This window comes from Archocentrus centrarchus, chromosome 1, assembly GCF_007364275.1.
Source record: "Archocentrus centrarchus isolate MPI-CPG fArcCen1 chromosome 1, fArcCen1, whole genome shotgun sequence".
NCBI classification, from domain to species: domain Eukaryota; kingdom Metazoa; phylum Chordata; class Actinopteri; order Cichliformes; family Cichlidae; genus Archocentrus; species Archocentrus centrarchus.
Window position 1 is genome coordinate 23,436,095 of NC_044346.1, and position 128,281 is coordinate 23,564,375.

The 128,281-nt window shown below is 40.7% G+C and overlaps 10 protein-coding genes across 14 annotated transcripts; 4 read left to right on the forward strand and 6 right to left on the reverse strand.

Moving 5' to 3' along the window:
• Nucleotides 1-2,941: 2,941 nt before the first annotated feature.
• On the reverse strand, nucleotides 2,942-5,252 carry LOC115779974 (myoglobin-like). Of its 3 annotated transcripts, none has more exons than XM_030728893.1 (4): nucleotides 5,172-5,252; nucleotides 3,912-4,010; nucleotides 3,186-3,405; nucleotides 2,942-3,091 (listed from the first exon to the last, which is right to left on the reverse strand). In XM_030728893.1, exons 2-4 carry the CDS (start codon nucleotides 3,992-3,994, stop codon nucleotides 2,975-2,977), a joined length of 420 nt encoding a protein of 139 aa, XP_030584753.1. In that variant the 5' UTR covers nucleotides 3,995-4,010; nucleotides 5,172-5,252; the 3' UTR covers nucleotides 2,942-2,974. The 3 variants fall into 3 exon arrangements, with proteins under 3 accessions (XP_030584753.1, XP_030584760.1, XP_030584745.1); XM_030728900.1 differs by having other exon boundaries at nucleotides 3,912-3,990; nucleotides 5,225-5,247; XM_030728885.1 differs by having other exon boundaries at nucleotides 3,912-3,997; nucleotides 5,172-5,247.
• Nucleotides 5,253-7,546: 2,294 nt separating this feature from the next.
• On the reverse strand, nucleotides 7,547-9,072 carry LOC115779960 (myoglobin-like). 2 transcript variants are annotated; one of them, XM_030728868.1, is made up of 5 exons: nucleotides 9,036-9,072; nucleotides 8,867-8,944; nucleotides 8,534-8,619; nucleotides 7,924-8,143; nucleotides 7,549-7,829 (listed from the first exon to the last, which is right to left on the reverse strand). In XM_030728868.1, exons 3-5 carry the CDS (start codon nucleotides 8,614-8,616, stop codon nucleotides 7,689-7,691), a joined length of 444 nt encoding a protein of 147 aa, XP_030584728.1. In that variant the 5' UTR covers nucleotides 8,617-8,619; nucleotides 8,867-8,944; nucleotides 9,036-9,072; the 3' UTR covers nucleotides 7,549-7,688. The 2 variants fall into 2 exon arrangements, with proteins under 2 accessions (XP_030584734.1, XP_030584728.1); XM_030728874.1 differs by lacking the exon at nucleotides 9,036-9,072 and having other exon boundaries at nucleotides 7,547-7,829; nucleotides 8,534-8,632; nucleotides 8,867-8,937.
• Nucleotides 9,073-21,809: 12,737 nt separating this feature from the next.
• Nucleotides 21,810-23,943, forward strand: LOC115776031 (myoglobin-like). Of its 2 annotated transcripts, XM_030723665.1 has the most exons (5): nucleotides 21,810-21,825; nucleotides 21,970-22,035; nucleotides 22,850-22,935; nucleotides 23,327-23,546; nucleotides 23,640-23,943. In XM_030723665.1, exons 3-5 carry the CDS (start codon nucleotides 22,853-22,855, stop codon nucleotides 23,778-23,780), a joined length of 444 nt encoding a protein of 147 aa, XP_030579525.1. In that variant the 5' UTR covers nucleotides 21,810-21,825; nucleotides 21,970-22,035; nucleotides 22,850-22,852; the 3' UTR covers nucleotides 23,781-23,943. The 2 variants fall into 2 exon arrangements, with proteins under 2 accessions (XP_030579525.1, XP_030579595.1); XM_030723735.1 differs by lacking the exon at nucleotides 21,810-21,825 and having other exon boundaries at nucleotides 21,990-22,035; nucleotides 22,837-22,935.
• An 8,802-nt stretch (nucleotides 23,944-32,745) lies between these two features.
• On the reverse strand, nucleotides 32,746-41,532 carry LOC115775776 (serine hydrolase-like protein). Its single transcript, XM_030723338.1, has 12 exons — nucleotides 41,359-41,532; nucleotides 40,069-40,212; nucleotides 39,371-39,484; nucleotides 38,399-38,440; nucleotides 38,294-38,313; nucleotides 38,142-38,216; nucleotides 36,216-36,325; nucleotides 36,066-36,145; nucleotides 35,926-35,960; nucleotides 35,757-35,833; nucleotides 35,582-35,669; nucleotides 32,746-34,677 (listed from the first exon to the last, which is right to left on the reverse strand). The coding sequence occupies exons 1-12, from the start codon at nucleotides 41,414-41,416 to the stop codon at nucleotides 34,534-34,536; spliced, it is 987 nt and encodes a 328-aa protein (XP_030579198.1). The 5' UTR covers nucleotides 41,417-41,532; the 3' UTR covers nucleotides 32,746-34,533.
• A 1,992-nt stretch (nucleotides 41,533-43,524) lies between these two features.
• LOC115775959 (myoglobin-like) lies at nucleotides 43,525-45,479 on the forward strand. The gene is made up of 4 exons (XM_030723543.1): nucleotides 43,525-43,650; nucleotides 44,207-44,307; nucleotides 44,734-44,953; nucleotides 45,043-45,479. The coding sequence occupies exons 2-4, from the start codon at nucleotides 44,225-44,227 to the stop codon at nucleotides 45,181-45,183; spliced, it is 444 nt and encodes a 147-aa protein (XP_030579403.1). The 5' UTR covers nucleotides 43,525-43,650; nucleotides 44,207-44,224; the 3' UTR covers nucleotides 45,184-45,479.
• Nucleotides 45,480-53,096: 7,617 nt separating this feature from the next.
• pane1 (proliferation associated nuclear element) lies at nucleotides 53,097-59,290 on the reverse strand. The gene is made up of 6 exons (XM_030723427.1): nucleotides 59,134-59,290; nucleotides 56,782-56,858; nucleotides 55,944-56,042; nucleotides 54,706-54,785; nucleotides 54,345-54,436; nucleotides 53,097-53,359 (listed from the first exon to the last, which is right to left on the reverse strand). Exons 1-6 carry the CDS (start codon nucleotides 59,188-59,190, stop codon nucleotides 53,210-53,212), a joined length of 555 nt encoding a protein of 184 aa, XP_030579287.1. The 5' UTR covers nucleotides 59,191-59,290; the 3' UTR covers nucleotides 53,097-53,209.
• Nucleotides 59,291-60,685: 1,395 nt separating this feature from the next.
• Nucleotides 60,686-70,748, reverse strand: LOC115784802 (putative RNA-binding protein Luc7-like 2). Its single transcript, XM_030736155.1, has 10 exons — nucleotides 70,177-70,748; nucleotides 69,591-69,685; nucleotides 68,602-68,700; nucleotides 66,518-66,628; nucleotides 66,252-66,395; nucleotides 65,320-65,496; nucleotides 64,771-64,955; nucleotides 64,653-64,682; nucleotides 64,121-64,282; nucleotides 60,686-62,673 (listed from the first exon to the last, which is right to left on the reverse strand). Exons 1-10 carry the CDS (start codon nucleotides 70,235-70,237, stop codon nucleotides 62,436-62,438), a joined length of 1,302 nt encoding a protein of 433 aa, XP_030592015.1. The 5' UTR covers nucleotides 70,238-70,748; the 3' UTR covers nucleotides 60,686-62,435.
• A 1,831-nt stretch (nucleotides 70,749-72,579) lies between these two features.
• smdt1b (single-pass membrane protein with aspartate-rich tail 1b) lies at nucleotides 72,580-74,305 on the forward strand. The gene is made up of 3 exons (XM_030736166.1): nucleotides 72,580-72,781; nucleotides 73,842-74,000; nucleotides 74,183-74,305. Exons 1-2 carry the CDS (start codon nucleotides 72,620-72,622, stop codon nucleotides 73,977-73,979), a joined length of 300 nt encoding a protein of 99 aa, XP_030592026.1. The 5' UTR covers nucleotides 72,580-72,619; the 3' UTR covers nucleotides 73,980-74,000; nucleotides 74,183-74,305.
• A 260-nt stretch (nucleotides 74,306-74,565) lies between these two features.
• On the reverse strand, nucleotides 74,566-90,138 carry LOC115786671 (TRIO and F-actin-binding protein-like). Its single transcript, XM_030738993.1, has 13 exons — nucleotides 90,069-90,138; nucleotides 89,905-89,982; nucleotides 89,025-89,057; nucleotides 88,745-88,813; nucleotides 88,492-88,581; nucleotides 88,231-88,325; nucleotides 87,383-88,025; nucleotides 86,986-87,220; nucleotides 77,420-77,531; nucleotides 77,111-77,294; nucleotides 76,806-76,919; nucleotides 74,857-74,943; nucleotides 74,566-74,748 (listed from the first exon to the last, which is right to left on the reverse strand). The coding sequence occupies exons 3-13, from the start codon at nucleotides 89,049-89,051 to the stop codon at nucleotides 74,602-74,604; spliced, it is 1,803 nt and encodes a 600-aa protein (XP_030594853.1). The 5' UTR covers nucleotides 89,052-89,057; nucleotides 89,905-89,982; nucleotides 90,069-90,138; the 3' UTR covers nucleotides 74,566-74,601.
• A 25,062-nt stretch (nucleotides 90,139-115,200) lies between these two features.
• On the forward strand, nucleotides 115,201-127,182 carry LOC115787672 (ATP-sensitive inward rectifier potassium channel 12-like). The gene is made up of 3 exons (XM_030740446.1): nucleotides 115,201-115,396; nucleotides 123,904-124,082; nucleotides 124,968-127,182. The coding sequence occupies exons 2-3, from the start codon at nucleotides 123,991-123,993 to the stop codon at nucleotides 126,586-126,588; spliced, it is 1,713 nt and encodes a 570-aa protein (XP_030596306.1). The 5' UTR covers nucleotides 115,201-115,396; nucleotides 123,904-123,990; the 3' UTR covers nucleotides 126,589-127,182.
• Nucleotides 127,183-128,281: the final 1,099 nt, after the last annotated feature.

The window sequence follows — 128,281 nt, forward strand, 5'->3', positions numbered from 1 at the left end:
CTTTTTTGAGAGCCGGTTCTTTTGGCTCGGCTCACTAAAAAGAGCCAGGTCTCCCACGTGGCTTCTCAGGTTTTATCTTTTAAAAAAATCTGTAAAATGAATTACTAATGTAAAAACATACATTATATCAAATGTTTCTTTATATATTCAGCATAGAATAGAGTGCTCCAGATATAATTTATAAAACAAAAGATTGGCAGTCAGAAAAACCAAGAGCCTTTGAGGGGCTTGACCCTGTTTCTCCCACCTGATATGACCTGCCCTGTTTTGTTCTTCTAATTGCACTGATGGATGAACAGTTCGTATATGCCTGTTCAGATTGTTTGTTGAGCCTGCTCAATATGAAATTTTCACTTTGCAGTCTACACTCTGCCTGTCTATCAAATTAAAGTGTGTGCAAACTTTACGTTTTCTGTCACTCGTTTTCCTCACCGTTCCCACATGTAGCCTCTATGTAAAGCGCAGCTTCCTCTAGCTCTTTCCTGTCTCCAAAGCGAACTTTACAGGACCACTTTACATGACCCTCTCCCTCACTGGTGTTTGTGTACTCACTGTGTGGTGTGTCCGTGGCCCCTCCTGCTCAGTGTAGACATTCAGATGCTCCCAACCATCTTAACCAAACACGTGTGGCTTCCACAAAAAAAACAAAGAAATGCTCACAATCAGGAGACGGCTCCCGTCGTTCACTTCAAAGAGCTGGCTCTTAGAGCTAGATCGTTCGCAACAGGCCCATCACTACTGCATTATGTCGTGGTCATGCTGCCCTAGATAAGAAGCCCCCCTGGGCGGCTGCCCATGTCGCCCATATCAGGAACCGCCGCTGGTGATTATGATGTGGGGTTGTTTTTCAGGAGCTGGACTCAGCCCCTAAGTTCCAGTGAAAGCAACACTTAATGCTGCAGTATACCAAGACATTTTGGATAATTTCATACTTGAAATTTGTGGGAACAGTTTGGGGATATCCTCTTCCTGTTTCAGCATGATTGCACACCAGTGCACATAGCAAGACCCATCAGAGACTGAGTCAAGCCTTCTTGTCAAACATGGAACTTTACAAGCCAAACACGCACATCCAGCAGTTCATTAACCCATCAGCAGAACTGTATCTGCTCCTTTGTCCAAGGAGGAACAGGATTTGTACTGCCAGAGAATTAACCTCAAGCAGACTACTAGTAAGAATGTCTGACCAAACATTCAGAAAGAGACTGAGGGTGGCCTGAGGGCCTGATGTCCTCTAGTGGGCCCAGTGTTTACTGCCCAGTAGTGTGGCAGCCCACTGGCATTTGCCATATGCTCTCCTTTTCACAGATGAGACCAGGTTGACCCTGAGGACATGCAGACATGAAAGGGTCTGCAGAAGCTGTGGAGAACACACTGTGGGAATGACCAGTTTGGTGGGTCAGCGATGTCAGGGGAGGCTCAATTATGTGCAATAAAGAAATTAAAAATGGACAAGTTAATGTTGAAATCTTTATTATGGGATTTCCGTATATTGAGTTTCCAACTTCTAGAAAAATGGTTAATTTAGCTGAAACGTGAAGCGGTTTATTTGGCAGTAATATTGCAATGCAAGGAACTAAATATTGTTGATCTAAAGCAGCCATCACCAATAGGCGGACCTCGGACCGGATCCAGACTGAAATGATGTCTCAAGCGGACCCGAAACTAATACCAAAACAGAAATAACCACTTAATTAAAATCTTGTTGAGCGCTTTCTGGTTTACCAGCGCAGCTTTTACAGTCCTTACGGTAGTAGTGAAGCGTCCAAGGAAACCCACTGACCAATTGCATGCGAGTTTGGCTATACCACGTGATACCACCAAGCTGGTTCCTGCCGGCTGGTAAACTTTGTAACAAACAGGGTTATTATATTTAACGAAAACGAACTAAATAATGAAAACTGAAAAAAACATTTTAATTAACTGAAATAAATAAAATCTATAATTAAAAGCAAAAAACAGTATTGTGAGTTTATCTTAGTTTTAGTTCGTTTTGTAAATTATAGATAAAATGACATTTGTTTTCGTAATTTTATTTAAAACCCTTGTAGATTCATATGAAATCACTTTTTTCCGCTCTAACAGTTTAAGCTGGGAGCACCATCGGGCAACTGTGTGCGTGCGTGTGCGTGCTCATGCATTGGTCCGCAAAGTAATGGCAGCGGTCTGCCGAGAAACTGCACTGATCCTTCAACGTAACCTGACGTGCGCCTCCGGAGAAATCGAACTACATGTCGGGTCCACACAGCCCACAAGGTTGTGATTAACCTGTTCAGTCCTTGTGCGTTTCTGGCTACTTTTTGCTGCAGTGTTTGAATTTATCAGTGAGAGAATAATAAAGCATCAGTATAAGGACTCACAAATGTCAGCAAATTCCTGGAGGGAAACTGCTGAGACGGAACGCATGTGAGGAAATGAAGAAAGTGGAAAAACAGGGACAAATATGTTTGCAGCCAAAAAACTGAGCACAAAGAGCGAGGACCACAAAAGTCCCAGCCGGCACCGCATATAAAACACCAGCACGCGACCGCAAGGTAATTAACACACACAATCCAGCTACACAAGCAGAAATGGTTGGCCACTTAAATAGGTTGTGTACAGAGGCCGCAAAGCTAGCTCTCCGAGCAGCTCCAAAACAGAAGCAGCTTCATGTGGTGAGAACATCAGGATGCAGCTGGATTTGAGCTTTGATTCCTTCAAAAGTTCATTTTGTTTTTGTCCAACATTTGCTGTGTTCTGATGTTTTACACCACGTGTTCTGCACTGACGCTGAAGTTTGTTGTAGAGTTTATTCAGTTTTGGACTTCATGTTTTTTCTTTATGTTTCTCCTTGTTGATGTTCATGTGTTTCCTTAATATTACACACATTAAAAACGTAGTGCTGCTATTTTGTGAACAGCTGGTTGTTGAATGCAAATTTTTAAACGGTATCTTTTGTCGAGTTATTATTAAATTTTATTTGAATACCCCTGATCTAGTCAGCCTCAAGGTCAGCAACGATCTTGTCCATCACATTCCTCAGGGCCTGTTGTCCAGCAGCATTGAGTCCAGCCTTTTCTGCCATGACTTGAACAACAATCTCAGAGATCAGCTGGAGAGGAGAACAGAATATACTTCAGGTAAAGCTCAGTTTAAAGACAAGGGAGCTAGATTAAACTTGACCCCCTTTTGCACAGCAACCTCACCTTGAAGTTATTAATTGAGATCTTGTGTGTGGTGGCATGGCTGTTGGCCAGAGGTTTGAGAATGGCAGCATGGCTGCCTTTGGCCTTCACCAGTTCACCCAGTTCCTTTAGCACAGTGGCACCATGGTCAGAAACATCTGCATTACTGGCCAGCTCACCCTGAGGGATGCTGACAAACCTGGGGAACAGCTTCTGGGTCTCTGGGTGCTCTGTGAATAAACTGATTAAGAGGAGATTGTTGTCACCCTGATGCACCTAGATAATGTCTGCATTTTTTGGGTAGTTTGGTGTAGATGCCACAATTTAATCATCCTTGAACTATCAGGTTTATACCTGGATATGTCCATAGTGAACAGTGTTCCTCCCCTGCAGGACATCTGAAGCAACCTTAGCTATAATGTAGAGTTAATGTTAACTATGACCTCAAGACTGAGATTTACCACCATTATGTAACTCAGGGCTATTCAAATCTAAGCCTTGGGGGCTGGTGTCCTGCAGGTTTTAGATGTGTCCCTGATCCAATCTGAAACCTGCAGGACACCAGCCCTTGAGGCCTGGATTTGAAAAGCCTTGATGTAAACCATGTGTCAGCTTCATAAGGTGTAGACTGTAGAAGCAACATGAATTCCATTTCTAAGCTGCAGTGGAGTTCAATTTCAAGTACTGCTAAAGCACTGAGTAATCTGTCCTGTAGCAAGGATTATGATTTTTCCTGGAGTCACTGACCGGGTCAAAACCAGGCTCCCGAAGGTCTTGTAGTCTGCCTCCACTGGACCCCAGTACATCAGAACTGCATCAAAGTCAGCCATGATCTGAGGAGACAACCTGATGAGGACAGGGGAAACATTTTGGGGCAGCTGCCCATTTATATGAAGCTTGCCAGTTATGGATACTGTCATCCTGCACTGTACAGCTGTGATGTACTAGCTGACAGCCAACTATCTCAGTCAAGGGCAACTCATGGAGTCACTTCTGGGTTTAATGAATTTGACATCACCACAAGGGTGAGACATGTGAACAAGCTTTAACAGGTTTACAAACTATAATGCAGCAGTCATGCATTTCCTTAATGAAAAAAAAAATGAATGTAAATCAGTGATTTCTGCAGTTTCTCCCCTATTAACAGTTTTGCCATGTCTGCTGTTTTATTAAATTTTACAGTCACTGAATTCATTACCTTACCGTCAAGGCTGTAAAATATCCTGTATAGTAATACCAGATTCCTCTCATCCTGCCTAACCCCCTGGGTCTGACTTTAATACTCCCTCCCTTGCTTTGGGAAGCCTGCCTCACTACACATCCACCCCAACTTCTCAGTGACCCAGAGACAGCCGAGTAGTCAAGTCACTTTTAACGCAAACGTTGACTAAAGTCATTCATAAATTTAGAACCAATTTAGGACCAAATTATTGTTGTTCTTGTTGTTACATGTCAAACCTATAACGAGCATTTCAAAACACCCAACCAAAGACAAAACATGAGACAAACATGGGAGATAAGTGTTCCATGGCCTTGCTGCCATCACAGGCGCTGTAGTTTAAGAGGGAAACAAAATGAACACAATGGGATAGGTGACGGGGGGGGGGGGGGGGGGGGGGGGGGCACACCCTTCACATAGTAATCACATATAGACATATAGCATGGTAGCGCTAGGGTGGGGAGGGGATGGAAAGAAGCCAGTGGTGGCAAGTGGGTTCAGAATAGAGCTCAGGTTTTGTAGACAGATACTCTACAGCCCCATAAGGTACAAATTAGCATTAAAAGTCTCCAGTATATACACCAAGACACTCTTCAGAGCCTGGACTTTATTGAAGACTCAAGTCAAAGGCTGAACAGAAGTAGTGTTAGTGTATTAACACGAATTGGCCCTGAATCCAGAAGAATCAGGATTTGATTGAAACATTTTCCTGAAGTTACAAGAGCAGCTCCTAGTTTCTGTGTCCTTCATTCTATATGCATTTGTAAAACTAGAAGGTTTGGGCTTACCTTGCACGTATTTATAGTCTTCCCAAAGGTTGCTGGCTTCAGATTTGAGTCAGATAAAGCCCCCCTTCTGATAAGGGGAACCTGCAAACAATCACAAAAACCACCTTGGTGCCCATGATTTGAATTATCCTTGTTCTTGTTGTTTTGGGTGTTGTGTGTGTTTTGTTTTGTTTTTTGTTTTTTGTTTTTCGTTTTTTAAACCCAATACCAAAGCAATCTTTACCTTCCTTCAGGACATACTACCAATGAGCTGAGGAGGGCTTTTATACCTGCTCAGTTAGTTGAACAAGTGAGGCTCAGGTGTCTGTAATTAGTCAAAAAAAAATGGCACCCTAACAATTGTAAGCTCCGCCTCTAAACTAAGGTGAGTTAAGGTGGGACGACATGTCACAACTACACATCCACCTGCAAAACAGAGTTTTTAAATGATCGTTTTCTTCAAATCAGCTAATCAGAACAGCTCGTTTTTAGCGGCATAACTTTAAAAAAAAAATGTAAAAAAAAAATTGCAGTTGGTCACATTATCCACAGGAACTACATCAGAGAGATGTCACAAGTATTATTAAACCAGAGTGTGCCATGTCCAGTTTCAGAGCTCTCTGTGGCAGTCTCATGGGGGGGTCTAAGGCTCAAAGAATTAACCAAAGAAATGGGAATAAATTGTGTGTTTTTGTGGCACGCTGCTAGTAACAAAGTGCTTATAGATACCATTTGAATTTGTATCTTTCCCAAGTTTGCTGCTATGTGGAGACACAGCATTGTTTCAGCCCTTTAGGCTAGGTCCCTTTTTATGATTGGATGATTCACAGGTCAATGTTAAGTAGCTTAAGAGACAAACAAAAAATCTGAAAATGGTCAGGTAGGAATGAAAAAACAGCCGACGTCCTAAGAAAAGCTTTGAAAGACCTTCAGTAAGCCTGAAGAACTGTTAAGACCACTTTAAAAAATGACGAAGTTTGGCTGCTTGAAAACAAAATATTATAAAATGAGGGGTGGCACAAGATTTTTGCAGAGTATTGTAAGTCACCATAAATACATAGAAGTCAGTTGGTGTCATCTGTGTTTTCAGCATGCTGTGGTGAACGCTCAAGGTGATCATCACATCCACATGAATAATCCTGATGTCGCTGCTCCAGTTTTGTCAGACTTCCTGCAGACCACAGTCCTCTCTCAGTCTACTACACCAACAATAAACACACTTGAACCAGTTATTCCTCAAGTCCTGTCACGTCAACCAGTTATTCCTCAACCTAACAGCTTTCTTGTATTTATACTGTACTATTTACACAGATTTAGCTTTGGTGCTTAGCCTGCTGGTTGTCTCAGTCACTAAAATGAGTCCACTAAGACTTAATGAACTCATCAAGTATTTAAAGCATTTTAATGGATACTGGTGCTGCAGATCTGAAGGAGAAAACATTTTCCATCAAGCTGCTTTTGCTTAACTGCAGACGGGTGCACTATGAGCAAGTTTGTCATAGCCAGACTCACGTTCATGTTAGATGCTTGTAAACTAAACACTGGTGAGAGATAAGAAACGTCACAATGCTAGTTAACTTTCTCTGTTAACTCAGGCTCATGCAAAAGGGTGCGTCAGACACTTCATTTCATTCTTTTTTTTTTTTGGTGATGGAACCAACTAAGAGATTTTCCCTGTCTGTGAACATTTTCAGCTGATCTCTCCTAATAATGTGTGCGCACAGTAATAAATTATAACCCCAGCTTCATCTGTGCTCTGTAAAAGTGTATTTTCTGAAGCAGGTGAAATCGTTTCAAACAAAATAAAACGCCTGAAGTTCAGCTCTGTGGCAAAGCTGTTATTTCTAAATAAAAACAAAGTAAAATGTCCCTAGTGAGAACACTTATCACACCACAGCTCTCCAATTTATTTCCACTTTCCCTCTTGACCCCAGCATTGTATCATAAAGACACTATATTAGGTCAAGATTTATCACAAATGATTTATTCTGTTCAAAGCTTCACACACACACATTGCCTGTTTTACATTGACTGTCCTCTTGATGGCGCAATAGAAACTTCAACCCATGGGTTCACTGATTGGATGGAAAGCTTCATCTCACCATCACTAGTGTAAAACTGGGAAAAATATATACAGAATTATAATATACTGTGACACATTACAGTTGAATGTTCAACAGGCTAGCTTACTGAGAATAGCACCTGTGGAGAATATGCCATAGACATGACCAGTTTTGTGGTGGGTCAGTGACTTCTGGGAGACTTGCATATAGATAATAAACCTAATACACAAATTAGTGTTGAGAATTTTTATTAAGTGTTTGCAGGATATTGAGTTTCCAACTTCAAGAAAGCTGATCAACAATTTTCAGCTGAAACATGAAGCTTTTAATTTGACAATATTGCAATGCAAGCAACTTTGAATATTCTTGAGCTGAAGCATACAACATACAGATGAGACTTTCAAATTTCCTATAAATCACTTGCATGTGTACATTTCCATGTGTTGAGCTCTGTATGGCTAGTAAGATGTCAGGCTCAGCCTGTGAAGCCCAGCTCTTTGTAGTCAGCCTCAAGGTCAGCAATGATCTTGTCCATCACATTCCTCAGGGCCTGTTGTCCAGCAGCATGGAGTCCAGCCTTTTCTGCCATGACTTGAACAAGAATCTCAGAGATCAGCTGGGGAGGAGAACAGAATATACTTCAGGTAAAGCTCAGTTTAAAGACAAGGGAGCTAGATTAAACTTGACCCCCTTTTGCACAGCAACCTCACCTTGAAGTTATTAATTGGGATCTTGTGTGTGGTGGCATGGCTGTTGGCCAGAGGTTTGAGAATGGCAGCATGGCTGCCTTTGGCCTTCACTAGTTCACCCAGTTTCTTTAGCACAGTGGCACCATGTTCAGAAACCTCTGCATTACTGGCCAGCTCACCCTGAGGGATGCTGGCAAACCTGGGGAACAGCTTCTGGGTCTCTGGGTGCTCTGTGAATAAACTGAGGAAGAAATTATATAAACCATGTGTGTTCATCATAAGGTGTAGACTAGGGATCCTCAAATGCAGGCCTTGAGGTCCAGTATCCTGCAGGTTTTAGATGAGTCTGCTTCAACACACCTGAGTCAAATACAGGAGTCATCAGCAGGACTCTGGAGAACTTTACTGCATACTGAGGAGGCAATTCAGCCATTTGATTCTGGTGTGTTGGATCAGGGACACATCTAAAACCTGCAGGACACTGGATCTTGATTTGAGGATCCCTGGTGTAGACTGTAGAAGCAACATGAATTCCAATCTAAGCTGCAGTGGAGTTCAATTTCAAGTACTGCTAAAGCACTGAGTAATCTGTCCTGTAGCAAGGATTATGATTTTTCCTGGAGTCACTGACCGGGTCAAAACCAGGCTCCCGAAGGTCTTGTGGTCTGCCTCCACTGGACCCCAGTACATCAGAACTGCATCAAAGTCAGCCATGATCTGAGGAGACAACCTGATGAGGACAGGGGAAACATTTTGGGGCAGCTGCCCATTTATAGGAAGCCTGCCAGTTATGGATACTGTCATCCTGCACTGTACAGCTGTGATGTACTAGCTGACAGCCAACTATCTCAGTCAAGGGCAACTCATGGAGTCACTTCTGGGGTTAATGAATTTGAGGTCATCACAAGGCTGAGACATGTGAACATTCTATATGCATTTGTAAAACTAGAAGGTTTGGGTTTACCTTGCACTTGTTTAGTCTTCCCAAAGGTTGCTGGCTTCAGATTTGCATCAAATAAGTCTCCCTGTCTGGTAGGTTAACCTGCAAACAATCACAAAACCACCTTGGTGCCTTTATTTCGCTAGAATAAACCCAGTACTACCCACCCAGCAAAATAAATAAATAAACTTACCTTCCTTGAGGACATATTACCAATGCACTGAGGAGGGCTTTTGTACCTACTCAGTTAATTGCGCAAGCGAGGTACAGGTGTCTGTAATTAGTCAAACAAACGGCACCCTACAACGCCCAACAATTGTAAGCTCCGCCTCTAAACTAAGGTAAAATTAAGGTGGGACAAGACATGTGACAACCACACATCCACCTGCAAAACAGAGGAGTTTTTAAATGATCATTTTCTTCAAATCAACTGATCAGATCAGATCAGCTCCTGTTTTTAGTGGCATAACTTTAAAAAAAAAAAAAAGGTTTTAAAATTTTTTTAAATTTGCAGTTGGTCACGTCATCCACAGAAACTACATCAAAGAGTTGTCACAAGTCTTATTAAACCAGAGTGTGCCATGTCCACTTTCAGAGCTCTCTGTGGCAGTCTCGTGCGGGGGGTCTGCGGCTCATAGTATTAACTAAAGAAATGGAAATAAATTATGTTTTTGTGGCACGCTGCTAGTAACAAAGTGCTTAAAGATACCATTTAAATTTGTATCTTTCCCAAGTTTGCTGCTATGTGGAGACACAGCATTGTTTCAGCCCTTTAGGCTAGGTCCCTTTTTATGATTGGATGGATGGATGGAAGTTTGGCTGCTTGAAAATGAAATAGTTAAAAAAAATCACCATAAATACACAGAAGTCCTGCCAGAGCCCCATGTTCACCCTTCCCTGACAAAATTTTCATCACGTGTATTAATGAAAGGGGAAATTATAATGCAGGTGTATTTCTGTTTACTTCTTCCTGGGTGAAGTGTGATTCAAACAATCCCTCCTACCCTGTTTGTTGCTTATTATATTTCATATATTGATACCTGAGGCCTCAAATACTTTCATGAACACTCTCACTGTCTCAGCCAGCCTGCCATTATTTGAATTTCCCAGAGTTTTCAATGGAAGAAAAGCAAGCTCCTTATTTCACACTTAACATCCATGTTTAGTTGTAACTATGAGCTCTCTGATTTACTCCAATGTCTCTTTCCAAGCAAAGACAGAAAAAGATGACCTGGTTGACAGTTTCAAACATGGACAACTAATCTTTGGGATGAAATTTAATCTAACAGCTTCTTTTACAGTATGCAGCAAAGCTGCTGTTGTCCAGCAACATCATCTAAATAAAATTTTTCTAGTGAACATGCAGAGCTTTAGGTGAAAACTAGAGGAACTGCTCAGCTTGAGAGCGTATCATTTGAAGTTATCGAGAAGCCCCCCTCAGAGAGAAACACCTCTCTGGTGACCTCTAGCTAATTATAATTTGATTTACACTTCAGGGCTTCATGACTTTGTGACAGTGTCTAATGGAGTCGAGATGGTGAGAAAATGAAAAGCATTGCATTTAAGAAATGCTTTTAGCCACTAGAATAATTGACTCAGGCTCAGTTTTGATCTTCAGGCCTGGGCTAAGACTACACATTATATTACTGAGTATTATATGTCACCATTTTATTTCACAAAGCTGTACAATTAAGCTTTGTCAGCTGTTTTTAGTTGGTCTCCTTGTTTGTGTCTAGTCCCTTGCAGAAGGAAATGTCTAAAGTGATCAGGCAGGGGTTTGATGAGAAGCTTCAGTTTGAAAAAAGGATGGAAGAGGAGAAGAAGCAAGTGTAACTTACACGAAGGTGGTACAAAGGTAATGTATCTTCTTTTATCAGCAGTTTTAAAAGAGTTTCTGTCTGATTCTCAGACTTTTTATCTGATTTAGTTCTCAGTTCAGATAAAATAATCTCAGCTGGCTTCTCTCAAAATGGAAATAAGCCCACCCACCACTTTAATCACACTCTGAATCTTGTCCTGACATATGGCATAGAAATTGAAGACTTAACAGTATTCCCTGAAACCCCCCTCCTGTCTGATCATTTCTTAATAACATTTACATTTACTTTAATGGATTACGCAGCAGTGGGAAATATGTTTTATTACAGTAGAAGTCTTTCAGAAAGTGCTGTAACTAAGTTTAAGGATATGTGAGGGGTGGAACCTGATCTATGTGCCGCCCCTTGTGGGCAGGGTCTTCCCCTCTATAAGGAAAAGTGCGGGCCATTATGGCAGCTATTTTGTTTGAACCTGGAGTTGTGGTGAATGTCTGTGTAGAATTCCCCGGCGTCAGGTGGGTAACTCTAGCGATGAGAAAATGAAGCCTTTATAAAGCATTGAACCACTTGAACCAGTCGATTCGAAAATAGGTTCATTACTCGAAGCTTCAATTATAGCGCCCTCTCCTGGAAAAGTGCAATGCTTTCAATTACACACATGCATGCACATGCTCACACACCTCAATGATCTGAAGCGACTTTGCATTGCTTGAGGCGCACACGTTATGACCAAATATCATGATATCAGGTTCTATTTACAAATAAAGATGGATGAATATGTGTGTTGTGTTATTGAGCAGAGTGCTGGGAAAACATGGCATTAACTGGGTGTGCTTGTGTAACTACCGCTTTTGTGTTCATCTTAATACGACAGCGTCCGTCAACACGTTGAAAGGACGAGCCAACAAAAGTTGTCTTTAATTCATAACTCAGCATTAACTGTTGGCCATAAAAACGCTAAAACTGTGGGAGTATGAACCTGGCTGACTGTCTCACTCTCGCTCCTTCACTCGTAACCAGCGAATCACCTGAACCAGTCAGGTGATTCATTTCGAGAATGAAGCAGTTGCTGCTTCGGACGTCATATGTCACGTGATTTTCTTCGTCCTGAAGCAAGCTTCGAAACAGTGGTTCTCTGGAGTTGTAAGCTTAGGGTTCGAAGCACATATCGAACCTTCGGTTTCACACTCTCATCACTAGCCCCGTCCAGTTCTGTCCTGTGTTCCAGCAATAAAGCTGAGTTATTTGAGTTTACGTCGGTGTCCAGTGTCCTGCATTGGGGTCCTCAATCCTGCCTGCCATAGCGTTACATGACAACTATGATGAATTCTGAAACCTGACTGAGACTCTTCAAATAAACCATTCCTCTGCAGATGATCAGTTAGCTGTTTTACAACTACTCTTTCAAGAATTTTTGAGAGAAAAAGAAGGTTGGAGATTGGACTATAATTAGCTAAGACAACTCAAGTGATGGGTTTTTAAGTAATGGTTTATCAAATATCACAGTATTCTAGGGTTGTGCAACAGGACAATGATCCGAAGCACAACAGCAAATCTACAACAGAATGACTGCAAAAGAATTAAAGTGTTGCAATGGCCCTGTCAAAGTCCAGATCTCAACTTGAAATGATATGCTTTGGTGGGACCTTAAGAGAGATGTGCATAAACACATGCCTGCAAACCTCAATGAACTGAAGTAACATCGTAAAGATAAGGGATACATACAGTGGGTACGGAAAGTATTCAGACCCCTTTAAATTTTTCACTCTCTGTTTCATTGCAGCCATTTGGTAAAATCAAAAAAGTTCATTTTATTTCTCATTAATGTACACTCAGCACCCCAGCTGGACAAAAACAGAAATGTAGAAATTTTTTGCAAATTTATTAAAAAACAAAAACTGAAATATCACATGGTCATAAGTATTCAGACCCTTTGCTCAGTATTGAGTAGAAACACCCTTTTGAGCTAGTACAGTCATGAGTCTTCTTGGGAACGAGGCAACAAGTTTTTCACACCTGCATTTGGGGATCCTCTGCCATTCTTCCTTGCAGATCCTCTCCAGTTCTGTCAGGTTGGATGGTGAAGTTGGTGGACAGCCATTTTCAGGTCTCTCCAGAGATGCTCAATTGGGTTTAGGTCAGGGCTCTGGCGGGGCCAGTCAAGAATGGTCACAAAGTTGTTCCAAAGCCACTCCTTTGTTATTTCTCATAGTCTGGGAGTCCTTCGTGTGTTTTTTGGCAAACTCTATGTGAGCTTTCATATGTCTTGCACTGAGGAGAGGCTTCCGTCGGACCACTATGCCATAAAGCCCCGACTGGTGGAGGGCTGCAGTGATAGTTGACTTTGTGGAACTTTCTCCCATATCCCTACTGCATCTCTTGAGCTCAGCCACAGTGATCTTTGGGTTCTTCTTTACCTCTCTCACCAAGGATCTTCTCCCACGATTACTCAGTTTGGCTGGGCGGCCAGGTCTAGGAAGAGTTCTGGTCATCCCAAACTTCTTCCATTTAAGGATTATGGAGGCCACTATGCTCTTAGGGACCTTGAGTGCTGCAGAAATTCTTTTGTAACCTTGGCCAGATCTGTGCCTTGCCGCAATTCTGTCTCTGAGCTCATTGGGCAGTTCCTCCGACCTCATGATTTTCATTTGCTCTGACATGCACTGTCTTATATATACAGGTGTGTGCCTTTCCTAATCAAGTCGAATCCTTTTAATTAAACACAGCTGGACTCCGATGAAGGAGTAGAACCACCTCAAGGAGGATCAGAAGAAATGGACAGCATGTGAGTTAAATGTGAGTGTCACAGCAAAGGGTCTGAATACATGTGATATTTCAATTTTTCTTTTTTAATAAATTTGCAAAAATTTCTACATTTCTGTTTTTTTTTCTGTCAAGATGGGTGCTGAGTGTACATTAATGAGAAATAAAATGAACTTTTTTGATTTTAGCAAATGAAATGAAACAAAGAGTGAAAAATTTAAAGGGGTCTGAATACTTTCCATACCCACTGTATGTACACAAGCAACTTTCACAGTTCAATTTCAGGCCTTTTCCTCATGACCCCTAATGTGCAGTTGACACTATATGAATCAGTCAACAAAGACGCTACTTAACTAACCTAAGTAAAGAAAAGACAAACAGCCAAACAAACTGTTTCATAAGCCTCAAAATGATGACTACAGCAAGTATTGAATATTTAATAAAGACAAATTAATCCCTATGCAAAGAGAATGAAACGTTGTGCATATGTTTCTACAAGAAATGTGTTTGAGGCTGCAACAGTGTGCAAGGGGTATGTGCTGCTATGCAAACTGTGGCTACAACCCTCAAGGCCCAAGTTTACTGAGAACATAAACTAATATGCAGACCACATTAAAATGTGAGAAGGGCTGGATTTGGATTTTACACATGAGTATGTGTAAAATCATGTTTAATCATGATTAAACACATATCAGTGTGACCCAGACTGCTACAAACCTGATCCTCTGCAAAAACAGGGGACAATGGAGCAATGCAGCCAGCTTTCTGACAGCATTCAGGCGCTCCGTGGGGTCAGAAGCATTTCGGGCTACAAAAGAAAGAAGTACAAATAGGTCAGCTGGCCAGAAACACAGATAAGGCTGAAACTACAACAATATGTATTGTGGGTGGTGTTTGACAATCATGTATAATGTAAACAGTGGTACACAATTTCTCCTTGATTTAATCTTTGCTTATTTTTCCCTCCTTGGACTTAGAAAACAAACACACACACAAAAAACAAAACAAAAAAATACTAACCATTTAGGGCTTTAACCATTTAAACCATTGCCACACTGTTAGTAACCATGAAGCAGACTTTTCCAAGGAAATATCCAGGGTCCAAATATTTGAGAGATGCTTCTGCTGACTGAAAACTGACTAAAAAAACAGAATAAACCACTACTACATCTTAATATGCTTTATCAACCATTGTTTTTACATATCATTTACAATATGTTGACCAGCACATGTCAGGAGCCTGTTTCTACATAATGACATCAAGTTTAACATCATTAAACCTTCAAGTCTGAGGTCATGGTTCTCAGCTAGAAAAGGATGACGCACTCAGTCTGGGTCAGAGACAAGTCAATGTTGGGGGGAGAGCGGAGCAAGTCAGCTGAGGTGGTTCAGGCATCTGATTAGGATCCTGATAAGCAGCAGAAAATAGATGTCTGGCTGGCTGGATGGATGGATGGATTTATAAGTTACCTGAGCTCTGAGGTTAGGTTGATGATGAACACAACTAGGTCTACCCTGGGACGATTCTCATCATTCTCCATGGGCAGAGGAAGGCTCTTAGCTAGTCCCCTGTTTAATACAAAGAGATGACAATAACGGGACTCTCACCCACCTCTGTTATACATCCCCTTTACTTAGATTATGACAGTTTTATTAGTATTTAAATTCACACATAACTAAAACTCATTGTATAACTGCATAATTCACTGCAGAATAACCATGTGTTAGTATCAAGCACAAGTCCTCCAGTCAAAATTACAACATGGACACAACTATTTAATGAATATGAATAGTATGAAATAATAGTATAAAAGTCAATATCTGCTTGTTTATTGTTGATTATCAAAATAAATTGTTAATAAATAAACTGATGCAGTCATACTGGTTGAACATAAATGTGATAAATGGTACAAAACAAATCTTGTTTCACTGTGAGGATGGCAGATTCTGTTTCCATTCATGTGCTGCAGCCATTTCCCCTGACAGACAGCAGACTTCAGCAGTTTGCAGGATGAAGCGAGCCTTACTCACACGTTCACAGTGACACTGGTGAAAACTACAGGTCAGCATAAAACCTGATGATCTCACTTTACTCCATCACACACAGTTAATGAAAAAAAAAGTCTTAAACCTGTAAGAAACATATCTCAGTCACATACAGTGTTTATGCACAGTTTAAAGATGTTGGTACTTTCTTTCTGGCAATACAGACTGTATCGACTGTATTCTAACCTGACTCTGAGGTCATCCATGACTGTGGTTATGGTGAGAGGTTATGGAAAATAAATGGACCACCCTCTGCACCACCTACTGGACAGGCAGTAAGCTCATGCCTAAGTTCAATGAGGAAGATCTGTAGTCACAGTCAGAAATATTTTTCTGCAGGTGCTAAGCATTTTACTGAGGGTGCTATGAAGGATCATTTGTTCTCAACACAGACAGACAGAAGCTATTTTTCTTGGGGAGCTAAAGCACTTCTGTTTTCACATGCTGTCAAATTCAAAGCTGATGTCACATCACTGCTCTAGACTAATTCTCATTCTGCCCTGGCTTTTTCAAGCAAATCAGCCTGCAATCTGTATACCGACTTTAAATCTCACTACTTACCTGCCATTCTCCCTCGCATCCCCCCCGCCTCAAATTGTAAGCAAACCCCTCCATTTTGAAAGATGTGAATGGATTCCTTGTGTTTTGTCAGAGCTGTGGCAAGAGATACGTGCAGAGCCACACAAAATAATTAAATGTGTATGAACATGCATAATAGTTGTGTGATGGACAGATGACCTGTCATGGTGTACCCTGCCTCTTGCCTGATCACAGCTGGGATAGCACCCCTCTGACCCAGAATAAGCTAAGCAGGTGGATGGATGGATGGATTCTACTCAACCCACAAAATATAAACCTATACATTTATATCTATATTTTGTGACTCAACCAAGCATCACAAGGATCACTCCTAAACTGTGCTCCACATGACATGAAGAGCTAACAGTGGATGGAAATTTCTGATGTGGTTACAAAGGAGGGCTTTATGCAACTGGTTAAAAAGCTTGACCCAAGATACAACATCCCAGACAGAAAATATTTTATTATGTGGCAACATCGTGAGCAGCCGCTTAAATTTTCTTGTGCTTCTATCCTAAGTTTGATGGTAATGTCTGATTATTGTTTAACGGACCAAAAACAACCTGTAATAATTAAAAAAAAATAATTTTGTATCTGTCATCGTTATTTAAAACAGCATAATATCACATATTTATTTTATTGTACATTTTAAGACAAAATTAGGGTGTATGTTGTGTGTTTGAACATAAGGGAAAGTCTGTGTGTGTGTGTGTGTGTGTGTGTGTGTGTGTGTGTGTGTGTGTGTGTGTGTGTGTGTGTGTGTGTGTGTGTGTGTGTGTGTGTGTGTAGCAGTGGTGGTGGTGAGTTTTTGTTTTTTTTGTTTTGTTTTGTTTGTTTGTTTGTTTGTTTGTTTTTTGGGGGGGGTGGGGGGTGGGGGGGGCTGAGGCATGATTATATTTTGCCCTCTAATAACCATTATAAATTAGACTCACTGATGACTTTATGAGGTACAGCTTGATAGTGTCAGGTTGCTTTTGCCCTCAAAACTGATTTAAATCTTCTTGATCTGGAAACATTCTTCAGAGATTTTGGTCCATGTGGTCAGAAAGGGATGGACACGGTCGAAAACGCCAGTAGATCAGCAATTTCTAATTAGTCACTTAAATCATCTGTCTTACCCATTCTCATGCTCAGTTTGAATTTCAGCGGGGCATCTCAATCATGTTTACATGCCTAAATAACCTGCCATGCTTATTTAAGCATGTAACTGCCAGTTGCTGTCACGTGATCAGCTAACCAAATATTTCCATTAACCCCTTAACTGGCGGCTAAAAAAAACAAAAAACGCCTGAAAAAGCATACCCAAATTAAATCAGTTAGCAGTTGAACAGGTGTACCTAATGAAGTGTTCAGAGGGTATATTTTAGCTATAGTCATGCTAAAATGAAATGCATTCTAAAGGTCATTTATATGTTTTTAAGCAACGTCACTAAATTAGAACAGCATCTGTGGATGATTTATTGTATACATGTGAAGACAGACAGGAGGAGAAAAGGACTGTTCTTCTCTAACCACAAAACCTTTTGCTGCTAAGCTGGATTTAAAAAAAAATTGTATTCACTTAATGGTGGCACAGCAAAGTAGATTCCCCACAAACATCCAGGTTGTATCACAGCAAAGTGTCATAATGTAAATATTCACATCATTTATATCCCTCCAGATAGGAGAGGAAATACTCGGATGACTTCTTTCAGGGGGTGAGTGAGTTTATATTCAGAGTACAAGCTCATCACGGCATCTTAGCCAATGTGTGTCAAATTGGCAAAATGAGATTGTTATGGTTTGAAGGCAGCAGGTAAAACAACCATGAGAAGTGCCTTAAGTCATTCACAGCTCATTTCAAGCATTACTGCGAGCGCTATGCCACATTAACGAGTCCGATTTGGCTACTGAAACTGAGATTCCTAATTTCATCAATTAGTTAAACTGCAGGAATGTCTTAAAGACATAAAAGCCTGGATGACCTCTAATTTCCTGCTTCTAAATTCAGATAAAACTGAAGTTTTTGTGCTCGGCGCCAAAAATCTTAGAAACATGGTGTCAAACCAGATACTTACTCTGGATGGCATTACCTTGGAGACAGACACCCTCTCTATTTTTAAAATTAGGCTTAAAACTTTCCTTAATGATAAAGCGTATAGTTAGGGTTGGATCAGGTGACCCTGAACCATCTCTTAGTTATGCTGCAATAGGCCTAGGCTGCTGGTGGGTTCCCATAATGCACTTTTTCTTTTTACTCACCTTTTTTTACTCTGTTTATACTTCACTCTGAGTTTAATCACTAGTTATTATTAATCTCTGTCTCTCTTCCACAGCATGTCTTTTTTTCTCTCCCCTCGGCCCCAACCAGTCGCGGCAGATGACTGCCCCTCCCTGAGCCTGGTTCTGCTGGAGGTTTCTTCCTGTTTAAAGAGAGTTTTTACTTCCCACTGTCGCCAAGTGCTGCTCATAGGAGGTCGTTTTGACTGTTGGGTTTTCTCTGTATTATTGTAGGGTCTTTACCTACAATGCAAAGCGCCTTGAGGTGACTTTTTGTTGTGATTTGGCGCTATATAAAACTGAATTGAATTGAATTGAATTGAATTAATGAACAGGAGAAACAGGATTATCATTAAACTAAGGATAAAAAAATACATCACTTCATGTGAGTAAAATAAAAATGGACTTAAAGCAGGGCTGCTGTCTTCACCACTCTTCTCTCATCAGTGTGAAAGTAAAAAGGTGGACCTCTCCCTGTCCTCTCAGTCTCTGTAATCTGCTCTGTTGCCACACCATCCATCTCCTGTGCCCTCTCCATCTCTCCTGAAACACCCGCGCTCTGTCGCGGGTGTAAGATGATCTATCCCTGGAAGTCCTGGGGGAATAATTAAATAAATCAGTCAAAGATTAAAGAGAAAAAAGGTTCGAGATCCACAGTTAGAAAGACGGATGTTTATGTTTGAATGGTTCTTATATATAACAGCTACTTGTCAGTAACAAAATATTTCATTTTCCTTCTTTATGACTCAAACGGGCACACATTCCCTGTTGACCCCCCCCCTCCAAAAAATATAAATAAATAAATAAAAAATAACTTCCAGTAAAGTTACAGCTGTGTAGTCACAGGAAATTGCATGTATTCAGTTGTTTATGTAGAAAATAAATGTTATGTCTGATCCTAATTGGCTCCCAGATCACTTTTACACTGCAAATAGAACACAGATAAATTAGATAGTGTCGTTATCACCAAAAATATTCAATCAGTAAAATTTTCCCACTTTTCCCAACTAATGCTAGTTCCTCATCATCACCATCATTGGGCTATAGGATTGTCAATGCACTTTTGTTTAAATGCATTTAAAAGTATAATTTTTTATTTTCAGAGCTCCAGTGTGGTATGTGAGAAGCAAATGGGAGAGACTGAGTGGGAAAATATAACTCATGCAGTTTCTCTTTTGCAGCACTGGGGTTTGCTTTACATTTTTTTTCCAGGCTTTTCTTCACTGATCACTATCATGTTCCTCTGCTGATGCCTCTGACTGGAGTATGAGGGGCTGAATTGATCAAGTTTTTTGCAGAAGCATGAAATGAAGTATCTGACGCACCCTTTTGCATGAGCCTGAGTCAATAGAGAAAGTTGGTAACTAGGATTGGACATTTCTTATCTCTCACCAGTGTTTAGGTTACAAGCCAGCCAACATGAACGTGAGTCTGTTTATGTCAAACTTGCTCATAGTGCACCCCTCTGCAGTTAAGCAAAAGCAGCTTGATGGAAAAACAATGTTTTCTCCTTGAGATCTGCAGCACCAGTATCCATTAAAATGCTTTAAATACTTGATGAGTTCATTAAGTCTTAGTGGACTCATTTTAGTGACTAAGACAACCAGCAGGCAGAATGAGCGCTAAGCACCAAAGTTAAATCTGTGTAAATAGTACAGTATAAATACAAGAAAACAGTTAGGTCAGTGTGACGGGACTTGAGGAATAACTGGTTCGAGTGTGTTTGTTGTTGGTGTAGTTGGTGTAGCAGACTGAGAGAGGACTTTGATCTGCAGGAAGTCTGACAAAACTGGAGCAACGACATCAGGATTATTCATGTGGATGTGATGATCACCTGGAGCATTCACCACAGCATGCTGAAAACACAGATGACACCAGTTGTGATGGAGATTAAAAACCGAGAAACAAAACATTCTGCACATTTATATCATGAGCTGTAAAAGATACCTTAGATAAAAGATACCTTTCTCAGCTCAGGAGAAACCTACCAGATAATGTACAAAAATCTTGTGCCACCCTTCATTTTATAATATTTTGTTTTCATGTAGCCAGACTTTATTGACATTTTTAAAGTGGTCTTAATCAACAGTTCTTCAGGCTTACTGAAGGTCTTTCAAAGTTTTTTTTTTGGACATTTCTTTGCACATTGGCTACCTGACCACGTTTCCTGACTCGCTCCTCCAAAACACCCCAAAGTGGCTCAATAATATTTAGATCTGGTGACTGTGCAGGCCATGGGAGATGTTCAACTTCACTTTCATGTTCATCAAACCAATCTTTCACCAGTCTTGCTGTGTGTATTGGTGCATTGTCATCCTGATACACGGCACCGCCTTCAGGATACAATGTTTGAACCATTGGATGCACATGGTCCTCCAGAATGGTTCGGTAGTCCTTGGCAGTGACGCGCCCATCTAGCACAAGTATTGGGCCAAGGGAATGCCATGATATGGCAGCCCAAACCATCACTGATCCACCCCCATGCTTCACTCTGGGCACGCAACAGTCTGGGTGGTACGCTTCTTTGGGGCTTCTCACACCGTAACTCTCCCGGATGTGGGGAAAACAGTAAAGGTGGACTCATCAGAGAACAATACATGTTTCACATTGTCCACAGCCCAAGATTTGGGCTTGCACCATTTAAACCGACGTTTGGCATTGGCATCAGTGACCAAAGGTTTGGCTATAGCAGCCCGGCCATGTATATTGAACCTGTGGAGCTCCCGACGGACAGTTTTGGTGGAAACAGGAGAGTTGATGTGCACATTTAATTCTGCCGTGATTTGGGCATCCGTGGTTTTATGTTTTTTTGGATACAATCCGGGTTATTACCCGAACATCCCTTTCAGACAGCTTCCTCTTGCGTCCACAGTTAATCCTGTTGGATGTGGTTCGTCCTTCTTGGTGGTATGCTGACATTACCCTGGATACCGTGGCTCTTGATACATCACAAAGACTTGCTGTCTTGGTCACAGATGCACCAGCAAGACGTACACCAACAATTTGTCCTCTTTTGAACTCTGGTATGTCACCCATAATGTTGTGTGCATTGCAATATTTTGAGCAAAACTGTGCTCTTACCCTGCTAATTGGACCTTCACACTCTGCTCTTACTGGTGCAATGTGCAATTAATGAAGATTGGCCACCAGGCTGGTCCAATTTAGCCATGAAACCTCCCACACTAAAATGACAGGTGTTTCTGTAGGTCCTGTGGACAACGTGACCAAGCGCAATTTTTTTTTTTTAAGTTATGTCACTAAAAACATGAGCTGATCTGATTAGTTGCTTTGAAGAAAATGATAATTTAAAAACTCCTCTGTTTTGCAGGTGGATGTGTGGTTGTGACATGTCTTGTCCCACCTTAATTTACCTTAGTTTAGAGGCGGAGCTTACAACTGTTGGGTGTTGTAGGGTGCTATTTGTTTGACTAATTACAGACACCTGTGTCTCGCTTGCTCAATTAGCTGAGAACGTACAAAAGCCCTCCTCAGCGTGTTGGTAATATGTCCTGAAGGAAGGTAAGTCTGTTTTACTGGGGTGGCGCTGGGGTAATTATTTATTTATTTATTTAAAAAATAAAAAATAAAAATAATAAAAAGCACAGTAATTTCAATTATGGGCACCAAGGTGGTTTTGTGATTGTTTAAATCTCCCCTTACCAGAGGGGAGATTTATTTGACTCAAATCTGAAGCCAGGAACCTTTGGGAAGACTCTTAACAAGCGTAAGGTAAGCCAAAACCTCTTACCTCACCTTTTACAAATCCATATAGAATGAAAGGGGTCAAAGACTAGGAGATGCTCTTGTAACTTCAGGAAAAGGTCTCAATCAAATCCTGATTCTTCTGGATTCAGGGCCAATTAATGTTAATACACTAACACTACTCTTGTACCGCTTTTGACTTGAGTCTTCAATAAAGTCCAGGCTCTGAAGAGTGACTTGGTGTATATACTGGAGACTTTTAATGCTAATTTGTACTTTGTATGGGGCTGTATCTGTATATAAGACCTGATGTCTGTCTCTGGGTCACTGAGAAGCTGGGGTGTACGTGTAGTGAGGCAGGCTTCCCAAAGCAAGTGAGGGAGTATTAAAGTCAGACCAAGGGGGTTAGGCAGGATGAGAGCGATCTGGTGTTACTATACAGGATATTTTACTACCTTTGCAGGTAAGGTAATAACTTCAGTCATTGTAAAAATCTTTAATAAAACAGCAGACATGGTAAAAACTGTTAATGGGGCAAAACTGCAGAAGTCACTGACTTGATTCATATTTTTTTTTTTTTTTTTTCATTAAGGAAATGCATGACTGCTGCATTAGTTTACAAACTTGTTAAAGCTTGTTCGTGTCTCAGCCTTGTGGTGACCTTAAATTCATTAAACCCAGAAGTGACTCCATGAGTTGCCCTTGACTGAGATAGTTGGCTGTCAGCTAGTACATCACAGCTGTACAGTGCAGGATGACAGTATCCATAACTGGCAAGCTTCCTATAAATGGGCAGCTGCCCCAAAATGTTTCCCCTGTCCTCATCAGGTTGTCTCCTCAGATCATGGCTGACTTTGATGCAGTTCTGATGTACTGGGGTCCAGTGGAGGCAGACCACAAGACCTTCGGGAGCCTGGTTTTGACCCGGTCAGTGACTCCAGGAAAAATCATAATCCTTGCTACAGGACAGATTACTCAGTGCTTTAGCAGTACTTGAAATTGAACTCCACTGCAGCTTAGAAATGGAATTCATGTTGCTTCTACAGTCTACACCTTATGAAGCCTACACATGGTTTGCATAATGGTGGTAAATCTCAGTCTTGAGGTCATGGTTAACATTAACTCTACATCACATCCAAGGTTGCTTGAGATGTTCTGCCCCCTCTAATTTATGGAAAGGGGAAGAACACTGATCACTATGGACACATCAGGTATAAACCTGATCAAGGATGATTAAATTGTAGCATCTACACCAATGCCCAAAAAATGCAGACATTATCTAGGTGCATCAGGGTGACAACAATCTCCTCTTAATCAGTTTATTCACAGAGCACCCAGAGACCCAGAAGCTGTTCCCCAGGTTTGCCAGCATCCCTCAGGGTGAGCTGGCCAGTAATGCAGAGGTTTCTGACCATGGTGCCACTGTGCTAAAGAAACTGGGTGAACTAGTGAAGGCCAAAGGCAGCCATGCTGCCATTCTCAAACCTCTGGCCAACAGCCATGCCACCACACACAAGATCCCAATTAATAACTTCAAGGTGAGGTTGATGTGCAAAAGGGGTCAAGTTTAATCTAGCTCCCTTGTCTTTAAACTGAGCTTTACCTGAAGTATATTCTGTTCTCCTCTCCAGCTGATCTCTGAGATTCTTGTTAAAGTCATGGCAGAAAAGGCTGGACTCCATGCTGCTGGACAACAGGCCCTGAGGAATGTGATGGACGAGATCATTGCTGACCTTGAGGCTGACTACAAAGAGCTGGGCTTCACAGGCTGAGCCTGACATCTTACTAGCCATACAGAGCTCAACACATGCAAGTGATTTCTAGGAAAATGGAAAGTCTCATCTGTATGTTGTATACTTCAAATCAGCTCAAGAATATTCAGTTTTTTTGAAGTTGGAAACTCGATACACTGAAATCCCTTAATAAAAAAATTTCAACATTAATTTGTCCATTTTTAGTTCTGTTTATTTTATATAATTGAACCTCCCTAGACATCACTGACCCACCAAAATGGTCATTCCCACAGCATGTTCTCCAATGCTTCTGCAGACCCTTTCATGTCTGCATGTCCTCAGGGTGAACCTGTTTTCACCTGTGAGAAGCAGAGCACCAGTGGTACACCTGCCAATTATGGCAAATGCCAGTGGACTGCCATGTTGCTGGGCAGTAAATACATGGACCACTAGAGGGCATGTCAATATTTCTGATTGGTCAGACATTCACACCAGTGGCCTGCTGGAGGTTATCTTATAGGGTTCTGGCAGTACTAATTCTGTTCCTCCTTGCACGAAAGAACAGATGCTGGTCCTGATGGATGAAGGTCCTTCTATGGCCCTGTCCAGCTCTCCAGGAGTAATTTCCTGTCTCCTGAAGTCTCCTCACTCTTGAGACACAAAGCCCTCTGGCATTGACTGTATTGTGCCATTCTGGAGTAGTTCATGTCTGTGGGGTCCAGATATAACTTCATTCCACCAGTAGTGACAGACCCTAGCCAAGCACGATTAGTATAATCCTTGGTTGCTTCCACTTGTAAAACCCTTCCTGTCTTTTGGTGGTTCTCATTGTTGTCCCTCTAGTGTAACTGTTGCTTTCATTAACATCAAAGCATCTGAAACTGATAACCCTCTCTGCCACTGAACTGACCAGATCAATATCCCAAGCGTTTAATTGACTTGATGCTATACTCTTTATTTTTTTTTGGTTTGGCAGCATGGTGCAATACTTCAAATATTGGCCTGAAACTCATGAAGCGGTGCCTTTCTGTTTGGAGTCTGCCTTTTCTCCCTGTGTCTGTATAGCTTTTCTTCCAAAGTCCAAACACGTGCATGGTAGGTCTGTCACTGTTAGCCATGGTGACATGTCCAGGGTGCATCTGTCTCACCCTGACACCTGGAATAGGTGCAAACCCCCAAAATGGATAAACTTCAAGCACAAATAGCTGTAAAAACACATTATGGTCAACAGTATCGAACACTGCACTGAGGTCCAACAGGACAAGCACAGAAATGAGTCCACAGTCAGAGGCCATAAGATGTAACATTCTCCAATGCTGTTTCTGTAACACACCATTCCTCTGCAGATCAGTTTTACAACTACTCTTTAGAGAATCTTTGAGAAAGAATGTTGGAGACTGACCTATAATTAGCTAGGGCAGCTGGGTCAAGTGATGGATTTTTAATGGTTTCTCGACCTATGGAACCCCTTCCTTTCAAGACATCTCAAATGTTGTCACCGGATTCGTCATTTGAAGGGTCACACATCCGTAATTACAATTCAAGATATCTCAATCATAACTGACTAGTCAAAATGACATTTTTAGATATCTGAATTAAGAGATTGCATGCAAGCCCCTTTGTGCTTTACTGAGCTGTCCAAACAATTGCCTGTAGTGTAGAATTTCAGGTGTCTGCAAGGGTGCTGGCCGTTCTGGACAAAATTGTAAGAAAATGCTACAGTATAGAAAGAGCTCTTCAGTATGGGATATGCAAGAATGTGAAAATTGTGCACTTGAAGACTGCTTAAGAAATCTGCAAAGAATCTCTGATTTTATGGCAGGCCATTTTTATTAACTTTCCGCCAAAATGCTACGTAAATCTGGGCGTGTTGACAGAATACTAATTCAAGATATCAGTGATGTCATTCTGATTAGTCACAATGTTAATTTAAGATATCTTAAATATAAAAGCCGTCTAATTCAAGATATCTGTAATTCATTTGGAGATATCTTAAAGGGAATTTTGACTAGTCATAATTACAGTTCTAGATATCTCTAGTTTTGCCTAATTATTTGCTTTCAAGATATCTAGAATTAATTTGCACTAGTCAAAACTATATATTTCCTATTTAAAAATACATTTAAGATATGTTAAATTATGGTGTCATTCGAGATATCTTTAATTAGACTCATGACTAGTCAGAACAAAAAGCGAGATATCTTGAATTAACTTTATGACTAGCCATAATTTAATTGTGTTTCAGATAGTAATTCATTGTAGATATCTTGAATTGAAGCCTCCATTCAACTCAGTGGTAAATCTGATGTCATTTCTACTAGTCAGAATGTAATTAGAGATATCTCAAATAGGTATTTTGTCTTGTCAAAATATAATTAGAGATATCTTCATTTACTAATAAGTCTAGTCATAAATCGATATCAGATATCTGGAATGTAAGTGTGGTGAATCGGATTTTATGTTACAACGGCACACACATTTTACGGTCCAAACCAAACTACTGCAGCATCTGTGTGCAGCACAGAGGGAAACACAGACAGCGGTCAAGAGCAAGATGACAAGTACGCACTTTGTGTCCTTTTATCTGTGATATGAACTGATACAAAGCAGCAAGTTCAGCCTTAGAGCCCAACCTAATTCACAGCCGTGAAAATCACATCACTTTTCTCATGTAATACTCACCACACAGTGAAATAACTGTAGAAAACTTGATGTTGAGACGCGCCCTTCTGCCGCTTTCGTCACACGTTCTTGGTTCGAGACCAGCTAGCTTGTGGGGCCCGAGTTGAAGCCGTTTTTCGGTAGAGCACAGAGTGCATTCGCGGTGAAAAAAACACTCAACGGTTCAAATACTGGCACCGGAACCCCATCGGTGGAAAAGAGGCCCGTGTGGACTTGCATGAGCTTAAGGTAACTGGTGATTCTAATTAGACTGTAGGTGTGAGATTGAATAGCCGTCTGTCTCTCAGCTGGGACAGACTCAAGCCCCTCCACAACCCTGAATTGGATAAATGGAAAAAGACGAATGGATGAATGCATGGATTTATAAGTTACCTGAGCTCTGAGGTTAGGTTGATGATGAACACAACTAGGTCTATCCTGGGACGGCTCTCATCGTTCTTCATGGGCAGAGGAAGGCTCTTAGCTAGTCTCCTGTTTGATACAAAGATCATTTGATTATGACATTTTTCCTATATTTCCTATCACCGCTGCCATAATGGGCCATCAGACTATAATTGACAAATAGCTTAACTGAATTTTGTATATCATCAAATTATGTTCAGTTCCTCCTTATGATCTCTCCTTACAGCTGCCTGTTAACAATAATGATCCAAACTCCTTTTGGAAGATGTGAATGGATTACTTGTGTTTTGTTGGGAGATACATGCAGAGCCAGCCACACAAAATAATTTAATGTCTATGACTGTGCATAATAGCCACTCACCTGATCACAGCTGGGGTAGCACCCCTGTGACCCAAAACCAGATAAGCAGTTAAAGTGGATGGATGGATGGATGACTTTTACCTTAGATATATTCTTTTCATTTAATGTTAAAATGTTTGACTATTGCTCAAGTAAGATTCCAACCATATTCAGTACAAAAGTGTTTCATCTCTTCTGCAGTGCCATTTTTAGTGTAGTACCACCTGTACTGGAGCACAGAGCTGTATCACCAATTTTCTCCTCTGTATTTATTAGAACTGCGCCATATCATACAATTTGTGATAATACCGGTATACATTTTTACGTGATAAAAAAACGCCATACGATAATATCACTGATAAAGCAATACCAGGTGTTTAACCTCCCTAGCACGCACAACATGTCAGCCTCCAATGAAGATTTACTAAAAATAGAGCTATCACAACAACCTCCAACAAAGCACAATGTGTTGCAAAATATGCACAAAAACTGTTCTAGCTATAGTTGGAAACAACAAACTTGTTTCTTCACTCGAGGCAAAAAGAGTCGAGTACACCCAGGCTATGAAGACACATGAGGACTTCATAGCAGCTGGTGATTGTGACCCATCTTAAATAAATGACTCAGCCCACAGAACATAAAACAATATATTTATATCTATATTCTGACTCAACCGAGCATCACAGGAGCACTCCTAAACTGTGCTCCACATGGCAGGAAGAGCTAACAGTGGATGGAAATTTCTGATGTGGTTACATGGTGGTAAAGGAGGGCTTTATGCTACTGGATAAAAAGCTCGACCCAAGATACAACATAGAAATCATTTTATTATGTCTCAATATTGTGAGTTAGAAGGTTACTTCAGTTTAGTTATTGTTAAACTAAAGTGTTAAGCACTTATTTTATATGTTTACTTAAAATTTCATGGGAAAACATCTTGTGTACTTTTGTGATTTTGTGCTTACTTTGACTTCTGCTTTGTCACTGCTATTGCGCTCTAATGCTGCTGGTAATAGATTCACACTTTGAATCAGGTCATCTGTCATCAATGTGCTCATGAGAAGAGAAGGATGGAAAATGCTCTGCATTTTGGTTTGCACTAAAAATGCTGCTGCTTGCAAGCTGCAATCATCGATTAAGAAAAAAAAACTTATCGTAAATTATATATATGATATTTTCTTAAAATATCATTATATAATTTTGAGGCTTTATCTGGCACAACTAGTATGTCCTGTGGGCTCCCCCTGTGCCATCCCACTGAAAAAAACCCTAGAAACACCTCTGGTTCTTCTTTCCGCTGCTCACTTTAGGGATCTCCCTTCATCTCACTGCCCCCAGCATCCTCCTCAGCCACACCAGCGTTCTGTGTGTCCTCCTAAAGTCCTGTTCATGCCTTTCATCCCCTCTCGCTGCCTCCGAACACGCCTTTCCTTTTCTTTTCTCTTCGGCCAACAGAGTAAAGACGGTTTGCACCACCGCCGCCACAGGGAGTCGTTCTTAACTTGCGCTCCGAACCAAAAAGTTAACCCGCATGTTTAATGTGGCAAACATTTTATACCAGCTGCTCTTACTGACGCTACCCTCCCTTTTTATCTCGGTTGGGACCGGTGCCCCGCCTCCACCCCAGCCACCGCTTGTGGCACATTAGTCAAGTGAACTCTGGGGCTTGAAAAAAAGGCGACTGGACTTCTGTGCACAGGAAAGAAGGTCAAACACAAACTAGGGAGAATAAGAATGACAAGATGAACCTTGTCATACTTCACAGTATGTGGCAGGCTTGTCAGAGAAACTCAGAAGAATTCTGAACATGACATCCGAGTATACTTAAAACTAAGTCACACCCTAAGGCAAAAACTGGTTCATCCCAAGGCGGCGACCCACCACCACCACCCTAAACACAAGATTGCTTTTGCCCTCTGAAGGAAGGAGTATAAATAAGCTGCACAGTAGACATACCATAAATATAACAATTTAAATAGAAACATAGTATCAAGTAGCATATCACAGCATTAATCTTCACAACAAGGTGAAGGTGTTGAAATAACACTGCACAGGAGACACAAATAAGACTGCATAGTAGAGAGGCAGGAAAATCATGCTGGATGAGTTACTGGAAAAGATTGTGTGTTTTGGTCTGATGTTTTGTGCCTACAGGACCCAAATGAGGCCGTTAACTGGTGACAGCGAAGGGCAGAAGAAGGAACTGATAAGCATGCTACATGTCCCCCGCCGTACAAGGCAACATCTTGCATGTGTAACAGGGTTGTGGAACCCTGTGTATAAAAAGTGGACTAAGATAGAGAGCAGTGTCAGACTTGTGTGAAGCTGCACCGACTGATTGTATTAGGCAGCTTCTACAGTTCTGAACCAGAGTACTCTGTAACACTTTGTGTGACTTGTGTGTGTGTATTAAACATCTCCTTGATTGTGCTCCCGCGTCTGACTAGTGAATTTTTCCCAATTAACGAACACGCAGGGACTCAGGGTGATTCAGGAAGTATGCCTTGTCCCTTCACCCTCAAAACTGATTCAAATCTTCTTAATCTGGAAACATTCCTCAGAGATTTTGGTCCACGTAGTCATAAAGAGATGGACAAGGTCAGCAACAATACTCAGGTAGGTTTTGGTGTTTTAATGATGCTCAGTTGATACTAGGGGACCAAAGCATACCACAAAAATATCCTCCACACCATTACACCACCAGCAATGTGAATACAAGACAGGCTTTCATAGTTTTCATATTGTTTATGACCCTACAGTCCAAATATTGCTGCAAAAATCAAGACCAGAGCCGTGTCAACTGTAGTCTCAGTTTTCTGTTCTTAGCTGGCAGGACTGGCAGGACGGTGTGGTCATCTGCTGATATAGACCATCTCCTTCAAGGTTCAACCTGTTGTGCGTTCAGAGATGCTCTTCAGCACATCTTGGTTTCCTAGAAGCAGTCTGACCATTCTCCTCTGACACCAACAAGGCATTTTCACCCAGAGACCTGACACTCACTGGATATTTTCTCTTTTTATGACCATTCTGTGTCAACTCTAAACATGGTTGTGTGGGAAAATGCCAGTAGATCAACAATTTCTAACTAGTCACTTAAATCACCTTTCTTCCCCATTCTCATGCTCATGTTGAATTTCTGCAGGTCATCTCAATCATGTCTCCATGCCTAAATACACTGAGTTGCTGCCAAGTGATCAGCTAATCAGATATTTCCATTAATGCAGTTGAACAGGTGTACTTTATGAAGTGGTCAGTGTATATTTTAGCTATAGTCATGCTAAAATAAAATAAATTATAAAGTTCATTTATGTGGTTTTAAGCAATGTCTCTACATTAGAAAAACAGCATTAGTGTGTGATTTGTTGTATACATGTGTAGACAGACAGGAGGAGAAAAGCACTGTTCTTCATTACGAACCACAAAACTTTTTGCTGCCAAAGTGGGTTTAATCTGATGAAGCTGTAAAAAGCAGGACACACGTTAGAGAGATAATAATTTGTGTGCTACTGAAAACTTAGATTCCCAATGGAACAGGAGAAACAGGATTAACATTAAACTAAAGATTAAAATACATCACTTCATGTGAGTAAAATAAAAATGGACATAAAGCAGGGCTGCTGTCTTCACCACTCTTCTCTCATCAGTGTGAAAGTACAAAGGTGGACCTCTCCCTGTCCTCTCAGTCTCTGTAATCTGCTCTGTCGCCACACCTTCCATCTCCTGTGCCCTCTCCATCTCTCCTGGGACACCGAGCGCTCTCTGTTGCGGGTGTAAGATGATATATCCCTGGAAGTCCTGGGGGAATAACTAAATAAATCAGTCACAGATTAAAGAGAAAAAAGGCTCAAGAACCTGATGACCCTAATTTAATTTGCTATGGTGTAAGAACGCTGAATTGGAGCCCACAGTTAGAAAGATGGTTGTTAATGTATGACTGGTTATTGCCTCCTTCTTCTTTTTTTAACCAAACATTACATATGTTATCACAAAACAGAGAGGTATTAGATATGGTAGCTACTTGTTTGCCCATTTAAATTTGGGTCCAGCACCTGTAGGTGGCCTCAGAATCTCATCTCTTCTTTTTGCAGAATCAGGTGGTGGCCTCCAGGTCACACTGGAGCGGTTCACAACTAAGTGTGAAGCAGCAGGAATGAGAATTAGCACCTCTATGTATGAGGCCATGGTCCTTAGCTGGAAAAGGGTGGAGTGCCCACTCTGGGTCAGGGATGAGTTGCTGCCCCCCAGTGGAAATGTTTAAGTATCACAAATTGTTGTTCGTGAGTAAGCGGGAGAAGGGAGCAGGAGACTGACACACAGATTGGGGCTGCAGCTGCAGTGATGCAGACGCTGCACTAGTCCGTTGTGGTGAAGAGAGAGTTTGAAAGCAAAACTGTTGATTTACCGGTCGATCTACATCCCTACCCTCACCGATGGTCACAAGCTTTGGATAATAAACAAGATCATGGATACAAGTGGCAGAAATTGAGCTCCTTCCAAAGGGTGGCTGGCCTCTCCCTCCTCTACATTTAAAGGGGCCTGTTGAGGTGGTTAAGGCATCTGACTAGGATGCCTCCTGGGAACAGCATGTACTACCAGGAGGACATCCCGAGGCAGACCCAGGACATGCTGGAGAGATTATATCTCTCAGCTGATGTGGGAATGCATTCTTCTTCCCCCTGGTAAGCTGGAGCAGGTGTCTGGCAAGAGGGAGGTTTGGGTTTCTCTGTTTAGGCTCTTGCCCCCATGACCCAGACCCAGAGTTATTGTATTCACAAGATTTTCAGAAAACTTGATCTCTGACCATGATTATGAGGTCCAGGTCACCGAGATTCTAACTTGTCCAAGATCTTTAGTAGATGGTTGAATTTGAACATCCTATGTCAGGTCGTTCTCGAGTTATTGCATTTATAAAGTTGAAAGTCAGCTACCCGCTCGTCCAGCAGGGTGACAACAATATATCATCAGCCTTTTTAGGCTGAGGGGTAAGAATTTACCAAGAACCAGAGCACATTTTAGTGGATCACAATGTTTTTCCTCTTTTCTTGAGCTTCTTTTATGTCAACATATCAGGCGTTTTAACACCTGTCAGAAAGTCACAAATGAAGCTACAAATGAATTTTTTAGAATTTTATAATTTCATGAAATTAAAATGAAAGCCATTAGTTTAATGTAAAAAAAAAATACAGGTGAAGATTCAAGTACAGAAATTGTATACATGATAATATATTTGACACTAAAGTACTCAAGTCATGATTCGTCCTCTGCTCTCACTGTGTTGGTACACAGTTTCCTCCCCACTGCTCACTTAACCTTTGAGATTAAACATGTGGATGCACATCTGAGAAACTGTACACTTGCTAAAATATTAATGATGCACAGCAGACTGGAGAGACTTCTGAGCTGCCACAGTGAATCCCAATCATTCCTCAAAGACAGCAGAGGACAGGCTGATGTAACTGATGGCATCACTGGCTCTTCAGGATGAACTGAAATATGTTAGGTGAAAGCTCCATCATCTGTCCACTGTTTTGTTAAAAACTGCTGCTGTAGTTCATGATCTCATGATATTTTTATACTTGGGACAGTTTAAGTTCACAACATGGCACAATGTGACAAAATATCAGATTTTATTTTTTTTAAACTCACAGAAAAACAGCGAAAAGCAGGAAGTTTGATCAGCTTGAATAACTGAACTGACCCCTGGAGGATGAAAAGAGCAGTTGTTTAAATGGTCCTCCTACAGTGATTTGTATATTCTAGCTTTTTTGTAGCCTATGCTGGAGTTTAAATACTACACCAGAAGGTACAGCTGTGTAGCCTCCTCTCTCCTCTCCCATCCACATGCATTTCAGGAATTGAGACACCCTTAGACACACAGACTGATTTCCAGGTCACAGGCAGAAGCCTGTTGTACTGCTGGCAAACTGATATACTTCATCACAATGAGAACATTTAAAAATAATCTGGGTGGCAGATGATGTTTATATCCTAAAAAGTGATTATTTTAGCCTATTGCTAGGTGGTTGCTAAACATGCATAATTCAGCTTTTGTGGATATTATCATGAAATTAATGAGGCATTGTATTTGATATAAATGGGAAATTTGAACTTGTTTCTTTTTTTGACACAGTGCTTCTTGGTAATAAATCATGTACCGTTGGAAAGCCTGTGCATTTCCCCTGAAATGGTGCCACATTTGTAATAACAGTGTGACCAAGCTGGTGACCAGGATGAGGAAGAGATGCCTGGCTGTGTATGGTTCTTCCACATGCTACTGAGGCTCTGGTTTGTTTAGTGAACAAATTGTTAAAATTGCCAATTTGTCTTGTTCCTTCCGACTTCAATCATCCAATCCAATAAATGACACCAAACAAGCTGGGAAAACCACATTTTCATATCTTCAAAAGATTCTTATTTATTTTTAGGAGACTTCAAGCCTGATATACATTCTGTGTTGAGCCATTTCTTACTGACCCCCCCACCCCCCACCCAAAAAAAAAAAACAACTTACAGTAAAATTACATGTAGAAAATAAATTTTATGTTTGATCCTAATCGGCTGCCAGATCACTTTTACACTGCAAATAGAACACATAAGATTCTTGTTATCACCAAAAATATTGAATTAGTAAAATTTTCCCACTTTTATATAGCCACAAACTATTGCCATTTCCGCATCACCATCATTAGGCCATAGGATTGTCTAATGACTCAATGGACTTTTCTTTAAATGTATTTAAAAGTATAATTTTTTTTTTAGTCGGAGCTCCAATGTGGTATGTTAGAAATAAATGGGGGACACTGAGTGGGAAAATATAACTCATGCAGTTTCTCTTTTGCAGCACTGGGGTTTGCTTTACATTTTTTTTTTTCCCAGGCTTTTCTTCAGTGATCACTATCATATGTTCCTCTGTTGATGCCTCTGACTGGAGTATGAGGGGCTGAATTGATCCATTTTTTGCAGAATGAAATGAAACGCCTGACGCCCCCTTTTACATGAGCCTGAGTTAACAGAGAAAGTTGATAATTACCATTGTGACACTCCTCATCTCTCACCAGTGTTTAGGTTACAAGCCAGCCAATATGAACATGAGTCTGGCTATGTCACTTGTTCGTAGCGCACCCCTCTGCAGTTAAACAAAAACAGCTTGATGGTAAAACAATGTTTTCTCCTTCAAATCAGCAGCACCAGTAGCTATTAAATGCTTTAAATACTTCATGAGTTCATCAAGTCTTAGTGGACTCATTTTAGTGACTGAGACAAATGGCAGAATGAGCTTTAAGCACCAAAGTTAAATCTGTGTAAATAGTACAGTATAAATACAAGAAAACAGGTCAGTGTGATGGGACTGGTTCAAGTGTGTGTTTGCTATAACTTAGAAGTCTGAACATTAGTTGGTGTATCAGACTGAGAGAGGACTTTGGTCTGCAGGAAGTCTGACAAAACTGGAGCAACGACATCAGGATTATTCAGGTGGACGTGATGATCACCTGGAACGGTCACCACAGCATGCTGAAAAGAGAGATGATGCCAATCATGAAGGAGATTAACATGCTGCTCCAACATGAAATAAAGGACTTTATGGCCACTTGGGCAGCAAAAAGAAGCCGTGAACCAAAGTACGATGGACAAAGTAAAAATGGACTTAAAGCTGCAGTCCTTTTACTGGCCAGCAGGGAGAGCGTTCTCTGATTGCAAAAAAAAAGTGACCCTACTTCCCTCTTCACTAAACACTTTCCTAATGAATTTAAGGTCTCAATCACTAGTTTCAACTCTTATTCAGAGCATGATGTTAATTTTGTAAAACAGAAAAAAAAAAAAAAATGATTAAGGTGTGGCTGCCTTATGATTACCAAGTTGCCACTGTATGAGGGTGCAGTGTGCCATTAGTGTCTTAGTTTTATGTGTATGTGGCACACATTGATGGGGTGCTGATAAGGGCAACAATTCTGATACAGCCACCAAATAAATAATAAACTTGCTTAAACTTGCTGATGATCAATCAACTGTGTTCTATTAGCAGTAGCTGGCTGCTACTTACTCTCTTTAACACACTTACTGTGTGTTAAACCTGTAAACATAAAGCACTTCATTTATACATGCAGCATTATTAGCCGTTTGGAATAGTTTGTGGCACCTAATGAAGGCAAGTCCTATATTCTACATCTGTATTTTAATTTATACAATCAAATGTGGTAAATCATTGAATCTATAGTTGCTGAACGCTCCACTGTGCTCATCTGACTCGGAAAGAAACCAACTCAGTGGAGACGATTAGAAGATACACCTTCTGCTCTCCCTCATCAGCAGCACTTGACCAAGTTCTATCCTATAATTATTCACAGGTTTAATAGCTAAAAAACACGGAGATGCAAACATACCTGCTTTACACAAAGAGACTGTTAGGCACACTCACATTTTTGTCCCTATAGGCTTGAAGAAGTGCTGATACAAATTTATTTTCCTCTTCTTCAACAAACATTTTCCCAAAGCCATTTTCTGCTCTGTAAAGACAAAAAGATTGCATCTCTGTTTAGCTTTGTATTATTTTCAGATGCAAAAAGAAAACGAGGGGCAGGAGAATATCTTACAGAATAACTAGGACAGAGGCCGTTATCCTCGACTGCAGCTCCAGACTCTGCTCCAAAGTGATGCGTGCGATGTTTGTCTGAAACCAAGAAATAAAACATTCTGCACATTTATATCATCAGCTGTAAAAGACACCTAAGGGAGAAACGGCGCAGCTCAGGAGAAACCTACCAGATTAATCCGAAAGTCTCTGGAGAACACCACTCCTGCAAGAGAGAAATAAATTATACTTCAAACATAAGCGGAACAATACAGTGAGATGCACCTTTAGAGAGCAAAAAAAGGTAGAGGAGAGGATGATAAACATTTACCTCCATCAACCTGAATGGCACCTCGCTCCAGAAGAATTTTTGCAGAACGTTCAGAAAGTGTTTGGTTTACAGACATCAACCTGAAGGTTGTAAAAACAACGTTAGCACGTGAGTGGACATTCTTAAAAATGCTGAGAAAAGGCATGTTACCTTTCTACTGCCTTCTTGTAAGTGTACACTCGCTTCTTCTCCTCTTCCATCTTTTTTTCAAACTGAAGCATCTCATCAAACCCCTGCCTGATCACTTTGGACATTTCCTTCTGTAAGGGAGCAGACACAAAGCAAGGAGACCAACTAAAAACAACTCACAAGGCTCAATTGTACAGCTTTGTGGAATAATATGGAGACGCATAATACTAATTAATATAATGTGTAGACTTAACCCAGGCCTAAAGGTCAAAACTGTACCAGAGTCAATTACTCTGGTGGCTCAAAGCATTTCTTAAATGCAGTGCTTTTCAAAATGTCAAACAGCCTCCAGCATTTTTCATTTTCTTACCATCTAAACTCCATCAGACACTGTCACAAAGTCATGAAGCCCTGAAGTGTAAATCAAGCTATAATTAGCTAGAGGTCACCAGAGAGGTGCTTCTCTCTGAGGGGGGCTTCTCGATAACTTCAAATTATATGCTCTCAAACTGAGCAGTTCCTCTAGTTTTCACCTAAAGCTCTGCATGTTCACTAGAAAAAAACTTTATTTAGATGATGTTGCCAGACAACTGCAGCTTTGCTGCATACTATAAAAGAAGCTGTTAGATTAAATTTCATTAAAATTTTCTACCTTTCATTGAGGTCATCTATATTTGTTTGGAAAGAGACATTGGAGAAAATCAGACAGCTGTTAGTTAATACTAAATATGATAAGTGTGAAATAAGGAGCCTGTGAATCATCCAAGAAAAAGCAACTAATTCAAGGGATGAAAAAGTGCTGTGTCTACACAAAGAAAACTTGGGAAAGATACAAATTTAAGCACTTTGTTACTAGCAGCCTGTCACAAAAACACAATTTATTCCTAAAAATGGCAAAGACAACAGTTAAACAGACAAGTTCTCAACTAAGAGCTCTTTGGAATCACCAACAAGGTGAGAACTTGTCAAATCTCAGCATGGTCTGCAGTGGGTTCTTAAAAAACATTTGAAGAAACTGGACAAGTGGAGGACAAAAGTAGTAAAAACTATCTGCAGCAGATGAAGAGCATCTGAAAGTCATGTCCTTCAGAAATAGGAAAATAATCCAGCAAAGAGCTGACACAGGACCTGAGAGATGCATCTACTGAAGCCTCAGAAATGTTCTCAGTAGAAGGGTGACTGTCAAGAAATCATTAAGGAAGGGAAACTGGGAGAAAAAGCTGAGGTATGCCAGATTACGATATTAACAAATGCAGGGTGCCTCAAGACAACAATACCAATACAGCAACACAGTCACAAACATACATATTGTGTAGAAAAAGTCTGACCAGCCTGGAACTATGCATTTTATTTGTTAGTTTCATTTCCTTTCAGATTTTTACAATGTCTAGTTTTTTTTTCCAGTTAACTAAAGTTTATTTTCATAGTTAGCTTAAGTTTAGTTAACTACAATAATTTACAGTTGTGCCTCAAACCACATTTCGAGAATCAATTATTACACAGCATTGCTAGGAGAAGTCAGGAAGAAAATCATGATGGACAGAATGCAACTTTTTTCATTGCGGACTTGCCAGTGTGGGGAAATCTAAGGTGTATCATCATGTTTTGGATGCCAATTCCCCATCATGGCTGACTCAGACATCTACTACAACTGAACCATCATTACACCCACTGTGGTCCATCTGCTGATTATTGGAGAGTTTCTTGCCAAAATATTAAAATACTAAATTATACATGATTTCACAGCATTGGTCTACCTGGATCTGACCTCAGGATCTGTAGACCCTTGCTCTGAGTTCTCAGTGTGCTTGAAAGGTGTTTTACTTTAACCCGCCTCTCAGGTATATCAAATAAACTTCCAGACTGTCCAGTGATGTACTGATGTAAAATAATTACTGCTGAATAACTTTCCCCATAAAAACAGATGTGGAAAAAGAAAAAAAGTACCAGATCTGTAGGTAAAAATCCGTAGGAGTCCAGAAGCACCACGGCATTCACCATCTCAGGATACAAAGCACTGAACTGTGGAAAACACCACATGGACAATGATGCCACACAATAAAGCACAATCCCCTTAAATGTATCATAAGGTCACCTACCATTCCTGCAATGTTACCACCTGAAATATAAAGGTGGACAGATTAATTAAAAGACATTCTCAACATACATTTTAAAGCTCAAATTCTTTATACAGTTGCACTCACCCATGCTGTGGCCTATAATGGTGAATTTGCTCCACTGCAGAGCTGTGGGAATAATTTCACACATCATCAACCAGGTTCAGTATCAGAACACAGACCAGTTTTAGCTCAAAGAAATCCTCACTGCTGTGATTCAGCTGTCAAAAAGATGCATGGCAGCTCTGGCAATGCGCTCAACATTAATAATCATTAAAGACTACAGTGAAGTTTGCATGTTCTCATGTTTGCATGGATTCTCTCCGGGTACTCCGGCTTCATCCCACAGTTCAAAGACATGTAGTTAGTGCGGTTAGGTTAATTGAGGACTCTAAATTTGTTTGTTTTTTCAAAATTAAATGTATTGTTTGGGGCTGAAAGTCTGCATTGTATGGAAACTAACAATAATTATTTAGGCTTAAATTATTCAACAATAACCAAAGTTTGCAGTAGGTCTTTGTGCTGGCTGAGTGTTACACTGCAGTTGTCCACTCTCCTGAACACCTGCAGTGTATTTATTACATGCCTGTCACAGGCTCACGCTTAATGATAGCTCATGTTCACAGGAACAGTGAAGAATAGTTACTGTGCAGTCATGAATACATAAATAGCCCGAGCATTAGACACATCCGCATCTTCAGCCAGAATCTGTATTGGCTGCAGGGACTGTATAATGCTGCAGCTCACCTTTTGAGAGCAGTAATGAGCAATAAATACAGCATATTAACTGTCACAACATCTCTCCAAGAGTTTCTCTTAACCCAATGGACCAATATGATAACCATTCCTGTGGATATGAGGGAATCCAAGTAAGTATATAGTTAAAAACCTCTCAGGATTATAAATGGGAGCAGCGGAAGTTTATGGAAGGATAACGCAATCTGTTTTGTACATGTTCCTGGAAAGATGTACCCTAAAAGCCTGAACAAACACTGATGCCTCTGGTGGGATTTAGAGGCTTTACTACAACTGTCCTGCAACTTCTCAAAACTCACACACCATCAATGACTCTGCGTACATCCATCACGTAGGAAGGAAAGGCGTACAGAACTCCAGGAGGACGGTGTGACGAGCGACCGTGACCTGCCAGGTCCACCGCCACATATCGGAACTCTGAATGGAAACAGAGGGAGAAGACATGGACATTTCTGTAACCGAAAAAAATATCAAACTACAAATTAATTTCAGTTTAATAAAAGGCATGAAGTTAGAAAAACACATCTAATCAGTCAGCTACAATTGTAAAATCTGAGTAAAGTGCTGTGGTAATTATGTTATCATCAGTTCCAGTGTTTTTGGATGGGATGCAGCTGTTCTAACAGCTGAGCTGCAGCACCTGTGTGCTCAAGCTCTACCGTTAGATTAAACAAATGTCACACACCTGGATGAGCAGAACAGTGTTGTGAAATCAGAGCAGAAACTACCTTTGCTTAGAGAATTACTGTTCATTAGGTTTATCTCATGGCACTGAGATCTCTACACTGAGAGCAGGGGGGGATAATTAAGAGAGTTAAAGAGTTTGACAGCACTCTCCCCAGACAAACTTTGCTGGGTTTGACTTTTAGCATTTGAGAGAAACGAGGCTTGAAAGTGTTAAAAAACAAAAAAAACAAAATGTGAGGAGTTCAAATTGAAACTGACTGCATCGTTGCGCTTTAGATTGTCTGGCTTACAACAGCACTGCAATAAACACTTACCTTTGGGTAGGAGGGGAAGCAGAGCATTGAATGTACCGCAGTTATCGGCCCAGCCATGCAGGCACAGCACAGGGCGGCCGTGATCAGGACCCCAGACTTTACCTCGAATCTCCCCCCATGGGACTGCCACAGAGAGCTCTGAAACTGGACATGGCACACCCTGGTTCAATAAGACTTGTGACATCTCTCTGATTTAGTTTGTGTGGATAACGTGACCAACCATAATGTTTTTTTTAAGGTATGCCAATCAAACCATGAACTGATCTGATTGGTTGATTTGAAGAAAATGATCATTTAAAAACTCCTCTGTTTTGCAGGTGGATGTGTGGTTGTGACATGTCTTGTTCCACCTTAACTTACCTTTGTTTAGAGGAGGATTGTTAGGGTGCCATTTGTTTGACTAATTACAGACACCTGTGCCTTGCTTGCTCAATTAACTGAACAGGTAAAAAAGCCAACCTGGGCTCACTGGTACTATGTCCTGAAGGAAGGTAAGATCTGGTTTATGAATGTTTTTAAGCAAAATATTTCAAATTACTGGCACCAAGGTGGTTTTGTGATTGTTTGCTTACCAGAGGGGAGATTGCTTTGGTTAATATTATTAATTATATTATTAATACTAATAATATATTATTGATGTTCTTATTAGTAATAATAACAACAAAATAATAATAATATAATTATAATAATAATAAAACTACAGTAGGAGAGGCTCTTATAACTTAAGAAAAATGTCTCAAATCCTGACTCTTCTGGATTTGGGGCCATTTCATGTTAATACACCAACACTATTCTTATTTGGCTTTAGACTTAAAGAAAATTACAGCTTGAGATCAAACTTCTAAAAGAGATTCTAAACTCGTTGTTTAAACAAATTAAGCAATCTGGGAAAATCTCTTAATATGAGGAAGTTTAACTCTAAGTGTAGTTATGAAACTGATTATGGCTTAAAATGACACTTAAAAATATGGAATTTCAGTGTCTCTCTGCGGATCTAGTAAAGTACAGAAGCTTGACATGTAAAATCAAAAGGGCTATATCCCTGATCTTAACTCTGCGGACAGTTTCATGCTTTAGTAATGCTGGCATCACCTCACTGGGAATAGCTCAGTATTTTACTGGAACTAAAGCTCTTAAAGACTTCACTGCCTTTGGAGGGCTGATGCTGGGCCCCCAGGTCGTATGTTTGACAGACGTTAGCTATACAACTACCCACAGCTTAGTATCAAATTCAGCAAAACTGTAAACTCTTCCCCAATTTTCACTTGTGAAACGAGCCTCGCAGGTTACCTGCTTGTTTCATCGTACTGGATGTCACGTGTCTGACGCCTTTCAAAGCCTGCATCATCGTGGAGTCTGAAAACAATGTAACTAAAATCTGACTTTTTGTTTTTTTTGGTTTTTTTTGCAACAAAATACAACTTGTAACAACTCTACCAGTCTTTTTGACGCTCACCGCTATCTTCCGGGTGTTGGACACCACGTGAAATGCTATTGGATACCTGGACGTGTGACAGTATAAAATAGACCAATCACAGTTCAGTGGAGGAGGGACTTGCCTTTCACCAGCAGAGGGCCTCTGATGGCATTTATTCCAGTTTGCGCTCTACTAGATTTAAAATTCCCCACTTGGTAATGAAACCGCGGGAAGGGGGACTTGCTGTCTACAAGTATACTTGTAGACAATCAAGATGTATAGAAATGGGCCCTTGACATGTTGAGTACAGTGTTATATTTACTGAGATATCTAGATATCATTTGTTTTTGTTTTTTTCTTAAGCACTAGGATACTGTGCAAAGTGCAGCAGCTCTGGGCCTTCAGTTATTCATTAACTGCATTGACCTCGGATCAAATGTGTCACCTGACTCCAAATTGTGCTCAAATGAATCTGAGTTGGATTGTGCAGCGTGTGTGTACATGCTTTCCGTTTGCCTGTGTAGTGATGTCTTTATTGTGAATATCCCCACTATGCACTACATGCAGTTTTCCTGCAAAACTTCCCACAAATTTTCTTTGATTCTTGTCAGTATAAACTGAGTAATGTGACTTTCTTTGCAGTAAAGGTCAAAATATCAGTTGTCCAAATACTCAGTAGGGCTATCATTGCAGAGTTCATTAGTTAATATGAAATAGAAAATGCTAAAGTGGTACACATCTGCAGTGTTACAGCTTTACACTCTGTCACGTGATTAAACGGCATAACTTTGCCATGCATCCACCTGAGCAAAGGTTTAATAATAAATTAGAAGTGTGTGGGCAGCACAGGGGCTCAGCTTTCAGTTTGGGGGGGAATACTGAACAATCAGTCCTTGGTAATGGAACCTGATACATTTCAAATTGGTGAGACTGGAATCAAAAGAAACAGAGGTTGCATTGTTGGTGTGCACCCTATTGAAAACAGGATAACTGGGACTTGGACATCACTAAACTTGTGGAGGCTGAGAAGTTGAGTCAGCAACACAAAACAACCCAAGTTTTTGACAACACAAGGCAAAAATGTCTGAATGTACCTGCGGTTTGAAACCATCGTGATTTTTCTTGATGGGAGAACTAGGAGTCATGAGGGTGATTTTACATTAATATTACATGCTTTGTAAATGATCAAAGAAAATCCAGAGTTTTATACAACGCATTACAGCAGCTTATACTAAACAATCAAGTTGCTGGTGTCTTCTGTAACCTTGGCTTTGAGTTGGTGGGTGTGAGTATATAGATGTAGTTCCTCCTGGTGGGATTTCAACCAGGCACTTATCTGGATTTTACTGCAGCTCTTAAGTAAAATCTTGCTAAATTTTATCATCACTTTGTTAAAATAATGGCCTAAGTCTTTCTTTTTTTTTTTTTGTTTTAGGGTTTTCAGAAAAAGGCAAAAAAAAAAAAAAACCTCAACGAAACACAGAAATTTACTCGATTTAGGCAAAAATAAAACTTCTGTTAAATGACTTAGGCTGTTCTTTTTACAAGGTGACAATATGCATCATACCTGTGAATATACCATTAAGTGTTAACAAGTACACATTATGTAGACTGTAATATAGACAAAAGTCAGGCTTTAAGATTCTGTAGTTGCACTGACTCATTGCAATCTGATCTTAACTAACTGAATGTTGCTGTTTAAAAGTGGATTTGCTTAGATCTACCAGCAATAATCTGCAGTAAAGCGGTGTTCTTGCATACAATCAATGTACTGTGGGACTGTCCCCCACAGTACAAGTAGCAGATGGGCACAGTCTAAAACAGTAATACTAAACTCTTAAATTAGGAGCACTTAGGTCACTTTGGTTCTTTTATGGTCAAGGTAATCATCTCATGACTTTACCAGGGCCACTTGAAGAGTCAACCACAAAATAAAGATGCCCCAAGTGGTTTAAATGGAATCAAATTTCTAGGTAGATCCCAGAGGCATTGAGAATTTTTGGAGACGTGCAGGGAGAGGCAGGCTGACCAGAGAGCTGGGGAGGGGGGGAGGAAAAAAACTTGGTGACAGGACAGAGGGAGGGAGTATAAAAGTCAGATCCAGGGGGTTAGGCAGGATAAGAGGAATCTGGTATTATTGTACAGGATATTTTACAACCTTGCAGGTAAGGCAATGAATTGTCATTGTATAACTTAATCTTTAATAAAAAAAAAAGAGAGATGTGGTACAGTTGTTTATGGTAATAACTGCAGGAATCACTGGTTAATTTTTTTCGATTCAGGATCCATAGGTTTTTTTTTTTTTTAAAGTAAACATAAAATGCTAAAACTGCCAAATTAAAATGCTAAAACTGCCAAATTAAAAAGCTATCCTAATCACTCATAAATAAAACAAAGAAAATGCATGACTGATGCACTATAAGATACAGTAAAGATCTGTTAAAATGGCACTTTTTAGTCACATGTAAGCCTTGCGGGGACCTAAAATTCAATAAAACCAGAGGTGACTCTGATTTGACTACAAGTGGTCCCTCAGAGATCAGCTGAGGTAATGCAGCCATCTCAATGAGTTGTTCTTGACTGAAGTAGTTGTTGGCTGTGTTTTATTTTTGTTTGTTTTTTTTTAAATAAATCAAACAGAAGTACAGTACAGGAAGACAGTATCTGTAACTGGCAAGCTTCCTATAAATGCCCCTAAATGTTTCTCTCTGTCCTCATCAGGCTGTGTCTCCTGAGATCATGGGTGACTTTGATGCTGTTCTGAAGCACTGGGGTCCAGTGGAAGCAGACTACAACGCCTTTGGGAGCCTGGTTCTGACCCGGTCAGTGACTCTAGAAAAATTGTTATCTTTGCTATTGTGGTAATCTCAGTCTTGGTCATGGTTAAATTTGACTCTACATTATATCCAAAGTTGCTTCAAATGTTCTGCCCCCTCTATGTACATGGAAAGGGGAAGAACATTGTTCACTATGATCTCATATGAATTCAACATTTTGCCAGTGCCAACAAACATGAACATACTGAGATCACAACAGGAGCACTGGTGCTGTTCTACTGAACTACATGGGATGGGCACGCCTGACTAAAGTGGTCCCATGCGTTTCCACTCTTATCACTGCCAGGAATAAACATGATGTGCATAATCATGATACTTCAAGTATGATTAAATTGTGGCATCTATACCCCATGCCAAAAATGCAAACACAATCTGAGGGCATCAGGGTGACAACAATCTCCTCTTCCTCAGTTTATTCACAGAGCACCCAGAGACCCAGAAGCTGTTCCCCAAGTTTGTTGGCATCCCTCAGGGTGAGCTGGCCAGTAATGCAGCTGTTGCTGACCATGGTGCCACTGTGCTAAAGAAACTGGGTGAACTACTGAAGGCCAAAGGCAACCATGCTGCCATTCTCAAACCTCTGGCCAACAGCCATGCAAACAAGCACAAGATCCCAATTAATAACTTCAAGGTGAGGTTGTTGTGCAAAAGGGGGTCAAGTTTAATCTAGCTACTTTTCCCTTGAGCTTTACCTGAAGTATATTCTCTTCTCCTTCCCAGCTGATCTCTGAGATTGTTGTTAAAGTCCTGGCAGAAAAGGCTGGACTTGATGGTGCTGGACAACAGGGCTTGAGGAATGTGATGGCCAAGGTCATTGCTGACCTTGAGGCCAACTACAAAGAGCTGGGCTTCACAGGATGAGACTGACATCCTACTAGTCATACAGAGCTGAAGACATGAAAAATATCCACGTGCAAGTGATTTTTATAGGAAAATGGAAAGCCTCAGCCATCTGTATGTTGTATACTTCTTGCAATCAGATTAAGGGTATTCAAGGTTGCTTGTACTGCAAGACTACTGTACTGCTTTAGACTCCTAGTCACTCATTAACAGCTTCACGTTTCAGCTAAATGAAATTCTTGATCAGCATTCTTGAAGTTGGAGACTCAATGTACTGAAATCACTCAACAATAAAATTTTCTGCACTAATTTGTCAACTTTGAGTTCTGTTTCTTGTACATTACACAACTGAAAACAAATCTAGTTTGTCCTAAGTGACAGGTTATAAATTATAACCTAGTGGTCTTCACTAAAAGCCTAAAGAATCTTTAAGAGACCTTAGAGTCGACTGAGGACACGTCTCAGTCTTTACAAATCAAGTAAAGAATAGCAGGCATCCCTATGGGTTCAAAAGGCACACCCAAAAACCCCAACTCACTCAGTATTGTCAGCTTCTCACGCAGGGTATTATCTTTCAGACTCTTTCTACACATGGTCACATGATCCATGAGACCAGGATGAGACAAAGACCTTAGCAGTCCCTCACACAGGGAGCTATTAGGTGCTATCACCTGATCTGTGGACGTGACAAGATGCAGTCTCTTCACATAAGCAGCTTTGGGACCTCATTACTTCAACTTCCTGTGAAAGGCTGTTTTCAAGTGATAATGTGCTTCCTTACTCCCCATCCCTAGGCTTAATGTCATCCCCTGCTGCTCAGAGGAAAAAACTCAGCTCTTCTCACTCTCTGGTGCAATTGTAGACTAAGATCAGCTTGCAGCCGTGTCCTGGCTATGAGCATTGTTCCAGCAGACAAAGTCCAAAACAGATGAAAGGACTGTTTATTTCTTTTCCCCCTTCCTTTAGAGATAAAAGCCCAAATCAAACAATGCTTAGTTTCAAAGCAACGGGTAAATTCAAGTTCTGAACAAGGGGCTACCTCTGGAACTTTAAAGTGAAGCCAATGCAGAAAAATATGAAGCTTAAATGCAGTCCACAGTGGATAATGTCCATTTTTTCTACCTTCTGTGGTTTTTAATGCACTACAGAGCTTAGAGGTTAGCTTGATCAGATTAAAACATTTTTGATTTCATGTTATAAATTAATGCACACCCACTGGCCATTTTATTAGGCACACCTGTTCAACTGTTTAACATACCTAACCAGCTATTCATATGGCAGCAACTTAATGCATTTAGGTCGAGGTGATCTGCTGGGATTCAAGCTGAGGATCAGAATGGGGAAGAAGTTATTAGTGACTTTAAAACAGCATCATTGTTGACAGCAGACAGGCTGTCGGGAGTATTTCTGAAACTGCTGATCTGAGCTTTTCCTGTGCAGCCAGTGTGTGTTTTTCAGTGCTGCATGAAATGCAACTTAAAATCTGAGTCAGGCTCATCACTATTTGTATGTTTTCCACATTTTGCCTGAATAAGAAGTGGAAATCACATCTTATGGTCGAGCCATCAACTGTTTCTAAGAATGTAAATGTGAAAAACAGCCAAGAGGGTCAATGATAACAGACTTATCACCGACATATCTCAGTCCCACTGACTCCTTGTTGTCCTTCCCGTTCCTGACTTGATGCCAAAACAGTGTTTAGTTAACTTCCATGACGGATGATGATAACCTATTATTAGTGAGTTTGGTGGTGCACGCATGCAGACGTGACATCAGGCACAGTGCGTCTGGCCACATATCTGTGGAGGACACCTCTGTCTCCCTGACTCCTCCCCATCTAAGCAGCTGTTGACTGAGCTAAGGTCAAATGCTTTCAAATGCTTTTCCACGGGACAATAGTCTCAGGTTACTTATCCATTTAGTGGCACACAGGCCAAGTTTTTTTCACACAATTTCAAAGGCCTGGTTCTTAACTGGTACAAAAGATGGGAACGCGGCTGTTCCCTGAAGACATTTATTCTTCTATTATTGTCATTGTCGCTATTATTTTTAAGACTTTTCTTTTGCTCACAAAATGCATACAAAAAAGTGTAAAAAAAAAAAAGGTACACCTGGCATTTTAAGCAAAAATCTATATCATTAATTCTGTTGGGTTTTCCAGCATAGTTACTGAGAAGCAGATTGCATCAAATTATTTTCTTTATTACACTGCTCAAAAAATTGAAGGAACACTTTGAAAGTAATTCAAATCTCAATGGGGAAAAAAATTCATGAGTTTGGGGGTTGTCTCATTGTTACCCCTGTACTTAATTTCATTAACACCAAAGCAGCTGAAACTGATTAACAACCCCCTCTGCTACTTAACTGACCAGATCAATATCCCAGAGGTTTAATTGACTTGATGCTATACTCTGATTAAAAAGTGTTCCTATAATTTTTTGAGCAGTACAGTTGGTACCGTAGTTAAATTACTGGTTTGAACCTCATGAAGTGATGCCTTTATGTTTGGAGTCTGCATGTTCTCCTTGTGTCTGTATGGGTTTGCCCAGGGCGAACCCTGCCACCTCGGACAGGCGCCAGCCCCTGCAACCCCAAAAATGGATAAGCAGTTGAATGTATTAACTTCAGGCTTTGGCATATTTATATCAGTTAATGTAATCCTAAGATTGAGTTTATACATATAATTTTCTCATAATGTAACCAAGATAAATGGAGAGTTATGTTGATTATTTTAATGTGAAGGGTATTCCAGCATGGCACAAATCCCCCTTTTCTTGCATTAATACAAAGTTTTCCATTAAAAAGGGTCACACAGCAACATGATATTCAACTACAGCAACAGGGATGGGTATTAGTGGAATTATGAAAGTGCCTGCACTTTCATACACGTGTTTACGATGTGGCAGATTAGACAGCTGCTCACGCTGAAGGTGGGTGGGCTGGAGTGAATCACCAAACTTAATTTCTAATATCTCACCCTCTCTGCTGTAGCAGTGCTAACCACATGAAAGCACCGGTAACAGGCCTGTAAAGTACAGAGAAGTGGTCTCCATCTATCCATTTTCTTCCGTTTATCCTGTTCAGGGTCACAGGTCACAATTTTGTGGATGTGCCACAGGTGTGCAGTTTGTAACTGGTGAATACATAAAAAACAATTTTAAGCAGGTCCATTAGATGCCTGTTAAATCTTATGGTTTAACAGTAAGTGAAAAAACATGTTAAATAGTAATAGCTAAATAATGTTGATTTTATTACAGTGGTCTAAGAAGAAAGAAAGAAAGAAAGAAAGAAAGAAAGAAAGAAAGAAAGAAAGAAAGAAAGAAAGAAAGAATGAAAGAAAGAAAGAAAGAAAGAAAGAAAGAAAGAAAGAAAGAAAGAAAGAAAATTGCCACTGGTAACTTCAGATGAGCTCTTTATCTAGTTTTTGCATTGATTGACAGATTAAATTTAGCTCAAAATAAAATGAGTTCAGTGTGCGTGTTTGAGGCACTTGCTTTTGCCCTTGTACTGCACATCTGTCTCTCTCACAGTAGTCACCCATCATGCTCAGATTAAATTTTCCCCGATATTGATTTTCCATCACTTTTATATCTTGATGCAATCTTTCCCCATGCTTTTCGCTGACATCGCACAGATTTGGTGGAAAAAAGTTGAGATGAGAACATAAAAAGTGTAGCTTCATTTCAGTGACATTCTGGCACTCATTAGCTGATATGCTTTCAGCATGTTATCCACAAACTCAGCATAAGTTCTGCTTTCTGATTGCCATGAAAATTCTGGACAACCTACACGAATGCTTCCCATGCTGCTGATTCAGTTGGTTTAAATTCCCTTTAGAGGGGAAAAAAAACCCTTTGGAACTCATCCATCCATCCATCCATCCATTACCACTTATCCAGGGCCAGGTCGCGGGGGCAGCAGCCTAAGCAGAGAAACCCAAACCTCTCTCTCCCCAGCCACCTCCAGCTTATCTGAGGGAACAGTGAGGGGTTCCCTGGCCAGTTGAGAGATATCATCTCTCCAGCATGTCCTGGGTCTGCTGGAACACCTCACCCAAGAGGTGACCAGGAGGCCTCCTAGTCAAATGCCCGAACCACCTCTACTGGCTCCTTTTGATGTGGAGGAGCAGCAGCTTTTCTCTGAGACCCTCCCAAATGACTCCTTTCACTAGCTCCAAGCTCCTCTGTGAATCACCACCTTATTGTGGTGGAGGTATTTGTGTGTTCCAGTGATCCCAGGAGCTATGTTGTCTGAGGGCTTTGCGCCTAGTAGGGTTTCCTATGTCCTGGGTGAGAGTCCAGAGAAAGAGCAATTCCAACAACCCCTATGAAAAACACATCAAGAGAAGGAGCTACTCTGATAGGACTCCCTCCCCACCCTGGAGCCAGGCCTGGGGAGGTGGTGGCCTGGCTGTGGTGCCCAGCCAGGCGCAGTCCATAGAGGAGACATGAACCAGCCCTCCTGTAGACCCACCACCTGCAGGAGGCATCGTGGGGGTCGTGTGTTGGCCGGTGGCTGAGGACAGAGGACTGGCAGACTGATCCCCGGCTATCGAGGCTGGCTATTATCAAACATCACTTCATTAATTTCAGCACCAACAAAAACCTCTTCCTTAATTTAAGATTCACCTTTCTGGAGACCAAACTTATTTTTTAAATGCTGAAACGCATTGCTTTTCTGTCCAGTCATCATAGTTGTGCAATACTTGGAACATAATAACCCCCCCCCCCCAAAAAAAAAAAAAAAAATGGGACATAGTAGACAAAACTGGTTTTCAGATTTGGAGTCAGCAAGTGAAATAAATACAGGTGGAAGAATCCCAGTAGCAACATTTTTGTTGACCAGTGTTATTTGTTTATACAGGAAACATGTCTCAGTTGTGGCAACTGTCAACAGCTATGCAGAGTTTAGACCACATCATGGTAGGAAGGCACAGGTGAACATGAATGTAAACAACAACTGGACGTCATTATGGCGAGGTAGGTCCAGGTTAACTGGGATGGTATATTGGGGCATACAATAAAAAATTACTATGAAATTAAATTGTTCCATCTGTGTATTTCTGGCAAAAGCCATGTTTATCCTGACATTAACATGCATCCTAAGTGATCAACCACAAGTTGACAGCTCCAAGCACAAAAGTTCAAGTCCGGCATTAAGACGAGATCATGAATGAGCATTTTAGATCTGACTTCACTTCCTCTTTCCACATGCTAATAAACACGTACAGTTAGGTCCATTCTTGGACAAAGACAATATTTCTGTAGTTATAAGCATTTTTAAAATTCATGATCCCTAAAGGGAGTCACTGAAAGGATGAAAATCTTTTGTGGTCAATGACCGCCTGAAGTCTTGAACCCTGATTTTCCTCCCTCGAGATGCTCTGCTTTACTGCAGCTGCCTTCAGTTGCTGCATATTTCTGGGTCTTTCTAATGGAAAAGCACACAATGTTGTGTTTGGATCTGGTGACTGACTTGGCCATTGGAGAATATTGCTCTTCTTTGCCTTTAAAAAGTCTTGGGTTGCTTTTGCAGTATGTTTTGGGTCATTATCCGTTTGCACTGTGAAATGCTGACTGATCCGTTTTGCACCATGTGGCTGAATCTGAGCAGAAAGTATAGCTCTGTACACATCCTGCTACTTCTATCAGCATTCACATCATCAGTAAACACTAGTGGTCTGGGTCCACTGGCAACCATATATACCATATATGCCCATACCACAACATTGCTTTTTTTCTTCAAAATTTTTTTATGGCAAAATCTAAACTGGTCTTTCTGCTCTTAAGTGTAAACAAAGGTTTGCACCTCTCTCTAAACCTTCTCTATTTCATTCATGACGGCATATCTTGATTTTGGACCTTGACAATGATAAACCTACTTCCTCAAAAGTGTTCTTAACTTGGTTTGATGTTATGAACTTTATTTTCTAAACCATAGAAATAATTCTGTCATCATTCACTTTAGTTGTCTTCTGTGGTCTTTCAGGCCTTTTGGTGTTTCCAAGCATTATTAAGACTCTACCAGACTGTTGATTCGGCCACTCCTAAACTGTTATTTCAATACTTTTGTCAAACCCATTGAGTTAAAGCTGAAAGTCTGTACTTCAATCACTTCTTGATTGTTTCATTTAAAATCCACTGTTTAGAGGCAAAATTACAAACAAAAATAATGTTGTCCAAAAACATATGGATGTATCTACAATATGTATATCTGCACGATCCACTCTTAATAGCTTGTAAAGTTTCCTGTTGCAACATACAGCATAAAGCTCCAAATATATTCCTTCTTTGCAATTTTTTCCACCTTGCAAAGTCAACCAGTGGACCAGGCTTGACCTTCAGTAGGTCACTCCTGGTCCCAAGGGCCACATTTCTAACATACCAATACTAAGGTATGGAGCTATGAGGTGCTCAACTACAAATAGTAGTTGAGTGAGTCTAAATGCATCATCAGTGGCTTGTGGCTCATTCACACTTGCACTTAAGACTTGTACATTTGTAATCAGATCACTAAGGACGTTAATGGTGGTTTGAACAAGGATAACAAGTCCAAATGTCTGAAGCTTCTCTCTGAAATCAAAGTATCTAAACAGAATTCAGGCATTGCTAATTTTATCATTTACACATGGGCTTTCCCTAGTGTCACATGAAAGATTTTTCCACTGAAAAATTTCATTAGCTTGATCTATAATGAGTCTATTTGTGAAAAATTAAATTTTCTTAAATTGCTTCAATCTGGGAAGTTTGCTCTGCAAGAAAACAAAGTACAGTTAAAATAAAACAAACCAAAAACAAGTCACTTAAAATAAAGTCAAGCACAGCATATAAATGAAAAAGGCAGCAGTTCACTGGCATCGTCTCCTGACCTTCTGCACACTTTAAGCACCAACATTTGTCTCAATAAGGGGAAAAAAAAAATATATTTTTCTTTCTGTATACCAGAGTGAAAATGCATGAAATAGCCATGAGAGTAGCAGATATCAGCGTTATCGCTGACATTCTTCAGCCCTACGGACCCCTCTCTCTCTTTCCAGTTCCTGGCTTGACACCATTACAGTGTTTGCCTAACCTGCAAGATAGATAATTGCTGTGATGATAACCTAACTATTAATAGTGTTTGTCTGTTACTGCACACATGGCGACGTGATACCAAGCACGGTGCTATTGGTCACACACTGTGAAGGACACTCCTCTCTCCTTGGTTCGTACGACTTTTGAAGTCTGAGCAGCTGGTGACTGGGCTGAGGTCAAACAGTTGCTGCTAATAAAAACGACAGGTTGTTTCTTCACTTAGTGACGAGCAGGACAAACATTATTTGCAGACATTTTATATTGTCTAAAATTATCTGACATTCACTAGCTTGGTTCTAGTATTCTGGCACCACAGCACAAACAGCTCATACCAGCCGTTAAGCACAAAGGTGGGAGGGTGACGATTGCTTTGCACTCACAGGACCTTGAAACCTTGCAGTCACTGAGTCGGCCATGAACTCCTTTGAATATCAAAGTATTCTAGAGCCAAATATGAGGCCATCTGTCCAACAGCTACAGCTTGGATGGAACTGAGTCATGCAATAGGACTATGATCCCAAGCACAGCAAAAAATGGCTGCAAAATAATTAAAGTGTTGCAATGGCCCAGTCACAGTCCAGATCTCAACCCAAAAGTTACATGTGGCGGGACCTTAAGAGAGATGTGCATAAATGATTGCCTATAAAGTGCAATGAACTGAAGTAATATTTTAAAGATAAGTGGATCAAAATTCCCCCACAATGATGTGAGAGACTGATAAAGTCAAACAGGAAGCAATTCAAGCTACTGCTGATAAAGATGGTTTTACAAAACTATTGAATCATGTGGTGTACTTACAGCGTTTTTCACAGGACTGTACACATAAAACATACTATAATGAATCATAATTATATACACATGGCAATATTTATTAGGAAAAGGAAACATTTAATTAACCTTAACAACTTCCACAAATATATATAAACATGATAAAGCAGTGGAAGTTATCACTTCAAAGGAAGCAGTCAGCGGAGCTAATCAAAGCTTGGCTGATCGATGTCCAAGGGAAGAGTGCATCGAGTCAGGTTTGACAGGTAGAGAGCAGTGGTAATGGGAACAAGACCAGCAGCCACCTTCAGGATGGTCAGCAGCCTCTCTGTAGCACTGGCCACTCCGTCTGGGGTCTGTAGGGAAGGAAAGATTACACAGGATGGCTTTTGAAGAAGCACAAAAAAAAAAAAAAAAAAAGACACTAAAGCGGCATTTGGTGTTTTATTATCAACAACAGCGCAGAGCCCTCTAAACCACGGAGACTCTGAGCTATGAAACATATGAACACAAGCAGCTTTAAAAGGGCTTCACTGAGTTCACTGAGTTAGGTCTTTCCCTCATGACCCCTAATGTGCAATTTACGCTATAAAAACCAGTCAACGAAGAAGCTGCTTAGCCATCATACTATTGAACTGAGAAAAGAAATGACAAACAAACAGCCAAATCATAAGAAATGGTTTCACAAGCCTCAAAACGATGACTACAGCAAGTATTGGATATTTAATAAAGCCAAATTAATCCCTATGGAAAGATGATGAATCTGTAATTTTGTTGTGCATATGTTTCCTCAGGACATGTGTTTAAGGTGGCAACAGTGTACCAGGGGTACGTGTTGCTGTGCAAACCATAGCTACAACCCTCAATGCACGACACTGGAATAAAAGCCCTAAAATACGGTACTATCCGAAGTATGACACCTCTGTATCCATCACAGATACGGACAATATCCCAATTAATGCACACCGGATCTTTGACAGATATGTTTTGGAGATTTCTCTCTAAAAATAAAGATTGGACCCTGACAAATGACCATCCATTACATATCCAGATAATATCCATTTTAACATCTGTGACAGATCAGATCTTCCCGTATTCTCTCTGGAAACATCACGGAGCCCAACTTTATGGATCTGCCACGGATCATTTCGGAGTGTTGTGGATCTTTCCGGATATATCCCCTTTTTGTCCAGTGCAAGTTTACTGAGAACTTAAACTAATATGCAGACCATATTAAAATCTGTGAAGGGCTGGATTTGGATTACACATGGTTATGTGTAAAATCATGTTTAATCATGATTAAACAAATATTCAGTGTTTGTGACCCAGACTGCTACAAACCTTATCCTCTGCGAACAACAGGGGACAGTGGAGCGATGCAGCCAGCTTTCTGACAGCATCCAGGCGCTCCGTGGGGGCGGAAACGTTACGAGCTACAAAAGAAAGAAGCACAAAAAGGTCAGCTGGTCAGAGACACAGATAAGGCTGAAACTACAACAATATGTATTGTGGGTGGTGTTTGACAATAATGTATAATGTAAACAGTGGTGCACAATTTCTCTTTGATTTAATCTCTGCTCATTTTTTTACCTTCCTTCCTGTGAATCAAGGGACTCGGAAAACAAAAACAAAGCAAAACAAAACAAAACAAAAAACAAAACAAAACAAAAAACACTTAAAAGGAATTTAACCGTTTCCATACCGTTAGTAACCATGAAGCAGACTTTTCCAAGGAAATATCCAGGGTCCAAATATTTTAGAGATGCTTCTGCTGACTGAAAACTGAAAACAAAACGGAATAAACCACAACTACATCATATTATGCTCTAACAATCATTGTTTTTACATAACATTTACAATATGTTGACCAGCACATGTCAGGAGCCTGTTTCTACATAATGACATCAAGTTTAATGCCATTAAACCTTCAAGTCTGAGGTGATGGTTCTCAGCCAGAAAAGAATGACGCACTCAGTCCGGGTCAGGGACAAGTCGAAGTAGGGAGGAGTTTAAGTATTTTGGGGTTTTTGAGTGGAGAAAGAGCAGAGCGATTTATTTACAGACCGCTTGGTGGATCTACATTTCTACCCTCACCTATGGTCTCTGGGTATTGACCAAAAAAAATGAGATCAATGAAAAATGAGAACAAAAGGAGCTAGTTGAAGTTCCTGAACCACCTGGGCACTTCCTAATTGAGGTATTTTGGGCATGTCCTACTGGGAGGAGGCCCTGGGACAGACCTAGGACACGCTAGATAGATTGTCTCCAGGCTGGTTTTGGGAATGCCTTGGTCTCCCCCCCATGAGACCAAGAGGAGGCGGCTGGGGAGAATGGAGGAGATTCACTCAGACACAAGAAAAATACAATACAGAGCTAATATTTAATTAGATGTTTAGGTGGCTGGACATTAAAATTCATCTGGATATGTATGGCTTTTTTGATCTTTGTAACCGGGGACAAGATGCAGGACTGCTCTGCAGGAGTTGGGCTCAAGTCTGGGTTCCTTTTCAGCAGACACTGATATCTGTCTTATGAGGTGCAGGCTTCACTCTGAGGGAGGCCGTCACACACATAAAAATTCAACGGCCAAATGGGTGGTACCCCTGGATCAGTCCTCCAAAAGAATAAGATCAGAATTCTCTAAGACTTCCTTTTTTTTGGTGATTAGCTCTATCGCCTAAAAGTAAGAAGGTCCTGGGTTTGAATCTAGTGTGGGGACTTTCTGTGTGAACTTTGCATGTTAACCCGTGTCTGCATGAATTCTCTGGCTTCCTCCCACAGTCCCAAGACATGCATGGGCTTAAGTTAACTGGTGATTTTACTAATCAGACTGTAGGTGTGAGATTGAATGGCTGTGTCTCTCTCAGCTGGGACAGACTCAAGCAACTCCACAACCCTGAACTGGAAAAATATGGATGGATGGATGGATTTCAGAGTTACCTGAGCTCTGAGGTTACATTGATGATGAACACAACTAGGTCTATCCTGGGACGACTCTCATCATTCTCCATGGGCAGAGGAAGGCTCTTAGCTAGTCTCCTGTTTGATACAATGAGATGACAATAACAGGACTCTCACCCACCTCTGTTATGCATCCCATTTGATTATGTCACAATTTTATTAGTATTTAAATCATCACATAACTCAAACTCATTGTATAACTGTATAATTCACTGCAGCTGAAGAATAACAGTGTATGTGTTAGTCCTCCAATCAAAATTACAACATGGACACAACTAGTTAATCACAAAGTCAACATTACCAGTTGGAAACCAGTGATGTCATTTTGCAGTGAATATAGTATAAAAGTCCATTTTCCAAGCACATACGGTATATTCTTAATTATTGTTGATTATCAAAAATAATTTGTTAATAAATAAACTGATACAGTTATGCTGGAAAATGTGCAATAACAAGGTTATCTGATAGACATTTTATACCTACCTTTCTGCCTTGTTGTCTGTTTTAGTGTTTATTTATTTATTCAGATATGTTTGTTTATTTGTAACTTCTGTTGTGTTTGTGTCCCTTTTTTATCTATGAAAGATGCTACTAGAAATGTAACTTCCCTGATGGAATCCTCCTAAAGGGATTAATAAAATTTAATCTAATCTAATCTCTATCTTTACTGGTTAAACATAAATGTGATAAATGGTACAAAACAAATCTTGTTTCACTGGGAGGATGGCAGATTCTGTTTCCATTCATGTGCTGCAGCCATTTCCCCTGACAGACAGCAGACTTCAGCAGTTTGCAGGATGAAGCGAGCCTTACTCACACGTTCACAGTGACACCGGTCTCCTCCACCAGAGCATCTGCTAAACTCTGCTGAAACTGCTCCTCACTCTCCACCAGCTGCAGCAAACAAAACTACAGGTCAGCACAAAACCTGATGATCCCACTTTACTCCATCACACACAGTTTAAAAAAAAAAAAAAGTCAAACCTGTAAGAAACATATCCCAGTCACATACAGTGTTTATGCACAGTTTAAAGATGTTGGTACTTTCTTTCTGGCATTACAGCTGCAGTTGCTAATACAGAGATTTACAATTTAAGTCATAAAATACAATGCAATAAAAATTTTGTAAAATATTCATTTATACCAACTGTATTCTAACCTGACTCTGAGGTCATCTATGACTGTGGTTATGGTGAGAGGTTATGGAAAATAAATGGACCACCCTCTGCACCACCTACTGGACAGGCAGTAACACTTTCTCTAACATCTGTTGTCAGCAGCCTAAGGACAGATACTTAGAGTTGCCCGTTAACAATAATCATCCAACCACCTGGATTGGCTCTGAACCCCAAGATGGAAGAAAACCACTTTATTTTGGAAGATGTGAACGGATTCCTTGTACAGAAACCCCCACAAAATAATTATTATTAAAATATGAACATGCATGATAGTGCCTGTCATGGTGTCATGGTGGAGCACAGCGCTGCACCAGGCTGAAAATCATATCCAACGTCTTCTTCACCAATTTTTGCCTCTGTATTTATTAGAACGTTGCCACATCATTTTTATGTGATATAAAAATGCCATATTATGATATTACTGATATAGCAGTGCCATGCGTCAACCCCCTCTGATGAAGATTTACTAAAAATACAGATATTTCAACAACCTCCAACAAAGCACAATACCTTGCAAGATACGCACAAAAACTGTTCTAACTAAAGGTGGGAGCAACAAATATGTTTCTTCATTTGATGCAAAAAAAACAAAAAAAACAAACAAACAGTTGAGTACAACCAGGCTATGAAGATACACAAGGCCTTCATAGCAGCTGGTGATGTGTGACCCAGCTTAAACAAATGACTCAACCGAGCATCACTGGAGCACTCCTAAACTGTGCTCCATATGACAGGAAGAGCAAACAGTGGATGGAAATTTCTGATGTGGTTACATGGCGGTAAAGGAGAACTTTATGCAACTAGTTAAAAAGCTCAACCCAAGATACAACATCCCAGATAGAAAATATTTTGTGACAATATTATGCAGGATCCTTAAGAGTTAGAAGGTTACTTTAGTTTAGTTATCGTTAAACTAAAGTGTTAAGCACTATTTTTATATGTTTACTCAAAATTTCCAGGGAAAACATTACTTTGTCTACTTTTGTGCTTACTTTCATGTATGCAGTGTCACTGCTATCGCACTATAAAACTGCTGGTAATAGTCACACTTTAAAACCAGGTCATCTGCCACCAATGTGCTCATTAGAAGAGAAGGATGGAAAATGCTCTGTATTTTGGTTTGCGCTAAAAAAAAAAAATGCTGCTGCTGTTGCAAGCTGCAATCATCGATAAAACATGGTTCGTTTTTTTCCCCCAAATATCATCAAAAATATAAAAAATATTTTTATAACACGTCTGGTTCTTCTTCTTTCCGTTGCTCGCTTTAAGGGTCCCCCTCCATCTCACCCTATCCCAAACATCCTCCTCTGTCCCACCAATCCTCTGCATGTCCTCCTTCAGTACATCCACGAGCCTTTTTTTTTTTCTAAAGTACACATGCCTTTCCTTCCCTCTGACTGTCTTCGAACACGCCTTTCCTTTTCCTTTGTCTTCGGCCAACAGCAGCACAGTTTCCATCAGCACCGGAGACAGTCGTTAACCCTGGCCCCGACTGATCCGTATGGAAATGTCATTACTGATGATTATCTGGCTAAGATTTTTACACCGGATGCTCTTCCTCACGCTACCCTCCGCTTTTATCTAGTCTTGGGACCAGTGGCCCCCCTGTGGCTGGGTTGTAAACGTCTCTGGTTGTGGCGTTAATGTGCTATGATGGACTAAAAGCATATTTTAAAAGGAAAAAAAAAAACCGCTGAGGTAGTGTTTGATAGGTTTTGTGTAAAGTACAGTTACTATTTACCCAGAGCATACCAGTAACGCCAACCATAACTACAGCTGCTAACTGTAATGCGCCTTGAAAAGCCTCTTCCTCGGACAGACGTATCGTCCCCATTTAAAGTCTAGATATGATGCTGGCAGTTCAAACTGATGATCAGTTTAGGACCCAACCTCTCCCTATAAAACACATCCAGTTCAGCGTTAGCTCGTCCTGAGAACAGCTACAAGCACACCACAGAGCTCTTTGGCTTTTCGTTAAGTGAACAACTCACCAAGATGTTTGCTGTGTTCAGACCAGGGAGTTTCCTAAAAGGCTTCAACAACGTCATCCTTACATACACACATTAAGCTTTGTCAGCTTCATAAACTTTTTTTTGTAAACAAACCAGATCCGCGTATTCCTCTCGCGCTTCTTTTCCGAATATGCGTCTGACGTCATGACGTATACGCTTCATTGGCTGTTCTGTTCTGCCACCCACAGGCCCCCCGGGAGTCATGCAACTTCTGGAAGTCAGGATAGCACACTGCCCAGTGTTGTCAATTTACCTCAATTTAGGTTTAGGGACTTTAGGAAAGTACCTAATCCTAGACCGCCAGGACCTCGCTTCGGCACCAAGCCCTCTCCGTTAGTAAATGGGTCAAACTAAAACATAAAGGTGCACCTCAGTTTTGTTTTTGTCAAAAAATGTTTTCTGCATCCTTTTCAGTATAAGCGGAAGAAAATTGAGGGATTTATATTCATAGTCTCGTGATGAGCCAGGTAGGTCCACAAAGGATCCTGAGGCATGATTATATTTTGCGTTCTAATAACCATTACAACTTACACTCACTGACCACTTTATGAGGTAAAGCTTGATAGTATCAGGTTGGACCTGCTTTTGCCCTCAAAACTGCTTTAATGCTTCGTGGCATAGATTCAACAAGGTGCTGGAAACATTCCTCAGAGATTTTGGTCCATGTTGACATGATAGCATCACACACTTACTGCAGATTTGTTGACTGCACATCCATGATGTGAATCTCACAACATCCCAAAGTTGCTCTATTGCATTGAGATGTGGTGACTGTGGAGGCCATTTGAGTACAGAGAACTCTGTCATGTTCAAGAAACCAGTCTGAGATGATTTGAGCTTTGGGACATGGTCAGAAGTGGGATGTAATGAAGTACAAATAGTTACTGAAGTAGAATTTTCAGGTAGTTTACTTGAGTATTTATTATTCTGACAATTTTTACTCCCTACATTGTAACACAAATATCTGTACCTGCTACTCTTTACATTTTCAGAACAGGCCCGTTACTTTAGGCTTAACACGTGGGTGGAGATATTTCGCATCACTGCACGCCTTCAAACATGAAACCAATCTGAGCCTAAACAGAAGGAAAAATAACACAGCAAAAATCTTATTGGTGCATCCTCCATCATTGGGGCTTATTGCACACAAAGAGACGAAAGACGCAAAAACATATAATTTATGCATCATTTATAGCACTGTACTCCAAGGTTATAGTGGGCAGGAATGGGAACGGTGGTTTTGTCCATAAGTTGTGGTCATGATACTCAATCATCTAGCTGGCACTACAGAAGACGACCGAGCATGAACATTTTTAAGTTCAGGTAATTTCAAATGCAGTGTTTCCATCAGCTCAACAAAGATCAGCAAACGCACAAACTGCCTGCAGTTTGTCACACAGTGTGTCTGTGAGGTAAAGGTAGACTCCAGCTGCTGTATTTCCCAGGGAGAAATAACTTCACTCAGAGATGGGGAAAAATGAAAGAAAGACAGGAAAGGAAGAAGAGAGGTTATATTTAAAGGTAAGGACGGCTCAGTGACATTTAATAAACCGGAAATTTAAAGCTTACAAATAATGTCATTTTTTTAATGAGATATTGGATCTGTTTATGATGTGAAGTTTTGTTCTTACTACAAAACAAACAAGTATACTGTTATTCAAGGGTTACATGAAAATGCTCGGCTCATGTTCTACTTAAGAGATGCTCAAGATGACTACATTCATTAGAATTTAGATTGAAATGTTTGTATTCCCATGTACTAATATTGCTTTATTATATTAATACAGCACAAGGTTCAGCAGATAGCTTTGCACAAAAATAAATGTCCTCCAAAGAGCTACTTTTTAATTCTGTACTTTTTCACATTTACCAGAGTAAATGCCAGTAGATCAGCAATTTCTAATTAGTCACTCAAATCACTTTCTTCCGCTTTCTCACACTCAGGTTGAATTTCAGCAGGTTGTCCCAATTTTGTCTACGTGCCTAAATACACTGTGTTGCTGCCATGTGATCAGATTTCCATTAATGAGCAGTTGAACAGGTGTACTAATGAAGGGGTCAGTGTACATTTTAGCTGTAGTGCTAAAATGAAATACATTATAAATGTAATTTATATGGTTTTAAGCAATGACTACATTAGAAAACAGCATTTGTGGGTGATTTGTTGTATACATGTGTAGATGGACATCAGTGAAATCCAGTACAACAGCTCTGCCAACACATCTACCTAAAGAGCTGCCTTCAGCTTTAGGCAACAGGAATGTGCAAGTTAAAGCTGTGATGTGCTGAACCAGATTGCTTCCTATTTTTCTATTATGTGTATATGTGTGTATATTGAGGCATCAAAAGAAGAAAAAAAAAGAGGAGGAGAAAAGGACTGTTCTTCTCCAACCACAAAACTTTTTGCTGCCAAGCTGGATTTAATCTAATGAAGCTGTAAAAAGCAGGACACATGTTAAAGAGAAATCTGGATATTTTGTGTTTGAATGGAAGCAAAAAAAAATTGTATTCACTTAATGGTGGCATAGCAAAGTAGATTGCCCACAAACATCAAGGTTGTATCACAGCAAAGTGTCAGAATGTAAATATTCACATCATTTATATCCCTTCAGAACAGAGAGGAAATACTCGGACAACTTCTTTCGGGGGGGGATGAGTGAGTTTATATTCAGCGTACAAGCTCATCACGGCATCTTAACCAATGTGTGTCAAATTGGCAAAATGAGATTGTTATGGCTTGAAGGCAGCAAGTAAAACAACCACGAGAAGTGCCTTAAGTCATTCGCTGTTCATTTCAAGCATTACCGCGAGCGCTATGCCACATTAACGAGTCTGATCTGTGCTACTGAAACTGAGATTCCTAATTGAACAGGAGGAACAGGATTAACATTAAACTAAGGATAAAAAAATACATCAATTCATGTGAGTAAAATAAAAATGGACTTAAAGTAGGGCTGCTGTCTTCACCACCCTTCTCTCATCAGTGTGAAAGTAACTGTACACAGGACCATCAAGATGGCATAAAAAATTATAACTATACTGCTTCCAGATCAGTCTTGCCTCACAGTCTTATAAAAGTGGGTATGCAGGTTTCCTTTACCGCCACCATTGACCACCACCCCGGCTAATGTACATGTCCTGTTTTCAACATGAATACATATACAAAGTCAACACACACGCACACACTCACACCAGCACACTCATCTCTCCATGCTCCTTTTTTTCCTTTTTAAATCAAATAATATATCCAAATTAAACTCTTTGGAGGCGCCCCATGCTGCTCAAATCTCCCCAGACTCTCGTTCTTCTGAGCTGGACCGTCGGTCTCGCTCGTACGACAGGGATCTCTCTCGTTCCTTGTCCCTGGCCATGTCTGGAGAGGTGGACCTCTCCCGGTCCTCCCAGTCTCTGTAATCTGCTCTGTCGCCACGCCATCCATCTCCTGCACCCTCTCTCCATCTCTCCTGGGACACTGAGCGCTCTCTGTCGCGGGTGTGAGACAATCTTTCTCTGGAGGATCTGAGGGGATAGATCATTAAAGATGACTAAACAGAAAGAAGGCTTGAGAACCTGATGTCCCTGATTTCAATTTGCTACAGTGCAAGAACGCTGAATTAGGGTCCACAGTTTTAACTATCGCACAAGAATCTGAGCACAAAGCAGAGAGGCATTACGTACGGTAGCTACGTGTCAATCATAAATACATTTTCCTTCTTTATGACTCTAAAAGAGACCATATTTTACCAAATGTTCTATTCAATAATTGAATTGAAACTAGCAACTGAAATCTTAAACTCATCAGCATAGTATTTACTGAGGTAATAACTGCAGTGAGAATGTGAGTAGGGTAGTTTTCTTAAAGACTTCTCAATAATCAGACTTCTTTGCAACCACAGAAGTCACCCCCTGCTGGCTGCTATAAAAAAAAGGCAGGGATCAGGCTTCACATTTCAGACCAGAAAACAGAGACAGCATAAACGATGCACTGGTAGCTTCTGCATCCTAAAAGTGAAGCCAAGGGTAAATGTGTTCAACTCTCATGGTTGCAGAAAGACCTCCAGTTGTCTATGGAAAAATGGCTTGTCTCACTCACTGTGTGACCTCAGTAAACACCATACTGACTTTATGAGCGCCATCACTAATGACTGTGATTGACAAGTCAGTACTGACTGCAAATAAGCATATGGTTTTACAGTGAGAGCCACCCTTTGATTGTCACATCCTGTTTCAAAACATCACAGGTGGTGACGCTAAACATCTTCCGGTAATGGGACTTCACAAACCAAAGGGTGATGTTAAGGTTAATGTCCATCTTTTATATGCAGTCTATGTTTGTGTAGGTTCTCTGTCATCTGGGTCATAGCAGTCTTAAGAGCTTGAAAAAAGGTGGCGACAGGACTTCTTTTAGGTTTTGGTCGCTGACCCACTATTAATCACGTGTCATCACATAAGCCAAGGTGTGAAAGGCATAGGTCATTACCACCAGGAGTTTCAGGTGAAACCACTGTGAGACCTTCCCTCACCCCATGGTGACCACCTACAACCAATGACCACCTCCAATGGAAACAAACCCCCACTAGGGTTTAAATACCCAGGTCTCTCCACCTTTTGGTTTTAGAACTGAAGAAGCCTCTTGAATGAGAGGTGAAATGTTTTTGAAACTCAAAAGACAGTTGCCTTCTTTTCCAAGTTCCTAAGACTACACGGTCTATGATTTCAGAGTGTCAAAACATCTACAATACAGGAGAAAAATGATCATCAAATACCTTATATCCATAATCGCTATCTAAAATGAATAAATATTATAAATAGTATGCCTAATTTGGTAAAGCTCCAGTACTGGTAGTATTAATTTATAAGATTCACTTGAAGGTAAATTTTGTTCTCATTACAGATGAGTCTTATGCCACACCAGCAATCCCATCATAATGACGATTTATCTAAGGTTCAGTGACAAAATCTGCACCTTTTCTTTTTGCGTCTGTGCGAATGGGAGCGTGAGCGATGTCTGTCCTTGTGTCGATGTTTCCTCTCTCTCTCTCTTTCACGATCCCGTTCCCCACCTTCTTCTCTCGAGCGAGAGGAGCGGTGGCGTCTTGAACGATGGGAGGATGAACTGCCTCCATCCCTGGATAAATAATTTTCAGCAGGGGAAAAAAGGACATTATGTCAAAAAAGGGTTTGGCTGCACTGGTATGTGCTACAGATTCTCAGATAAAAGAAACTGTGTGGATGCACAAGCATTTTGTCTTGTAAATGACATCCTAAAGAGAATTATGTCTTTAAATACAAGCCTTTGCTGTTCAGTGTTTCCCTTCTGCTCCTTTACCACAAAGACCGAGGTTTGATTGAGTATTTGTTAACATCTTTTTGTGTTTTTGGTGAGGGTATTAATAACCCCACTGCATGCATTCGTAGATACTGCACTACCAGGCTTTATATTGTGTGAAATTACAAGTCACCTCACAGACCCGTGATTCTGAGTAAAGCTTGCATACCTGTATCGATCTCCACTTCTAGATCTTGACCTAAAAACAAAAAAAAAGACCTTTCAGTTTCCCCAAGAACTTGAAAGCTTTTCACAGTACACAGCAACTACAGATTTTGATCATTTACCTCCTTCGGTCCCTTTCTCGGTCCCTCTCTCGCTCTCTCTCCCGCTCTCGTTCCCGCTCTCTTTCCCTCTCTCGCTCTCTTTCCCGCTCCCTCTCCAGCTCCCACTGTCGCTCTCTTTCATCTTCTCTTTCACGTTCCTCTCGTCGTCTCGTGCGCATTCTTTCTTGTTTCTCTACAACAGCTTTCTAGATTAAAAATAAATAGATAAAGTCAACAGGATTGACAGGAGACAAATTCTTAAATCTCTTCTTGCGTCTCACATCTTATGACTTTTTCTGAAATGATAGAATTTGTTTGATGTGCAAATTATTGCTTCTTATTTTATATTTATTTTGGATTTTATTCCTTGTATTTTTGTTGCCACTTTATTTGGGAAAGTGTTGTATAAATAAAATGACTACACTGAAGGCAACTCAACATTCTTTCTCCTTTACTGTACTTTTTAATACATTTAACAGACACACTGGTGATACTGATCAACACTCATTGCTCTAATACTATACGCAGCAGTATGTGGAGTACCATATACCAGCTCCAGGGGATCCTTACCCTTAGCTTTTCAAGCTTTTCGCGGATTTCAATAAAACCGAGGTGCAGCTTCCCTCCAAAGTGGTCGGCCAGGCGACGATCATTGTCATGGAGACCCAAGTAGGCAGAGCATACCTCACACACCCGCAGTTTCTGTTGCTGAAAACTTGAGGCAGGCATTGAGTTCCTGTAAATATCCTGCAGGAACAAATGTTTTGGTTTTAAGGAGCAGAAGTATAAAATATTCAAGACTGCATCTCATATAAACTTGACTGTAGCTCAATGGTAGGACACAGGTTCTGACCTATTGGGCAAGTTGCAGACTGTAAATTGATAAAATGTTTTCCCAATATGATTTCTGTCACTTTGTGAAGAGTGCAAAACTGCTCTGCTAATCGAGTTAATACTGGCACGAACCAGGCTCGAAAACTGATGTCATTAGTAAACCGCATATTTAACTTTCACTTAGGTTATATTCAGACAAGGCCATCTGTTCCATACACGACTGCATTTGACCCCCAGAGTCCAGTTTACATGACTAGCGTGACTGCTGCGAACCGTGCCCTGGTCCAGTTCAGTTGAACTCGGACACAATACACATGTAGTACAATCACCCCAGCTGCCTATGTGAAAACCGCTTTATTAAGCAGTTAACAACTGAGAGGCTAGTGTGTCACCGCTCCCCCAACTGAGCTGCAAAATGCATCAAGTTATGAAACTTTCAAAAGTACATGTGCATGAAAGAGAGAGACCAGGTGTGACAGGAGTTAAGTTGGTGAGACAAACTGATGCTTACTCAGGCACGGATCCTTAAACAATGTGACTGCAGGCCAGTGAGGGAGTGGGAATGGGTGACAAAAGTGCTCGACCACAGTAAAAGGCAACCATGCCTTTTGTCTGGCTGCAGTCAAACATCTGACAATTATCAATTAAAAAGGTAATACATTTCTAACCTCTGCTTCCTTCTTTAATGCCCGGGTCTTCTCCACCTTTTCCAGCAGCTGCTGGGCCTCTTCTACATTCCCCTCACCTCCCAGCTGCTCTGCCCGGGCCAGCAGCTTCCCAATCTCTTCGTTCAGCTCATGGACACGCTCAGCCTTTTTCATGGCAGGAAAAAGAGACAAAATGAGAGCTAATGTCATAAATTTTTACTAACCAGCATGTAGGAATTTCCTTCTGTGATAAATAGACCTAAAAATGTCAACAGTGACTGTGTCACCTTTGCAGCCACTTCAGCACTGATCTCATCCTGCGTCTCGGCTAGTCTCTTCTTGGCCAGCTCAGTTCTGCGGTCACAGTCAGCGATGAAAGACTGAAGGTGCTCAGCGGCCTATGAGAAAACATGAAATAACCAGGAAATATTACTTAGCATTCTTAAGAATATTTAATATTGTGTCTGAACCAATTAGTCTGTACCTGCTATGAAGTGAGTTTATCAGCTGTGCTCTAACAGCTTCTTAATATTTCCTGCTTTCATCTTAGGAAATTAGTTAAAAACCTAACAGCAGCACTTCGACCACACTTTGATAAGCTTGGAGACAGGAGTGTCATATCATTGACAACTTAATGTGGTTTGGACTGATTTACCACCTTCCAGGCTATTTTATGATAATAAAGTAGCCTTTTAATCAAGGATGTTGTGAGCAGTGTAAAGAACTGCAAGAAAAACAAAAATCATATGAATCCTCTGAAATCACCAGGATTACTGACTTGATTATTCATAAAAATGTGGTTTGAGCTGCAGCAGAGTCAAAATTACAAAAGCACAATCACAGGTTTACTGTAATCTCTACATAGAACATGCAGTAGTAATCAATAATTCAGTGTTCGAAAAAGTAAAGGAACCTCTTGGCTAATGAGTTCTGCAAAAGCTACATGGTGTCAGGTGTTCCTGCTAAACAGAGGAGATTTGAGGTGTTGATTCTTGAAGTGATCCCACCTATAAATGGTTACTGACAAATTTTGCTTGGTTGGTTTTGGGGCCATGCCTTGATAACAAAAAGATTCATAGGTCATTAGAATGGACCTCAAAGAAATGCAAAAAGCTAGAAAAAGCTACAAAAGCATTTCTGAGGACCACGACATTCATCAGGCCACATTGAAGATAAGTAAAGATAGTGATAAGACACATTCTCTAGACATGGAAGAAATTCACAACCGTTACTTATGCCCTTAGGAGTGAGTATAAGAGCAAGGCACCTGCAGAAATCTCTACTACATTCAAATCACTGTTCCTGGGTCCACAAAAATTAAAACACTGACTAACAAGCATAGTTTCAATTTGTAAATCAGTTTGTAAAAGACCACCTGGATGTTAAGACTTGTTAAGACTGAATTTTCTAGCGAAAATGCACAAGGCCATGTTTGAAGGAAAAAAAAAAAAAAAGAAAGAAAAAAGTCAGCACATCAAAAAGCTGTGGAGCATGGTGGAAGGAGCATTGTGGTTTGCTACTGCTTTGCTATTTCAGGGCTTGGATACCTTACCATGAGTGAGGAACTATGAATTTACATTAGTATTAAGAAATTTTACTGGAAAATGTCAAGGAGGCAGTCCATGACCTGATGCTTAACAAAGGTTGAGTGGTGCAACAAGAGAGTGATCCAACGACTAACTGTGCCTGGTGCTGCTGAAGGAGACAGGAGTTATTATATATAAGGGTGAACTTTTTTCAGAGTACCCTGTAAACTATTATGTTCACTAAAAGCATGAAAACTGAAATGTATATGAATTGTCAGTTTCTCAGAAGTCTGCACGTCTGTACTTGTGATTTATATGTGGATTAGGCCATCATATTTTATGAGTAATTCTATGAGTAATGTGCAGAAACCCTGTTTTTTCTCCCCCAACTGTAGATGACAAAATTTTAGTATGCAAAAATACTGATTAATAACTTCCATCTTAACTTAACCATCTTGATCAAATCTTGATGCAAAATAAAAGACTAGGTTGTCTAAAATAAATGAGGATATATAACAGACTGCAACTGAAAACAAACCACTAAGGAATTTGCATTTAAGTTAGGATTACTTGACAACATGAGCTGACAACCATTTCATCCCACACTGTGATGATGCTGAGTTACACCTAAATGCATAACTGTTCTAATTACCAAGTAGTTTAACAGGAATCTGTTTTTCTGTGTTGGACACAGATATTTCTGTCCACTTCTGAACAGTCTTTTAGGTAGAGCTTGAAACTCACATGACAATGGACAGCGACTAAAGTCTCGGCCATCAAAGCAGATGTAATCATTTAGGCAAGACATTCAAGTGTGTGTGTGTGTGTGTGTGCACGCAACTTACATCAAGTTCAAAGAAGTATTCCTGCTCCTTGGAGGCGATCTCGTAATCGGCTCGAAGCGCCAAGTCATGCACTTTCATACACTCTCCCAGGTCCATTCTCTGCAGGAATCAAAATGACACTAATGTAAGGTGTGTGCCTCATTTTCTGCTTACATTTGACCCTAAAATCTGAAAACATAATTCGTGACATCCTGGTCATGAGAATTTTCAGCAGTGTCATATTAAAGAATCCAAAGGCAATACCCTTTAACTTGCAGCAAAGCCAACACAGTTCTGACTATTTACATATACAACATCCAAATTATGATTTTATATTTAGTGCTCCAGGATGTTAAAAATTAAAATGACTAATTTTAATTTGAGGGTGTTCAACTTTGGAAGAACATTTTTGAACAGTCTAGTTGAGGTTATGGGACAGAAAGTAACTGGATAAATTAAAAAATTTTTTGTTCAGCAATACCACAACATCAGCGGGGTGAAATTAATATGTATCACAATGGTCTAATTCCAGCTCATGTTCACTATCAAAACAACAATTAAAAGAACAGTTAATCCTTTGATAATAAAGTCTATGACCTTCAGGCTACAGCCACAGTAACAAATTTGAATGTTAAAGTACAGTTTTAAACGAAACCCGCCCAGTCTTTTCCAGCAGCCAACCAGAAAAAAAAGCTGGCTTCAACAGAAAGGGTGGCCTTAAGGGGAAGGAAGATAAACCAGCTTGTTTTAGAAAGCGAAACTTTGAGTTATGCAAAGCTGATCTGGTAGAATCAAAGAGTAAAACTAGAAATGCTGTTAGAATTGTAACCTCACAGTCCTTTCATTTCAAATCCACTGACATTCAGTAGAGCCAAGACCCATCTAAGCTGTCTGTATATTTCCTGTCTGCGCCGTGTGTGAAACATTATTTACTATGTATTATAATGCTCTGTGTAAATATGATAAAGCTCTTTTGTCTGTGTTCAGGCGTGCGTAAACACGGTACTTACGGTGCCTGAGAGGATGTCATGAGGACATGAATCTAAAAGATGACTTTTGCAGACTCGCTCATCTGTGAATTTGATTCTCTGTCGCATGGTGTCACCTTTAAAAAGAAGGAAAGTATAGTAGCAGGCGGTTATGAGGAGCACAATCTTTCATTGCCATTACGGGATATTAACCCGCACCTGAACCAGTCCCCCTGTTTACGGACTAAGTCATACATCTGTAACAATCACTACTGCGTCCAGGTACAGTAAACTTAGGTGTCGGATAAAACTCCCCGTGTTAAGAGAAAGGAAAAAAAACAGGGGGGAGGGGGATGGAGGGAAGAAAAAATTAACAAGACTATTACCCAAATAAAATCCCGAAATGATATTAGGATTGGTTCTGTAACAGATGTATGCGACAACGTAACTTGCTAAGCAAACTTAAATACAACAGGTAGCTAGCCGGCTAGCTAGCATGATTTGTAAAGCATGCCGCACTGTCCACCGTCTGGTAAGCTGGTTAGCTTGTCGGCTAACGCTAGCAACAATCATACACTGCTAATTTTATGAAGTCACTAGTCTCTTAACACAGCGAGGCCCTGCTCACCGTCTCTCCCCGTCCCCATGAGCTGGTCCAGCATCGCTCGCATCTGTGCCTGGGCCGACATGTTTATCAGTGTTCAGCTAACGTCGCCAGCAGCCGTCTTCAACACATGCAGCCTCCTCAACCGCAAGGCCTTGTCTGCCCCTCCAGCAGCGGACAAGTTTTCCCACTAAGAGGAAGAGTCCGAGCCTTGAACCAGCGAGCTGCTTGTGTACAGCGTTACTTCAATTGACTGTTTGTCCCTGCACTTCAACGAAGGCTACAAATGTGACTTTATAGCGGTGGATGGCTTCAGGTCGGATGAGCAAGTGCAACGTCTGTTTGAAAACTGCTCTGCCCGGGTCCGCCGGTCGGGTCGTGTGGTGAGTTGAGACAGCGAGAACTGAATGTAGAATGTAGACCCTTTGTTAGCTAACAAAATCTTTATAGAAGTAAGTAAACAGTTACACTGTAGCACAAATAGATTTCTAGCCAGTCAGCTAGAAGTTATCAAGTTTGTTCAACGTCCTCTCTTCCTTCTTCCTATTCCCCCTCCATGCGCGTCGCCGTGGAGCGCGCGCTAGTCTAGCCGCTAAGGAAGTGCTGCAGTCAGCCTCGCGGGCTTGTTTGGTGACGTTACATGGCATGGCACCAACAAAACGTTCGGTCGTTACATTTTATTTTATTTTTTGTTTATTTTTTTCATTCTTTTATTCTGATGCCCCCAAACATATACTGTTTAAAGAGTATCTAGTCCTACACAATTACAATTACAAGCATGGTTTCAAAGCTATAAGGCTCAGCATATTTAGAATATGTGTGCTAGTGTTGAGCTCAAAATGAATGGGATCCTAGGGGAGAATACTAACTCAACCTGTGTGTTGAGTGTTATGGTAGTTTCTTGGTAGCATGGTTATCTGTTTGTGTATGTGTCTACCTAAAGAGAAAACAGCACGTTGACCGCTGACAGCATAAGCAACAGTAGCTCAAAGACCCGTTGTGCCACAACTCTGGACCATGAAAAGCATGCTGCTCCCTTCCCTGTTCTGGTCCACTTGGAGATGCCACAGCACAGAGGAATCTTTGTTTTGGTCTGTGTGTCTTTTCTGCACTAATGGCAGATGGATCAAAAACAACCAGTTATACCACATATTTTTGACACTGCCCCCATCTGACAACAGATGCTTTCTGCAGGTAGATGGGCAGTCTTTAGCTGCCCATGGACTGCCAACACACTACCACTGCTGAACCATACCTACAGCATCAGTGCTGTGGCAGAGCATTAGTTAGATTTTCATGGTTTTTCACAGAGCACTAATGCTTAACTTACCAGCACAATAAGGCACATTATTGTTAATAAATAAATTGTTAACTATGTTTTGGTTGAGGAAGTCTTGATTGACACACATTTTGTCTAGATTCAGGCTAATTCTTTTATGTCATCTTATTGTTGTAAACACAAATGAAAAACTCGGGTCCCAACAATGTGGAGGGTAACTGCTGTCATTAGTGCATTAGTGTCATTATCAAGATTTCTTTTGGCTTTCAACAAGGCAAGGGTTTGTTTTCCATATGTTTTCAGTTTTTCCACCACCTGTCTGTCTCAGTTTCATAAAAGTGACATTGCTTGAAAGCCTTTTGGATATTTTTTTTCCCTTTGATACAAGGAGGAGGTGCTTCTCCTCATCCCTCCTTTTGGATTTATCTCTAGCTTTTTGTTAGTGTTCTTGTCACTGCAGGTAACATGAGACGGTATCTGCAGACCATTCAGGTTGCATAGGCAGACCAGACCACATCCCAATGTGCAGTCACAAGGTTTGCTGTGTCTTCCACCACAGTTTCAAAATAAAAGAAAGCCCTTAGGATAAGATAAATTTAGTTGTTTATTTTTCCTCACCCTTTTTATACTTATTTGTCCTATGTAATTTACAAAGTTTTTATCAATTAGAAAAATTGTCACTATCCAAACAGATGTATTAAATATGTTGTAGCTTAAGATTAAAACATGGATGTGAATATTACCTACCCAAATAAATAGACTGGCTTCAATCCCTGATTTTACAGCTTCATTTACAGATTCTAACACCAAAGTTAAAGATGAAAAGAAAGAGAACCAAACATTTAGTATTTTAAATAATTTTTCTGTAATTTGAACTTTAATATTAAATGGCCATCAGTGATCGCTTGCTTGTAGAAAGGTTTATTATGTTGAACCTGAACATATTTCCCTAGTTTATAAATCAAGTTAAAAGGCCTTTAAAGGGAGGCCAGCTGTGTACAAGACAAGTCACAGTCATCAGTTTGTTGCAGACTATTGAACTGTATCAGTGCATTAAAATTGCGTTACTTATCATTTTCCTGTCCAACCACAGAAGTCACTCCCATACAAGTCATTCCAGTCCCACCCATACGCAGTATCTGCTCCCGCCCATAGAAACCGTCCACTGCCGTCACAAATACAGGAAAAATGGCGCTGAGTATATTGCGGATCCCACTGCGACTTTCCACTAGAAATACGGGGATAATGACCCGTAACACCAGCTTGAAAACATCAAACATAACCAGGACGACTCAAAGCAGGACCGCAGTATCCACGCCGTCTGGAGCAATTCTGCCGAAGCCGGAAAAAGTGAGTTTCTAACATCTCGTTTACTGAGACAGCCAGGAGTTTATGAGTGGGCGGAACTTGGCGCTGGATTGACGCGATCTTTGACGAATAGAAAGCCAAGACTCTTTGAGGAATTGTTAAATCAGCCAATAAACGTTTGTTTTCAGAACCATAGAGGCAGTTACAGGAAATAAGTGTCACTCAATTTAGCAAATTCATTATTTAAGGGGACGTTTCATTTGGCTAGATGTACTGTTGTGTAGTTTAATTGTCCGCTGTACAGCTGTTAAAGGGGGCGAGTAATTTGTAGAGCTGAAACGTACACGCATCGATGTTCAGGACATGTCCAAGTGGCTGCGGGAAAAAAAAAGGAAATATGTTCATATGGCAGTAAAATAAGTGTTTTTGTTGAACCATAATGATAGCCTACACTATTTAAATTCTTCACGTTGATACACGTTGGCTTCTGCTTTTTCTGCTATTGTCCGACACATAATTGGAGCAAAACGGTACAGATTTCTGTTCAAGGTTGCACCAAGGGCTTAATTTAAAAAATATATCAATTTAAAGCCTGAACCTGCTGTGAGGTCCAAGGCTAAAGTGATCTGCTCTTTAACCACACATTCATATGGAGATACCCACTGACACTGCAACGATGGTGTTTAAGCTTGACTTTAGGGAGTCAAAGTCAAGTTAGTCCCCAGGATGGAGCCTCAGTGCAAGGCTGTAATGACCCAGTGATATCAGTTGTGATCAGTTTAGTCATAGCATTTTGTTACAGATATGTTGAGATGATCGCAGATATTCAAAGATTTAAACCTGGAAATTTGCATAAATTCAGTTTACAGCCTTGTAAATGATTGATGTGAAATATCAGCTTTCTTTAATTTCCCTGAGGAACTCTCCCAAGGGATTAATAAAGTTTAAATCTAATCTAATCTAAACTCAGCGTCCCGTGGATTCAGCTGTGCCAAAACACCTACTGAGAAAACTGAGTTATGGTTTGTGATCTGAATAGTTATCGCATCCCACTGGTTTAACCACAACTTTTCTTGATGTTTTTTTTGTTTTTGTTTTTTAGACACCCTTTGGTCTCATCCGCATGACATTAGTGGTGGTGCCTTTCCTTTATGTGGGAAATCTGATTAGCAAGAACTTTGCTGCTCTCCTGGAGGAGCATGACATCTTTGTCCCTGAAGATGACGATGATGACGATTGAGTTAACTCTGGAAAATAAATGGTAAAGTCCAAGTAGTCATTAGCCACACCTTATGTAATCTTTAAACATTAAGGCTGGGACCTTTTGTCACAATCTTCTCCAGTGTAAAGGGTGTGTCAGCTGTATGTCAAAGGGAGGAGTTTGTGGTATTTTTCAATGACGACAACTGTTTTTTTTTTTTCTTCCTCCATTTTCTTATACAGAGCAATATTGCCTGAAAGGATACCAGTTGGCACAAGGAAAATGGGAAAGATGGGGCACTTTGTCTTCCAAATAAATCCCTCTGTCTGCGCCACCCCCCCCCCCCCCCCCCCCCCCCCCCCCCCACACACACACACTTCCTTTCTCTCTCCTTTGGTATTTATCTTGTTTTGACTTAAAGAATCTATCAGAAATGTCATATCATGTGAGGCTATTGCAATTACTAGTTTTGGCCTCTCTCTTGTTTGCATGTGTGATAGATAAATAAAAGATTATGTGGAAAACACTTGTTGTTATTTAATCTTAAGAGCCATAATTTTTTAATTATCTTAGGCTTATCGAGTCATGATAACACATATTGTCATTGTATTTTGTATTGGCCATTTATTTGTCAAAAAAAATACATTTTTAAGGGTTCTCCTCAGGTCTGTCTTGCGCCCTCCTGAAGGGCAGCATTGGCCAGTCTCAAGTGTTCATTGAGTGAGCCCATCTCCAGCTGACCACGTCCCCTCGCATCGCTCAGCTCGACATACGCCTCCTTAAAACGCCCGTAAGCTGCTTCTTTCTCCTGGAATAAGAACAAGACAAATCATCGTCAAGCAAATTAACGTTCTAAATTTACAACACGCAGGGCTTTATTTCTGTACGATCCAAGAGATCAAACTGTAAAACATACCTTTGTAAGCGACTGCACTTCATTCTGTAGACAGCTGATTTCTTTTTTAAGATACTGAACTTCATTTTCTTTTGCTCTTAGTAGCGTCTGTAAGACATTAAACGTGACCTCTTACTATCACCAATTAAATCAGATGTAGACTGCAACTCAACAAAAATCAGTTCACATGTGATAACTGTTTTATATAAGCACTATATTTATATAGTTGTGGTTCACACATTTGTTTAACATCCCTGGTTCAATCCTGGCAGAGGACATATCTCTTTGGGGTTGTATCAGGAGTGGCATGCCTTCCAGATCAAATGTGGAGCTACATACTTCTTTACATTTTAAATAGTCACTAGCCACTTCATTAGGTACACCTGTTCAACTGCTTATTAACACATCTAATCAGCCAATCACACAACAGCAACTCAATGCATTCATTCATGTAGACATTCGAGACAGTCTGCTGAAGTACAAACTGACATCAGAATGTGGAAGAAAAATGATTCAAGTGATTTTTAATGTTGTAATGTTGGCAGATCTGGTCTGAGTATCTCAGAAACTGATGGCCTTTTGATGGGATTTTCCCACACAGCCATCTCCACGGCTTACAGAGAATGGTCCGAAAAAAGAGAAAATACTCAGTGAGCAGCATTTCTCTGGGCAAAAATGCCTTGTTAAAGCCAGAGGTCAAATGCCAGATTTCTTTGAGGTGATAGCTAAAAGTAACTCAAATAACCACTCATTACAACCAATGAATGTAAGTATGTGTGAATGCATAACCCTTTGAAGGTTGAAGCAGATGGGCAACCGCAGCAGAAGACCACACTGTGCGAATTGTATCCTCAGTTTACACAGGCTCACCAAAACCGGACAATAGAAGATTGGAAAAACGTTGCCAAGTCTGATGAGTCTGCTGAAACATTTGGATGGCTGGGTCGGAATTTGGTGTAAATAACATGAAAACATGGATCCATCCTTGCCGTGTCTCAGGACTTCGGGGTGGTTGTCTCATGGTACTGGGAATATTTTCTTTGCACATTTTGTGCCACTTAGTACCAACTGAACATTGTTTATACACCACAGCCTACCTGAGTATTGTTGCTGACCATGCCCATCCCTTTATGGCGACAGTGCACCCATCTTCTGATGGCTGCTTCCAGCAGGATAACACACCATGTCACAAAGGTCAGATTGTCTCAAACTGGTTTCTTGAACACGACAATGAGTTCACTGTACTCAAATGGCCTTCACAGTCATTAGATCTCAAACCAACAGATCACCTTTGAGATGTGGTGGAACACGAGATTGGCATTATGGATGTGCAGCTGTCAAATCTGGAGCAGCTGTGTGATCAGGTCAATATGGACCAAAATCTGAGGACCTTGTTGAATCTATACTATTAAAAATTGAGGCACTTCCGAAGGGAAAAGGGGTACAACCTTGTATAAGTTGTACATAATAAAATGTATATTACTTTACTCTCAGTAACATGGTAGAAAATAATATCCATCAGATTTTTAGTTATCAGTTTACAGTGTGATAAATACAAAAACATTTGACTGGCAGGAACCAAAGAAAATGAAATGGCTCTAAACACATCATAGATGTGTGCAAAGTCACCACTGGTTGATTCCCCAGAGATCTGCAGGATGATATACTTTATTTCAGCCTATAGGTGGCAGTATGTGCTGCACCAGAATGCAGCAGAATGCTTAACACAAATGAGGCCAAGAAACAGGTGACAGTGTTGCTGCAGGGGGTCATTAGTGAGGATATAAGACAAAACAAAATCACACAGCGCATGCATCAGATGTCGCTGTGAGGTTCCCAATGATGACCGTGACCTCAACATTTGTCCTTTAATATTTCCGCGTGCAGTAAATAAAGCTGGTTTTAGGGGGCAAAGATATTTTCGTTTTATCTCTTTTCATTTCAGACAATAAAGACTGTGTAATCCATACCTCCAATTCTGACGCAGTGCGCTCAGTGTTGCAAAGGGATACCACGTCCGACCTCTGACCTGTGATAAAATACCGCATACGGCTGATCTCTTCCACCAGTTTGGCCTTGAGGTCCTGGAATAGACATGTTCAGCTCAGATTATGAAGAAATATTGCAAACTTGTATGCTTGTGTATTATGTTGCCTTATTATGTAACCTTGCAAGAATTAAAAAAAAAAGAGGACATGAAGGTAATCATTTCACTTTCTATCAGCTCATAGTGTACTGTATTCAATTCAGTTTTTAACAGGGCATGTACAGAAACCTGGTTCTCTCTTCTGAGCTGCTCCAGCTCCTTCTCCTTGTGTCCAAGCTCAGACTCTCGACTCTTGCTGTTCTGTTCAGTGCGGCTCAGCTCTAGGCACTTCTGAGAGTAGCGCTCTGACAGCACATCTAATTCAGTGTGCAGAATGTCCGCCTGGGGCCTGACACACACAAATGCACGAGTTCTGGAGTAAATTATAATGCATCACACAAGGGGTATGGTCAAGTGCAGAACATCTTAAGCCTGTGGTGACAGCTTGTGAGAGGAAGCTGCTGTTAAGATGATAACAGAGGGCTATAATACACTTACATCTTCCCTTGGTATGGTGAATCCACATGTGCTGCTCCTCCAAACAACTTCCTGGCCCTCTCCAACTCTCTCTCCAGTTCCTCTCTATGAGCTGCTCTCAGTGCTTCCATAGCTTTGATGAACAGTTAGTTAGCTAGTTAATGAATTTACTACACAGCTTTAAAACAAGAACAATATTTTAAAGTCTTCACCAGTCATCACTGGTGCATGTTTGTATTTTTCCAGCAGCCAGATATCTTAGTGTTACACTTTTATATGATTTCATTTCTGCTCTTAGACATTATTGCAATGGGCACAAAATGCCACCATTAATGAGATCAACTACAAATATTATCTCTGCATGATCTAACCTGTAATGCTTGCCATCCTCTAGTGTTATACTTTACATATATTTTCTTCATCCTACACAGTGCTGTTTGTTTTTGTACTGGAGCCCACTGATGACACGTGCACAGCTGAGTTGTGGCTGGTTTCTGTGGTTATGTAACTACTGGTATTATGGTGGCAAGTTTGAATACATCAATCAGCTATACAATACAGCTATACAATACATACAATTAAACTGCATGGCTGCATGAACGTGGGATATTCTCTTGAATATTTCTTGTGCTGTTTTCTATAAAAAAAATTGTAATTTAAGCAGTGGTAATGTGACCACATTTGTACAATGCTGCCACCTAGTGGACCTTTTATTTTATTTTTAATGGAATAGATTTGTAGCTAATCAGTGAAAGCAGTTGGTTACAGGGAAAGCAGCTAAGCGCATGGTGCAAAAGAGTGCCCTTTCTTACGCTTGTGCCTTGGACACATTTGTCTGTAAGTAGTTCATGCATTAGTTCTGACTATGTTTTCTACTATTTGTTAGTCTTCTGATGTTTTATTTTGGATAATTTTATAGTTGCTATTCTTGTTAAGCTAGCCTGTTAAGTTGGGGAATGTTCTACATGTATAGTTAGCTGCTTAGTAATGTGTCATGAGGAGTCCATTACAGTGTGTGTATATTAATATATGATTATGTTTCTGTATTTTTTCAGTTTTACACTGGCGACACTTCTTAATTAAACTGTGCAAAGCCAAGCAAGGACTTGTGAGTTTATTGGAGTATCAAAGTGTTAACTAGCTGTCTAGCTCTGCCAGAAACGCACTGCGAGGGCAGCATAGTAAAAAGACACTTACGCAGCGGGCTCAAGCACAACAAGGGAAAACTCAGGCACCATGAGTCTACGCTCAGGCAAGTCCTATGCTAAGGAATATAGTCTGGCTACTGAGCAGCAACCACATGCAGTAAGTCAAGATGTAGAAGCCTGCGATCCACCTGACAAGGAGGAGCCTCCCCATACACATGATACTAAATCACAGTATTCCAAGAAGTCTTCTAAGTCGTCGCAGCAGTCCAGTAAAGCATCAAAGTCCACAGCAGCTTCAGCCACCAGAGCACGTGCTAAGCCAAAGGCAGCTCGAGCTCAGCTGGTATTTGCAGAGAAGGAAGCCAGTGTTATGAAGCAAAAAGCTGACCTCGAAGCTAGTCTCCACATTCTCCACAGCCAAAAGATTGTGGCAGCTGCAGAGGCTGAAGCTTCAGCTTATGAAGATGAGGAAGTTGAAAGCGGGGAGAAGCATTACAAACTACATGTTCCAGAAAAGCCTCTCAGCCCAGCTGAACGCACAAGCGATTATATTCAACAGCACTCAGAGTTGTTTGGCAGAGAATCATCCTCCAAACAAATGCCAGCGGACTCTGTAAAATGTAATCCAATCACTCCCCAGAAGCACAAACATCCAAGTTTGAAAGACTTTGAGACAAAGGAAAAAGAACAAGGGAAGACACCTCCATCCAACCCTTACCGTCAAAGGTCTCAGCTGGTTAGCTTGCCCAATAGGGGGTCTGAACCTGAGCCACACAGTGCACAGGAGCTTGCTCGATATCTCATGCGCAGGGAGTTTGTGACTTCGGGGCTTTTGGAATTTGATGACCGACCCGAACACTACTGGTCATGGAAAGCATCTTTTGTTGGTGCCACTCAGGACTTAAATCTTTCAGCCAGGGAAGAATTAGACTTGCTGGTCAAGTGGCTGGGAGCAGAGTCAGCAGAACAGGCACGGAGAATACGTTCAGTGCACATTCTCAATCCCTCAGCAGGTCTCAACATGGTGTGGCAACGTCTGGAAGAATGCTATGGGACAGCAGAAGTCATAGAAAATGCGCTGCTTAAGAAGATAGAAAATTTTCCTAAGCTAACCAATAAAGACAACGACAAACTGCGGGAACTAGGGGACATCCTTCTTGAACTGGAGTGTGCTAAAGAAGAAGGATTCCTACCCGGTCTGGCATATTTAGACACTGCTCGTGGTGTAAACCCTATAGTCGAGAAATTACCGTACAGCCTGCAAGAGAGATGGGTTACTCAAGGATCCAAATACAAAGAGGACTATGGGGTAGCATTCCCACCTTTTTCTTATTTCTCACAATTTGTCCGGCAGCAGGCCAAGGTTAGAAATGATCCTAGCTTTGCTTTCTCCGCTTCAACCAGTCACATACCTGCAAGGACAGAAAAGGCCACAAAATACAGTAACAAAGCTTCCGTAAGTGTGCGCAAGACAGAGATCTCTTCCGAGACCACAGATTGTGGTATCCTTTCTACTGGAAAGAAAGGGATTGAGCCAGATAGAGAGTGTCCAATCCACAAAAAGCCTCACCCGCTTAAAAAATGCAGAAGCTTTAGAAGCAAGCCATTAGAAGAACGCAAGGCATATCTGAAAGAACACCGTATTTGCTTTAGATGCTGTGGATCAACACAACATATGGCTAAAGACTGCAAGGTGGCAATCACATGTTTTGAGTGTAACAGTAATGGCCATATCACAGCTCTACACCCTAGTCCACCTCCAGTGGTTAAAGGAAATACCGTGGTGGAGAAGGAGGAAAACGAGGAGCATGCAGAGAGGACATCTTCAGTCACATCTAAGTGTACAGAGGTTTGCGGGGATATGGGGAGCCCTCGTTCATGTGCTAAGATCTGTTTAGTTAAAGTATATCCAGCAGGGAAAAGAGGAGAAGCTATCAAGATGTATGCGGTGCTGGATGAGCAAAGTAACAAATCACTTGCAAGGACAGAATTCTTCCAGCTCTTTGACATCAAGGCCAGTCCACTTCCATACACATTAAAAACGTGTGCAGGAACAGTGGAGGCCTCAGGCAGAAGAGGCAACAACTTTGTGCTTGAATCAGTGGATGGAAAACTACAGCTTCCTCTCCCCACTTTAATTGAATGTGACATGGTGCCAGATGATCGATCGGAGATTCCGACCCCTGAGGTTGTGCAGCATCACCCACACCTACGGCCAGTTGCCAATAAGATTCCAGAGGTGGACCCCGACACTCCAATCCTTCTCCTCTTGGGAAGAGATATCCTAAGGGTGCATAAGGTAAGGGAGCACATCAATGGGCCTCACAATACTCCTTATGCGCAGCGGCTTGACCTGGGCTGGGTCATCGTGGGAGAAGCTTGTCTGGGTGCAGTGCACAGACCAGAGAAAGTAAACGTGTACAAAGCAAATGTGCTACATAACGGTCGCACATCCTTCCTCAGTCCATGTCCAAACAATATTCAGATAAAGGAGGACTATGGCAACATCTTACATCAGCCCACCACTGTTAACAGTGCAGAAAAGAGAGGCCGTTCTCAGAACACAGATAGCTTTGGATGCTCAGTGTTTGAGAGGTCTAAGGATGATGACAAACCAGCATTATCGGTGGATGATAAGACCTTCCTGGACATCATGGACAAAGAAGTTTATCAGAATGAGGAGCACAGCTGGGTGGCGCCCTTACCATTTCGTACTCCTAGACAACGCCTTCCAAGCAATAGGGAGCAGGCAGTAAAGCGTCTCCGTTCACTCAGGAAGACACTGGAGAGAAAGGCGGAAATGAAAACTCACTACATAGAGTTTATGCAGAAAACACTTGACAGTGAGCAAGCTGAGCTAGCACCACCTATGGAGGAAGAGAAAGAACACTGGTATCTGCCAGCATTCGGTGTGTATCACCCAAGGAAACCAGAGCAGATAAGAGTCGTATTTGATTCAAGTGCTGAGTGTGAAGGCGTGTCTCTGAATGATGTACTCCTCAAGGGCCCAGATTTAAACAATACTTTGTTGGGAGTTCTTCTGCGGTTTCGCAAAGAGGCTGTAGCTATCAGTGCAGATGTGCAACAAATGTTTTATTGTTTCATTGTCAGAGAGGACCACAGAGACTATCTTCGTTACCTCTGGTACAAGGACAGTGATCTCAACACAAATATGGTAGAGTACAGGATGAAAGTGCATGTGTTTGGAAACACTCCATCCCCTGCCGTGGCCATATATTGCATGAGACGTGCTGCAGAGAAGGGTGAAAAAGAATACGGTTCTGATGCAAGGCAGTTTGTGGAGAGGCAGTTTTATATGGATGATGGCCTTACATCAGTTTCCACACCAGAAAAGGCAATAGATCTCCTGGCAAGAACTACGCAGATGCTAGCAGCATCCAATCTGAGGCTACACAAGGTGGCATCAAACAGTGGGCAGGTGATGGAAGCCTTTCCTGTGGAAGATCGTGCAAAAGACTTGAAGGATTTGGAGCTTGGTGTGGACCCTCTTCCTCTACAACGTAGCCTAGGACTCTACTGGAACCTGGAAACAGACAGCTTCACATTTCAGGTATCCCAGGAGGAGAAGCCATTTACTCGAAGAGGTGTGCTGTCCACAGTGAACAGCCTGTACGACCCTCTAGGGTTTGTGGCTCCAGTAGTAATGCAAGGAAAAGCATTAGTCCGGGAACTCTCACGTGGAAGTACTGACTGGGACACTCCGCTTCCTCCAGACAAGCAAGATGAGTGGAACACATGGAAAGACTCTCTGAAGGCCTTGAAAAACCTGTCCATAAAGAGATGCTATATTCCTGTCTCACTGTCTTCAGCACAGACAAAGGAGCTGTACATTTTCTCAGATGCTTCGATAATGGCAATAGGAGCAGTAGCCTACTTGAGAGCAAGAGATTGTAATGGGGAAAATCATGTTGGATTCGTCATGGGAAAGTCCAAGTTAGCCCCGTGCCCAGCTCCTACCATTCCACGCCTTGAGCTTTGTGCAGCTGTGCTGGCTGTACAGTTGTATGAACAGATCAGAGATGAGCTTGATATCCAAATGGATACTGTGAGGTTCTTTACTGACAGCAGGATTGTACTTGGATATATTCACAACTCCAAAAGAAGATTTTACGTCTATGTGGCAAACCGGGTTGCTCGCATCAGACAATGTACCCATCCTGATCAGTGGTGCTACATCCCTACAAACCAGAATCCTGCAGACCATGCAACCAGGCGTACATCAGCAGAACAACTGCAACAGAGCAGCTGGCTGTCAGGACCCAGTTTTATAACTTGTGACAGTGCAGAGGGGGTTCCTGAACCCTGTTTTTGCTCTCTTGTGAATCCTGACACGGATGCAGAAATCCGACCTGAAGTCACAATCATGATCACCAGAACCATTGGGGCCCAATTAGGGTCACGACGCTTTGAGCGATTCTCAAACTGGAGAAAACTCTGTGGTGTTACAGCCAAACTGATTCACGTTGCAGCGTCCTTTAAAGAAAATCAGCAAGGAACAAAAGACAAAGGCTGGAAATGTTTCAGAGATAGGCCAACCCTGATGGAGCTCTCACAAGCCAAGATAGTGATTATACGTGCGGTGCAACAAGATGTCTTTAAAGAAGACTTAAAGTGTATCAAGGAGGGAAAGCCATGTAACAAGCAAAGCCAGCTCAGAAAGCTAAATCCTGTGACAGATGATAATGGTTTACTTCGGGTTGGAGGTCGCATATCGTGTGCAGACCTCTCAACAGAAGAAAAACATCCTCTGATCATTCCACACACTCATCATATTGCCACACTGCTTGTGAGATTCTATCATGAGCAAGTATCTCACCAAGGACGCCATATAACAGAGGGAGCAATCAGAGTGGCTGGATACTGGATTATTGGTGGGAAACGGCTCGTGTCCTCTATTATACACAAATGTGTTATTTGTCGCAAATTGCGTGGGAAATTTCAAGAACAGAGGATGGCAGATTTGCCAGTTGACAGACTCACACCCGAGCCTCCATTTACAAATGTAGGCCTTGATGTGTTTGGACCCTGGACCGTCATTACACGTCGTACAAGAGGAGGGAGTGCGGACAGCAAGCGTTGGGCAGTACTCTTCACCTGTATGGCAACCAGAGCTGTACACATTGAGCTGATTGAGTCCATGTCAACTGACAGCTTCATTAATGCACTGAGAAGGTTTTTTGCTATCCGAGGCCCATGCAAACTCCTTCGTTCTGACAGGGGAACAAACTTTGTGGGTGCCTGTAAGGAATTGAGCATCAGCACACAAGATTCAGCAGTAAAAACCTACCTCCAAAACAAGGGATGCACATGGGTATTTAACCCACCACATTCATCACATATGGGGGGTTCATGGGAAAGGCTCATAGGTGTCGCTAGGCGCATTTTGGATGCAATGCTGCTTCAGACAGGCCAGATGCGCCTCACAGATGAGGTCTTGAGCACCCTCATGGCTGAAGTCATGGCAATCATGAATTCAAGACCCCTGGTTCCTGTGTCTACTGACCCAGACATGCCTACAGTCCTCACCCCAGCAATGCTTCTGACACAAAAGACAAATCCTGTTGCAGCCCCCTCTGGAAAGTTCCAAATGGCTGACCTGCATGGTAAGCAGTGGAAGCAGGTCCAGTGTCTCGCAGACACTTTTTGGAAAAGATGGAAAGGGCAATATTTGTCCACTCTACAAAGTCGTAGAAAATGGATTCAAGGAAAGCCAAATATCAAAGTGGGAGATGTCGTCTTACTCAAAGACACCCAAGCTCACAGAAATGAATGGCCAGTAGGGGTGGTTGTTAAAACCCTGCCAAGCAAGGACCAGGCTATTCGCAAAGTGGAGGTGAAGATTGTGAAGGAAGGAACTGTCAAGGTTTTCCTGAGACCAGTTTCAGAACTTGTAGTCCTAATTTCTGAGGAAAATTGAACAAAAACAGAAGAGATTTCAGTTTCCTAATTAGAGACATTTCTTTAGTTTGATAGTGGCATGATAACATCATGCCAAGCGGGGAGTGTGCTGTTTTCTATAAAAAAAATTGTAATTTAAGCAGTGGTAATGTGACCACATTTGTACAATGCTGCCACCTAGTGGACCTTTTATTTTATTTTTAATGGAATAGATTTGTAGCTAATCAGTGAAAGCAGTTGGTTACAGGGAAAGCAGCTAAGCGCATGGTGCAAAAGAGTGCCCTTTCTTACGCTTGTGCCTTGGACACATTTGTCTGTAAGTAGTTCATGCATTAGTTCTGACTATGTTTTCTACTATTTGTTAGTCTTCTGATGTTTTATTTTGGATAATTTTATAGTTGCTATTCTTGTTAAGCTAGCCTGTTAAGTTGGGGAATGTTCTACATGTATAGTTAGCTGCTTAGTAATGTGTCATGAGGAGTCCATTACAGTGTGTGTATATTAATATATGATTATGTTTCTGTATTTTTTCAGTTTTACACTGGCGACACTTCTTAATTAAACTGTGCAAAGCCAAGCAAGGACTTGTGAGTTTATTGGAGTATCAAAGTGTTAACTAGCTGTCTAGCTCTGCCAGAAACGCACTGCGAGGGCAGCATATTTCTCATATGTATGAGATGATGTCATGAATCAATGGACACCTTAAATATCAATTTGATTGCTTTGCAAATCTATTAATGTCTTTCTTGAATGAAATACACTTAAGTGGAGGTCCTCAGAAGTTTACATGAATTAATTAATCTGTTTCTTCACTTAGAGGAAAAATAAAGTAGTGCGCTTTCCAGTGCGCTCCTTCACCACTACACTTTGTCTTTCGACCATCCATCCATCCATCCATCCATTTATTTATTTTCTTCCGCTTATTCGGGGCAGGGTCCTGGGGCCACCTCCTCCAGCTCAACTGGGGGAACACTGCGGCATTCCCAGGCCAGCTGAGAGATATAATCTCCCCAGCTTGTCCTGGGTCTGCCTACCCTCCCAGTAGAACGTGCCCAGAACACCTCACCCAAGAGGCGACCAGGAGGAACCATAATCAGATGTCTGAACCACCTCAACTGTCTCCTTTTGATGTGGAGGAGTAGAGGCTGTACTCTGAGCCCCACCCGAATGACTGCACTCCTCACCCTATCTTTAAGGGAGAGGGCAGCCACCCTTCAAAGGAGGCTTATTTCTGCCGCTTGTGTCTGCCATCTTGTTCTTTCGGTCACTACCCAATGATTGTGACCATAGGTGAGGGTAGGAACGTAGATTGACCAGTAAATGGACAGCTTCACTCTCACGCTCAGCTCCCTCTTCACCACAACAGACCATAGCATCCACATCACTGCAGCTGCAGTCTGTCAATCTCCCACTCCCTTCTCCCGTCACTCATGAACAAGACCCTCAGATGCTCAAACTCTTGCACCTGGGGCATCAACTCATCCCTGAGCTGGAGTGGGCACTCCACCCCTTTCCGGCTGAGGACCATCACCTCAGACTTAGAGGTGCTAATTTTCATGCCAGCTACTTCACACTCAGCTCCAAACGGTTCCACTGCGAGCTGGAGGCCACCATCTGATGAATCCAACAGGACTGCATCATCAGCGAAAAGCAGAGATGAAATTCTGAGGCCACTAAGGTGGAAGCCTTCTGCCACTTGGCTATGCCTAGAAATTCTGTCCATAAAAATTATGAACAGAATCAGTGAAAAAGGGCAACACTGACGAAGTCCAACAGCCACAGGAAAAGAGTCGGAGTTATTGCCAGCAAGCCAGGCCAAGCTCTTACTGTGGTCGTACAGGAACTGAATGGCCCGCAGCAACAGGCCTGACACCCCATACTCCCACAGCACCCCCACAGGATACCCCAAGGGGCACGATCGAACTCCCACACACACTCGAATATCCTCAAGAGGATCAAGAACTGGTCCAGTGTTCCGTGACCAGGATGAAAACTGCATTGTTCCTCTTTAATCCAAGGTTTGTCTTTCTGCTACCCTCTGATTAAAAACCCTTAAAAGTCATTCTTAGGAGCTCTTGTGATGGCTGAAATGATTTGTACATAACTTTAATCTTTACTAGGATTTAGTTTGAACTGTAAAAGGAAATTCTTAGAGAATTCCCTAACTGGATTAAGCCTCCAAGATAATGGATTGATAGTTGGGTACTACCTCACAGTCATAGATCAAATGTCCTTCATGCCTAAAACAAGATTTTGAGTTTCAAAAGAACAATAAACTGGAATTGGCCTAGTCTAGTATTGTGATGTAAATGAAGAAATCAAGTCTTATGATATGACTCTGTAATATGCATATATAGGAAGTATCAGAAATTTTTTGTTGTTAGAAACTGTTGTCCAAGATTTATAAATTCCATTTTTAGAGGTAAATAAACAGTGTTCTATCAACGCCCTGCAGAGAATAAGAAACAAACCCTTGTGTTTAGCTCAAACTGGGGTTGCTGTTCATACTTCCTGACTCACCTTTCGCAGCTGCCTGGCTCTCCTCCTGTAGCATCCTGTCTTTTTCCTCCTCCAACATTCTTATCTCCTTGGCATGGTTCTCCTGCAGCTCCTGCAGTGCTTTCCTGTGTGCTACTTCCATGGCTTCCAGTCTGGCCCTACAAGGGGCCCCAGGGCCACAGGGGCTCTCCATCTCTATATCCATGGCTGCACGCTCCTTTTTAATGCTCTCTACCTGTTCTCTAAGAGAAACAGCCTGGGAGATAGATTTACAGAGAATGTATGGGGTACAAAGGAAGGAGGAAAAAGACTAAAATGCAGATCACTGCTGGATATTACTATAATTTTCTTGCCCTGGTAACATTTTAGTGTCTCCAAACACCACTTTTGATTTAAAAGACTTTAGGTTCTCTCTTACCTCTTTTTGGAGAGCTTCAGCTATATTCATTTGAGTGGTCTGGGCGCCATTTATGGATGAAGGAGCCTCCTTTATGTTTGATGTATTGTTTTTTGAACCTGGAACAGACTGGTTGGCCTCTTCGGGTGATGAATGATCTGTCTGAGGAGTAAGTAGAGATGCTGATGCCTGTGGGGTGCTTGACTGATAAGCCTGGGCTCCTATGAGAGACTGTGCGCTCATGTCCTGAACTGACATCGTCTCAAATTCTGCCCACTTCCTGTTAACCTCAAAGTCGATAGTCTCAATAACAGGCACAGGTACACTTCCCTTTTTCAGCTCCATGGACTCCCACCTGCTGCCCATCTCACTGAAGCGGAGCCCCTCCTCAAACCACTTGTTCCTTTCCTCCAGTCGCTTCGCCTGCTCGCGGTCCCAGCCCTCCCCTTCCTCTCTCTGACTGGCTGGAGATAAGTCAGCACCCAGATCTCTGTCTGCTGCTTGGTGGTAGGTTTTGGTCTGGTGGGAGTTTGCAGCTGTGGTGGTGGAGGTGGAAGTGGCAGGTTCATAGCCCGAATCCTTGCAGGTGAACTGAGCAGGGGGTTGGCATGACGACAGTCTCCGGGAGAGGGGGTTCTCTTTCTCGCTGCCGGTGTCTGATTGGCTGAGGTCCGAACGAGGGAAATACAGGAGAGTAGAGTTACACATTCAAAGAAAGATGAGATAGATGGGACTTGTTGCAGGCAGACCACCCAATCATATATTGTCTGCATGTGTTTGCAATGAGTTTTTCTTTTCTTCCTTAACTTCTGAGTAAAGGATCTGAACACTTCCTGCCCCACTGTCTCCCACCATAACATCAGACTCACTGTGTGTTGTGCTGGATTGCCTGCTTTAGTAATTTCAACCAGTTCCTCCGAATTCTGGACGTCACAGCAGAGAGAATGAACACTGCTCCTTTTGTCTGGGGGTGAATAAAAGACACAACCACACACACACAAGTTAAACAGGAAGCAGCCAAACATCTAATTGTCTGGCTGTGAAACTGGGAGTTTCTGACTAATTGACTGACAGTGTGGTGGTGTACTGATCAACACCATGAACAAAGCAAAACTGCTGTAAATACATACTTGTATTTGGAGTCCGTAGTTCTTTTCTACATCACAGTCTGACACATTCATGCAGGATGTCAGGTCGATCTCTCCATCCAGATCATCTGACTGCAGCACGACAAGAGCAGCTTAAGTTTAGTAGAGTCAAATAAGGTCATAACCTCCCCCAACTGGTCTTTAAGTGGCAAAAAAACCTTCCTAAAGCCATTTATTTCCTCTGTGTGAAAACAGTACACCAGAAATGGCTTTAATGTCACACATCAGCTCATACCTCCTCAGCTTCTGAGTCCCGGTAATACTTCAGAGAGGTGTCACCGAGAACAAACCAGTGTTTCCTCCACTGTGGTAAACATGGACAATGATAAATTAATTGCTGTCATGAATATCAAACTCATTCATTTCTACAGTAGGCAGACTCTTAAAGATGTTTCTTGATGATAAGCCATGTTCTTGGTGTTCTGTGCCTGTCTGGCAGGCTTTATGAGGATGTGGTTACAACTAGAAGCAGCACCCTAACATAAAACATAAGATTTTCAAAATGATGCATTTACCTTGCCATGTTCATCGAGCTTGGACATCCACCCCTTCAAGTAACAACATCTGCAATTAAAGTGTTGAGAGCAAAACAGTATCAAACAGCCCTGTTTGTGGTTTGTGTCTCACACTTCATTGTGAAACTAGAGGAAACGGAAACTGTCTGAAACAGACAAATGCGTTCACGAGATAACTAATGTGTGTCTGTAATTCTGAAGCGTGCAGAGAGGTGCAGGCAAAGACAACTATACCACCGAACAGAAACATTCAAAGAGGAAGATGTGTAGTTTCTGTGAACCATCAAACCGTCAAAACAGTGGGGGAATGAATGGGAAAGGGGAACTGACGAGACATTATTAGAATAATAGTGCCAACTGAAAAACACTCACCGTGTATGACATTGCGATCCGTCATGATCGTGATATGTATTGTAGAAAAGGAAAAATAGAGGAATCAAGTTGGAATAAATGCGTGACATGTAAAAAGGAAGTCACAAAAGCGATCTCACACACACACACAGCTGTGTTCACATATTGAAATGCTGTGTGAACTTCTAAAAAAGTTTTCGACATTGAAACAGCAACATTTTTCAGTGTTTCATTTTGTGGTCATCCATCAGTGCACACTGACTCAGCTGTTTTAGTCGTGACAATGCAACACTGCAAGTGCAGGAAATGTTAACTGAAACTAACCTGGAGTCTAATAATAAAGATGATAAATCAAATGAACACGCTGCCCTAAAACACAGTGCTAGCTAAAGGATTTTTCCTGCAAGTGTGAGTCTGTGCAAGAGGCTGAAATAAACATCTTATATCTGTCTTACAATGAATGCATGAATGACCCATTTTCCTCCAAATGCTCATGTGATATATACAGATGGCATGAGACAGCACTCACCTGTGTCTGCAGACGTTCAGGAGGAGCTCGCTCCTTCACCTTGGAGGATCTGTGTTTTCCTCTTTGGCTATCTGAGGTCTTTGATGGATTAAACAGACAGGACTTTCTTGGCTTTTTCAGCACACTTGTTTGTGGTAAACATGCCTGCGGTGACTGCATCTTACCTGCGTTTGAAGAGATGCTGCTGATTGTCTTCGAGATGGCTGTCCATTCTCAAAGTCTCGACATTTCTCCCGTCTGTCTCGCCCTCTCTCTCTGCCTCTCCCCCTCTGATCTGACTCCAGCCTTGAACTGTAGATGCCTATTTCGTCTTGATACCTTCCAGTTAAAGTGTAGAGGAAATGAAAAGAGGAAACACATTTGTGAACTTTTTATAGATCTCTGCAAAAGGCTCAGGAGCACGTTTATTTTCTTAGGCCATAAATGACCCCTAGTCATCTCAAAGCACATTTTCAAAGGTTTGAAGCGATACAAAGATGTATGTACCTTAGGATTGTAATTTTGCCTCTGTACACTACTACAGTAGATTTTAGTGCATTGCTGTGGACTTTTAGCTTTACTTCAATGGGTTGAACAAAAATATTACATTAACTGTGAATTACAACCATTTTTATACCATTTTCACAGACTGCCAATGGAATGGGTCACTACTGTTTATTGATGATGTGACTGCTGATAGAAGTAGTAGGATAAATTGTGAAGTGTACAGGACTATACTCTCTGATGTTTCTCAAGGCAAAGAAAGAAAGAAAGAAAGAAAGAAAGAAAGAAAGAAAGAAAGAAAGAAAGAAAGAAAGAAAGAAAGAAAGAAAGAAAGGGATATTATTCAATGGCCAAGTCAGTCAGCTGATCTCATCAGAGCCCATTTTCAGTTACTTGAGATAAAAGTGAAGGCAGAGAGCACCAACAACAAACAGCAACTGAAGGTGACTTCATTAAAGATGTGGCAGAGCATCTCAAAGTAGCAAATGCAGCATTTGTGACTTTAGGCAGTCACTGACTACAAAGGATTTCCATCCACAAGTTCCTTTTAATGGAGACTGAGTTGGGCAAGTCTATAAAGTGCTGTAATTGCTGGTCTTGGTGGCTGTAACATTACAACTGAAGGTGTATAAGGCTTAAACTGTGGTAAGAAAACTTAGGTAAATATAGTTACAATGGCATATTTTGACTACCCTGTGCATTTCAAAACCATTTTCAAAACCAGTCTGTTTGGATGGGCTGATTTTTTTGTGTGTGTGTGTGTGTGTGTGTGTGTGTCCAACCACATTTTGATTTCTGTCTAGGCATTTATGTAGGGCCCAATTACTTCTTTAAACAGGGGCCAGAAGCGTAAGGCCAGCATTGATACAATGCCATACCACCAACCTGTGTGTCCTGAGTCTCTGGTCTCTGCAAGGGCTGGGACTCTGGTTCCTTAGCCTCAGCCCTGGAAATTCTTCCTCTGACTCCACTTGAATCTTGGGAATATCAGCCAGCACTATGTAATCATCTATGGTCATCCCCACCTCAGATTTAGAAAGATTTGGCATGTTTACAACATGTTTACAGTGGCAATGCTGATTTTTATGTTGTCTATGTTCAACAAATAGGCAGTATAAAAGATGTATGCAGCTTCTAGTTCTGAAAAGTGAAGCTAATGCAGCAGTGCCTTAAGGCTGTATTCTTTTAATCGCCACGAGGGGGCGAAATGTGTGGTCGCAAAAAAGCCTTCCAGCCACATAGAAATATATGGCATAACGGACCTTGTACTTGACCTCTGTAAAGACTTCCTGATAAGTTTATTGTGTCAGTTGCTAGTTTGGGTCAAAGAGAATGAAACATTAAGTCCATTTTTGCAAATTTTAGTCATTCTAAGTGTCAGAAAGGGGCATTATCCAGAGTATGTTCATTGGCTAAAAACTTATAATTAATGAGTCATTAGCCAAATCCCTGCTCACATCGCTGCAAACTGAAACATCTTTATTTACCTCCTCAACTTCTACTGGAGCCTTTTTAGGTTCAGAGATCAGCAGGGCATCCATGCCTCGTCTGATGGAGCTTCTGCTTCGGTCATCTCTGTTTTTCCCTACATCGACCTCATCTGTTCTTGTGATTGCAGCTTGAGACAGCGATCCACCTGAGAGGACCTGAGAGCCCATGCCCTGCCTCAATGAAGAGGATCCAGGCGAGGCTGGGGTGCTGAGTAAAGAGTGTGCAGACCCCTGCCATGAGTTTTGTGGGCTCGGCCTGCTGTCTCTGGAGCAGGGTTCCCTCTGTGGGGTGTGGCTGGTACTGTAGCCATTCCTGGATGGTGACACTTCACGACTGTTGCGAGTCTGAGTGTTGGCCAAGCTGCTGACAGCTGTTCTGGTTTGTGGGGATGTTTGAGATAGTTCATATGAATGTTGCTGAAGAGCTGATGAGCCACGGCGGGAGATAGACTCAAGATTTTTGTACAGTTTCTCAGAGTCCAAACTGTGCCTGTGTGAAGTCTGTGATGGAGTCCCTGATGCTTGGCTATATGCCTTCTTAGCATTATAGTCACCATTCTGCGAAAGTAAAGAGCCTGCACACCTGTGAGAAGGCGTGGTCCTAGAGGGTGAAGTGGTGCGAGAGGTGGTGGACCCCTTCCTGCGGGATGGACTGGACCTGCCTGATGTATGGCAAGAAGGACCATATGATGGAAGCCGTGGGGAACTTTGAGATGAAGCATGAGACTGAGTCTGACTCCTACAGAGGGAACTCCTTCTCTGAGGTCCCACAGGCGATTCAGCAAGCCTGTAGCGTTCTGGACTCACAGAGCTGTGACGTACTGGAGAATTTCTCTGTGAATCAGCTCGTCTAAAGTTTGAGTGGTAGGTGTACCTCTGTGGAGATTCACTTCTCCAAGTTTCCTGCATATACGTTTCCTGATTTCTTCTCTGGGAGGGCACTCCTAGGTTGACATTCCTGTAGGGGACACAGGCTTTGGCCTCGGGAACATAGTTGCTTGGGAGGGGATGCCCCCTCTCGTAGTAACGAACCTGATGTTTGTTGACCTCCTCCATCAGCTGCTCATTATCAGCTCTTCTGTTGGGACAGAAGTAGCCATTCTCTTCTCCCCTATCTCCTCTGGACTCTGAAACTCAGACAAGTTTGTGATTATTGACTTGTAGGCCTGTAAGAGAGGATGGTTTTTGTGTAAAAGATCATAATTAAGCTTAGCTGCATCTGGGATAAAGATGAAGGTGATCAGCTTTGTCTTCAGGAAGGATACCGTATGCCTGTAACTGACCTGATGCCTGGCGGGACCTGTTTCTGCCCCTCCTCTCATCCATCCAGGAGCTTTCAGTGCCTTGTTGGGGAGAGGAGTCCAGTCGTGTCATTTCTCTTTGAGCCACACAGTGCCGCTCCAAGCTGGGGGATCTGCCCCTCTCTGAGGAGTCCAACTGATTCGGAGAGCTGGAAGAAGTAGTAGACAGTCAGTCAATGAGCACACAAGTCTGAGGCCTTTTCATGCACATATAATTGGATGCATTTAAAGCATTTGTTCAGGTTAATGAAAAGGTGCTTTAAGAATGTCTGCACGTGTTTGCTGTGCTGCCATCATAAGAGTTCAATCATTTTTTTTTCTTTCATTAGACCTTTATAATAAAACAAAGAAGGAAATTCATCTTAATCTTTCAAAGGAACTCGAGGTTAAAATTATGCTCAGGAGGGAAAATTATTTTAATCAGTAAAATAGTCCTTGCTCATAGGGCTCATATTTAAAAGTAGAGGAACTCTTGGGGGGTGAGGCTTACAGGGCTGAACTATTCAGAGTGAGCAAATAGTCATCATATGGGACTGGACCATCTACAGGACTGGAGTGGAGTGGTTGTCAGTTGTACAAAAAAATATATTAAAAAATATCTAAACATCACTGCTTTTTCATACATCAGTAGACTAATTTGTAAAGTCTTTGCTGGTTTTTAGTCTGCGGTTGGAAATCTAGATTAGTCTGAAGGAATATTTTACTTCCTTGAAAACAAATCCAGGTGAGACGGCTTTTGCATTAAAAACAATCATCGGATCTACTGCTATGGGAACAGTGTTTGATTAGTGAAGTCTTAAAGGACTAGTTTGGTACAGTTGAGCTCAGGATAGTCAGTGACCTAATTCCTCATGTGATAACACAAATTCACGCACACACAAACACACACATTGAAGTTTTAACAGACTTCCTTGATAAACATAAATTGCTAGAAGAGTGTGTAGAGACTCACCGGTGCTGCTGCAGCTGTGATTAGAGGAAAGTGCGCCGAATATAAACCCTGAGTTATAGTCAGAGACTCTCTGAGATCATTACACTGCGAGAGGACTGTGAACATTCAGTCATTCGCTCACTACCCTGTGAACATAAACCTTGAGTGCTAGTTACTATGGAAATATCACAAGACCAGGTTTGTGTCCTTGAACTAACTCTTAATGATATGCAGATGAAAAATATATGAAATCCTAATGTAATAATTACATTTTGTTATGTTGATTATGCACCTCTTTCTATGCTAAATCCCCAGGCAAGGATGCTTATTGCATCTGCTCTATCAACACGCAGACAGGTTATCCTTGTGGAGCTGCAACACCCAGCACCATTAGTAGACAACCAGGTCGCGTTAGTCCTGAAGGCTCCACTGAGACTAAACTTTTTCCTCAAATACAGAAAGCCAAATAGCGGGTCAACCTCTGAAATCCATTATAATAGAAAAATACAGCAATCATCTCTGATATTCAGCAAGGAAACTTTTTTTTTTTTAAAGTAACAGCCCTTCCAGCTCTAGAATCTGGGGATCAGGAGTGATTTGCTTGTGTTTCATTTCAGTGAGTGGGGCTACACAGTCGCCACTGTGAACAATTTGGGGAATTTTTGTTTTTAATGAACCAATTTCAGATATTTGGGACACTGAAAAGAAATGCTTTGCACATCACTACGGTTAGGAAATGAGTCAAAAAGCAGAGTACTGATGCATTTTTTTCCTGTTTAAAAGGTAAGTCATATCTACAGTTATTTATCTACAGATAAGTAACTGTTCTGTATAATGAACTGTTATGCTTGATAAGCTAATAGATATCACTGAGCTAGGCTTGATACTTGTTCACTAACCCAGTGTATACAGTATAGGCAGGTTCTTGGTAAAAAGTGTTTCTTAAAGATACTGGATACGGTCACCTGGATTGTATGTCAGTATCACAGATATTAAGTTCCCACTCAGGACTCAGACTGTGCACTAGACTCCACTCGTAGGTCCAACCACCGCTGACATCATCACTACTGGCACTTGTGTTCACCTCAGACAGGACGTGCGGATCGTCATCATCTGTATCCTAGTTTGTAGGGAACAGAAATACAACCTAAGAATGTGAATTGGGCTGCTAATGATATAGTTTAAAAAAGAAAAATGTTATCATTCAAGATGTTTTTGTCTCTTTTCTGACAAATGATTTAAATTCAAAGTACAATTGTAGATGGAGAGAAAAATCTTTAACCATAACTGTAGCTGCAAAAATAAAAATTTATAAAACAAGGAAATTAAACATTAATTTGCAGTATTAGGTCTATCATATGTGTATTATTAACACATTGTCTGCATTTTTTAATAATATAGGCACTGACAATAATGGCATATCTCAGCATTCCTAACTGGGATAATTCAAGCAATTTAAATCCAAAAATGGCAAAATGTAACAAATTTATGGGAGTCAAAATTGTCAGTCTGACTTCTTCTTCCTGATATCAAAGTCCAAGTTTCACATTAATCCAGATTCATGATAATACACCAACCAGCACTTGCACCTCATTATGACCCAGCTAAAAGTATTACACAGCACCTATATGATGGCATGTGTCTTCTATCCACTAACAGTCAAAAACAAACAAGTCACAGTATCAATGAACTTAACTTTTACACAAAATAAAAAACCAACTAACATCCCAAGTCTGAACATTAACAGATATTTCACTTACTGGAACTGCTCACCAACCGTCAGTCAAATCTTCTGTCCAAGCTGTGTAGCTATCCCCCTTATATCTTTTCTTCTCCTTTCTTTCCAGCCAAGCCAATACATTTAGCCTGCACAGGACGTAACTCAAGCTAGTCTCTGGTCATGCTCATCATTATTTCATTGCTCCAGTGCTTTTGCATTACCAGAACCACCCACTCAGTGTCTTTCTCAGTTTGATCTTGATCTCTATTTCACTTCAACTTCTCACTAACACAAAAGTTTGTCTCATTTTAGCTCCTGAACACTCGATCTGATCCCGGATCAGAGAATGTAAGTGTTTTTTTTGTTTTGTTTTGTTTTCTGTTTTCATATGAGAATAAAATCTACATTAGTACCATACATAAGTTTCCTAGTGATATTTCACTGAATAATAAGTTAAGTGAGCCAGTGTTGCATGAGGATATGTGCCTGCATGTGTCATATGGGCATATCAGATTACAACCCATTCCCCAAGGATGGTAATGAGCTTTCATTAATTAATGATACAGAATCAAATGCCACCAACCTTCTCCCACCTACACAGTAGTTTCATTTGGCGATTGTTTTATAGGCTGACATCATCTCCTCACTGTAAAATGTCATTTTATTTTATTTTAAATGTCTATAAAAATGTTGAATAAGCGGTAACTGGTCGAATCTCATGCTGCAGAGAATCTTAGAATGTGGGTAATTTTGTGGTTAACCTGAACCTTGAATACATGTAAAGCCTTGGTGAAAATATGTAGAACTGTGGGATTTTGGCCCTTGTTTTGTACCCATTATGTGAATTATAAATGGGGTATATGGGAATGATTCCCTAGAAAACAAACCACAAATTAGTTAGAGCTTAGGAGTTGTTTTTTTGTGCTCTGAACGGCATAAATCACAAAAGAAGCCAAAGGATGTGCCAATTTCATCGCCCCAATGAAGGCTTCCAGCCAGAGACCATGAGGATATGGCGTTATGCCTCTGCTAATCAGTCAAGCTGCCAATTACATCCATGTTAATCCAGATTTGATCTTTCACCTTCTGGATATAAGATGTCATTGCTTGATTATTTATCCAATTTGTGGATAAATTGTTCAAACTTTTTATCACCCCCCCTTCAGGGGTCACCATAGCAGATCATCTGCCTCCATCTCACTCTATCGCTAGTATCCTCTTCTGTCAACCCAACGCTCTGCATGTCCTCCTTCACAACATCCATGAATTGTCTCTGAGGTCTTCCTCGTTTCCTTCTGCCTGGCAACTCCATCTTCAGCATCCTTTGTCTAATATATTCACTATCCCTAATCTGCACATCCAAAGTCTTTAACTTTGTCTCCAGACCATTTAAATTCTCTTGCTGATACACCCATTCCTATTCCTGTCCATCCTAGTCATTCCCAGCGAAAATCTTAGGATCTTCAACTCTGCCACCTCCAATTCGGCCTCCTGTCTTTTTGTCAGCATGGCCGTCTCCAACCACACATCATAGCAGGTCTCCCTGAACCTTTTAGCACAATTAGCATATGCTTTCTTCAGTTAGGACCAAACACTTGTGTTGTTTGGTCCTTTGACCATTAGATTCTTATTTCATTCATTCTTGAGTTCATATGAAGGTTTCCGGCAGATGTAATTAAATTCCTTCCAGATATTCCATGAGAATGTGAACAGTGATTTTGACCTGTGGCCACCAAAATCTAACCAGTTCATCTTTCAGTCCAAGTGAACCTTGTGCCAAATTATGAAGAAATTCCCTAAAGGTGTTCAAGACGTATTGTGTTCATGAGAATGGGATCTAAGTCTGAAAGCATTAGGCTCTCTCCTAAGATCCAACAGAGGGGGCAAAAATGAACAAGTTCATGTTTTTTTTGGCCATAGCAGCTTTATTTGACAGTGTAGAGAGACAGGAAGGTGGGAGGAGACACGTAACAAAGCATGATATGTCAGGACTCAAACCTGTCCTGACTGCTCTTTGCCTCATAGCGTACATGGTCACCCACTCTTCCACTGAGCCACCCAGGCGCCCCAAGTTCATGATTTATTGCATCCTGTGAACACATACTCTTAAATGTGCACAAAATAAAATTGTACCCTGGCATAGAGTCATAAAAATCAAACAAATATTCAAGGTCTCTGCAGAAATACCAACAGGATATAAATGTCTCATATATTTGGAAACAGCATTAAGACTTTTCTGTGTTAGCTCTAAGATGGACTAGTGACCAGTCCAGGGTGTACCTCACCTCTCACACACTGTCGACTGGGATTAAGGGGACCATGTGTCCTACTTTATGTGGGACTGCATAGTATATTTTATCTTTTCTCCTCCCGCCAAACATACTGAGACAGTGTCCAACATTTTGGTTTATTCTAGGCTACACAAATCAAGTCACAAGAAAGCTCTGCTTATCAAAGACATGCTGCAGATGTATGGATGCTTCCCTACTAAAACAAAGGTTTACCAGACTGATAGTGGCTGACTTCTCGGATAGGCTCAAATTCCTCTCCTGCTCCTAGGTGGATAAGCTAAGAAAATGCCAATGTTACAAAAATGGTGTTAACTTTTGCAGTAAATATAAGCTGTGTTAGTTTTTGTGAATTACAGAAACCCCTTAAATATTACTCCTACCCTCTGCTGTGCTTAAATACTTGGTGTTAAAGTTTGTAAGAGGGTGGGCCTTGTGATCAGTTATATGATCAGCTGAAAGATGCTCTGGCTTATCTTTAATCTAAAAACTTTGTGCAGGTCCAGGTGGCTGCACAGCAGATCATTAATGTAGCTACATACCAACTCCCGAGGAGCATCCTGTAGTGCAGCTGCTGCTGCAGGAGTGCTGCCAATGTGCATATGATCCGGCCGCAGGCAGGAGCTGCAGCGGGAGGGGTCAAAGGTGTTGGGTTGGAACTGGCAGCAATAATAGTCTTCAGCAGGGGGCGACATGGTTCCGTCCTGTCCTCCGAAGCTTAGGCTGCGCATTCTCAGAAACATCAACACTTGAACAACATTTGATTGACTGATTTCAGTGGGCCTGGTGTGGTGTTATTTCCCAGGAGGCTCACTAGCATAAAAACAATCAAAACAGTTGAATATTTATTAGCATTAATTAAGCAGACTCTAAGAGATTAAACGTTAATTCTCAAGGTTTCTATATTTGAATTGCATATAAGCTAAAGCATAGTTGTTAAAAAATAACTGCTCTCTTGCTATAAATTGATCTTAATGAGTCATAGCACTCACAGTGTTATATATCTAACAATGACTTAAAGTAAAACACATGCCTCTACTCCTGCAACACCTTATAAAGGGAATCCCCCTACTTATTTTAATGGCATGCAAATATTTAATGCAAAAGTAAATAAACTGTCTACCTTAGTAACTCCAGTAACTTGTGGAGGTTATATCCAAGAGAAGATCCTCGAGTAAAACCATTATTGCTTGACACCAACATGGAAATGGTCCCGTGTTACTATGGAGGAGTTAAAGGCTGGGGTCTTTTGTCAGAAAACAAACTTTCATTGGTTCCCACATGGGCCCAATATGGCGAATGTGTCCTATCGGATATCACCATTTTTAGAAAGTGAAATTGAGCACTAACCCCTCTTAACAGATGTCTGTGGCTGGTGATGTGCTGCTGCACAGATGGTTACTATGACCCTGCTGTCTCAAAGGAAAGAGGTAATTGGGCAGAGGGTACAATGAAGGTGACATGATATACACAACAACTGATACTGTCAGTTGGGAAAAACAGACAAAATTAAGTTGTGGACATATAAGAAGATATGTCATGGGTCTTCTTCTCATTTAACACTCAGCAATAACATGTATTAACCACAAACACTAAACACTGTAAACTTGGCATAACAATGTTTTTGGAAATGCATTTATTGTTCTTTTAGCCAGGGGTTGGGTGTGGAAACCTCTGACGTTGCAGCAAGCAGCTTAATAGTTTAGCTTAACACAAAGACAGGCAACAGTGGGAAATAACTAACCAAACTGGAATACCAACAATCCTGCACACTGCAATAACTTTTGGTTCGGAAGGGTTGGTTTGTTTTTTGGTTGCATTTTTGATTTGAACTTTATATTAAAGTAAGATAAACTGACTGACAATTTTATACTGTAGTGCCTTTTTTTTTTAAAACCTGGCAATTCGACAAAAAGATTTCCAGATTTGTCTTTTTTTTTTTCTTTTTTTTTTTTTTTACATGCAGTCTGTTCATATTTATACCATCAGGTCTATAAGACAGTTCAGCAAATTTCAGTGAGGAGTTTTCCCGCACCTACACAATATGAGGGGCTGTAAATAAACACAAGTCCTTTTTGTTTTTAATATTGGCTTGTTTCCAGGATAATCACAATATAGAAACTTGGCATGGTTGTTGGTACCAGACGAGTTGGTCTCAGTATTTCAGAAACTGCAGATCTACTGAGATTTTCCCACACAACCATCTATAGTGTTTACAGAGAATGGTCTGAAAAAGAGAAAATGTCCAGTGAGTGGCAGTTCTCTGGGTGAAAATGTCTTGTTGATGCCAAAGGTCAGAGGAGAATGGTTTCCTTTGAACTGATAGGAAGGCAACAGTTATTCAAATACTGTTACAAGGTATGCAGAAGGGCATCTCTGACTCTACAATACCTTGACAGCAGCAGAAGACCTCACCAGGCACCAATCTTGTCAGCTAAAATCAGGAAACTGAGACTATAATTCACATTTGCTCACTAGAATAGCACAATAGATTAGATAGACTGGAAAAACCTTGCCTAGTCTGAGGAGTCTCAGTTTCTGCTATGATATTCAGATGTTAGAGTTAGACTTCAGTGTAAATAACATAAACGCATGGACTCATCAGTGGTTCAGGTTCCTGTTGCTGGTGTAATGATGTGGGGTATTTTTGCATCAAAGATGTGCTGCTGACAATATCATCATCAGCTATCATGTCAATATGGATTGAATTCTCTGAAAAATGTTTCCAGCACCTTGTTAAATTTATGCAATGAAGAATCAAGACAGTCCTGAAGGCAAAAATGTGCCCAACCCTACTAGCAAGGTGTATCTAGTATACTGTATATTAGCTGATTTCATGAGGAGAATTCAAACAACCTGACCATAAAAAAAATGGGCTACAGAAAAAAAAGAGCTATTTAGTTATTCTGTCAAAAACAACAAAGCAGTTGGATATTGAATGGGTAATACAGCATCGTAACAGAACATAAACTCAGCTAATTCAACTCAAATTCAGCAGCACAGCTAACAGCTAAATTCTTACAAGTGAGCAAGTCTCTGGGAGCTCTTGGCATCATTAGTTAATTCCCATCGGGAATGCAGAGTCTACTTTCTTCTGGGATTATTGTGTTTGAGCAAGCCACGAGAAAGAGGCCTCTGTTCTCAACAGGCAAACTGAGCATGAACATTAAATGCACACAATCACTATCTACTGTTTTTTTTTTTTTACTCCCTCCAGTGCCTGCAGGGCACACACGCTTACACACGCGAGAGAAATGGCCATGGACCATCTGCTTGTCGATCCCCACTCCGCTCATCAAGCATCCGCAGAGGTTCTGTGTATTTATAAATGCACTTTATTCTGCCTCTTGTTATAAAATGACAGTTAAGAATGAAGTGCTCATGCCCACTTTCCTTCTCATGATTGTGCATGTGTGCATGTCTGCGCGCGCGCGCCTGTGTCTCGTTTTAGAACATGTTCGCAGTTTGTGATGATTAATTACAGTTTCGTAAGCCTACATTTTGTCAAGCAGCGGTATCAAATGAACTCCCAAGACGAAGTATAATTAAACATTTTTGGCAAGTAAAATGACAATTAAAGAGAGATATTTTTGTCTTTGCTGTGTGTCACATGCATACTGTAGCTACATTCAGCTGCTCTGGCAGCAGTTGCTGTAATGAGAGAGTAGAACCAGTATCCATGGAAATGCAGTTGGAAAAGTTCAACTCACACAAGTTAAAACACCAAGGTAAACATTTTAATGAATGGATTAAAGGACATTTTATTCCTCCCCCATGGTGAGAGCTGAGGTAGCCCAGGTTTTCTGTTGCTATTTCTTTTTTTTTTATTTGTCTATTTGTTTTTGGCAAGATTATGGAATAAACTAGCAGGCTGAATTTAGTCAAACTTTGAGGACAGGTGTAGCAGGAGAAAAGTGTGGATCTGGATTACTTTTACTTTACAATTGCAAGGATGGTCCTTGGCACTCAAATGTTATCAGTCCCATTTGAAGCAAGCATCCTTGGCATTGGAGAGGGATGTGCTCTCTGATTGTCCTGTTGATTTTTTTGAAATGTATATTAACAGCGCTCCAATTTTTCTGTTTTTCCTTAAAAAAAAAATGAGTCAAGGTGACTCAAAAACACACCTAGAAACTAAGGTCTGAATTGGCTCATTGATCATTAGCGAGTGTGACTGAACGATCTGAAGCCCATCACTGTAGCGTGATTAAGTGTGAACTCAAACAGCACACTATACAGTAAATAGGAAGTGATTTTGGACACATTTACAGTTCTATGGAGCAACTTTATTGTTTTTATTTTTTTCCCAGCTGCTGTGATCTGCCGTCCCCACACCAAGCAACAGATATTCACGCGCTACAACACAGTTGGGGCTAGTTGTGATTTCCTGGTACTTCATATTTCAAATAAACAATTAAATCAGCTATTTAAAATGCAATCTAAAGGTCGGTTCATTTCAACTCTTTGCATGTTGGGAGCATATCTTTTAACAGCAGATCAAGAACTGCTTACTGTTCACTTCAACCTAATACTTCATACCTGTGAAAAGTTCTCATAGAAATTTTACTTTAGTTGCCAAAAAGCTCTTTTTCTCCACGAGATATTTCGATCATTCTGCCCCCCTTTTGGAGGTAGAGGCACATGCCATGTGCTCAGCTTTTAGTATTGTGGCTTTTACGTCACAGTTACAAATGTCATCACGTGTGATCGATTCTCTTGCTCTGCATCACTCTCTCCATCGGAACAGAAAACACATGTAAACAATAATAAATAAATAAATAACAAACAAACAAAGAAACGGGCCTCTCCAACAGAGTCTGTTATAACAGAACCAATCATACATCATTAATTAAATACCATCGTTAATTACCTCAGCACAGAGGGCAAAAATTGCTTTCATCATGGATCCTATCCCTGACCCAAGGCAAGTATTGATCGTGACCAGTGCTCCCGATCAGAACAACCTTCTGAACTCAACAACTTTAACCCTCTTTTTCACTGTCAGATCAACAATCCTACACATTTTAGAAATCTATAATTGATGTTTTATTTAAAGCAGTCCAGCTGTTCACCATGAATGATCAAGTCTTTCAGCAACTAGATTTAAATAAGTTTAAGTGCTATTTACCATCTTATTGTATTGCTTCATCTTTGGCATGAGCTCCCTTCATCTGCTTAGCTAGTGTCTGTCAGATCTTTATAAACAATTGTGTGGCAACAAGTCTGGCACATGAAGCAGCTCCAAGGTTTTAATTTCTCATTTTTCACTACATTATCTTTTACTTCAGTTCCCCAAACCCATCTGTAATTTGAAAAAGCATATAAACACTTTATAAATTGTTTATAACAGTAATTTACTGTGTAATTTAACACCATTTCGAAGGCATTTGAAGTAATTTATGAACAGTTAAAACTCCTATCTGAAGCATTCATAAATGATGTATGAATGAATAACTATCATACTGTAATTGCATAGATATATTATTCATACTTACGCAAAAATAATACATCCTCCAACATGTCGTAATATATTTATGAACTGTTTATATAAAAAAATTTAGGCTCAAATTTAAAACTGTATAAACTAGTATCTTTTAAAGTAGCTGTGCTTTTATAAGAACAATGTCACACAGGTGATGTAAAAGCAATGTGAGAACAACTGATAAAGCTATAGAGTACACAACTCCCTGTTCACAAGAAACCAAAAACAGCACAAAATGTAGTGTGAAACTTGGCCTTACATTTATCAGTTCTAAAGAAACATGACTCCACAAGAAAGCCACTGTTGTTCTGCACATTTTAAAATGTGCAGCTGTTTGCTAATAAGTTGAACATATCAATTTCTGTCAGGAAATGGTGGAGTGCAAAGGTTTGGACCCAAAAGGCTCACCTTTATATAGGCTGTAAACGAAGTCCAGAAATCAAATATATATATATATATATATATATATATATATATATCATGCTGTTTGTCAGTGTTTACATGTAGTTTCTGTTGCTGCCCCAGTAGCACAAATATTTATTGACATACGTACTTTATACCTGGGAGAAGGGGTAGGAAAGGATATTGAAACCATACATGCAATACATGCAACCACATATTTGCAGATGCAAATCAATATAGTTCATTTTCTTTTTTCTAAATACTATCACAGGGATAAACAAAATGAATCTCAAATTTGTAACCTGAATTAGCCTGACTTTGGTTGTACTTCTGGGGGTTACATTTTGTGGTTCTGGCCCTTGTTGTGTGTTTTCATAGCACTTTGTGGAGACAGTTATCACCAAAACAGTGAAAGATTAATTCATTCAAGACCACACTATTTTATAGAGCAAGGATTTGTCTAATAAACTGTATCTGAGCATCATGCCATTTCAAATATGAATTGCAGCACAAAAAGTATTTCTTTAGCCTTTAAAGTTCAACTTTTGTCTCATCAGTCCACAGACTATTTTACCAGAAATCTTGGGGATCATCAAGATGGCTTTTTTTTTGGCCAAATATGAGACGAGACTTTGTTGGGTTTTTTGTTCAGCAGTGGTTTTTCTCATGGATGCTATTTTTGCCCAGTCTCTTTCTTATTGTTGAATCATGTGTTAGGGCCCTAGCAGTAACACACGAACACTGATGATAACTGAGACAAGTGAGGCCTGCAGTTCTTTAGCTGTTGCTCTGGGTTCTTTTGTGATCTCCTGGATGAGTTGTTAATGAGCTTTCAGAGTAATTTCGGTAGGCTGGCCACTCCTTGGAAGGTTCACCACTGTTACAAGTTTTCTATATTTGTGGATAATGGCTCTCACTGTGGTTTACTGGAGTCCCAAAGCCTTAGAAATGACATTGTAACCCTTTCAGACTGACAGATGTCAGTGACTTTGTTTCTCAGCTGTTCTTGAGTTTCTTTAGATTGTGGCATGAAGTGCTTTTTGAGGTCTATTAGCCTACTTTACTGTACCAGATAGTTTCTATTTAAGTGATTTCTTGATTCAACAGATCTGGCAGTAATCAGACCTGGGTGTGGCTAGTGAAATTGAACTCAGACTTAAAACAAAATCTGATAAATCACAGTTAATTCATAATTTAACAACGGGAGCAGTTACTTTTTCACACAGGGCCTGGTAGGTTTGGATAGCTTATTTCCCTTAACAAATGAAATAGTCCTTTAAAAATTGTGTTTTTATTTACTCAGGTTTTCTTTGTCCAATATTAAAAATTGTTCGATGATCTAAAACATGTAACTACTTCCCATTTGTACTTATTATTGTTTTAATCTCATTAAATTTATTTTGTAGTTGGATGAAAACAAAATAAACTAAACAGGGAAATGTGAATGTCTTTTAACCCCCTATTAATCAACACATGGTATACAGATTGTATGTGAAATCTCCTTTTATAAAATGTATTCATCCACTGGAAGCAATGCTGGCCACCCTCACCCTCCTCCTGTACCCCCTTGGCCTGCTTTTCTAAAAACATGTTGACCTGGATCGGTTCTCAAAGTGAGAAATGAGGCAGCCGCCTGCTTCTGTGTAAATTGGCTCTCATGGCATTTGAGGGGGAGTCATCAAGCTGGACCACAGAGACGAACAGGCGCTACAGAAAATAGCTCCTATCAACTGCTTATCAAACTTAAAAAGGGCTAAAGAGAAGAGTTATTAAAAAGGTGTTTAGGGCTTTTGGTGGTAATTTCTATTGTTGACCTTCTCAATTAAATTTGCTGTGGGAAAATGTGTGGTTCCTTTTGAAGGCTTTTTTATTTGCAACTTGCCTTAAGCAAAAGATGCCACTAAAATGCACTGATATCTCTGCCACTTAAATTGGTGCTATATCTATACACAGGTGGCTCTGCTGGCAGCAGTGACAGTCTTCCCTTCACAAATTTCAGGGCTTTCTGTTAGACACAGTCCTTGGTATTTATAGAATGGTTGCAAGAGGATCCTCTGGCTGTTTTCAGCTTCTATACAGCAACAAACTGCTGTAAAATATCAGAAAATGAGTCTTTTAATGCACCACTCAGTATGAAAATTCCTAAATATTGTGAATGCTGATGCCTCTAAAGAAAAAATAATTAACAGCAACCTACTTTACATTTTTCACAGTGTAATACAGAGTTTTATGATTAAGTTCAAATGATCAGTTTAAAAATAATGCAATGCTTATTTAAGTTATTTTGTCTTTAGACTGTTGTGATGTGGTTTCCAGTGTTGTGGTTTAGCTAGCAGAGCCCAGTCTCATGAAACATAAAATTATCATGAAAAAGTGATCTATTTGTGTGTGTGTGTGTGTGTGTGTGTGTGTGAGTGTGTGTGTGTGTGTGTGTGTGTGTGTGTGTGTGTGTGTGTGTGTGTGTGTGTGTGTGTGTGTGTGTGTGTGTGTGTGTGTGTGTGTTTTCATGGATAAAAATTGTCACCTTTTTTCATGGGAGCATGAATTTGCAAGAAATGCATATATTTTGTTCATGAGCCACTATTTTGCCAAGAGAAAGCAGGGAGGCATCGCCGTGGCAAACGTGAAAACAAAGCTTAACAATTGTATTTTTCAAAACTTGTCATGCCTGCTCCTACCAAAGAGGTTGCTAATGCCTTAGCTTAACCAAGCAACATACTTAATTAAAAATGTATTTAAAATGATGTTTCAAAATCTGTGACATGTATGTCTCAAACCTGGGTTTCCTGCATACACAGTATTGTGGTTTCTCACATGACATCATGTGCACATTACTGGAGAGTTGTCTGCCATATTGGATGCAATACAAACACTGGTTGCTAGGGAAAAATATGTATTCCCCGACTGGTTGGCAGTGGTTCCTGGAGGTCGCCGGCTCTCACTGGGACCTCCTAATTATTGCTTTGGTTGTTGGCAGATTGGAATAGTTGCCAGTAGTTTTTCATGTTTGTCTGCAAATACCGTATTTTTCGGACTATAAGCCGCTACTTTTTTCCCACGTTTTGAACCATGCGGCTTATAGCCCGGTGCGGCGTTTCTGTGGATTTTTCTTTAACCACCAGGGGGCTCTTTAGCAGGATATGAATCATGGGACGTCAAAGTTGGAAATCAAAGAAGAAAGCGCCAACAAGTGCTAGCAGCAGGCACAAAAGAGATTTTTTTCAAACTCCCTCATCATGGAAACCACAAAAAGAACTTCCTATGATGCCGCTTTTAAGTTGAGGGCTATCGACCTGGCACTACAGGAGGGAAATAGAGCCGCTGCACGTAAGCTCGGCGTGAACGAATCAATGGTGAATTGACTTGTTATAACTCAAATTTGGGGTTGTCTGTCCCCCTCTGCTGAGTGCCGAGTAATTGTGGAAAACCGAGAGCGGCGGAGATACCAGCGGCTTATAGCCCGGTGCGGCTTATATATGTACGTTTCCAGTTTTTTCCAAAAAATTTGTAGGTGCGGCTTATAGTATGGTGCGCTCTATAGTCCGGAAAATACGGTACTCGCTAACTACTAGGCCAGAGGTAGTACAACTTGATAAAGTTTGGGACACAAACCAGAAATGGAGAAGGTTCACCTTCAAAGTAAATGTTGTGCCTCTGCGCTGCTGCCAACATGTTTGAAAGGGTGCAGCTTTTACTTTGAGGGCAAACCTTCTCCAAGTCTGTTTTTATTGCACTTTTCACAGTTACACTATAGCTTGGAGAGTAGCTGATGAGTGTTTCTAGACAAGTCTGTCACTTCCGTGAAAACTATATGCTAGTGAAAAAAGCAATGACTAGAAGGTTGTTAATAGCTGGATACACATTTTCCCCTAGCAACAGGACGTTGCGAGGGGTCACAGATTGGTCACAACTGTTTCTTTGTCTATGACAGATATTCTAAAATATTTGATGCAATTATTTGTGGTTTTCAGTCATTTTTTTTCCAAAAATGCTCAGGGTTAGACTCGGGGCTTCTGCAGTCTGTTTTCTCTGCAAAACATTGCAATGAAACGAGTTCAAGTGGAAAGTACAGCAAAATCAAAGCCTACAATTTAAAAAGCAAACATATTTACGCAAGTTTCATTATCCTCACCACACTGGTGGAACATTACTCATTAAAAATAAAACCCAAAACAAAACATTTTTTGTGATTAAAAAGCATCACAATAGGACAAATAAATATACTCCATAAATTACTCCATTCAGTCACGTTAACAGTGTAGTCCAAGGTGGGAAGGGGAATTGCAACGCACCTTAGTTCCAGAAAGGCAAGAAATCCAGACACATACATACCTATTTACAGTAATGATCTGTAAAATGAGATTACAGTTAGAACTCTAAAATAACATAATATACAATAACAACCTCAGAAAGGACAGCATTGTACTGTAAAGCATATCATTATTTAAGTAATTATTTTTACACTACTGTAAAACTGAAACTGTTATGGTAGATTAAGGAAGGTTTTACTGTAAAATAACAGTTTAATGCTGGCTAATCTAGGTGCAGTTTAACTGGGACATTTCTCACAGTGTACGATAATGATTTGTCACTTCTGTATTATTGTACCACCTTTAGATGCGACCCACATGCATTTCTCAAGTGTAAGTACCACCTCGTTTTTGATTGTAAAACTTTGTGTACATGAATCATCAAACTGCTGCCTTTAGTGGCCAAAACAACAGTAACAAGTTTAGTTTCATTCAGACTTGTTACAGGGAGGACACTCTGTTCCTTCGAGTTATTCTCAGCCCACTTCATCCCTCTGTGCACTCACTTAGTTAATCCCCTGACTTCTGACCCTAGTGCCTACACTGCTCAGTCCTATATCAATGCAACCCAACATCCCCCTCATGCGATATAACACCCACCTGCTGTCTCATGAAACTAGAAAGTAAAGAGTTTTAAAAATAAACCATGTGGTGAGAGTGTGTATGTATTTATATGCAGAAGAAAGAAGGGAAAAATAAGGTTTCCATGGAAACTAAAGAATTGTGTCTAATTGGCAATAACACTTCAAAGAGTCTGAAATAAAATTAAAAAAACATAAAGCTGGCTTCACATAGCCGTATGGAGATGAATGACACTTTGCAATCAACACTGCTTGTTTTGATTTATTGATGCTTTATTTATTTACGCAGGCTGATGGTTCAATCTGTGCAGAATTACCACAAAGTGGTTTTGGCCACTGCAGCAGGCTATTCTGTCTATTTCTGGGATAGACGCTTATAAGAAACTAAAGAAGAAGAGATTATTTTGGCACACAGGTAGCTTTATTTATTCAGCATCCCACACACACACACACACACACACACACACACACACACACACACACACACACACACACACACACACACACACACAGACACACTTGCGTGCACACACACGCACGCACTCATGCACACACACACAAAGTCAAATATCAAACTGACTGCCAAAGGAAAATCCCTTTTTCCATGAGAGCTATAACAGTGCTGCTCAAATTCATGTCGTTCTTCATCAGTTAATCTGCAAATTTTCTTCTCCATTAATCAATAATGTGTGTGAAGTTGAGCGATACAGCTAGATATAGTCAGGCTTACTTCAACGCATGGCCTGGGCTCTGGAACCAGTCTCCTGGAGAGGGGCTGGACTCTGTTCCAGTCTGGAGTTGCCCTTGTTGAGAGGCAGCGAGCTGGGGTGGGTATTCTTGCATATCCTCGGCTTGCTGTCTGTACGTTGAAGTTTTCACCAGTAAATGAGAGGGTTGCTTTCCTGCGCCTTTGGGCAGGGGGAATGGGTCCTGACTGTTGTTTGCACTTATGCGCCAAATGACAGTTCAGAGTACCCACCCTTCTTGGAGTCGCTGGGTGGGGTGCTTGAGGGTGCACGATCTGGTGACTCCATTGTCCTGCTGGGAGACTTCAACGCTCACGTGGGCAATGACAGTGAGACCTGGAGGGGCGTGATTGGGAGGAACGGCCTGCCCAAACTGAACCCGAATGGTGTCTTGTTATTGGACTTCTGTGCAAACCACAATTTGTCCATAATGAACACCATGTTCGAACATAAGGATGTCCATAAGTGCACCTGGAACCAGGACACCCTAAGTTGCAGGTCGATGATCGATTTTGTAATTGTATCATCAGATCTGCAGTTGTATGTTCTGGACACTCGGGAGCTGAGCTGTCAACTGATCATCACCTGGTGGTGAGCAGGATCAGGTGGCGAGGCAGGATGCTGGACAGACCTGGCGCACCTAAACATATAATGAGGTTGTGCTGGGAATGCCTGGCAGAGGCCTTAGACCACGAGATCTTCAACTCTCACCTATGGCAGAACTTCAACAGCATTCCTAGGGAGGCTGAGGACATTGAATCCGAATGGACCATGTTCCACACCTCGATTATTGAGGCTGCTGCTCAGAGCTGTGGCTGCAAGATGGTTGGTGCCTGTCATGGTGGTAATCCCCAAACTAGATGGTAGTCACCAGAGGGGAAGGGAGCCATCAAGCTGAAGGAGCCCTATCAGGCTTGGTTAGCCTTGCTTTGACCAAGTGGAATGGGGTGGTGGCTGAAGCAAAAACTCGGGTGTGGGAGGAGTTCGGTGAGGCCATGGAAAAAGACTTTCGGACGGATTCTCGCAAACCGTCGGGCGACTCAGGAGGGGAAAGCGGTGTTCTGCTCTATAGTGCAGGTGGGGCGCTGCTGACTTCAACTGAGGCTGTAGTCAGGCGGTGGAAGGAGGTGGTCCCCATCTTTAAGAAATAGGACCAGAGGGTATGCTCCAACTATGGGGGGATCACACTCCTCAGCCTCCCCAGTAAGGTCTATGCAATATTCAAGTGTGGGAGTTTACCCATCCAGTCTACATGTGTTTTCTGGACTTGGAGAAGGCATTTGTCTGCTACCTGAGGAAAAACAACTGATTTTTACTAATTTGGGTATGCTGATTCCAAATATGCAAACAGAATTCTCTAGCACATCAGGATCTTGAGTTATGCAACTATGCCAATAAATGACAATTTCCAAACTTGACATCAATGTTTTTATTAGAAAAGTACACCATGAACATACAACTGGTGAAAAAAGACACAGCTGGGGCACCAGGATAGCTCAGGGCATGAGCAGGTGACCGCGTATGCCGCTTGGCTGTGCGGCCGGTGCAGGTTCGAGTCCTGGCCTGTCGCCATTTGCTGTGTGTTTTCCCCGTTTCGCCCTGCTTTCCTATCTATCTCCACTGGAAAACTATCAAATAAAGCTGATAAGGCCAAAAAAGACACAGATACTAAAATCAATCATATGAGGAATCTCAAACTAATACAGTCCACAATTAGCCTGCCTAAACAGTTTAAAAGTGTGACAAGCTCTTGTGCTTCACGGAAGTTTCACGCTGTAGAAGCCAGCAGTAGTCACCTATCATGTTTGTGTTATAGCACCCGTGGTACCTGGTCTCCATTTCAGAGATATCTTGATGGAACCTTTCACCATGCTCATTGCTCACATCACCCAAATTGGGTGGAAAGAAGTCAAGAAGAGAGTGAAGGAAGTGAATCTTAAGTGACATTCTGCAACCCATGCGTTTGAATGATATGAGCATGTCGTCAACTAGTTCTTCATGTTTTGTGGTTGCTCAAGAATTTCTGTACCACCTGAACAAATGATTCCCATGCTCTTAGTTCAAGGGGTCTGATGGAAAGTCTTTGTCTCTAATAAGCTCACAGACTTGGGGTCCATCAAAGATCCCAGCTTTAAGTTTTGTATCACTTTGAACTGGCCCAGAAACACTATTCCATCACTTGATGTAGCACTAAAACTTTGTTTTTATCTATTGACAGATCAAAGCAGTCACTATAGGAAATTGCAAATTTCTGGCATTGTTGATTCTCAATATTGGCAGTTAAACTTTAGTTGACGGAATTTTAATGACCAGGGAATGAAGAAGGATAGCGGTGCTGACGGGTGTGAGGGATGGACGAAGACGGTTGATGTTACGTAGATGAAAATATGCAGACCAAATAAGGTTATTTATGTGGGCCTCAAAGGAGAGTGTGCTTTCCAGGATGATACCCAGGTTCTTGACTTGGGAAGAGATTGGGACAGTGAAGTTGTCGATAGTGAGTGTAAAATGATTTGATTTGGCAAGAGTGGACTTTATGCCAGCAAGCAGAATTTCTGTTTTGTCATTGTTTAATTTAAGAAGATTGTGTGAGAACCAGGTTTTTATTTCCAGGAGACAGTCAGAGAGGGATGGCGGGGGGAGGACTGCATTTGGCTTGGATGAGATGTAGAGCTGGGTGTCACAGCTCTGCATCTCATACCATATTTTCAATACCATATTTTCTAAAGATATGTCCAAGTGGTAGAAGGTAGATGATAAAGAGGAGAGGACTAAGAACAGAACCCTGAGGAACACCAGAAGAGACTGGGGTGTTAAAAATGCTCTACACACTTCTTAACTCAAGTAAAAGTGAAAAAGTACAGGCATTGAAATCTACTCAAAGTAAAGTAAGAAAAGTAGCTCTTTGGAGGACATTTCTTTCTATTTTTGTGCAAAGCAATCTGTACCATGTACTATATTAATATAATAATAATAAAATAATATTATTACATGAGAATACAAATGCTATTCCATTCTAAATTCTAATTCTAATGAATGTGCTTGGTTTGAATCTGTTATGTAGGACACATGCAGTGAAAGAGAATTAAAAAAAGACAAAGCTCTATTTTCTGTTGCATACATAATAGAGGGTGACTCTGCTTCTCTAAAGACAAAATGAGTATAATCAGGGGTAAAAGTGGGATTCAGCAGGTGGGGGAACCCTAAGACTGGTTGTAGTGGCACAGCGTGGGGAAAAGAATCAGTTTTCAATTGTGAGTTCCAGTAGGCTGTCATCAGCTGACATGTGCTGCTGCTGCTCTGAGGTTTACTGCTCTGAGTGGATGAAGTGAATTCAACAAGATGTAGAAGCTTTACTGTAAATTCACTACAGTACAGCAAACTAACCTGTTTATCCTGCACTAAACTGTAGTATTTTCATGCAACCTTTGCATAACACAAAGTTAGTATACCTTAGTTTGTTTTGCAGGACATTTCACAATATGAGAAAAAACACAACTTCACATCCTATATTTGATTTAAAAATGAGGACATTAGATGCAAGATTTAAATTTACACTTTATCAGATGTCACTGAGCACTCCTTACCTTTAAATCTAACCTCTCTTCTTCCTCTCCTGTCCTCTTTCTTACATCTCTCTCCATCTCTGAGTGAAGATATCTCTCATTCTGGAAAACGGCAGGTGTACCTTTAGCTAGCAGACACACTGTGTGACAAACTACACACAAAACAGTTTGTGTGTTTGCTGATATTTGTTGGGCTGATAGAAATGTAGCATTTGAAACTACCTGCCAGAACATGTTACTCCATTTCCACTCGCTCCTCTTCAGTAGCACTTGCTAGATGTTAAAATACCGCGACCACAACTTACGGACATCTGCACTTGGTCCGGCCCACTTTAACCCCTGTACACAAATAAGACTGGCTTTTTGTACAATAATAATAATAAAGTAAAATATTTCAAAATGAACAAAGCAAAACATTTAAATGTTGAAAATTTAAAATGTTGAAATGAGTTAGTACATGTTTTATGAGAGATTTCTTATAGCAGTCTGTGTGAGCTAGTGCTGCGTGTCCAGTCTGTGGTGCAGAGGGTGTTCAGGTTTATCTGTGATGGATAACAGTTTCTTCAGTGACCTTCTCTCCACTACAGCTTCAGATGTGTTCAGTTTGCAGCAAACCACAGAGCCAACCTTCATAATCAGTTTATTCAATCTGTTGGTGTCACCAGCTCTGATGCTGCCGCCCCAGCACACAACAGCCATGTACACTGTGCACACAACTGACCTGTAGAAACTCTCCAACATTTTGCCACACGTGCTGAAGGATCTCAGCTTGGTCCTGTTGTTGACGTGGATGCACAGATACTTGTGCTCTTCCACCTCATCAACATCCTGTCCTTGGATAGACATGGGCTGTGTAGCTGTTTTTTTTTCCTTCTGAATTTAATCACCATCTCTCTGATCTTGTTCACATTCAGAAGCAGATTGTTTCTCTCAGATCAGACCACAAACACATCCTATGCTCTGTACTCCACCTCCTGCACATTACTAATACAGCCAACCAGTGTAGAATTTCTTTTTCTTGGTATAATCCAGAGTTATACTGAAAGGTGACAAACATTTTTATAGAAATACTTTAAGTCACCCCAGTGATAGACAGGTGACCTATCCATGGTGTTCCCTGTTTTTTGCCCTATGTCAGCTGAGATAAGCGCCAACCCCCTGTTATCCTGAACTGAACAAATAATTGAGAGGATGGATGGATGGATGGATGGATGGATGGATGGATGGATGGATGGATGGATGGATGGATGGATGGATGGATGGATGGATTTTAGGTCCGCAGAGGATGAATCCTAATGTCTGTACTTAATGAAAACCATTTGAAAATGTAAACACATTTGCATTTCCTTCAAGATCAGCTGCATTAAATTTAATGATCTCTGACTTTTTATCAAAAAATTGACTCAAATTTTGCTTTATGAATAAATTTCAGCAAAACTCCCGACATTCCCCTCGACCACAGTTGGATATTGTTTTAATATTAATATCTAATTAAAATCAATTTCAATTCAATTTTATTTATATAGCACCAAATTACAACAGTCACTTCAAGGCACAAGACATCAAGTCACTAAGGCAAAAGTCCAAGTGAAGTCAGAATTCTATGAAAATATCAAAGTAAAGCTGCAAGTCTTTTTTGATTGTCTCTTCAATAGTCAGATTAGCAACTAAGAGCAACACCATCTACAGGATTACAAAAGTCTTCACTAGTGTTTGTTTTTTCTTCTTCTTTTTTTGTTTTGGATGTGAGTCTCTGTATCTGCCTGAGTAGGCTAAAGTCTAAATTATACAGTCCACATCTCCACACTCTGGGGAAAACAATAGCACATATAAATAGGATCGTAATCAGAGCTCTCTCTCTCTCTCTCTCTCTCTCTCTCTCTCTCTCTCTCTCTCTCTCTCTCTCTCTCTCTCTCCCACACACTCACGCCTGCAGGGATTGGGGCAGATGCACAACCACCAGGCTGGAGCGGCTCTGATCAGCTACCATGGCGCAACAAGACCAAGCTCAGAATGGAGCCATGTACAAGTTTGTGCCATACAAATCTTGGAGCAGGTTTATGAAAAAGGTTTTTTTCTATTAAAGGGAAATAAGGAAGAAAAAGAGGAGAGAGCAACAGAGTCAGCAAATCTAATCAAGTTCATACTTTTTGGAGGATGAAACCACTAACTCAGCCTGCAATAACACAAAGGTGAGTCTTTAAAGCTTCATCTTCATATGTTTTTTTATTTCACCACAGGAAATTATTTAGCCATGAGAAGTGTTTTTTTTTGTTTTTTTACCTTGTTATAATGGGAAAATTACATTTAAATTTTGAGCACAGCATATTTCCTTTCCTCAGCCAAGTCCAGATCTCTTTAAAAGTGTATTATAAGGCACTGCCACCTTTCGTAGGTTCTGCTGCAGTTTTCTTTTCCTGTTCTAACTAACTACCCAGAAAACATAATCAATACTTAAGCAAAACCCTCATGCTACTGAATAAGTCCACTGTAATAAATATGGGCAGGGCAAACAGATAGAGGAAATGATTTTAAAGGACCAAATCATTTTCAAGGTTAGGGTAGTATTCGGCTCTCACTACCCTCCTCCTCCCCCTCCTCCTCCTCCCAGCTGTCAATTATTCCTGCAGGCTTTGGATTGATTTTCAGCACTGGACAGCTCCTGTGGCCTCAATGAAACAAATACACGTCATAGCTGCAGCTTTCTTTGAAAACTGCCCCGTCATAACTTCTGCATGCACTGCGTGAATCATTGATTGGCATGTTAGACCTTCTCCTGCAGGGATGCACAGGCCAGAGATGGAAACTTTATGGTTTTTTGTTTTGTTTTTTTTAAATCTATTCTCTTTTAAACCAGTGTAACACAGTCAACAACGCACTGATTTAAAAGCTGAAGGAACTAATTATGACCTAGATTTATAGGATGCAACAGAATATGCTTTGCTTCAGTAGAGATACTTGTAAAACAGTTATATATAGGCCTGGTCTAGTAAAGTGTACTTAACATATAGAAATTAAAAGTGCTGATGATAAGCTTGGATTGTCATTTACACACCAGCAAAATTTCTCTCATCACAGGTGTACTTTGAGTTTAATATCAGTATAAATCGACATCTCTGTTAATGAGCAATAATACGGGTTTCTCTTTGCATATACACCAGTTTGTGTTTATCTAATGCACGCAAAAGAGAAGCAAAAATGGAGACGTATGTAAAATTACATTTAAGAACTTGCATTATAGTACACATGGAAATTACATAATTTAATGAGAAATAAAAATCAGTATAGACGATTGGCTTAGAATAAAATTGGGCATGATTCTCAGGTTCATATGCAGCCCTGCGAGGAGAGTTGTGCTGCACAAAAGTTTAAGTGTAATTTTGTGTTGGGTAATTGTTTTGCAAAGTGGATGAAACTATGTAGACTTTTTACTAAAGTAAAAGGTATATTTCTACACTGTAATCCCGGTAATCTTCTGCCAGTACTTTATCCTTTTTTTTTTTTTTTAATTATGGGCAAAATTCAATGTCTGGTTAAAAAATAAAGAAAAACATTCATAATGCTGTATGTTTATGGAGCTACTTTTCAGCATATTTATGTAGCTTAATAGTGCACAAGAAGTTATATAATTAAAATATATTTAAAGTACCCCGAGTAATCTTACTCATCATGTGGCACCTTTCAGAATCACAGACATAATATTATTGGATCGTAATTATTGATTCATTGGTGTGTGTATCCTTTAACGTTGCAGCTGTTGATAATTTTAATTACTTTTATATTGCTGGATAGCATGATCCATAAAAATGCACTTTATCTGCAAAGTAATAAGTGATCAAAGCTTTAAAATAAATGGTGTGGAATAGAAAGTACAATATTTGCTCATCAAGTGGTGCTGGGCATTGTAATACTAACAAGGGACAAATATAATACTGTACATTTGCTTTACTCACCTCCTGTTATGCTACGATATAGTAGCTTACTTTAATTTTAACTCTTTTATTCAGACTAAACCTTTTCAGCAGTGTCAACAACGCAACCTCACTAATGGTTGAAAAAAAGGTCCTACTTATTTCTAATGTGTGTGCGTGTTTGTGTAGTCAGGCCTGCTGAGCGAGCAAGATCCTATTTTTTAACTTGGACAGAGTGTAGCGTCAGTGCTGTCCTCGGGGATGTGTAGGTCCTTCTCATCTAAGAACATCTAGTACAGAAATACACAAGAAGAGAGGACAAAGAAAGTCACACCCAAACGCGTGCCAATTCTTTCACAGATTCCTTTAACAAAAAAGCATTTACATTTGCAAAAGGAATAAATAAAAAAAAAACAGGGTGCAGATTGCGTGTGTGTGCATGTTACACTATTGTGGTGTCTAAATCTTCCAGTTTTGTGCAAATGGTATTACACTTTGTAGTAGCATCCTATGACGTCATAATCTCTTCAATCTTAATCTGTATTTTTTTTCCCACTCTTTGTCCACCTTGCACAACCTCACACCTGTAAATCTTTCTTTCTTTGTTTCTTTCCTTGTTTCTTTGTTTCTTTCAATAATTGTTAATATGTATGTTTCTATGTTTCTTTTTTCTCATTCCTCGATCAGATGTCAGATTACATGATCAGATTACACAAAAGGGCTTAAGCCAGGTCATACAGCTACTGCTGTCCACCTTTCGTATTGTTGTTTGGATCGAGGGATTAAGGGATGTAGTAATCTGGTATTTGACGAGGGCTTCCTCCATCCCCTCCTTTGCATGAGATTATTATGTTGGAATATAAGTTTGGCTCCTGTGGTGTAGCCCAAAGAGCTACATCACACACAAGCATCCCTCTCAGAGTCTTTGACATACTATTTAACAATAATAATAATAATCTTGTAGAGTGTTGTCATGCACAGTGGTGTATCCCTGTTGAGTTTTGATGCCTCTCTGTGAGCTATAGTGTGGATGGCTCTCTCTTCTCTCAATTGGTCTATCTCTTCCTGTCTCAGAGGATAAATCATTATCACACACAAATGCATAGAGCACAGCAAATCAGTCCTAGAAAGGAGGGATGTTCCTATGGAGACAGCTAATACACTAAATACGGTTATTAATTACTGCAACTCTATCCCTGGGCTTCTGTCAGCTGAGAAAAAAAGGCACAGTACTGTACGTACAGAAAACAGTGAGCGATAAGTTGGTGAAGTTATTAAAAGGTTAACATTTTTTTTATTTACACAAAATATGACCAAATATTAGGATTAATAAAATAAATACATCTGCTCCCACTAATCTACTTTTAACTTTAAGTACTTATTCAATCACATACATGACAAAGTAAACAAAGTAATTAATTTTGACTTATGATGACGAATAAGAAAGTAAAAGAGAAAGTAATAGCGACCATAGGAAATGGGTTCTGAGATAAACTTTTCTAATTATTGCAGAGAATTTCAAAGTGCTATTATGATTACAATCCAATGCATAGCCATTTAGGTTTTAGCACCACAGTTCAGCAGTTTGATTGAAGATAGAAGGAATTTCCAGGTAGTCTGTTTTGCAATTTGGCACCCATTAAGTTTACTGTCAGAGCTCTTTTGCTCATGTTTTGACCACAAATGACACACTTGTCTTATGAATCTTTAAATGTTCTTTTTTTTTTTTTCTGGAGATCAGGTCAGAGAAGAGATTTTTTTTTTTTCTGATAGGCCAATACAGTCCGAGCTCAAGGTCCATGTGGCAGGTTTTTCTGAAGCATTAGGAGTTTCGTCTGCGCTGCTAGAAAGTGAAATTGATGCTGTGAAACTACTATTTCCAGAATCAGTAAATAGATTAAGTATTTAACTGCATTCACTGGAAGATGTTTCTGTGCTTGTGTCAAAAAAACGGTCACCATGGCAACAGCACTATACTGTTGTCCTGTACTATAAATACTACAAGGTATTTCCCTTATTTTGGACAGTATGTGAGCAATCAGATCAGCCAACATGGCTCCAAAGCCTCAACTGCAACTACAACAATAAATAAATAAAATAAAATGTTCAGGCTCAGGCTGTTGGTTTGAGACTTATCATATTTTAATTTTATTATATTCATGTCCATCAAGTGTACTTCAAATCTTGTTATCAATATTATGAATGGATTTTTCTTCTTCTTTTTTTGTTTCAGTGAAATGATGACAATAATCTTAAATATCATTCTTCAAAAATAAAAATCTTAAAATAAAATAGAAGTAATAATTGGATTTTGTGGCTGACACACAAAAGCTTAGGGAGGTAGAGTGGGTTGGTCAGTGGTTCAAGATGTCCTTGGGCAAGATGCTGAATCCCAAACTAGGTCTGATGCATCCATCAGAGTGATGGTGCACATAATAGTAAGAAAAAGCACTTAAACATATAGAATAAAGCATGTTTTAAATCTATGTGTGAATGGGTGAATTTGGCTTGGAGTAAAAAGCGCTTTGAGTCCTTGCTTAGATTTGAAAAGCACTAGGCTATATACGTACACTCACAGATCACTTAATTACATACGCCTGTTCAACTGCTTATTAATGCAAATCATAATCAGCCATTAATATTCCAGCAACTCAGTGCCTTTAGGCATGCAGACATGATCATGATGACGGCATGGTTGTTGGTGCCAACTCTCAGTGTTTCGGAAAACTGCTGACTTTCCCACACAGCTATCTTAGGCTTTTAATTATTTTATGGTCCTTATCTTACAATATAAAGCTCCTTGAGGGGATTCGTGGTGTTAAACAAATAACATTGAATTGAACTGAATAAGGTTTGCAGACAATTGTCCAAAAAGAGAAAATATCCAGTGGCAATCCTCTGGATGAAAAAACCTTGTTGATGCTAGAGCTCAGAGGAGAATGGCCAGACTGCTTCAAGCTGATAGGTAGGCAATAGTAACTCAAATAAACACTTGTTATAATCAAAGCATGCAGAAGAGCATCTCTGAATGCACAACACATTGAACCTTGAAGAAGTTGCCTCCTCTGATGAATCTCAATTTCTGCTACAAGATTCAGACAGTAGGGTCAGAATTTGGTGTAAACAACATAAAAGCAGTGGATGCATCCTGCCTTGCATTAATCGTTTAGGCTGATACTGGTGGTTTAATAGTGTGGGGGATATTTGACTTTGTGCCCCTTGGTACCATTTTTAAATACCACAACCTATTGAGTATTGTTGCTAACCACATCATTCCTTTTATGGTCACAGTGTATTGTGTGTGATGGCTGCTTCCATGTCACAAAGCTCAAATCATCTCAGAGTTGTTTCTTGAATAAGACAATGAGTTCACTGCACTCAAATGTCAGCAGATCTCAATCCAACAGAGCACATTTGGGATGTGGCCAACAAATCTGCAGCAACTGTGTGATGTGGACCAAAACTCACTGTGGACCAAAATCTCGGAGGAATGTTTCCAGCAACTTGCTGAATCTATGCCAAGAAGAATTAAGGTGGTCCTGAAGGCAAAAGCCAGTGCAAATCAGTACTAGTATGGTGTACCCAATAATGTGTCCGGTGAATGGAAGTCCTGGTCCATTTACCATTTGAGCGGGAGTTACAGACATTTAGAAAAACCCAGACTCATCAAAACACACACACACACACACACACACACATGCACACAAAAACTTCATCTTGACAAATTTGAATTTTAACCAGTTTGTCTACTTTTGTCTACAAAATAAAAATGCATATTTGAAAGCCTAAAGAAGCAAATATAACATTGTAATTGATAATGCTATGTTTCTCTTCACCAACAGAATCAGTTGACATGAGTGGAAACAAACAAAATTTTATCAAAATATAAGAAACCTACAATAAATCAGGACAACTCAAGAGCAATTTTTCCATTGTAAATCGAGTCCAAACAGACCAACTTGTCAATCGTGTCGTGCTGGCCACATCCCACATATGAACCCGTTGACACTCACATGGGTCTGACCTGTGTGACATGGCATACTGGCTGACATGTGTAAGAACTCTGTAAGTAAAGGTTCCCTCCTCCAGCTGGGAGAGTTATAGAAATGATGTAATCATCTGCCCTATTGGGATTATCCAGTAGAAGATCATCCTTAATCCAGCCACTGAGCAGCCAGTTCATAACATCTGTCCTTGGTGTAACATGAGTGTGGAAGCCTTAAATACAAGGGTTCATTATATGACGCCAAATCCTATCAAAATCTGCTTGCGTGTGTGTGTGCTCATGTGTGTTAAAATGTGTAGCAGTGCATGTGCTTGTTATTGACGTAATAGCGATATCGAACGGAGGCTTTTAAACTACAGTTGTCAGAAATTTTCCCAAGGTAATCCATTTCTACTTTTCATTAATGCAGGCCTGTCAGCTCATTCACGTCAGATTCACATACAATAAAACATAAACAACTAACACCCTGTTGCATTGCATGGAACTGGCCCTCTACTGGTTACGCAACCCTGTGGTTTTTGGTCCTCCTGGTTCCTGGATTGCTGACATAACCTTGTCATGAGGCCAAACAGTGAATCAATTGTTCCTCTAACAGTAGATTACCACTGATTCATCTCTTAAAACCTTTGTCCCTTCCACAGCCCGTCTGGTTTTCCACCCCTGGTTTGGCCTGAAGGTCCCTAAGGCTAATCACTGGCAAGGACCTAATCAATGTGCTTTCATTATACAAAACTGTCTGGTCTGCTCTATGCATTAGGAAAGGCCACAGTTTGTGAGGAATTTTTGACTATCCGTTTTTGACCTGTTCTTGTGTATTTATGGATGGTGGCCTGTGAGAGATTCACAACTTCCGTTTGTTTTTAACCGCATTTCATGAGTTGTCATTACTTTATTTCAAATATTCATGGTCCAGAGAGAATCAGTCCTACTGTCTTTGGTAATTCTGAGATTGCTTTAGGTTGACATTTGTTAGTCTTCAGAAGGAAGGTGAAGGTAACGGTGGTCCCTGGTCTGCTTGGGGCAGAGTTGAAAAGGCTGAAAATTGATTGGGGAAGGGGTCCTCTGTGTAGCCAAACAGGTCACCATTGAGGTCATAAACTGTATAAAAAGGATGGACATAGCCATTGTGATGTCAGTCAAAGCTCAGTTTTAAAGACTTAATATTGAGCATATTTGGAGGAGAGGGTGGAGTGCTTAGTTATCATTACAGAAACTACTTCTATAAACTGTATTGGTCCATTACACAAACATCAAAACTACATCATGAAAAGCTATTAAAGGCAGTCATAAACATAATTCATACAAAGAAAAATAAAATAAAAGTTTAATTTGTGTATATATTGTGGTTCATTTTTCTTTTTTTTTTTATGCTGCTACACTGGCTCTTTCAATCCTCATTTGATCACATTAGAACATATTTGCCTGATGTTAGATAACACTTGTATCTGTATTTTAGCATACTTTAAGTGAATATAAACTCACCGGCCACTTCATCTAGTACTAGATTCAACCACCTTTTGCCTCTGCGTCTGCCTTAATTCTTCATGGCATAGATTCAGCGAGGTGGTGGAAACGTTTCTCAGAGATCCAAGGTCCATACTGAAATGATGGCATCATGCATATGCTGCAGATTTGGCTGCACACTGAGGATGCAAATCTTCTGTTCCACCACATCCCAAATGTGCATGTTGCATTGAGATCTTCTGTTGGTGTAGCCCATCTGTTTTGAGGTTCAACATGTTTTGCATTCAGAGATGCTCTTCTGCACACCTTGGGTGTAACTAGTGGTTGAGTTACTGTTACTGCCTGGCCATTCTTCTCTTACCTCTCGCATCAACAAGGTATTTTCACCTAGACAACTGAGGATCACTGGATATTTATCTTTTTTGGACCACTGTCTGCAAACCCTAGAGATGGTTGTGTGGTAAACTCCCAGTAGATCAGCAGTTTCTGAAACACTCAGACCAGCCTGTCTGACTACAACAACCATGCCACATTCAAAGTAAATTAAATCACCTTAAAAAATCAATATTGATATTGATTTTACTAAACTTTACTTATTTACTAGACTTTATTATAAAAAAAACTCTATAAAATTTAAAACTGCTTAAGTAGCTTAATAGTGCACAGGCTGTATTAACTGAAAAAGTCCCTGAAGTAATAGGACACATTATGTAGAATGACACTTTTAGTTAGTTTGTTGTTTGTTTGTATTTTTTTATTCCGCTAATTTACATTAGAAGAAATCAAATGACAAACCAAAACGGTGTAGGATGAAACTAAATATATATAACACCTGCCCCTCATACAACAATCAACACGTAAGGAAAATTAAATCAACTACATCTTTAACCACAGATTTGAACACAAATTATGACAAGAGAAGGGAAAAAATCAAACATTTGTGTCAAGTCCAGTTCAGTATCTAAAGCATCTTCACACTAAACCTTTAGCTCAGTACTGGACATTTATTTTATTTATGTGCAATTTTTAAACAGTGTCAGTGTCCTGAAATTGTACAAGATTAGAATTACCTTTGAATTTCTGTTAATTTAATATGTATTTAATATGTATCTTACAGATGCAGTTTATCTACAGAAGTCTATATGATTTGACACACAGCATTATTGTTGCTTTCCTAGGCCCAGGAATGAGCCATCTTCATTTTCCCCTTCATCATTTGTTATATTTTATATGGTCTGATTCACACTCACATTCTGAATGTATAAAAATTTCCATGGTTCATTGGATAAAATGTCCTCTTTGTTCTCTTCCTTCACAGAAAATGTACCAAGAGAGGGCAGTGCTGATAACAAATGCAAGACAGATCTGAGCTCATACTGCCTCCCTGTCCAGCAACAGTACGTTAATGGTTGGAACTGCCCGCCCCAACCTACATTACTGCCCCCGCAGACACAGCCTGATGATCACCAGTGCCATGGGAGCAGTGCGGGTCAACAGGTAAAAGGGAATGGAAATTAAACTATTGTCAGTGGACACAGCTTCTACAACATTTCTTCTTCTTAATTTAGCAAAGCATATCCATTTGTTAATAGCCTTTTAAACATACATACAACCCCCCCCCACAAAATTAAAGCTTCAGATTAAAACAGCTACAGGGCTTTACTGCACATTTAAATGATATAGATAAAGGCTTTAATGATAGTTGAACTGAGGCTTAATAGCTCACTGGGCCATCAGTTATTATTTAGAACATTTCTGTTGCCAGGGTTGTGAAAAATGTGCGTTATTGCATTATGATGCAGAGCCTCAAAAGGATCTTTACCTTTTGTCCATCTACGTATTGACATTTACAGCTAACAAGTGATGATTACAAAAGCTTTGTTCTACTGTTTATTGCATCGTTACCCCAAATGGGATTATACCTGCCAAACATATCACTTAGTGCTCATTCCAAGAGTCTTTTTTTATTTTTTTTATTTTAAACATGCGTGTAAGAAACAAAGAATGAGCTCTGCAAGTGAACTGAGCCATGTTAAACTAAAATGGGAAACTTGTTTTTTAAATTACCATATTTACAACATTTATAACACTGGCAAATGCAATCTAACCTGTAATACAAGAATGCTTCAGTTTTCTGGACACATCTCAGGGAGGTTGTTGTTTTTGCTTGTGAGACGCAGCTTTAGTCATAATTTATCTAACACATGTATGTAGTTATTATCAGTAGAAGTTACCCTGAAACAGCTCCTGATGTAGGCAGATGAATAAATCTAAAACTAGCAGTTTTCATTTCAGCCTCCAAAGACTGCTTATGAAGATTTGTGTTTGGTACATTTTTTTTTTTTTTGTCTCTTTCTCAGTTTTCCTTGTCTGTTCTTCCAGATACAGCATTGTTTCCACCGATGAAGATGCCCTGAAGATCTCCAGCCTGGGCCTCCACAATGGCCACAGTCCTCTGAGCCAGCAGACACTGTCGGGGCCCTGCATGCGAGGTGAGGAAGGAGGAGGAGGAGGAGGAGGAGAGTGTCCAGGAAGTGATGACGGAAGAGGGGCTCTGTCTCTGAGGGTGACAAATGAGCCAACTGTCCACAGCAGCTGCCGAGCTTCACCTTCGTGCCACTTGGGCCTGGATCTAGGTACCGGGCGTGTGCGCAGCCGCTTTGTGAAGAAAAATGGCCAGTGCAATGTGGTTTTCAACAACATGGAGGATAAACCGCGGCGATATCTGGCTGACATCTTCACCACCTGTGTGGACATACGCTGGCGCTACCTCCTGCTCATCTTCACCACCACCTTCCTTCTGTCTTGGCTTCTGTTTGGCCTGATCTTCTGGGGAGTGGCATATGCTCATGGAGACTTTGAGATTCACATCCCAGAGAAGGATGGAGCTCCTCGAAGTACCACAGAGGAAGGAAAAGCCGAGTGGCGGCCATGTATTCTCCACATCCAGGGTTTTGTTGGGGCATTCCTCTTCTCCATAGAGACCCAGACTACCATTGGATATGGTTTCCGGTGTGTCACCGAAGAGTGTCCATTCGCTGTGGTGACCGTTGTGGTGCAATCCATTGTGGGCTGCATTATTGACTCCTTCATGATAGGAACCATCATGGCAAAGATGGTGCGGCCTAAAAAGCGGGCACAGACCTTGCTGTTCTCGCATCATGCTGTCATCGCTCTGAGAGATGGTAAACTGTGTCTCATGTGGCGCCTGGGGAACATGCGCAAGAGCCACATTGTTGAGGCCCATGTGCGTGCTCAGCTGATTAAGCCATACGTGACTGCGGAGGGTGAATACCTCCCTTTGGAACAAACGGACATTGACGTCGGCTATGACGATGGACTGGATCGGCTGTTTCTGGTGTCACCACTGGTGGTGGTCCACGAGATCAACAAGAACAGTCCTCTGTATAACCTGAACCGCAATGACCTGCAGAAGGAGGACTTTGAGATCGTGGTCATCCTGGAGGGCATGGTGGAGGCCACAGCTATGACCACTCAGGCTCGTAGCTCCTACTTGGCCAAGGAAATCCTTTGGGGTCACCGCTTTGAGCCTGTGGTGTTTGAGAAGGGTGATCGCTACCATGTGGACTATTCCCGCTTTCATAAGACCTATGAAGTGCCATCTACACCTCATTGTAGTGCCAGGGAACTGAACCAGATGATGGGTAACAGAGGACACTCCTCATCCTCCAGCTCGAGTTACTCTCAGTCTCCATCACCGTTTGCTTCGAGGGCGACCCACCGCCTGCTGGGCTCACACTCCCCCAGCGCTTTCTGCTATGAGAACGAGGTAGCTTTGTGCTGTGGGGATGATGAGGATGAGAAGGATGTGAAGGAGCAGCTGGGGGACCTGAATGTAAGAAGTGATTTAGGCTTCAAGGAGACATTTGTGGAAGAGCAGAGAGTGGAGATGTTATGTGTTCTGGACACAGAAAATCAGATCAGCCTTGACAGACTACAGCCTGCCCTACCTTTATACATCAGCAGAGAGTCAGGAGTTTAATCAATGGTAATGGCTGCTCTTCCATTTGTTTCCTCTCGTTGCGTGCACCCAACCAAAGTATTGAACTTGTGTAAAAATAAAAGACGGAGGACACGATTTAAAGTAGACATGTGGGGGGGGAAGAAAAGGGTCTTTTGTTGCAGCTCTTACAGAATCCACACAGCTTTTAGTTCACAACTCACCATGGTTTCAGGTACCGCACACTTTCAGTGTAACATCAGCATCTCTCAAATCACACAGCTCACCTACTTTTAAACATGGTAACGAGGTAATTCTCTTAAATCACGAGTTACCCCTAAAATTTAATTGCTTACTTGTTTGTTTCTATATGATCTGTGTATGAGGTACAATTAATTATTGATTTCCATTCACTTTTTTTTGTAAATATGATATAATTTTGTTTTAACTTTACAGTGATTTGACATCATATACAGATAGCTACAGGATAAAAAATAAGTAAGCATGGTGCAAATGCTTCAAACTTTAAGACACTTGTTTTCTTTGTATAAAAATAAATTACTTACCTATTTTCATCTTCTGTCTTCTTGCCTGAATTCTGCTGTATTTCACATCTGATAAGTAAGCTTTTTTTTTTTTTTTTTTTTTTTGTCTCAAAAATTCATCACTGTATATTCCTTAGTGGTAACAGAGCACAGATAGAATCCAGATCCACAGAATACAATTCAAACCATGTGCACATGAAGAACAAGCACTTTATTCTTTCTTTTATCAACAGAAACAAACACTTTGCAACTGTGTGATGTTTTGTATGAACAAACGCACCTAATAAACAGCAGTGTGTACTGTTAAGACTGGAACTGTCTCTGCTGAGTCTCAAAATTATTTCATTTTTTTCAAACACAACATTTGTTTTAGGTTTCGTGCCCATCGATCCCATTTACAATTTCTGCCCAATTATGGCATCCTCGTAGTTTTACTATTTGTTGTAATGCCATGCAGGAAGTTTTCTATGAGAGTATGCAAATCAGCAGTTTCTAAAAATTAAGCCAGTGCAAACTGCCAAAAACTGCAGTTCTAAACAGCATTTTCATAAAGCATGTTTACAGCCCAGTGCAAAAAAAGAAAATGCTTTGGTTAACTTTATAGGTGATTTATAGCTCATCCATTTCAATACTTAAAGTTAGGGGTGTGGGCACTTTGACTGGCAGGGACCTCACCTCCACTGCTTAAGGTTATTGAACTGGCTACATGTCCATCTTTTATATACAGACTATAAAAACAGGGTTTAACTGTGCCTTGGAGCTAACAAAGGTTCAGACTTACATGTTGCATTACGTGTTTTAGCACTAGACATAAACTAAGTTTATATTAAGATGTTTTTATAAAGCATGCCTCAGCCTAAAGTTTAGCTTTGTTGAAGAATTCAGCTACAAGAATAGTTTAGAGGGTGAAGTCAGCAGAAAACAGATTATTTTGGGCTCCATACCTCCTTCTTTCCCTCTGTTGGTTACCATGGAAGTAGTTCTGTTGGAAGTAGGGAGGTGCTCATACGGAAGAGATGATGTCACATTTTTGTGTGCACCAATCAGGTATCAGAACAAGCTGAATTTGATTTTAATATAAATTTGGTTGCTGCCAATCAAATCTGATCAAACTACAGATACACAGTCTCCAAGAAATAGGTTAGATGATTTTTCAAGGTTATACTTTTTAAAAATAATACTATTAAAAG

Bases quoted from the DNA above. Each gene is read 5' to 3' on its own strand.
- LOC115775776 (XM_030723338.1), bottom strand. From the start codon at position 41,416: ATGATGCAGGCTTTGAAAGGCGTCAGACACGTGACATCCAGTACGATG. The intron at 38,314-38,398 runs GTGAGTGCAACT...TTTATATTTCAG, and splicing joins CATTATAGGCCACAGCATGG to GTGGTAACATTGCAGGAATG. The intron at 35,670-35,756 runs GTAAGATATTCT...TTGTCTTTACAG, and splicing joins GCCTCTGTCCTAGTTATTCT to AGCAGAAAATGGCTTTGGGA.
- LOC115779974 (XM_030728893.1), bottom strand. From the start codon at position 3,994: ATGGCTGACTTTGATGCAGTTCTGATGTACTGGGGTCCAGTGGAGGCA. The intron at 3,406-3,911 runs GTCAGTGACTCC...CCTCTTAATCAG, and splicing joins GGGAGCCTGGTTTTGACCCG to TTTATTCACAGAGCACCCAG. The intron at 3,092-3,185 runs GTGAGGTTGCTG...TCTCCTCTCCAG, and splicing joins TCTCAATTAATAACTTCAAG to CTGATCTCTGAGATTGTTGT.
- LOC115786671 (XM_030738993.1), bottom strand. From the start codon at position 89,051: ATGTCCAAGCTCGATGAACATGGCAAG. The intron at 88,326-88,491 runs GTATGTATTTAC...ATTCACCCCCAG, and splicing joins ACTACGGACTCCAAATACAA to ACAAAAGGAGCAGTGTTCAT. The intron at 76,920-77,110 runs GTTTCTGTACAT...TGTCTATTCCAG, and splicing joins AGCTCAGAAGAGAGAACCAG to GACCTCAAGGCCAAACTGGT.
- LOC115776031 (XM_030723665.1), top strand. From the start codon at position 22,853: ATGGCTGACTTTGATGCAGTTCTGATGTACTGGGGTCCAGTGGAGGCA. The intron at 22,936-23,326 runs GTCAGTGACTCC...CCTCTTAATCAG, and splicing joins GGGAGCCTGGTTTTGACCCG to TTTATTCACAGAGCACCCAG. The intron at 23,547-23,639 runs GTGAGGTTGATG...TCTCCTCTCCAG, and splicing joins TCCCAATTAATAACTTCAAG to CTGATCTCTGAGATTCTTGT.
- LOC115784802 (XM_030736155.1), bottom strand. From the start codon at position 70,237: ATGTCGGCCCAGGCACAGATGCGAGCGATGCTGGACCAGCTCATGGGG. The intron at 69,686-70,176 runs GTGAGCAGGGCC...TTCTTTTTAAAG, and splicing joins CATGGGGACGGGGAGAGACG to GTGACACCATGCGACAGAGA. The intron at 64,283-64,652 runs GTATGCAAGCTT...TTATTTATCCAG, and splicing joins AGAAGTGGAGATCGATACAG to GGATGGAGGCAGTTCATCCT.
- pane1 (XM_030723427.1), bottom strand. From the start codon at position 59,190: ATGACGTTGTTGAAGCCTTTTAGGAAACTCCCTGGTCTGAACACAGCA. The intron at 56,043-56,781 runs GTGAGTAAGGCT...TGTATCAAACAG, and splicing joins ACCGGTGTCACTGTGAACGT to GAGACTAGCTAAGAGCCTTC. The intron at 54,786-55,943 runs GTAACTCTGAAA...TTTTGTTTTCAG, and splicing joins AATGTAACCTCAGAGCTCAG to TTTTCAGTCAGCAGAAGCAT.
- LOC115779960 (XM_030728874.1), bottom strand. From the start codon at position 8,616: ATGGCTGACTTTGATGCAGTTCTGATGTACTGGGGTCCAGTGGAGGCA. The intron at 8,144-8,533 runs GTCAGTGACTCC...TTTCTTCCTCAG, and splicing joins GGGAGCCTGGTTTTGACCCG to TTTATTCACAGAGCACCCAG. The intron at 7,830-7,923 runs GTGAGGTTGCTG...TCTCCTCCCCAG, and splicing joins TCCCAATTAATAACTTCAAG to CTGATCTCTGAGATTCTTGT.
- LOC115787672 (XM_030740446.1), top strand. From the start codon at position 123,991: ATGGTTGGAACTGCCCGCCCCAACCTACATTACTGCCCCCGCAGACAC. The intron at 124,083-124,967 runs GTAAAAGGGAAT...CTGTTCTTCCAG, and splicing joins GGAGCAGTGCGGGTCAACAG to ATACAGCATTGTTTCCACCG.
- smdt1b (XM_030736166.1), top strand. From the start codon at position 72,620: ATGGCGCTGAGTATATTGCGGATCCCACTGCGACTTTCCACTAGAAAT. The intron at 72,782-73,841 runs GTGAGTTTCTAA...TTTGTTTTTTAG, and splicing joins TTCTGCCGAAGCCGGAAAAA to ACACCCTTTGGTCTCATCCG.
- LOC115775959 (XM_030723543.1), top strand. From the start codon at position 44,225: ATGGGTGACTTTGATGCTGTTCTGAAGCACTGGGGTCCAGTGGAAGCA. The intron at 44,308-44,733 runs GTCAGTGACTCT...CCTCTTCCTCAG, and splicing joins GGGAGCCTGGTTCTGACCCG to TTTATTCACAGAGCACCCAG. The intron at 44,954-45,042 runs GTGAGGTTGTTG...TCTCCTTCCCAG, and splicing joins TCCCAATTAATAACTTCAAG to CTGATCTCTGAGATTGTTGT.